This window comes from Oncorhynchus masou, chromosome 11 (assembly GCF_036934945.1).
Source record: "Oncorhynchus masou masou isolate Uvic2021 chromosome 11, UVic_Omas_1.1, whole genome shotgun sequence".
Taxonomy (NCBI): domain Eukaryota; kingdom Metazoa; phylum Chordata; class Actinopteri; order Salmoniformes; family Salmonidae; genus Oncorhynchus; species Oncorhynchus masou.
In genome coordinates, this window is record NC_088222.1 from 23,103,317 (window position 1) to 23,247,495 (window position 144,179).

Below are 144,179 nucleotides of genomic sequence, written 5' to 3' on the forward strand. Positions count from 1 at the left end.
GGATCTTGAACTTCTTAACCTGCTCCACTACAGCCCCATCGATGAGAATGGGGGTGTGCTCGGCCCTCTTTTTCCTTTAGTCCACAATCATCTCCTTTGTCTTGGTCACGTTGAGGAAGAGGTTGTTATCCTGCACCACACAGCCAGTGTTCTGAACTCCTCCCTATAGGCTGTCTCATTGTTTTCGGTGGTCAGGCCTAACACTGTCGTGTCATTGGCAAACTTAATGATGGCGTTGGAGTCATGCCTGGCCATGCAGTCATGAGTGAACAGGGAGTACAGGAGGGGACTGAGCACACACCCCTGAGGGGCCCCCGTGTTGAAAATCAGCGTGGCGGATGTGTTGTTACCTACCCTTACCACCTGGGGGTGGCTCACCAGGAAGTCTAGGATCCAGTTGCAGAAGGAGGTGTTTAGTCGCAGGGTCCTTAGCTTAGTGATGAGTTTGAGGGCACTATGGTTTTGAACGCTGAGCTGTTATCAATGGATAGGATTCTCACATAGGTGTTCCTTTTGTCCAGGTGGGAAAGGGCATTGTGGAGTGCAATAGATATTGAATCATCTGTGGTTCTGTTGAGGCAGTATGCAAATTGGAGTGGGTCTAGGGTTTCTTGGATATTGGTGTTGATGTGAGCCATCGCCAGCCTTTCAAAGCAGTTCATGGCTACAGGCGTGAGTTCTATGGGTCGGTCGGTAGTCATTTAGACAGGTTACCTTAGTGTTCTTGGGCAGAGGGACTATGGTGGTCTGCTTGAAACATTACAGACTGGTATTACAGACTCAGTCAGGGACAGGTTGAAAATGTCAGTGAAGACACTTACCAGTTGGTCAGCGCATGCTCTCGTATTACACGTCCTGGTAATCCGTCTGGCCCTGTGGCCTTGTGAATGTTGACCTGTTTAAAGGTCTTACTCACATCCGCTATGGAGAGCGTAATCACACAGTTACCCTGAACAGCTGATGGACTCATGCATGCTTCAGTGTTGCTTGCCTCGAAGCGGGCAGAGAAGAAAATTTAGCTCGTCTGGTAGGCTCGTGTCACTGGGCAGCTTGCGGTTGTGCTTCCCTTTGTAGTTTGTAATAAGTTTTCAAGTCCTGCCACATCCGACGAGTGTCGGAGCCGGTGTAGTACGATTCAATCTTCGTCATGTATTGACGGTTTGCCTGTTTGATGGTTCGTCGGTGGGATTTCTTATAAGCTTCCTGGCTAGAGTCCCGCTCCTTGAAAGCGGCAGCTCTACCCTTTAGCTCAGTGCGGATGTTGCCTGTAATCGATGGCTTCTGGTTGGGGTATGTACGGAAAGTCACTGTGGGGACGATGTCATCGATGCACTTCTTGATGAAGTCAGTGACTGATGTGGTGTACTCCTCAATGCCATCAGAAGAATCCCGGAACATATTCCAGTCTGTGCTAGTAAAACAGTCCCGTAGCTTAGCATCTGCGTCATCTAACCACTTCTTTATTGACCGAGTCACTGGTGTTTCCTGCTTTAGTTTTTGCATGTAAGCAGGAACCAGGAGGATAGAATTATGGTCAGATTTGCCAAATGGAGGGCGAGGGAGAGCTTTGTATGCGTCTCTGTGTTTGGAGTAAAGGTGGTTTAGAGTGTTTTTTCTCCTCTGCTTGCACATTTAACATGCTGGTAGGAATTAGGTGAAACGTATTTAAGTTTCCTTGCATTAAAGTCCCCGGCCGCTAGGAGCGCCGTCTCTGGATGAGCGTTTTCCTGTTTGCTTATGGCCGTATACAGCTCATTGAGTGCGGTCTTAGTGCCAGCATCGGTTTGTAGTGGTAAATAGACAGCTACAAAGAATATAGATGAAAACTATCTTGGTAAATATTGTGGTCGACAGCTTATCATGAGATACTCTACCTCAGGTGAGCAAAATCCTGAAACTTCCTTACTATTATTTTTTGTGCACCAGCTGTTTACAAATAAACACAGACTGCCACTCCTTGTCTTACCGGAGGCAGCTGTTCTATCTTGCCAATGCACCGAAAACCCAGCCAGCTGTATGTTATTCATGTCGTTGTTCAGCCAAGACTCAGTGAAACATAAGATATTACAGTTTTTAATGTCCCGTTAGTAGGATATACATGATCGTAGTTCATCTATTTTGTTATCCAATGATTGTAGGTTGCCTAATAGGACTAATGGTAAAGGCTGATTACCCACTCGCCATCGGATACTTGCAAATCACCCCGACTTACCTCCCCGATATCTCTGTCTCTTTCTCCTGCGATTGACGGGGATGAGGGCCTTGTCGTGTGTCTGAAGTAAATCCTTTGCCTCCGAATAGTTAAAGAAAAAATCTTCTTCCAGTATGAGGTGAGTAATCTCTGTCCTGATATCTAGAAGATATTTTCGGTCATAAGAGACGGTGGCAGAAACATTATGTACAAAATAAGTTACAAATAACGTGAAAAAAACACACACAATAGCACAATTGGTTAGGAGAACGTAAAACGGCAGCCATCTCCTGTGCCATTGGAATACATGACTAACTCCAATTACCTCATACCCCTGAACATCGGCTCGGTATTGGTACTCCCTGTATATAGTCATGTTATTTTTTAAAAACTTGTTATTCATTGTTTATTTGTATCATTTTATTCGGATCCCAATTAGCATTTGCCAAAGCAGCAGCTATTCTTTCTGGGTTCCACAAAAAAACACAAAACATGACAAGTAATATAACACTGATACACAAGGATAGTCACACAAATGTAAAATACAATGAAATACAAACAATACAACAACAAAAACAAAATGGTATGTCAGTGTGTCTGTGTGGCCTTGAATTTGTTTTGGACTTGAGGACTGTGAATAGACCCCTGATGGCATGTCTTGTGGGGTATTTTTTCTTTTCACCTTTATTTAACCAGGTAGGCTAGTTGAGAACAAGTTCTCATTTACAACTGCGACCTGGCCAAGATAAAGCATAGCAGTGTGAACAAACAACACAGAGTTACACATGAAGTAAACAATAAACAAGTCAATAACACAGAAAAAAAGAGAGTCTATATACATTGTGTGCAAAAGGCATGAGGAGGTAGGCGAATAATTACAATTTTGCAGATTAACACTGGAGTGATAAATGATAAGATGATCATGTACAGGTAGAGATACCGGTGTGCAAAAGAGCAGAAAAGTAAATAAATATAAACAGTATGGGGATGAGGTAGGCAAATTGGGTGGGCTATTTACTGATAGACTATGTACAGCTGCAGCGATCGGTTAGCTGCTCAGATAGCAGATGTTTGAAGTTGGTGAGGGAGATAAAACCTTTTTCTGTATGCATGGGTGTCTGAGCTGAATGTTATTTAATTATGCAGACAATCTGGAATTTTCATTACAGTAATACTTCTCATAACTAGAAGAGAAGCAGGTAATCTATCGTCAACCAGGATAGACTGGCATGTTGATGTTAGCTCTGTATGCACAGTTAAGGGCAATGCCTGCTGTTCTGTTTTGAGCCAGCAGCAGCAGCTTTGCTAGTTCTTTCTTTGCTGCACTTGACCATAATACCGGACAGTAATCAAAAGTGTGTGTATTGACATTCATATTGCACTGTACAGCTTTACCTAAGGATAGGGGATCAATGAAATGGGCTATCAGTCTACTCAATACCCAATATATTTTTTTCTAACATCCTCCTCAGAGCTACGATGCTAATGTTCTCTGGGTGTCACTGAGTAGACTGATAACCCAATCCATAGAGGCTGTACAGTGAAATAAGAATGCCTCCAATGCAATTCTAAAGTCTAATAGATCCAGTGTGATTTCAACAGATTTTTGTCAAATTAAACGTTTGTTGAATTTATATAAGAACATTTCAACCTCGTTTAGCATGATCTATTTCAGTATGACATGATTCCACTATTTGTATTATTTGCATTTGACATTCATTGAGAGACCTTTATGTTGAAAGCAAACAGCAAATTCCACTGTTGTGGCTAATCTTTATTGTGGTAAGCTTCACATAGGTAGGTCTGACCACCATTAATCAAATAAGAACCATTTTATAAATTAGGGGTATTTTAGATGATGACACTTAGCTAGATAGTTAGCTAGCTAACTACAGCTACTGAAACAGATTGTTGTTGTTGCTATGTTTTTTGGGAAGAACATAGTTTGCATCCATCAGCTAGCTAGCTTTTTTTAACGACCAGCACTGTCTCTAGAGCTTGGGTGAGTGTGTCTGCGCTCGTGCAGCAGCGGCATGGGCGCCAGACACAACTTTAACAGCATCATAGTGTAACAGTATAACTTTAGACCGTCCCCTCGCCCATACCCGGGCGCGAACCAGGGACCCTCTGCACACATCAACAACAGTCACCCACGAAGCATCGTTACCCATCACTCCACAAAAGCCTCGGCCCTTTCAGAGCAAGGGGAACCACTACTTCAAGGTCTCAGAGCAAGTGATGTCACTGATTGAAACGCTATTTAGCGAACACCACCGCTAACTAGCTAGCTATTTCACATCCGTTACACTCACCCCCCTTTTGACCTCCTCCTTTTCCGCAGCAACCAGTGATCCGGGTCACGGCACCAATGTAACAGTATAACTCTAGACCGCCCCCTCGCCCATACCCGGGCGCGAACCAGGGACCCTCTGCACACATCAACAACAGTCACCCACGAAGCATCGTTACCCATCGCTCCACAAAAGCCGCAACCCTTGCAGAGCAAGGGGAACCACTACTTCAAGGTCTCAGAGCAAGTGACGTCACCGATTGAAATGCTATGTAGCGCGCACCACCGCTAACTAGCTAGCTATTTCACATCCGTTACAATAGCATACATATTGGTGAATCGTTGTGACATGAAATACGAGTGATAGTGTAATCAATGTGTAATAACTGTAAAAATTGAAATGTTAAATTATTATGTAACGTGCAGTCATATTCGGGTCCTGATTGGTCAACATGCTTAGACACGTCAAATAGTGTTATTTGACATGTATATTTTTTGACACTCAAAGACCCAAACGGCGTTCCATACCATACAGTGTTTGTTTACATTTATAATGTTTACAAACATTGGAGCAAAACAAGCTTATATTTTGGGTTCTCATGGAGTGTGACAGTTTATAAGTGTTTATTTTATAAGTTAGCATTCAGAAGTTATATTCTTCAAGGACCAATTGATATATAATTTAGTCCAAAAATGGATGTAACAACTACAGATTGACCCTTTTAAGTCTATGAAAAGTGTACGAGTTTGTGCATATGTCCATTAGGCCTATGGATTTATTTTATCAGCATGAATTGGATTGAGCAATTAAAGCCCCACTTTTATTCCATAGGCTTGGATCCGCACTATGCAGCTGTTACAAGAGAGCATTTTTGACTGGCTGTCCACAGGTTTCAAAAACAATGATTGATAGGCAGTTTAAACTTCTTGAATTGAACGATTATGGGTTCAGCTACACATTTTAGATTTGTGAACAGCCATCCACAACAACCACAATCCGTAAGACGTAAATAGTTAAATGAGAAAGCAGCCGTGTGATTCACATCAATGCGCTATGTAGATATCAATAATAAGTGATATCCGTATCACCATAGACTGCACCACTGCTGTCATCATCCTTACCTCCAAGCGTTTATTCAAATTGGTTAATCTTTGGATGACGACAGCAATCTCACTATTGGAAGACATAGTTTGGACTGTAGCCTACAAAAGCCTATTCTTGCTCTTTTCCCGCGATTGATCCAACTAATTTGGCGTGTCATCATAGTTGGCTCTGATTTGTGGTCAGACTCGTTCAGGTGGAACAAATTTAAACTTTCGCATTTTTTCAATACTGTTTTGAATGTCATTGAGAAAACAGAAGTGTCATTTTTTTCTCGCAAACATCCTTTCTGAATGTAAAAGTAATCCTCGAAGTAATCATCAAATTTTCATTTTCAAAAGTATCCAATCTGATTACAATATTGTTTCTGATAATGTAATATGCTATTTATTCAGTGCATGGAGATTAATACACAGGGGATTAGTTGGAGAGCAAGACGCATGGTACTACTGTTGCATGACATAGCCTAGATTTTGCACACATCATGTATTAGACCGAGGTTTAAAGGCCTAGGTTTAAAGGCGTTAACCCTCCAACTTCATTGGCCGTGCAGCATTTAGGGTGATATGGCCTCTGTAGGGCATTCACACTTCTTGCGCTTCACCGAACAGTGCAGAGCTGTTGTGAAGGAAGTTGTCAAGGAAGTGAGTTTGTGTTTATACTAGACCTCCCGCCCCCACTTACCATCAACCAATCATGTCAATGCGGACCTATACGGATCCCTCTGCATTGTTATAACATTTTCGTTATGCACGGCGATGCGGCACAGAGCTCAATTTGGCCACTGTATGTCTCAAGAGGCTCGGCAATTGCGTCACACCATCCATACCGCGCCCCCGACCACCTTTCGGATCAAGCATAAATTCTCTTTTTACTGCGTCACAATTTAGACCCATGGACCGTGACTGGTTCTCTCCATTTTTTTCGCATTTTTTTTTTCAACAGGTAATAAGGATGTAACTATAGGACCTACACTTTTTTCCTTTCCCACTATACTGTATCTGATGGAGAATGGCTGAAGACAAACATCACGGACAGGGCATGTTTCGTCTAGGTAGGGGCATATTATCTTACATGGAAGTCTCATGACAGTCACCACGGGTGCGTTCAAGACAAAGTTGATTTCCAGTGTGTAAATGGAGAGTTGCGGTATATTAAGCAATTGTAGCCTACATTTGCATTTATCTTTATTAGTGTAGATGAGCTGTCCCCAACTTTGACAATTTGTCTGGAATTCAATGAAACACTGCAAGAACGAAATATCGCACACAAGTCTGTTGCTACTGTGGCAACAGCAATTACTTCATAAAACATGCATTTGGTAGAACAACGTGAATGAATTCGTTTTGGATTTGCATGGATTTGGGTGTAAACTATAACAGTATGTCAGGTTTTGAGATTTGCTTCAACACAAATTAGGGAATCAAGGGGAAAAACGGTATGAAGGCAACTGTATGGGCATGGGGAGTTATTTTACCTGGACAAAGGTCAGCTTTATGAGGGCTTCTGGGTGGACCGAGTGGCCAAATGTGGAACAGTGTCGGACTTTGGAAGAGGCAACAACAACCACAATATACACAACTCCTAAGGTACATACTTTGTATTTTGAAGCATTTAAAAGTTTGTCTTTTACTGGGTGTTGCAGGTATGGTGCTGTGCCCCCTATCAGATCAGGGTTCAAATATCTCAATTACTTTCACATTTCAAAGTATTCTGATATTTAAGACAAGTAGTTTAATATTGGAATGTATTTGGAAAGTATTGGCAGCTATTTGAAAATACTCAAATACACTTCCATGCATTAAACCCAGGTATTTTAAAATACTTTTAAATTACTTCCAAAATAAGTAATTGCTTCAGGCTGCATTATTTGAAAAATAAAGAACAAGTAATAAAATACACATGTATTTGAACCCAGGGTGGTGATCAATTCACTGTATGGTGAGGTGTACCACCTTTCTCTGCTTAAGGTACATCTGTTGGATGTGAAATCAGTTTTCATGGAAACATAGTCAACATACCACAGTGAATAGGACATACCACAGAAGGACCACCCTCCTGTTGTGCTTCATCTCTGGACACGTAGTAAAATGCCATTAATTGTTAAATTAAGAGAGCATATCATCATGAGTAAGATCTTAGTAACTTTACTTCTCTGAAACAGGACCACTGAACATGATCAGACTTGTAATGAGGTCACAGTGCCATCTGTCTATCATTCCCCAATGGCAATTTGAGGTATTAAAAAAATATATCCTAGAAGCAAAACAAAAAACAAAAGGTTTAAGGATGTGCGTATGACCAAACGTTTCTATATTTACCAAGACCTACCAACTCAATGTACAAACAAGTCAGAGGGTGCACTTTTGACAGGAAATTAAAGCAGCATAACACCTTTTACGAAGCAAATTGTGTTGAGAAAGAATATGTGCAGTTCATTTCTGTATTCACTGTTTAAGCAGCAGTGAAAATAGCCTTTCAATGTCACAAAAACATTGTTCAGACAACCACGGTAAAAAAATGTTTATTTCAATAACAAATGGTTTACATAGTAGTAAACTGTTGTGAGTTTATGCAGTAACATTTGGACTACAAATAACTTAAGCAGGTCGATTACATTTAATATCAAACGTTAACTCTAAAAAGTAAAAATCAGAACATTAGGTTGAATACAGAACATATTCACCTCTTACAGAAGTAATGCCACATTCAAGACAACTCGGAACTGACATTTCCTGCTTGGAAACTCATTGTAGAAAGATGAGAAATGGGTTTCCCACTTCGAAAATATCAGAATCGTCCAATAGGAAGCTCTACGCAAATTTTAACTTGTGAGGTTCAGAGTTGTCTTGAAAACACCATAAGACCTTCAGTGGTGCTCATAACAATAAAGCAAGCCACCTTGTCACAATAGATTGTTAATGAGAGCCCTCTTCAGCCCCATGCATTATTACCTGCAAGGTAAATGGATTTTTTTATAAACTGTCCACAATACAATGCTCCAAGTGCCAGTTAAGACAGTGGTGTTTTTTTCTGTTGAAAATGTGTACATGCGTTAAGTGGCATAGTTTTACAGTTATATGCAAGTTTAAAAAAAATCTAGAAATGTGAACATTTCAAACACTGAGTAGCACAACACTTTCATAAATTATGTAGTGTTTTTAATAGAAATGTCAAACTAATGGCAAAAGTATTGTCGTGGTAGAGATATCTATCTTGTCAGAGTGGTCAGTCTTTAAGGGAATTGAGAGCTGGGGGATTGCATGAGGGACTCCCCTCTGCCGTCCAGCTCATTCTGCAGCCTGGTCAGGTTGGATAGCTCCTCCAGCTCCTGGAACTGCCTATCTGTCTTGTGGCTGACAAGGGAACGGTAGAAATGTACAGCAAATACTATAAATATCAGGCCAAAAGGCACCATGATAGAGGTGGAGGTGATTGCAGCAGCCACACCTGCAGATATGGTCCCATTGTTGGGGTTGTGGTTTTTAGGCCTAATGGGTAGAAATTTGACCCAGCAGAGGAGTACAACCTCAGCCAGGAAGAGCAGGGTGCCAATGACTGTAGAGAAGGCCCAGGCCAGCTCGATGTGGTGGTGCATTCTCTCATGTGGAGACTCCTTCACTGAGTTGAGGTTGTGAACGTTGCTGACTGCCTCAATGTTAGGCAGGATGCAGGTACTAACCATCAGGGCAAAAAGGTGAACGGCCACCAACACAGTGGTGCAGGCACTGAATGCAATGAGGAGACCAGGTGGGTAAGGATAGGTTGTGTCCAACTGAACCTCCACCATTGCTACCTAGAGAGGAGAAAGGGATAGTAACAGTATGAAATGTATCAGAAAATAATAGCATTCAAGACAGACCGTCTGGAACTAGAGATCTATAAAGGGGGAAAAACGTGCTGTCAAAATTCCATCCAGACATGATCTTTCCAAATGAAGAAAAACTGCAATGCAAAACTAGGGGGTGCAAAGAATCTATACAACATGAGATGAATACACAAGGATTCTGCTTTTGGATGATGCCTAGCTGTCATCATGCTATGGACATCAAAGACTTGCCTTTGCTGCAATGCATCTTTGGGCGAGTATATTCCTTACCATAGCGAACCCAGATAGTAGAGCAGACGTTCGACTGGAAGCCTTCAGTTTTGCTCGACTCAAGTAAAGCTTCCTCCAAGACAGTGCTTGCAATGAATGCTCGTTCAGACTCATTGTGCCGCTGAAATTGAATAGACTGAACGGACGTTGTTTGATACGTATGTGGCTGTATAATAATAACGATAGGCGTTAGCTAACCAGAGATAACATCCTCGGTGTCCAAATAGATTGATGTAGAAATTGGCAGCAGTTCAGATACTTTCAATCGATTTTCGTTAGCGCTATGTTGACATTAAATATTGACAAAGTATTGTAAGCATAACGCTGTTTAAACTTCATACCGTCTACTTCTTCTGCAGCGCCTCTGAACCGAACACCTAGACCCTGCTGTTTCGCTCGAGCTGGCTGCACCCATAAGCCATTGCGGCGAAGCTAAAATAAACTACGCACAATTCTGCCTATCCATAATAAGTATAATAAGTTAGTTGGATCATACAAACATAAATACTTTAAACTTTCACATTGTAACTAGTTACTCTGAAACAATATTTATAGTGCGTACAATAATTTGATTACTGTCATTAGTCAGTCATGCAGGGCCATTCGTGTAAAATAGAACCTGGCTATCTGAAACGGATGCCGGTGAAGAATGCGAAACAAACAGTGTCAGTTATACTTGCAAATTATTTATAATAATTTGAACGACAGTGGATGATTATAATTGAGCTATTCGCATGACACGTTGATACAAATGTCTAGCTACTAACTAACAATTTGCAATAATCAATTGAATCATTTTAGACAATGTTCCCACTGCCCATTGTGCCCAATAGCGTACATGCATGCAATATATCCACATTGAGGGATCTAAACTAGAGCGAGCATGCATGCGTACTCCAAGCAGCCTTTGTTGTGCATGCAATTGCAGGTCTATGACAGACCGCGAAAAAGTCGGATAAATAAATGTAATAGCATTTGTTTGTTATACATTCAGAACTATTTTCATAGTTGACGTGAAGAATAAGTAGTGTGGGAGGTGACGCATGACGTTGTCCAACAATGTTTTGATTCTGTCGGTGACGTTATCCAGCACAAAACAAATATGGTTACCACTTAGTTGAGTCGAAACGCAGTGCTAATTAGTTTAAATGTGATTATTATAATTTTTTAAATGAAGGGCTGAACAGATACACTAGGCAAGGGCTCAGATCATGGAAGCTGGTGCAGATTCTGGACGCAAGCTGGTGTGTAGCATTATTACCCTATTCTAGCATAGCTAGCCTCGCTTGCAACTGGACTAGCTAGCTAGGTTAGCTGAGATATCAGTGGTAGCCTAGTTTATCATCATTTAATTGACCCTCAGAACAGAAGATGTCATATGTTAAAATTTGACAAACGTCAGCTTTATGTAGTTACTTAGGCTATATTTTATTTGGAAAATGATAGACGTCATTCACAAGCCCACTCAGACTGCGTACCGTTGTTGTGCATCTTAGCACGTTATGTTAATGTTTGTCTTTGACATAACGATTGAGATTAACTAGCATTGTTTAAATCATCTGCTAAGGTGTTTGCAGCTAAAGGCCCACCTACAACCACAAATACAGCATAGCCACGTGCACCACTGTTTTATTGTGATCTCTCTCGAGCCTACGTAAGATAATGTACTGCCTGGCCTATGCTTTTTCTAATTTGAAACGACCGCCCTTATTCAAAGCTATACTTGCATATTCATTATATACTCTAGTATTTTGAGAACATTATTGGTAAGACGTGATAAATATTGTCTCCTACTTGTATAACCTGTATTTTCATTCCTCTACTAGCGCTCCATCTGCCGGACAATGTACGACGAAAACGAGGACTTCTCTGACGTTGAAGAAATTGCAAATGTCAGGGGTTTTAATCTGGAGGAGAAACTTGTTAGCAATTCGTACAACAGACATTTCGTTCAGTTGATGGACGGCAAAGGTAATTTAAAATAAAATGCTCAATTCATAATTTTAGTTTACCACACTCACTGTCCCCTCACTGGTGGACACGCTTAAAGGCCAGGGCAGTCAAAAACGTAATTTCCTTGTATTTCATATGTTTCCACACTGAGGTTGGAATAATACTGTGATAATGCCCATTTAGTGTAAGAGCTGTTTGAAAAGACTGCCTGAAATTTCAACCTGTTTTGGTAGGATGGAGTTGTGGTGTGCCTTGTGACATCACCAAGTGGTAAATTAGTTAATACACCAATAAGAAAGAGCATTCCAAACCTCTGCCAATAACAGCTAGTTTTCCCCTCCCCACTCAGACCACTCCCAGACAGTCTTAGTAAAATGATTGCTTGAGAAATTGTTCTTTACTTAGAAGCTACTGTATTTTTTTTTCTGCATTTTAATTGAAAACAATCACAGCAAGGTACTTAATTATTACAGAGAAATGATTTGATATGGAGATAAAAATGTCTGCATTGGGCCTTTAAAATGTTCTTCCTTTTCATCCATTGCATTCACACACATTAGGGGAGAAGTTCCATTTGGTTAATTCGTCTTTGTGCAGGATGTCCTCACACATCTATGGCTGTGTTTAGACAGGTAGCTGAATTGTGATATTTTTTCCACTAATTTGTCTTTTGACCAACCACAACAGATCTTTTCACATCAGATCTTTTTCAGAGCTGATCTGAGTGGTCAAAAGACCAATTAGTGTGAAAAAAAGACCAAAATTGGGTTGCCTGTCTAAACGCAGCCATTGAGACACACACAAATTGTACTCTACTGTACCATGTGCGGAGTGAAGATATAATGAACACCCACACTTTTCTTCTTCTCAGATTTCACTTATGAGTATGTTCAAAGAGAAGCACTCCAGACCCCTCTTATTTTCAAAGCCAAAGATGGACTGGGGCTCAGGTGAGAGATGAGTACAATATGAAGACATGTGAACAATAACGACCTATTTAGCCTATTAAATGTTCTTGTTTGCCTTGGTTAAATATTAGGTTTTGTGGAATGGTTTGAAGGTAATATGCTTATCTTTACTTCATTCTTGAAAAAATACAGAATGCCAGACCCGGAGTTCACCGTCAGTGAGATTAAGGGTTTGGTTGGTAAGTCTATCTTTTAAATATTAGGCATGGTACATATTCCTTTCACTGCATGAATACTTCTCTTAGACTCCTCATTTAGTTTGGACAGCAGGGCCCACACTGTACTCAACAATACCCTGCATTTGTTGATGAATGAAAAGCATGCTGCCGGAAAAGGTGTCAAGTCAAAAAGTGTGTGGGTGTTGATGGAAACTTTTTTTAAGCCTGTAATGCAGGGTTTTTTCACTTATGGAACAAACATTAGATGACTCACTTTACCAAGATGCATTTCAGAAATATCCAGTGCAGACGCAATACACATAGGCCTATCCATCTATATTACAGAAAGTCAGACTGAAATCAGTTATAGTTAAATGGCACTTTTTACTAAATTACCTCTAATAGGATCTCTCATGTGACATGGTAGTGTTCAGGTTTACGGTAAGACTGCTGTGTTTGTGTTTGCAGGTAGCCGTCGTGCCGTTGATGTGATGGACGTGAGCACTCAGAAAGGCTCTGAGATGAGCATGGCCCAGTTTGCCCGCTACTATGAGACTCCTGAGGAGGAGCGGGACAAACTCTTTAATGTTATCAGCCTGGAGTTCAGCCACACCAAACTGGAGAATCTCGTCAAGAGGCCCACTGTAGTAAGATGGCACCGCCAGTTTTTGATTAATTTATCCATTATGAACAAGGGCAAATTTGACAGTGAATGCCACCTGTCAACTCTCTCTTATAGGTGGATCTAGTGGACTGGGTGGACAACATGTGGCCCCTTAAACTGAAACAAAGACAAACTGAAGCCACTAATGTCATCTCAGAGATGAAGTACCCCAAAGTACAGAAGTAAGTAATTTGTCTTTTAGAAATTCAGTTAGTTATTGTGTGCAATGTCAAAGTTACTTTTGATGTGTGGACCTGTTACAAAAATGCAGTTGATTGTACATAACAGGAAAACACTGAAGCACATGCTAAAGTTTCTTTTTAAAAGCTGTGAGAAAATTGCTGCTTTGCTGGAAGGAAATATTAGCTTACTCCTCCTTTTTCCAAAGTCCCTTTGCCCTCTCTCTTTTAGCCCCCTGCTGTCATTCACTTCCTCTGATGGTTCTAGATGGTTGCTAGGCAGCAGGGCTCTTTCATGGTAGAGGGCGGTTCTTCACAGGATGCCGAAGTGACTTCATGGCTCCTCCTCAGCCAATCAGCTACCAGCATTATGACATAGAGGGCATTCAAGAGCCAATTGTGCCCTCCCTTTCACCCTCACTCTTCCCCTCTCTTTCTAGCTCTCTCTTTCACTCTAATATTCTCTCTCTCCTTCTACTCTCACTCCTCTCTATTTTTTACTTAATGGTGCAGGGCAGAAATAAAATCCGGAGCAGTTCTCTCCTGTCTGGTCGGTGACCAGCGCATGGGGGGTGGGGTGGGGGGTGGTCCTGAGCGAACCGGGTCAGAGAGAGGAATAGCTGTCGGGTACGTCTGTCTTTTATTGGGAAAAGCTGTTCAGATTGAAAGATGTCGGGAGTACTCTACCATGTCATTTGATTTATTTACCTTGTCTTTAATGGAGACGCTCAAGGGCTGGTGTGATTGATCGTGAGTGGTGTTTTGTAGTGGGATGTTGGGCTTCTATAGCCCAGGGTCTGCTCACTCTCTGTCCAGAGGAGAGCTGCAAACTGCTGTGCAATAGGCTGGGGATCTGTGTGTGTGATTATGTGAGTGTCTCACAGGTTCAGCAGATGGGCCCTCAGTGAAGTCTGTAAGCCAGACAGTATTGTGCGTCTCAACATGTTCTGTTCAGTGTCGGTGATATGTGTCTATATGGATGAGGTGACCTTCTCCCACTGAGTGGGAGCATTTATAATGTGCTTACACTGGCAGTTTCCACCATTACCTCAGTCAAGGTCATACTCCGGTCTCCAGCCCATGTAAACCCTCTCCTCCGGTGTCTCTGTGGGAAGGTGCAGATACACTGCTGTGGGATAGATGACAAGCTTGTATCTGTCTGACTGGCCTCATACAGTAAGAGTCAGCCGGGGCTGGAGAACTATAACTTAGCCATGCAACTAGACCAAATCAAATGATATGTATGGACAAAATGAGCCGTGTTGACAGGATGGGAAGTGGTCTGTATTTTATGAGCTACTGCTACTGACTGGATCAGAGGAGGCAAACAAGCTTGTATTGATCAGCTGCCTGGTGTTATTGAGGCTCCTGGAGGACTCGTGTTGCCAAGAGAGTTTGTTCCCCCTGCATCAGGACCAGGGTTTATGTTGATCAGTGCCAGGTATATAATTAGTACATTGTTTATTCATCACTCATTTTGGATGTCCCATGGCTTGAAGAGTGGAATTTCTACCCTGCCATATCCACAGTAGAAGTATCACAGCCTTTTTACTAGGGCTGTGATGATACCAGTATCACAATTTGTTCCATGACAAAAATGGAAACATGAAGCAGACCAAAACTCTAAAATATTGTGTGTTATAGCTTGGAATTATTATTTTTTTGACTCTGGATGACAACATAATGATGTTTGTTTCCAACATTAGGGCTGTGATACTGGTATCGTCTCATCCGTACTTTTTATTTGGCCTTTTTTTTAATCTATCACACACTCTGTGTGGTATGCACTTGTTATTAGCAGATTTCAATCTGATAAACCTTGAGCGTAGACTAACTGTACTGGCTGCAAAATGATACCAAGAGAACAGATGCACCATTTTACAGTAGCCTATATACAAATCAAACCACCTAACAAAAATCATGACTGTGGCTCTAACAATAATGTGCCATGTAATGATAGTATGGCCGGGATGATACCAGTATCGCGAAACTCATTAGTATTGTGGCAAGGAAACAAAAACAAAGTGTCACCCCCAGGTGGTGAGGGTAGGTAACAACATCTCCACCCCGCTAATCCTCAACACTGGGGCCCCACAAGGGTGCGTTCTGAGCCCTCTCCTGTACTCCCTATTCACCCACGACTGCGTGGCCATGCACGCCTCCAACTCAATCATCAAGTTTGCGGATGACACTAAAGTGGTAGGCTTGATTACCAACAACGACGAGACAGCCTACAGGGAGGAGGTGAGGGCCCTCTGAGTGTGGTGTCAGGAAAATAACCTCACACTCAACGTCAACAAAACAAAGGAAATGATTGTGGACTTCAGGAAACAGCAGAGGGAGCACCCCCCTATCCACATCGATGGGATAGTGGTGAAGAGGGTAGTAAGTTTTAAGTTCCTCGGCGTACACATCACGGACAAACTGAATTGGTCCACCCACACAGACAGCATCGTGAAGAAGGCGCAGCAGCGCCTCTTCAACCTCAGGAGGCTGAAGAAATTCGGCTTGTCACCAAAAGCACTCACAAACTTTTACATTTTTCCTTTATTTTACTAGGCAAGTCAGTTAAGAACAGATTCTTATTTTCAATGACGGCCTAGGAACAGTGGGTTAACTGCCTGTTCAGGGGCAGAACGACAGATTTGTACCTTGTCAGCTTGGGGATTTGAACTTGCAACCTTTTGGTTACTAGTCCAACGCTCTAACCACTAGGCTACCCTGCCGCCCCTATGCACAATTGAGAGCATCCTGTCGGGCTGTATCACCGCCTGGTACGGAACTGCCGCGCCCACAACCGTAAGGCTCTCCAGAGGGTAGTGAGGTCTGCACAACGCATCACCATCATCAACTACCTGCCCTCCAGAACACCTACACCACCCGATGTCACAGGAAGGCCATAAAGATCATCAAAGACAACAACCACCCGAGCCACTGCCTGTTCACCCCGCTATCATCCAGAAGGCGAGGTCAGTACAGGCGCATCAAAGCAGGGACCGAGAGACTGAAAAACAGCTTCTATTTCAAGGCCATCAGACTGTTAAACAGCCACCACTAACATAGAGTGGCTGCTGCCAACATACTGACTCAACTCCAGCCACTTTAATAATGGGAATTGATGTAAAATATATCACTAGCCACTTTAAACAATGCTACTTAATATAATGTTTACATACTCATTACTCATCTCATATGTATATGTATATACTGTACTCTATATCATCTTTATGTAATACATGTATCACTAGCCACTTTAAACTATACCACTTTGTTTACATACCCTACATTACTCATCTCATATGTATATGTAACAGTATAACTTTAGACCGTCCCCTCGCCCATACCCGGGCGCGAACCAGGGACCCTCTGAACACATCAACAACAGTCACCCACGAAGCATCTTTTACCCATCGCTCCACAAAAGTCGCGGTCCTTGTAGAGCAAGGGGAACTACTACTTCAAGGTCTCAGAGCAAGTGACGTCACCGATTGAAACGCTATTTAGTGCGCACCGCTAACTAAGCTAGCCGTTTCACATCCGTTACATATATACTGTACTCGATACCATCTACTGCATCTTGCCTATGCCGTTCTGTACCATCACTTATTCATCTTTATGTACATATTCTTTATCCCTTTACACTTGTGTGTATAAGGTAGTAGTTTTGGAATTGTTAGGTTAGATTACTCGTTAGTTATTACTGCATTGTCGGAACTAGAAGCACGAGCATTTCGCTACACTCGCATTAACATCTGCTGACCATGTATATGTGAAAAATAAATTTGATTTGATTTATGTTGTCATTCAGTCACATTAATTTATTTTCCAAGCTATAGCACATTAAGTTACATACAGATGTTTTTTAAAGGATCAAAGAGTTTTGTCTGCTTCGTGTTTTCAGTTTTGTCATGGAAAACATATTGCGATATTGGTATCGTCCCGGTCGTAAATGATAGTGTTCCATTTTCTCCACTGAAGCCCTGGAGTCATAGCCTCGCAAGCCGCCTGATTTCGCGAGCTTACGTTGTTTTACTATAGCGCAGCGGTAATCATTCTGGTTTATATTAGGCTACTGGAGTCAGTGGTCGGGTCCCATTCTATTAATAGACCTGTTCTCATTCCTATCTCACTGAATTACTGAATGATTTATGTCCCACGGAGCCCTAATCATTCCACAATTAACTTCCAGAGGAGAGGCTGTTGTGAGCGATTCTCTAAGCTTATTTCTGGTTACTGATTTTTGTTGGTGTTTGTTGGAATAGGGTACTGGCAGTTGTAGTACAGTAGAGAGTAGCAGATTTCAAACAGATATTGTGGTTGAGCTGCTTGTTTCTTAGAAATTAATCACAGACATTTTCATCCAAATAGCTTTCATATTCAGTTGTACATTGCACAGCTGGAATGTTGAAATGGTACAATTTACTGTATAGTTTCTGGGGTAAGAACAATGAACAAAAAATGAGCTCACTTAACACTTCTAACACACTTTTTTGATATAATTGGTGACCGTACTGCACATCTTTTATTTCCCCCTTTCGGTTTCTGATGTTCATTCAGCTCAGCCCCTAACCCACAGTCTTCTTAGTTACATTTGAGTCATTTAGCAGATGCTCTTATCCAGAGTGAATTGCGGGAGCAATTAGGGTTAAGTGCCTTGCTCAAGGGCACATCAACATATTTTTCACCTAGTTGGCTCAGGTATTCAAACCAGGGATCTTTTGGTTACTGGCGCTCTTAACGCTCTTAACGTCTAGGCTGTCAAACAAAGAAAATATGCTCCCCTAGGTTCGTCATAACTATTCAGATCCAGTGGGTCATCATTCACCCGTCTCATGTCCCTCTGTAGGTACTGTTTGATGAGCGTGAAGGGCTGCTATACTGACTTCCACATTGATTTCGGGGGCACGTCTGTGTGGTATCACGTGTTCAAGGGAGGAAAGGTAAGTTGTCATGTTTGTTTTCCGGATTGTATGTGGCAAAATAATGCATCCTGAGGCTCTCTGGAATACCCTCCCCCAATCCTGGTACTGTACATGTATTCTATTTCTGTCGAGGCGCTACAAATGAACCTGTTCCCTGTTTGTCTCAGCAATTGCTGCAGAGTCAGCAGACATCAGAGGATTGTTGCTAGGGTGTCCGTATGCACACCTTTGACGGATCACATTATACAAACTTGCAAAGGTCAAGCTAAGGCATGAAGAGGAAGCGAGGGGACATTATGTGAAAGGATGAACAAATCTCCAAAATGTGCTGACTTCTCTAATATAAGCTGTAACCTTGAGAAATATATCGCCCTTGTTGTTAGATGACAACCAAAGCCACATCCCCAACTTTTATCTCCCTGTCCTGTGCTCAGGTGTTCTGGCTGGTGCCTCCGACACCTCATAACCTTACCCTGTATGAGGACTGGGTTCTGTCAGGCAAGCAGAGTGACGTCTTCCTGGGAGATCGTGCAGATGGCTGCCAGAGAGTTGAGCTAAAACAGGGCTACACCTTCTTCATCCCCTCCGGTGAGCTGCCTAGCATTTTGTTTTGATCTATTCCTATCGTAATATCATGAATATCATTGTAACAAACCATACAGTATATGCACTGCTTTATTCAGGCATGTGTTTGAGAACATGTTTGGGCATACCATGTCTGTCTGCCTGAGCATGTTTTGAGTGGGTCAGCTGGTTCTCATGATGTTTGCCTGGCTGTCCCGTTTCAGGCTGGATTCATGCAGTCTACACCCCCGAGGACACACTGGTGTTCGGAGGCAACATTCTGCACAGCTTTAACATTCCCATGCAACTCTCAATCTATGAGATAGAGAACAGGACTAAGGTAGGCTGTCTCATACAGGTGTTTCAGTACTGATGCTTCACTCCACCTCTGACCTGCTCCATTAGTGAAACCATTAGTGAAACTAAACTGTCTCTACAATGAAGATGGATGGGGAAAAAGCCTCACCTCATACAAACAAGTCTAGGTCACTTAGTGTGCTATGTCAATGAGTATGAGAACTGAATAGTCTCTTCCTCAGCCCCTACCTCTGTTTTTTTACAGATCTGAACTGGATAGGGGAAGTTGGGAAGCTAGGGATTGAAACAAGGCAGGAATGTGACACAAAGGCCCAGTTGCTGAACATTCTGTCATTTGCATTACCATCCAATTGAGAAACAGACTGATGTGCTAATGATGGCGCGGATGAGGTCTCTGCCCGCAAAAAGAAATCCATCCATATTCATGTGGAAATAGTCTGTGACAGCGGTTCATATAAAATCAGAATACAGCGCTAAAAGGTGCAGAAATGAATCACGGAGCTTGTTGTGTCATATTGGCTAAATCTCTCGTGGAGAGATCCTGCGCGTAACCCAAAGAATCTGACACTGACAATTTGGATGTATAATTGGGCAAAAGCAGTGCTTAAGCAATTTTAAACTCCAGGGGTGATAAACACAGGTTCAATTAGTGGAGGGGAGGGGGTTTTGGCTGAGAGTTTATTTTTGCTAGGGTGGAGACTTCGCAAACCGAACCGTATGGACCCAACGCAGCTGATTAAATTACCCAATATTTAAATTCTGGGTTAACTGAGAATTACATACTGGCAGCCTGAGACTGAAATACTTAAAGGAAATTCTGTTTCTCTTCTTTCACAAACTCCCAGGGGCTTCTTACGTTGATGAAACATAGTGTATATGAGCCTATTGCTTTTGTGTGTATGCATGTGTTTGTACTGTATATGATCTAATGAGAGGAATGTCTAGAAATATTTCACAATTTTTATTCCGGTATTCTTTCCAATAATAAGATCGGAGTAGTTGCTGTAATGATATGGATGCTTGTCCTGCAGGCTTTGAGATTTATATGGATAATTGGCTAAATGTAGCTTTCTCAGTTATGATGGATAGCTGGTTAGAAGAGTCAGCTTTGTTGAAAGTACAGTACTATTTTTGTTTCTGCTGGAAAAGAGGTATGAGAGAAACAGAGACAGTTTCATATGTTCCCCAGGGCTTGGCACGTTGCGTTCACTCTATTTTTACACCTCAACACAGAAATGGAGCTGGAGAAAGAAAGGATTATCACTGAAAAGTGTTGATCTGTATGAAATCATCTCAGCGAGATAAATATAGCTGTGTTTCTTAGAGGAGAGTGGGAATCAGATCATGCTGCTGTGTCTGAGAGGGCAAGCTCTCCCTGGAGAGATGGGAATGAATGGAAGAGCTTGGCCTTGAACAGGGCCTCTGGTTTGCCAGTGTGTGTTTAACGTAACCGTTGTCTCTATCAAATGCAGTTGAATTGTTCAACTAGTCTCTTACACGACATGACCAAAAGTATGCAATCCAGTCAGACACAAGCATTAGTGAGGTCGGAAGCTGATGTTGGATGATTATGCCTGGCTCGCAGTAGGCTTTCCAATTCATCACAAAGGTGTTTTATGGGGTTGAGATCAGGGCTCTGTGTAGGCCAGTTAAGTTCTTACACACCGATCTCGACAAACCATTTCTTTATGGACCTCGCTTTGTGCACTGGGGAATTGTCATGCTGAAACAGGAAAGGGCCTTCCCCCAAACTGTTGCCACCAAGTTGGAAGCACAGAATCGACTAGAATATAATTGTATGCTGTAGTGTTCAGATTTCTCTTCACTGGAACTAAGGGGCCTAGCCCGAAACATGAAAAACCGCCACAGACCATTATTCCCCCTCCACCAAACTTGACAGTTGGCACTATGTATTAGGGCAGGTAGCGTTCTCCTGGCATCCGCCAAACCCAGATTAGTCCGTCGGACTGCCAGATGGTGAAGCGCGATTCATAAAATCACATTTTATTTGTCACATGCGCTGAATAAAACCGGTGTAGCATTCCACAGTAAGGTCAAGTTTACAAGCCCTTAACCAACAATGCAGTTTTAGAAAAATATTTACTAAATAAACTAAAGTAAAAAATAAGAGCAACAATAAAATAACAATAAAGAGGCTATATACAGGGGGTACCGGTACTGAGTCAATGTGTGGAGGTACAGGTTAGTTGAGGTAATATGTACGTGTAGGTAGGGGTATAGATACAGCGAGTAGTAGCAGCAGCGCCAAAAAAGAAAGGAGAAAGGGGGGGGGGAACAGTGCAAATAGTCCGGGTAGCCATTTGATTAGCTGTTCAGCAGTCTTATGGCCTGGGGGTCGAAGCTGTTAAGGAGCCTTTTGGACCTAGACTTGGCACTCCGGTACTGCTTGCCGTGCGGTAGCAGAGAGAACAATCTATGACCAGAGTGGCTGGAATCTCAGGCAATTTTTAGGTCCTTCCTCTGACACCACCTGGTATAGAGGTCCTGGATGGCAGGAAGCTTGGCCCCAGTGATGTAATGGGCCGTACACACTACCCTCTGTAGTGCCTTGAGGTCGGTGGCCGAGCAGTTGCCATACCAGGCAGTGATGCAACTAGTTAGGATGCTCTCGAGGGTGCAGCTGTAGAAACTTTTGAGGTTCTGAGGGCCCATGCCAAATATTGTCTCCTGAGGGGGAATAGGTTTTGTTTTGCCCTCTTCACGACTGTCTTGGTGTGTTTAGACCATGATAGTTTGTTGGTAATGTGGTCACCAATGAACTTGAAGCTCTCAACCTGCTCCACTACAACCCCATCGACGAGAATGGGGGCATTCTTGGCCCTCCTTTTCCTGTAGCCCACGATCATCTCCTTTGTCTTGATCACATTGAGGGAAAGGTTGTTGTCCTGGCACCACACTGTCAGTTCTCTGACCTCCCTTATAGGCTGTGTCATTGTTGCCGGTGATCAGGCCTACCACCGTGCTTGGCCGTGCAGTCCAGTTGCAGGGGGAGGTGTTTAGTCTCAGGGTCCTTAACTTAGTGATGAGCTTTGAGGGCACTATGGTGTTGAACGCTGAGCTGTTGTCAATTAACAGCATTCTCACATAAGTGTTCCTTTTGTTCAGGTGGGAAAGGGCAGTGTGGAGTGCAATAGAGATTGTGTCATCTATGGATCTGTTGGGGTGGTAGGCAAGTTGGAGTGGGTCTATGGTTTCTGGGAGGATGGTGTTAATGTGAGCCATGACCAGCCTTTTAAAGCACTTCATGGCTACAGATGTGAGTGCTATGGGTCGGTAGTCATTTAGGCAGGTTACCTTGGTGTTCTAGGGCACAGGGACTATACTATGGTGGTCTGCTTGAAACACGTAGGTATTACGGACTCGGCCAGGGACGTGTTGAAAATGTCAGTGAAGACACTTGCCAGTTGGTCAGGGCATGCTCGGAGTACACATCTTGATAATCCGCCTGGCCTTGTGAATATTGACCTGTTTAAAGGTCTTTCTCACGTCGGTTATGGCGAGCGTGAGCACACAGTTGTCTGGAACAGCTGGTGCTCTCATGCATGCTTCACTGTTGCTTGTCTCGAAGCGAGCATAGAAGTCATTTAGCTCGTTTGGTAGGGTTCATCACTCCAGAGAACGTGTTTGACCTGCTCCAGAGTTCAATGGCGGCGAGCTTGACACCACTCCAGCTGGCACTTGTCATTGCGCATGGTGACCTTAGGCTTGTGTGCGGCTGCTCTGCCATGGTAACCCATTTCATGAAGCTCCCGACGAACAGTTCTTGTGCCGATGGTACTTCCAGAGGCAGTTTGAAATATGGAGTGTTTCAACCGAGGACAGATGATTTTTATGCGCTTCAGCACTCTGCGGTCCTGTTGTGAGCCTGTGTGGCCTACCACTTTTCAGCTGAGCTGTTGTTGCTCCTAGACATTTCCACTTCACAATAACCGTACTTACAGTTGACCAGGGCAGAAATTGGACAAACTGACTTTTTTGAAAAGGTGGCATCCTATGATGGTGCCACGTTGAAAGTCACTGAGCTCTTCAGTAAGGCAATTCTACTGCCAATGTTTGTCTATGCAGATTGCATGGCTGTGTGCTTTATTTTTTATATTTTTTTATACCCCTGTCACCAATGGGTGTGGCTGAAATAGCAGACTCTACAAATTTGAAAGTATTTCCACATACTTTTGTATTTTATAGTAGCAGTCAAAAGTTTGGGCATGCTGTGGTAGCCATGCTGGTTAAGTGTGCTTCGAATTCTAAATAAATCACTGACCGTGTCACCAGCAAAACACACCATCACACCACCACCTCCTCCTCCTCACGATGGGAACCACACATGCGGAGATCATCCATTCACCTACTCTGTGTCTTACGAAGACACAACAGGGAACCAAAAATCTCAAATTTGGACAGATCAAAGGACAGATTTCTACTGGTCTAATGTCCATTACTTGTGTTTCTTGGCCCAAGCAAGTCTCTTATTCTTATTGGTGTCCTTTAGTTGTAGTTTCTTTGCAGCAATTCGACCATGAAGGCCTGATTTACAGTTTCCTCTGAACAGTTGATGTTGCGGTGTGTCTGTTACTTGAACTCTGTGAAGCATTTATTTGGGCTGCAATTTCTGAGGCTTGTAACTCTGATTAATTTACCTTTGCAGCAGAAGTAATTCTGGGTCTTCCTTTCCTGTGGCGATCCTCATGTTTTAGCCTAGAGTAAATGATAACTGTCTAGTCCCAGACACTAGGCCTACTGCTTGAGTATTAATACAGAAGGAAGTAAATAAACCACCAGACCTACAGTGAAGATTAGGCGTTAACTCTTGTTAATCATTACAAAATGGTAGCAGACTAAAAATGGGAATGACTTCCCTCATTGTCTTTTTAGAGACTTGTTCTCTTAATTACATTTTCTCTCCAAACTCGTTTCAGGTTCATTCCAAGTTCCGCTACCCGTTCTACAATGAGATGTGCTGGTATGTCCTGGAGAGGTACGTGCACTGCCTGACCAAGCGCTCCCATCTCGCTCCGGAGTTTCACAGAGATCCTCTGCTAATCGGTGAGTGAGCCCAACTAATGGAGCTGTTTAACCAGTGCCCCGGGTGTGTCAATGAATGCTGCTTCAATCTTTCTTCTATCCCGAGAGCTCCTGTCTTGCACTCTTGTTGTAATTACCACTCACAAGTGGGTAACACTCTAATCCTTTGCTAAGAGCCAATGTTATAACACTTCTGACCTCTGTTTTAATCAGTGAGACTGCGTTATCACAGAAATGATAGCTAGCATGATGAAAGTGACATTATAATCTGATCGGAATGGTTACACATATGGAGCACATCAGACTGGTCCTTTAGTCTTCTCTCATCCTCCTCCTGCACTTCTTCAGATTTGGAAACGAAGCTGAGCACTGAGAGCCCCTCCTCTGACTCGCGGAGTCAGGACATGGACGAGGAGGACTCCTGCGAGATGCAACAGGAACGAGATGAACGGAGTGACAGGTCAGCATTTGATGACCCCTGCTCTCCTGATAACAGGAAGGGTAAACCCAGCGCCCCTCAGCCTCTTAAAGCTGCCTTGGATGATAGCTGCAACCCCACCTCCATCCAGCCTCCAGAGTTCCCCAAAACCCCCTCTGGTTCGCCAGGCTCAGAGTCTCAGAGTAAATGGACTCATTTGACTGAGTTTGAACTGAAGGGCCTTAAGGCCCTGGTGGAGAAGCTGGAAGCACTCCCCGAAAATAAGAAATGTGTCCCAGATGGCATGGAGGACCCCCAGGCCCTGCTGGATGACATGAAGGTATGTGCCTATCCCAGCTCAGCTCTAATGTATTTTCTGTCTCTGTGTAAATATCTGGACGTACCATTACAAAACACAGGAACTTACATTACTCTTTTACCCGTTCCCCAGGTTGTCTTGAAGGAACATGAAGACGATGATCCCAAAATGGCTGCCACTGGTGTACCTGTGGTGTGCTGGCCCAAGAAGTCTTCCAAGGTGAGAATGCGGTGTTTATAGCCTCAGTATTGTCATTCATCTGTCATCTGAAAGCCTGTCCATATTCATACTCTGTCTTGGCCTAGTGGAGCAGAGTGTATATCGTGATTTTGGTACTCGTGTCTCTCTCCTCTCTCTCAAACTAGATTATCTTCTTCCCTAGAGCAGTGGTTGTACTTATTTGCATAATTTTGATTTAGCGGGCTGCAGAATTGCCTAACGAGGGAGATAATGAGATTTTCTGTATTTTTTTGCTCCTCATCTCTTCCATGTCACAGCTGGGTCTCATCCACAGTGTCTGTCATTGTTGGATAATTAACACTGTTCTGCTTCATCTTGTTTACCAAGTGAGGGCTTTGAGTTTACTGATAAAAGGTTAACTAAAACTATGCTCCTTATGGGTGATCTATCTAGGCCTATTGATCAGCTTGAAAAATAATTTGCAAATAAGTCTGATTTATTATTTTGTATCGAAGTCCAAAAATGCTTAATTGTGTCACTGCATCTCATTAGACATCACTTCTACTGTTGTATTGACTAAGACAGAATGGGGATTGCGGGGAGGAGTGGCGGCATGATAGAAAATTATCTGTGTGAAGCCCCTTTTGATCTTTAACTTCCTGTACTGCATTAAAAGCTCCAACCACAGTACAGCTGGACATAAAGTAGAAGCCAGAGCAGAGCAATCAAAGCCAGATTCACTGATGCAGCGGGCAGGCAGGAAAGCAACAGACTAGATCATTCCCTTACAAAGAAGTGTGCTGTGGACATAGTAGCACATAGCTGCATATGGGATGGATTTTGATCATAGAAATCTGTTGTCTGCTGCTCCCCCTACACGTCGTTGATCAATTTAAAGGCCAGCTGCTGATTCTATGGGCTCTTTGTGTGTTCCTTTTGAAATAAAACACCATCTGTCTCTCTATTGGCTGAATTTGTCTGGTCTTCCTTCCCAGTGATCCGGCTCATGTAGGAATATCCCCAAACTGGTTCTGCATTCTCCTTCCTGACTGGAAGAAGGTGGGGCTCCACTGCACGTATTCAAATACCTTATCTGCATATGGTCTCCCCATTGGCTGCACTGTCTCCCTGTACTCCTTCCTCCCAGAGACCTAACCATTCCCTATTCATGAGCTAGCCTGCTCTGCTCTGCTGTGTATATTGCCTTTGCTGGAAGATTGTGGAGCAGGAGGGAGGGCTGTGCGGTAGACGGCAGCAGCAGCTGGATGAGGAGGAGGCTCAGGCTGGGGCGGGCTGCAGCCATGTCAGTTTGCTGTGAGTTGGTCAGGGTATGAAAAACAGCCATGGCCATGTCGCTGAGCACTGACGATGAGGATTACGACTCAGAGGCTGAGCAGGTTGGTTAGCGCACTGAACTCCTCGGGACATAGCAGAGGAGAGGAGAGAAATGTGTCTGTCTGTGAGGCACAGTTAATTGAGCTGATTGTTGTATGGAAAGGGGCCACCTGAAGAGAAATGCTGCTTCTGTTTCTATGTTAGCCTCCTTTCTTGTGTTCTTTATTTTCTTCCCTGTGCTTGTAGGTTGATTTACAGGTTGTGTGTGGGTGTGTGTGTGCCTGAGAAATGCAGTAAGGAGGTGAGATGGCACAGACCGTTCAGACAGCAGCGTCAGTCCTCAAGGAAACTACTGGTTGTTCCAGAACAGGGAAGAGAAACGAGATAAACAACAAGAATGTGTGTGAGAGATCAGGCAGAAAGATGCAGATTATAGATGAATATTTAATAGGTTCAATTGTATGAACAGGGAAGAATACATCTGATGCATTTAATATATTTATTGTGCCTGCAATTGTGTATGATAATGAGGGAATATAGTTGATGTGTACCGTATGAATTGGCTATGGCATGTAAATGAGCCAGGAGATTGTGCATGTAAACGCTGAGGAAGATTGTGTTTGTGTATAGACTCCTCTGCCACACAGTCATAGCACTGCATTCCACAGCCCCTTCCAATTATACACTGACTGTGAGTGTGTTTATCATTGGATACAGTTTAATTCTTTTCGATCCTGCCACAGATGAGATGGCGGAAGATATTTTTTTCCTCCCTGTTGCTGTTGATATCAACACAATATTTGTACGTGGTGTTCTTGTTCGATAGGGATGTGCATGTTTTTGGTGTTAAAAAACAACATATCACCTCCATCTCTACGGTCTGGTTGCAGATGATTATATATTTTTTACAGTGCCTCTGGGCGCTCACTATGCCTCAGTTTAAGAGAGCCTTGCATCTATTATTCCTTGCTAGCATTTCCTCTTGAAGTTTACCAGCAGTGGTGTTTTATCTGAGATCACACATCGTGTTTGTTTGTGCTGTATGACTGATTGGGCGTATGCCTGTGTGGATATGGGCTATTCAAGTTGAGCAGGTCTTCCTGTGTTCCACTGTGACGCAGTAGGTTATTACACTGTGGCACATACTCCAACTCCTCTGCTGAACTTCAGTTTTGCTGAGCTAAGGAATAGCACGCTGGTTTGTAGAGGAATATTCATCATCATACCTTAGATCTAGGGCCCTGTGTCTTGGTTAATCATGTCACATGACCTGGATTTTCAGCATTATTTTAAGCCTTTTCCAGAAATGAGAATTAGACCAAAAATGAAAGCAATTGTCTGAGGATGGTTCTGGACCATCTGACATAAAAAGAAAATGGGACAGCTTTGATAAAAAAGCTTTAAATAAAGATTAAAATCCATGTCATGTGACATGATTAACCAAATCACAGGGCCCTACTAGCTAGCTACATAACATGCCTACATGTGTGCTCTGGTAATAAATGGCATAGTTTACAGATAACAAACTTTTTAGGCATGGAAGGCTTTGATGCTGATGAGATGGATAAGCTACATTTCTGTCATTGCATGTCCTTGCAAGGAGATATTATGCTCCCTGTACAGTCTCCATTTGGGATATGATGAGGAACATCTTATGTCACTCAGTGACCTGGGCTTCCTGAGACTGACTGACTGGGTCAGTTCAGGTTCTGTAAAGTTAGTTTCACTTCCTCTTTTTAGATGGAGATTTACACCCTTCTGTCACTGTCCTGCAGGATTCCCAATCCTATTATGTTTTTGTGTTGCTGGGAGACGGGAGAATTTTCAAGACAATGTGGAGGGCTGTCTGGAACATATTTTCTCATGTAAGGTCCGTGGTCCTTTGGGGTCAGGTCCGATCTGACAGCGATAGATCTACTCCTTTGAGACAGGTTAACTTGAAAATCACTAAATGCTGTCAGGTAACCTGTTGGGTTATGACTTTTGATACGTGTAAATGGATCCTCTGTCATTGTCTATGGTTGCTTGTGACAGATATGTCAAGGAGGTGACCGGTGACCGGACAGATCATAGAACACTGTATGTTAGGGCTGGGAATTGCCAGGGACCTCACAGTGCAATATTATCATGATACTTAGGTGCCGATACAATATGTATTATGATTCTATATGTATTGCGATCCGATACTGCGATTTGATGTTTCAAACATATTGCTGACTGTACAGTGCATTCGGAAAGTATTCAGACCATTTTGACTTTTAACACGTTGTTACATTACAGCCTTATTCTAAAATTGATGAAACAAACATTTTTCCATCAATTTACACACAATACCCCATAATGACAGAGAGAACAGGTTTTTAGAAATGTTATCAAATTTATAAAATACAAAAACCATACCTTATTTACATAAATATTCAGACCCTTTGCTATGAGACTCGAAATTGAGCTCCAGTCCATCCTGTTTCCATTGACCATCCTCGATGTTTCTCCTACTTGATTGAAGTCCACCTGTTGTCCAGAAGGACAACCATCTCTGCAGCACTCCACCAATCAGGCCTCTATGGTAGAGTGGCCAGACGGAAGCCACTCCTCAGTAAAAGGAACATGTCAGCCCGCTTGGATTTTGCCAAAAGGCACTTAAAGAAACAAGATTCCTCTGGGCTTTTGCCAAAAGGCACTTAAAGAAACAAGATTCCTCTGGGCTGATGAAACCAAGATTGAACTCTTTGGCCTGAATGCCAAGTGTTACATCTGGAGGAAACCTGGCACCATCCCTACGGTGAAGCATGGTGTTGGCAGCATCATGCTGTGAAGACGTTTTTCAGTGGAAGGGACTGGGAGACTAGTCAGGATCGAAGGAAAGATGAATGGCGCAAAGTACAGGACCATGAGACTGGGTCGAAGGTTCACCTTCCAACAGGACAATGACCCTAAGCCAAGACAATGCAGGAGTGGCTTTGGGACAAGTCTCTGAATATCCTTGAATGGCCCAACCAGAGCCCGGATTAGAACCCGATCGAACATCTCTGGAGAGACCTGAAAATAGCTGTGCAGTAACACTCCCCGTCCAACCTGACAGAGCTTGAGAGGATCTGCAGAGAATAATTGGAGAAACTCCCCAAATACAGCTGTGCTAAGCTTGTAGCGTCATACTCAAAGACTCAAGGCTGTAATCGCTGCCAAAGGTGCGTCAACAAATTACTGAGTAAAGGGTCTGAATACTTTTGTAAATGTGATATTTGGCATGGGTCCCCAGATCCTCAAAGGGTTCTACAGCTGCACCATCGAGGGCATCCTGACCGTTTGCATCACCGCCTGGTATGGAAACTGCTCGGCATCTGACCGCAAGGCACTACAGAGGGTAGTGCGAACGGCCCAGCCAAGCTTCCTGCTGTCCAGGACCTATATAATGGGCAGTGTCAGAGGAAAGCCCATAAAATTGTCAGAGACTCCAGTCAACCAAGTTATAGGCTGTTTTCTCTGCTACCGCACGGCAAGAGGTACCTGAGCGCCAAGTCTCATACCAAAAGGCTACTCAACAGCTTCCACCCCCAAGCCATAAAATGACTGAACAATTCATAAAATCGCCAACGGACAATTTACATTGGACCTCCACCCCTCCCTTTTTGTACACTGCTGCTACTCACTGTTTGTTTGTTACCTATGCATAGTCACTTCGCCCCCACCTACATGTACAGATTACCTCAACTAGCCTGTATCTCCGCACAATGACTCGGTACCGGTGAACCCTGTATATAGCCTTTTTATTCTTATTGTGTTACTTTTTATTCTTATTTATTATTTTAGTCTACTTGGTAAATATTTTCTTCCTTTTGAACTGCACTGTTGGTTAAGGGCTTGTAAGTAAGCATTTCAAGTCTACATGTGACAAAGTTTAAAAAAAAATATTTGAATTTTATCTTGATACATTTTCAAAAATGTCAACCTGTTTTTGCTTTGTGATTGTTGGGTATTGTATGTAGACTGATTTAGGGAATAAAACGATTTAATCAATTTTAGAATAAGGCTGTAACATAACAAAATGTGGAAAAAGTCAAGGGGTCTGAATACTTCCCACTGTATGTCTGCTGCAGAGAGACAAGAGAGAGCATAAGAAAACAAGTCTTCTTTAGTTATCTGCACTTCCTCTTTGGCTCAGTCAGGCCCCGGGTCTGTAATCCAAACAGAGATCCTTGGATTCCACCACAGATTATAGATGCCCCCAATATCTAAAATAAAATATTATTTTGCCTAGATCTCTGATCACCCCAGCCTAGCCACTCTGCTTGGTGTACACTTGTTTTAGGATAAGTCTAGAACAAGGCAAGGTTTAGCCTCTGACCCTGATGTTCTTCTCTGATAGGTTATTTGCATTTTCTCTGTCCAGTGGTAGCAGCACTTGGTTGGCTACCCAAATCTCTTCATGTCACAGGAATAGTAGGAAGTCTGTTGTTGCTATGCTGATCCTTGGAAAATGTGCACTGCTGATGTTGCTATAGAAATCTGATACACCTGATTGGCTGTGGCTGTTTTTTGTTCCGTTCCTTGCTGTAATTGTGATCACTGATTTCGCTCATCTCTTCCTACTGCTCTCACTAGGCTAGGTGGAGAATGTTATGATGACATAACCATTCTATTGAATTCAAACACCTCATTACATCATGCAAATTCTTCCGAAGCGGTTTGTGGTTTTATTCTTGCAAAACCTGTTAGTCCCGCTGGTTAGTCATTGAGTGAGGATAGGGAGGAGGTGGAGTGTGCACAGCTTAGTGATTTAGTATGAGGATCAAAGGGATTAGTGAATTAGCAATTTCAATGTTGTTATTATTCTGACTCACATAGTGTTTTGCATAATGCTCCTCAGATAGAAATATAAAGCAGTACACACCCAGTGTTGCTGGAGCAGCTCTGAGCAGTCAGTCAGCATTCACCTGCATTTCCTTAGTACATGCCCTTTCCAACTGAAAATCACAGGATGGTGGGAAAGTAACACATGTTCTGTACTGTGGGTTGCTGTGGAAACAAGTGCATGCTGGATATCTGCCATTTGAATTCACAGTAACCACATTTCCTCTGGTATAGCTCGTGCCCCATCACCATATACTATGCACAGCTAGGTTATATACTGAACAAAAATCTAAACGCAACATGTAAAGTGTTGGTCCCATGTTTCACGAGCTGAAATAATAGATATGAAGTCAGTATGAGGGTTAGCTCAAGATAGAATGAAAGGTGGCTAGTGCGTGGAAGAGTATCTGTAGAGTTCAAAAAGTACTTGCACTCAACCATGAAGAGGAATAACCCAAAGAGGCCAAGATGCAAAAATAATTTCATTAATTTAATCCACACTCAAAATAATACAGAAAGTGCAAGGTGCTAATAAAACAAATTAAATAAACTGAGCATACGTTTTGGCCTCATGCCTTCATCAGTGCTGTACAAACAAATTAAGAAGACACGCACTTAAAACACCTGCTGTGCGTAACAGGCGCAACAGGTGCAAGCAGATAGTTAATTAGAGATTGGCAAATGGGGAGTCGATGCATAATAAAAAGGAATATATATATATATATATATATATATAAAGTATCAAAAATTGACAATTTGTCAGGTATAATTGGAAAGGGACAATAATCTGGGCTACATAGCAATATCAGAAGCAATAGATATGAAATACTTGAGTAGGCGAAAAAGCTCAAGAGATCCCATACGCACAAAAAGCTTATTTCTCTCAAATTTTGTGAAGACATTTGTTTACATCCCTGTTAGTTACATCCCGGGTGTCCTTTGACAGCTCTTTGGTCTTGGCCATTAATACAGGTAACGAGTGGAGGACAGAGGAGCCTCTTAAAGAAGAAGTTACAGGTCTGTGAGAGCCAGAAATCTTGCTTGTTTGTAGGTGACCAAATACTTATATTATTTGCAAATAAATTCATAAAAAATCCTACAATGTGATTTTCTGGATTTTTTCCCCTAATTTTGTCTGTCATAGTTGAAGTGTCCCTATGATGAAAATTACAGGCCTCTCATCTTTTTAAGTGGGAGAACTTGCACAATTGGTGGCTGACTAAATACTTTTTTGCCCCACTGTAGATGGCAATTTGAAAGCACAGAGATAACGTGACGAGACCCATTGTCGTGCCATTCATCCGCCGCCATCATCTCATGTTTGAGCATGATAATGCACAGGCCCATGTCGCAAGGATCTGTACACAATTCCTGGAAGCTGAAAATGTCCCAGTTCTTCCATTGCCTGCATATTCACCAAACAGGTCACCGATTTGAGTACGTTTGGAATTCTCTGGATTGACGTTTACGACAGCATGTTCCAGTTCCCGCCAATGTCCAGCAACTTCGCACAACCATTGAAGAGTGGGACCACATTCCACAATCAACAGTAAGATCAACTCTATGTGAAGATGTTGCACTGCATGAGGAAAATGGTCACACCAGATACTGACTGGATTTCTGATCCACGCCTCTACCTTTTTTATTTTTTTATTAAAGGTGTCTGTGACCAATAGATGCATATCTGTTTTCCCAGTCATGTGAAATCCCATAGATTAGGGCCTAATTGACTGATTTCCTTATATGAACTGTAACTCCAGTAAAACTTTTTAAATTGTTGCATGTTGTGTTTTTTTATATTTTTGTACAGTACAAAAGTACATTGACACCTGCTCGTCGAATATCTCTTTCCAAATCATGGGCATTAAGTTGGTCTGCCCTTTGCTGTCATAACAGCCTCCACTCTTCTGGGAAGACTTTCCACTAGACTGATGTTTGGCGTTTCGGCCTAGTTGCAGTCGGCATTCCAATTCATCCCAAAGGTGTTCGATGGGGTTGAGGTCAGGGCTCTTTGCAGGCCAGTCAAGTACTTCCACACCGATCTCGGCAAACCATTTCTGTATGGACCTCGCTTTGTGCACTGGGAAATTGTCATGCTGAACCAGGAATGGGCCTTTCCCAAACTGTTGCCACAAAGTTGGAAGCACAGAATGGTCTAGAATGTCATTGTTTGCTGTAGTTTTAAGAATGCCCTTCACTGGAACTAAATCAACTTGCGTACTCACGTGTGTGTCCGGTTTGGGCATGGTGTTAGGCTTGTGTGCGGCTTCGGCCATGGAAACCCATTTCATAAAGCTCCCGACAAACAGTTCTGAGGCTGACGTTGCTTCCAGAGGCAGTTTCGAACTCTGTAGTGAGTGTTGCAACCAAGGACAGGCGATTTCTACGTGCTATGCACTTAACTTCTCGCTGCCCTGTTCAGTGAGCTTGTGTGGCCTACCAATTCGCGGCTGATCTGTTGTTGCCTCTAGACGTTTCCACTTCACAATAACAGCACTTGCAGTTGACCGGGGCAGCTCTAGCAGGGCAGACATTTGACAAACTGACTTGTTGGAAAGGTAGTATCCTATGACGGTGCCACATTGAAAGTCACTGAGATCTTCAGTACGGGCCATTCTACTGCCAATGTTTGTGTATGGAAATTGCATGGCTGTGTGCTCCATTTTTATACACCTGTCCGCAATGAGTGTGGCTGAAATAGCCGAATCCACTAACTTGAAGGGCTGCCCACATACTTTTGGCTATGTAGTGTATCTATGCCCATAACCATATATCAGTATGTGCTTCTTGGTGAAGTACATTATAACTCTGTGATCTATGGGTGAACGGTCGTGATGAGTGCACTATCTCTTTGAAGCATACTGAACAAAAGTATAAACGCAACATGCAACAATTTCAACAATTTTACAGTTAAATAAGGAAATCAGTCAATTAAAGTTAATTCATTAGGTCCTAATCTATGGATTTCACATGACTGGGCAGGGGCACATCCAATTAGAATGAGATTTTCCCCACAAAAAGGGCTTTATTACAGACAAATTCTCCTCAGTTTCATCAGCTGTCTGGGTGACTGGTCTCAGACGATCCCACAACTGAAGAAGCTTGATGTGGAGGTACTGGGATGGGCTGGTTACACATGGTCTGCGGTTGTGAGGCCAGATGGATGTACTGACAAATTCTCTAAAATGGCATTGGAGGTGGCTTATGGTAGAGAAATTAACATTAAATTCTCTGCCAACAGTTCTGGTGGACATTCCTGCAGTCAGCATGCCAATTGCACACTCTCTCAAAACCTGAGACATCTGTGGCATTGTGTTGTGTGACAACTGCACATTTTAGAGTGGCTTTTTATTGTCCCCAGCGCAAGGTCCATCGGTGTACTGATCATGCTGTTTAATCAACTTCTTGATATGCCACACCTGCATTATCTTGGCAAATGAGAAATACTCACTAACAGGGATGTAAACAAACGTGCACAAAATTTGGGAGAAATAACCTTTTTGTGAACATTTCTGGATCTTCAGCTCAAGAAACATGGAACCAAGACTTTACATGTTCCGTTTGTATTTTTGTTCAGTATAGAAACAAACCTCCAATTGTCTGCCTAATATAGATGAGTTCACAGTGCCCTCAGGATGTTTCAAGTTTTATTTGTCACGTGCAAAAGTACAGTGAAATGCGTAACGTGCAAGACCTACTCTGCAGTATTCAATAGTAAAATAGTATAACAAATATAATATTTACATGAATAAAAGTGTGATTTTGAATATGATTTAAAATACGAGTTTGTTTACAGTAGCTAATATCCCCTGGGTCTTCTCCTTTTTAGTGACCAGGCATAGCCTGTATGTCCTTGTTATTTGCATACAGTACATCTACAATGCCTTGCGAAAGTATTCGGCCCCCTTGAACTTTGCGACCTTTTGCCACATTTCAGGCTTCAAACATAAAGATATAAAACTGTATTTTTTGTGAAGAATCAACAACAAGTGGGACACAATCATGAAGTGGAACGACATTTATTGGATATTTCAAACTTTTTTAACAAATCAAAAACTGAAAAATTGGGCGTGCAAAATTATTCAGCTCCCTTAAGTTAATACTTTGTAGCGCCACCTTTTGCTGCGATTACAGCTGTAAGTCACTTGGGGTATGTCTCTATCAGTTTTGCACATCGAGAGACTGAAATTTTTCCCCATTCCTCCTTGCAAAACAGCTCGAGCTCAGTGAGGTTGGATGGAGAGCATTTGTGAACAGCAGTTTTCAGTTCTTTCCACAGATTCTCGATTGGATTCAGGTCTGGACTTTGACTTGGCCATTCTAACACCTGGATATGTTTATTTTTGAACCATTCCATTGTAGATTTTGCTTTATGTTTTGGATCATTGTCTTGTTGGAAGACAAATCTCCGTCCCAGTCTCAGGTCTTTTGCAGACTCCATCAGGTTTTCTTCCAGAATGGTCCTGTATTTGGCTCCATCCATCTTCCCATCAATTTTAACCATCTTCCCTGTCCCTGCTGAAGAAAAGCAGACCCAAACCATGATGCTGCCACCACCATGTTTGACAGTGGGTATGCTGTGTTCAGGGTGATGAGCTGTGTTGCTTTTACACCAAACATAACGTTTTGCATTGTTGCCAAAAAGTTCAATTTTGGTTTCATCTGACCAGAGCACCTTCTTTCACATGTTTGGTGTGTCTCCCAGGTGGCTTGTGGCAAACTTTAAACAACACTTTTTATGGATATCTTTAAGAAATGGCTTTCTTCTCGGCCACTCTTCCATAAAGGCCAGATTTGTGCAATATACAACTGATTGTTGTCCTATGGACAGAGTCTCCCACCTCAGCTGTAGATCTCTGCAGTTCATCCAGAGTGATCATGGGCCTCTTGGCTGCATCTCTGATCAGTCTTCTCCTTGTATGAGCTGAAAGTTTAGAGGGATGGCCAGGTCTTGGTAGATTTGCAGTGGTCTGATACTCCTTCCATTTCAATATTATCGCTTGCACAGTGCTCCTTGGGATGTTTAAAGCTTGGGAAATCTTTTTGTATCCAAATCCAGCTTTAAACTTCTTCACAACAGTATCTCGGACCTGCCTGGTGTGTTCCTTGTTCTTCATGATGCTCTCTGCGCTTTTAACGGACCTCTGAGACTATCACAGTGCAGGTGCATTTATACGGAGACTTGATTACACACAGTTGGATTGTATTTATCATCATTAGTCATTTAGGTCAACATTGGATCATTCAGAGATCCTCACTGAACTTCTGGAGAGAGTTTGCTGCACTGAAAGTAAAGGGGCTGAATAATTTTGCACGCCCAATTTTTCAGTTTTTGATTTGTTAAAAAAGTTTGAAATATCCAATAAATGTCGTTCCACTTCATGAGTGATTGTGTCCCACTTGTTGTTGATTCTTCACAAAAAAATACAGTTTTATATCTTTATGTTTGAAGCCTGAAATGTGGCAAACGGTCGCAAAGTTCAAGGGGGCCGAATACTTTCGCAAGGCACTGTATATAAGGGATTGTTCTGTATAGAAAATGCTTGGGTGTTCCACCTAAGTGTTTTCCGGCCCGCCTAAGTTGTAATTTTGAAATATGTAGAAAAGGTAATGTACGTATATACAGTACCAGTCAAAAGTAAGGACTCTTCTACTCATTTAGGTTTTTTTTCTTAATTTGTACTATTTTCTACATAGTAGAATAATAGTGAAGACATCAAAACTATGAAATAACACACATGGAATCATGTAGTAACCAAAAAAGTGTTAAATAAATCAAAATATATTTGAGATTCTTCAAAGTAGCCACCCTGTGCCTTGATAACAGCTTTGCACACTCTTGGTATTCTCTCAACCAGCTTTTTATTTAACCTTTTTTTATTTAACGACGCAAGTCGGTTAAGAACAAATTCTTATTTACAATGACGGCCTACCCCGGCCAAACCCGGACAAACTTGGGCCAATTGTGAGCCGCCCTATGGGGCGGCCAGTCACGGCTGGATGTGATACAGCCTGGATTCAAACCAGGGACTGTAATAATGCCTCTTCCACTGAGATGCAGTGCCTTAGACCGCTGCACCACTCAGGAGCCCACGAGTGTGCAAAGCTGTGATCAAGGCAAAGGGTGCCTACTTTGAAGAATCTCAAATCTCAAATATATTTTTATGTAATACTTTTTTGGTTGCTACATGATTCCATATGTGTTATTTCATAGTTTTCATGTCTCCACTATTATTCTACAATGTAGAAAATATTGAAAAATAAAGAGAACCCCTTGAATGAGTAGGTGTGTCCAATCTTTTGACTGGTACTGTATACAGTGCCTTGCAAAAGTATTCATCACCCTTGGTGTTTTTCCTATTGTGTTGCATTACAATCTGTAATTTAAATTGTAATTTAAATTTTATTTGGATTTCATCTAATGGACATACACCAAATAGTCCAAATTGGTGAAGTAAAATGAAAAAATATCATGTTTCAAAAAATAAAAAAAATGGAAAAGTGGTGTGTACAAATGTATTCACCCCCTTTGCTCTGAAGCCCCTAAATAAGATCTGGTGCAAGCAATTACCTCCAGAAGTCACACAATTGGTTAAATAAAGTCCACCTGTGTGCAATTGAAGTGTCACATGATCTGTCACATGATCTCAGTATATATAAACCTGTTCTGAAAGGCCCCAGAGTCTGCAACACCACTAAGCAAAGGACTCCACCAAGCAAGTGGCACCATGAAGACCAAGGAGCTCTCCAAACAGGTCAGGGACAATGTTGTGGAGAACTATAGATCAGGGTTGGGTTATAAAAAAATATCAGACACTTTGAACATCCCACGGATCACCATTAAATCTATTATTAAAAAAATGGAAAGAATATGGCACCACAACAAACCTGCCAAGAGAGGGCCGCCCACCAAAACTCACAGACCAGGCAAGGAGGGCATTAATCAGAGAGGCAACAAAGAGACCAAAGATAACCCTGAAGGAGCTGCAAAGCTCCACAACGGAGATTGGAGTATCTGTCCATAGGACCACTTTAAGCCAAACACTCCATAGAGCTGGACTTTACGGAAGAGTGGCCAGAAAAAAGCCATTGCTTAAAGAAGAAAATAAGCAAACACGTTTGGTGTTCACCAAAAGGCATTTGGGAGACTCCCCAAACATATGGGAAGAAGGTACTCTGGTCAGATGAGACTAAAATGTAGCTTTTTGCCATCAAGGAAACTGCTATGTCTGGCCAAAACCAACACCTCTCATCACCCCGAGAACACCATCCCCACAGTGAAGCATGGTGGTGGCAGCATCATGTTATGTTTTTCATTGGCAGGGATTGGGAAACTGGTCAGAATTGAAGTTATTATGGATGGTGCTAAATACAGGGAAATTCTTGAGGGAAACCTGTTTCAGTCTTCCAGAGATTGGAGACTGGGATGGAGGTTCACCTTCCAGCAGGACAATGACCCTAAGCATACTGCTAAAGCAACACTTGAGTGGTTTAAGGGGAAATGTTTAAATGTCTTGGAATGGCCTCGTCAAAGCCCAGACCTCAATCCAATTGAGAATCTGTGGTATGACTTAAAGATTGCTGTACACCAGTGGAACCCATTCAACTTGATGGAGCTGGGGCAGTTTTGCCTTGAAGAATGGGCAAAAATCCCAGTGGCTAGATGTGCCAAGTTTATAGAGGGATACCCCAAGAGACTTGCAGCTGTAATTGCTACAAAAGGTGGCTCTACAAAGTATTGACTTTGCGTGGGGGGTGAATAGTTATGCACGCTCAAGTTTTCAGTTTTTTGTGTGTCTTATTTCTTGTTTCTTTCACAATAAAAAATATTTAGCATCTTCAAAGTGGTAGGCATGTTGTGTAAATCAAATAATACAAACCCCCAATAAATCCATTTTAATTCCAGGTTGTAAGGGAACAAAATAGGAAAAATGTCAAGGGCGGTGAATACTTTCGCATGCCACTGTATAAAAAATAAAAAATCATCTTTGAGAACTAACTCACCAAAATAAAAGCTAGGGGGAAAAAATAATACATTCGGGATTATTTATTTTATGTTTGAGCATAACACAGCATTAGCCATGGCAAAATGCATAGAACTGCATGAAATTTAGAACTGCACATTTTTCTCATCTCCACGGCAGGATGTTAAATTGCAGGGAATTTGCAACATTTTCTCTCCGCTCCATGTGTACAATTGCAGGTAATTGGCTTAAAATGCAAACATTACTCTGCACCGCCAAGATTGGGGGCCTCAAATGTTCTTGCACATGAACCGGACCGAATTCAGCTGCGTTGATGGGCCGACCATGGCATTGCCACACCCACCTTTTTGAACCAGAAAAATATTTTAACGTGTGTGTGTGTGTGTGTTTTATGAGCAGCACATCCAACGTTGTCTCAGCGTTGGCTCAGAGCCAGAAATAAGAGGGGAAAATAAACACTCTCAGGAAGAAATAGACTCAATAATGGAAAATGCTCCACATCAAAGCAGCCCCTCTCCCCTCCCCTCCATCTCTCACTGCCTTCAATTTAATTTTACAGCATATTTAAACTTGTGCCCTCTCGTTGTTACGTAAAAGTGTTAGTGTTTTGTCATACAATGTTGCTAGGGAAACATGGAAACACTTTCAAACCAAGCTTTTAAGATGTTGGAGTGCAGATGATTTGAGTTAGAAAAATTCATGTTCTCACTTGAGTGTGGTCAGATGTTGATACCTTCAAATTGTATTAGTCACATGCGCCGAATTCAATGAGCCCCTAACCAACAATGCAGTTAAAAAAAAGAAATAAAAGTAATAAGTAATTAAAGAGCAGCAGTAAAATAACAATAGCTATAATAGCTACAATAGCTATATACAGGGGCGTACTGGTACAGGGTCAATGTGTGGGGGCACCGGTAAGTCGAGGTAGTTGAGGTAATATGTACATGTAGGTAGAGTTATTAAAGTGACTATGCATAGATGATAACAACAGAGAGTAGCAGCGGCGTAAAGGGGGGGGGGGGGGTGCAATGCAAATAGTCTGGGTAGCCATTTGATTAGATGTTCAGGAATCTTATGGCTTGGGGGTAGAAGCTGTTTAGATGCATCTTGGACCTAGACGTGGCGCTCTGGTACCGCTTGCCGTGCGGTAGCAGAGAGAACATTGTACGACTAGGGTGGCTGGAGTCTTTGGCAATTTTTAGGGCCTTCCTCTGACACCACCTGGTATAGAGGTCCTGGATGGCAGGAAGCTTTGCCTCAGTGATGTACTGGGCCGTACGCACTACCCTCTGTATTGGTGGCCGAGCAGTTGCCATACCAGGCAGTGATGCAACCAGTCAGGATGCTCTCGATGGTGCAGCTGTAGAACCTTTTGAGGATCTGAGGACCCATGCCAAATCTTTTCAGTCTCCTGAGGGGGAATATGTGTTGTCGTGCCCTCTTCACGACTGTCTTGGGGTGCTTCCTTGGACCATGTTAGTTTGTTGGTGATGTGGACACCAATTAACTTGAAGCTCTCAACCTGCTCCACTACAGCCCAGTTGATGAGAATGGGCGTGTGCTCGGTCCTCTTTTTCCTGTAGTCCACAATAATCTCCTTTGTCTTGATCACGTTGAGGGAGAGGTTGTTTGCACCACACGACCAGGTCTCTGACCACCTCCCTATAGGCTGTCTCGTCGTTGTCGGTGACCAGGCCTACCACTGTTGTCATCGACAAACTTAATGATGGTGTTGGAGTTGTGCCTGGCCGTGGAGTCATGAGTGAACAGGGAGAACAGGAGGGGACTGACCATTCACCCCTGAGGGGCCCCTGTGTTGAGAATCAGTGTGGTGGATGTGTTGCTCTCTACCCTTACCACCTGGGGGCGGCCCGTCAGGAAGTCCAGGATTCAGTTGCAGAGGGAGGTGTTTAGTCTCAGGGTCCTTAGCTTATTGATGAGCTTTGAGGGCACTATGGTGTTGAACGCTGAGCTGTAGTCAATGAATAGCATTCTCACATAGGTGTTTCTTTTGTTCAGGTGGGAAAGGGCAGTGTGGAGTGCAGTAGAGATTGCATCATCAGTTAGGGTGGTATGCAAATTGGAGAGGGTCTAGGGTTTCTGAGATAATGGTGTAGCGGTGAGCCATGACCAGCCTTTCAAAACACTTCATGGCTACAGGCGTGAGTGCTACGGGTTGGTAGCCATTTATGCAGGATTCCTTAGTGTTCTTGGGCACAGGGACGATGGTGGTCTGCTTGAAACATGTTGGTATTACAGACTCGGACAGGGAGAGGTTGAAAATGTCAGTGAAGACACTTACCAGTTTGTCAGCACATGCTCGCAGTACACATTCTGGTAATCCGTCTGGCCATGTTGACCTGTTTTAAAGGTCTTACTCATATCAGCTGCAGAGAGCGTGATCACACAGTCTAACGGAACAGCTGGTGCTCTCATGCATGTTTCAGTGTTATTTGCCTCGAAGCGAGCATAGAGGTAGTTTAGCGCGTCTGGTAGGCTCCGATCTTAGTCCTGTATTGACGCTTTGCCTGTTTGATGGTTCATCGGGGGGCATAGCGGGATTTCTTATAAGCTTCCGGGTTAGATTCCCGCTCCTTGAAAGTGGCAGCTCTAGCCTTTAGCTCAGTGCGAATGTTGCTTGTAATTCATGGCTTCTGGTTGTGGTATGTACGTATGGTCACTGTGGGGACGACGTCATCAATGCATTTATTGATGAAGCCAATGACTAATGTGGTGAACTCCTCAATGCCATCAGAGGAATCCCGGAACATATTCCAGCCTGTGCTAGCAAAACAGTCCTGTAGCTTAGCATCTGCTTCATCTGACCCATTTTTTTATTGATTAAGTCACTGGTGCTTCCTGCAGGAATCAGGATAGATTTACGGTCAGATTTGCCAAATGGAGGGCGAGGGAGAGCATTGTATGTGTCTCTGTGAGTGGAGTAAAGGTGGTCCAGAGGTGTTGAATTAATTTATTTATAAAAAACAAAAACATCTTCCTCTGTTTGTACATTTAACATGCTGATAGAAATTTGGTAAGACTGATTTACGTTTTCCTGCATTAAAGTCCCCAACTACTACGAGCACCGCCTCAGAATACATGGCGGAATACAGCTCATTCAGTGCGGTCTTAGTGCCAGCCATCGCTATCAGAGTCTTTTGGCAACAGCAATTAGCTGCTAGGGCATTTACCATGAAGATATTAAATTTGTCTGTTAGCTTGCTAACGGACGTACAGTGCCTTGCGAAAGTATTCGGCCCCCTTGAACTTTGCGACCTTTTGCCACATTTCAGGCTTCAAACATAAAGATATAAAACTGTATTTTTTTGTGAAGAATCAACAACAAGTGGGACACAATCATGAAGTGGAACGACATTTATTGGATATTTCAAACTTTTTTAACAAATCAAAAACTGAAAAATTGGGCGTGCAAAATTATTCAGCCCCCTTAAGTTAATACTTTGTAGCGCCACCTTTTGCTGCGATTACAGCTGTAAGTCGCTTGGGGTATGTCTCTATCAGTTTTGCACATCGAGAGACTGAATTTGTTTCCCATTCCTCCTTGCAAAACAGCTTGAGCTCAGCGAGGTTGGATGGAGAGCATTTGTGAACAGCAGTTTTCAGTTCTTTCCACAGATTCTCGATTGGATTCAGGTCTGGACTTTGACTTGGCCATTCTAACACCTGGATATGTTTATTTTTGAACCATTCCATTGTAGATTTTGCTTTATGTTTTGGATCATTGTCTTGTTGGAAGACAAATCTTCGTCCCAGTCTCAGGTCTTTTGCAGACTCCATCAGGTTTTCTTCCAGAATGGTCCTGTATTTGGCTCCATCCATCTTCCCATCAATTTTAACCATCTTCCCTGTCCCTGCTGAAGAAAAGCAGACCCAAACCATGATGCTGCCACCACCATGTTTGACAGTGGGTATGGTGTGTTCAGGGTGATGTGCTGTGTTGCTTTTACGCCAAACATAACGTTTTGCATTGTTGCCAAAAAGTTCAATTTTGGTTTCATCTGACCAGAGCACCTTCTTCCACATGTTTGGTGTGTCTCCCAGGTGGCTTGTGGCAAACTTTAAACAACACTTTTTATGGATATCTTTAAGAAATGGCTTTCTTCTTGCCACTCTTCCATAAAGGCCAGATTTGTGCAATATACGACTGATTGCTGTCCTATGGACAGAGTCTCCCACCTCAGCTGTAGATCTCTGCAGTTCATCCAGAGTGATCATGGGCCTCTTGGCTGCATCTCTGATCAGTCTTCTCCTTGTATGAGCTGAAAGTTTAGAGGGACGGCCAGGTCTTGGTAGATTTGCAGTGGTCTGATACTCCTTCCATTTCAATATTATCGCTTGCACAGTGCTCCTTGGGATGTTTAAAGCTTGGGAATTATTTTTGTATCCAAATCCGGCTTTGAACTTCTTCACAACAGTATCTCGGACCTGCCTGGTGTGTTCCTTGTTCTTCATGATGCTCTCTGCGCTTTTAACGGACCTCTGAGACTGTCACAGTGCAGGTGCATTTATACGGAGACTTGATTACACACAGGTGGATTGTATTTATCATCATTAGTCATTTAGGTCAACATTGGATCATTCAGAGATCCTCACTGAACTTCTGGAGAGAGTTTGCTGCACTGAAAGTAAAGGGGCTGAATAATTTTGCACGCCCACTTTTTCAGTTTTTGATTTGTTAAAAAAGTTTGAAATATCCAATAAATGTCGTTCCACTTCATGATTGTGTCCCACTTGTTGTTGATTCTTCACAAAAAAATACAGTTTTATATCTTTATGTTTGAAGCCTGAAATGTGGCAAAAGGTCGCAAAGTTCAAGGGGGCCGAATACTTTCGCAAGGCACTGTATGTACATTTTTGTAATATTATGTCTGTGGTGTTATGTAGACCGCTACGAAAAATACAGATGGACTCTCTAGGTAGGTAGCGTGGTGTATAGCTTATCAGGAGATGCTCTACCTCAGGTGAGCAAAACCTTGAGACTTCCCTAGATATCGTTCACCAGCTGTTATTTACAAAAATACTTAGTCCGCCGACCATTGGGTAGAGCGTTGGACTAGTAACCGGAAGGTTGCGAGTTCAAACCCCCGAGCTGACAAGGTACAAATCTGTCGTTCTGCCCCTGAACAGGCAGTTAGCCCACTGTTCCCAGGCCGTCATTGAAAATAAGAATGTGTTCTTAACTGACTTGCCTGGTTAAATAAAGGTAAAAAAAAAAAACTGTCTTATCATTGTCTTAGACGCCGCTGTTCTATCCTGCCGATACAGTGTAGAACCAGCCAGCTGTATGTTGATAATGTTCTCGTTCAGCCATGACTCCATGAAGCATAAGATATTACAGTTTTGAATGTTGGTAGTTTAATCTTCCGTGTAGGTCATTGATTTTATTTTTCAAAGATCGCACATTTGCTAGCAGAATGGAAGGCAATGTGGTATATTAGATCGCTAATGAATTCTCAGAAGGTAGCCCGCCCTCTGGCTCCTTTTTCTCTGCATTCTCTTCACTCAAATGGCAGGGATCTAGGCCTGTTCCCATGGTTCTTTGTTTTCCGTAGTAGATGGTTAGACCAGCGAACTAGGTATCACAGGTCATAATAAAAGCTCTGCTTGTGGCGCAGAACTTAGTTGATCAACTGCTGGGATTGATTAGATGAGTCAATTCACCTGGTTTTCCTAAACAGCTGCCAATTCCGGGGTCAATATGACAGCAAATACTGCAACACCCTGCAGACCTGATCCTGTATTACGAAGCCTTTTAGAGTAGAACTGTTGATCAAGTGTCAGTCTTTTTGATCATAATGAATTGGGAGTATTGGGACTCATTGGGACCTGATTCGTAATGAGCACTCCTACTCTGAGATTCTTTGTGAATGTAGGCCCAGATCCATCTGTCTATACTAGACCTTGCTTTCACTTTTGGGTTGTTGTACTATAAAGATACCTGACTCTCCTACCTCTTCCTCTTCTCCATTCAGCAGCAGAGACCTCCCAACAGGCCCAAACCCAAAATGGCGGCCTCGTCTCCAGCGCCTGCGGTCAAGCTATCGGCCAGCCGGAGCACATCTGGGGCCCGGAGAAGGAGGACACGATGTCGGAAGTGTGAGGCGTGCCTGAGGACAGAGTGTGGAGAATGCCACTTCTGTAAAGACATGAAGAAGTTTGGAGGGCCGGGTCGCATGAAACAGTCCTGCATCATGAGGCAGTGTATCGCGGTAGGCCTCATACTAACCTGAGTATTTGGACATTCTTTGTATGTGTGTGGACGTTTTATCTGGTGACTATGTGCAGAGGGAGAGTTTCTAATATACTAATGTGTTGTTTGTTTGTTGTCTCCAGCCTGTCCTGCCCCACACTGCGGTGTGTCTGGTGTGTGGGGAGGCAGGGAAGGAGGACACGGTGGAGGAAGAGGAGGACAAATTTAACCTCATGCTCATGGAGTGCTCCATCTGCAATGAGATAGTCCATCCCCTCTGCCTAAAGGTAAACTGCTCAAGACAGTATGCTGTTAATGAGCATCTTATCTGTTTGATTTAATTGATTCAGTGTGAGCACTTACATTACTGCAGTGTATTTGTTTATGGTTGCCCTTCCTCCTATAGAGCAGGGGTCGGCGACTGAGAGTGGTTTGGTTTTGTCCCGCACCCCCCAAAAAAAAGTATTTCAAATATTTAAGGTTTATGTTTTTGGTCAAAAGCATGTAAAGTCACCAGGAATTCAGCAAAAAATTAGTTTAATTTAGGAAATCTGTTCCCAGGTATTCCTACAAATAAAGAGACACACGTGAATGTGTCTCAATGTATTCAAGGTATGAAATTATTGTTATTAGGGGTTCACAGCAAAGCCGTGGCGCAGTTATAAGCAGTCTCACTTAAACTCCCATACCCTCTGCTCCGTTTGCCATTTGTTACGTTACAGCCTTATTCTAAAACAGATTACATGTTGTTGTTTTTTCTCAATCTACACACAATACCCCATAATGACAAAGCAAAAACAGGTTTTTAGAAATGTTTTCAAATGTATGAGAAAAAAAACGGATATCACATTGACATAAGTATTCAGACCCTTTACTCAGTACTTTATCGAAGCACCTTTGGCAGTGATTACAGCCTTGAGTCTTCTTGGGTATGATGCTACAAGCTTGGCACACCATTCTTCTCTGCAGATCCTCTCAAGCTCTGTCAGGTTGTATAGGGAGCGTCGCTGCACAGCTATTTTCAGGTTTCTCCAGAGATGTTCAAACGGGTTCAAGTCCGGACTCTGGCTGGGCCACTGAAGGACAAGGAGACTTGTCCCGAAGCCACTCCTACATTGTCTTGGCTGTGTGCTTAGAGTTATTGTCCTGTTGGAAGGTGAACCTTCGCCCCAGTCTGATAACCTGCTCCAGAGCGCTCAGGACTTCATCAAGGATCTCTGTTCTTTGCACCGTTCATCTTTCCCTTGATCCTGACTCGTCAGTCTCCCAGTCCCTGCTACTGAAAAACATCTCCACAGCATGATGCTGCCACCCCCATGTTTCACTGTAGGGATGGTGCCAGGGTTCCTCCAGACCGCTTCCGCTTGGCATTCAGGCCAAAGAGTTCAATCTTGGTTTCATCAGACCAGAGAATCTAAATCTTGTTTCTCATGGTCTGCGAGTCCTTTAGGTGCCTTTTACTGAGGAGTGGCTTCCATCTGGTCACTCTACCATAAAAGCCTGATTGGTGGAGTACTGCAGAGATGGTTGTCCTTCTGGAAGGGTTTCCCATCTCCACAAAGGAACTCTAGAGCTCTGTCAAAGTGACCATCAGGTTCTTGGTCACCTCCGTGAACATGGCCCTTCTCCCCTGACTGCTCAATTAGGCCAGGTGGCCAGCTCTACGAAGAGTCTTGGTGGTTCCAATCTTCTTCCATTTAAGAATGGAGACCACTGTGTTCTTGGGGACCTACAATGCTGCAGAAATGTTTTGGTATCCTTCGCCAGATCTGTGCCTCGATACAATTCTGTCTCGGAGCTCTACGGACAATTCCTTAGACCTCATGGCTTGGTTTTTGCTCTGACATGCACTATCAACTGTGGGACCTCATATAGATAGGGAATTGCCTTTCCAAATCATGTCCAATCAATACATTTACCACAGGTGGATTCCAATCAAGTTGTAGAAACATCTCAAGGATGATCAATGGAAACAGGATGGACCTTGAGAAAAGCTAAGGGTTTAGTTAAAGAGATGGCTGAGTTATTGATAAATCAGGAAATGCTGATTTCATTTGTCAATTTTAAATCCTTTGTAAATCCTGTGTAATGTCATCAAAGACATTACATTGATGAACCATGTTAAGTTTGGCATTGATATCTTAACAAATAAGAAAACTAACAATTCACTTGTTTAACTATGTAATGCTACAACTTAAAATAATCATAACAAATCTTCTCATTGACAAAAGCCAGATTCACTCCAAATTTGGTTGTTGGACTCATCACAATGATCCATCAATGTTCGCCAGTAGATGCATATTAGCACATATTTTAAAGAATTTGGTATTGATATATATTTTTTTAAACCAAGAAATATATTAACAACTCACTCTTTGCATATGTAACGCTAAGGATTTTGTATTTAGTGCACATAAAGGAAGATACAGTAGTACCTACATGATAGTGCTTGCTTTGTTATCCAACTGATCTTGTGTTCCTTTTGTCACCCTGTTAACCCTGTTTATTGCTGCTCGTAGCTATATTTTTCACCCCCCCAAAATATGAGGGTCTAAGTTGTGGTCAATTTGCAGTGTACATATTATCATAATTATGTTCCGGCCCCCCATCATCCGCTCCGACAAAAATTGGTCCGCAGATTAACCTAGTTGCCTTCCCCTTCTATAAAGGACTTATTCTGCAAATGATAAATGATAGCTTTGTTTTGTACTTTATCACTTTTACTTGTGCTTCCTATCACCTTCACCCACTCACAACTTGTGCTTCCTATCACCTTCACCCACTCACTACTTGTGCTTCCTATCACCTTCACCCACTCACTACTTGTGCTTCCTATCACCTTCACCCACTCACTACTTGTGCTTCCTATCACCTTCACCCACTCACTACTTGTGCTTCCTATCACCTTCACCCACTCACTACTTGTGCTTCCTATCACCTTCACCCACTCACTACTTGTGCTCTCTTGTTCAGGTGAAGAATTCTGGTGGAGTTGTAAATGAAGAGTTGCCAAACTGCTGGGAGTGTCCGAAATGCAACCATGCAGGGAAGACCGGGAAAGTAAGCATCTATGTGGTTGTGGAAATTAATGTTCTAGGCAGAATATCTACGCTCTGCACTGTTCAATAAATCACGTTTATTATAAAAAGACTTGAATTGTCTGGAAACAAATAGGCAAAAGGTATAAAGTTGTCTTCTCTTGTTTCTTCCCTTTTGGCTGTCAAGCAAAAAAGAGGACCAGGATTCAAGTACGCGTCCAACCTTCCCGGGTCACTGCTGAAGGACTCGCGATTGAACCGTGACGTTAAGGAAGAGTCCGAACTGCCCAGTGTGCCAACATCACCCACTGCAGTGAAGAGGAAGGCAGAGCGTGATGACACCCCCAAGAGGAAAGCAGAGGAATATCCTCCTCTGAAGAAACGTTCTCCCATGTTGTCTCTGGGCGGGCTACCTCATCCCCGACCCAGGCCTGAGGACAACCCTCTGAGGAAGAAGAGGAAGCTGTTCGACATCAAAGATGAGGACGAGCCTCCTGTTGTCAAGAAAAAGGTAATTTATCCAACATGCTTTAGGCTGGCCATGGATAATTATTTTTATATTGACTGTCTTTATTTGATAAGGCCCAGAGTTTATTTTGTCAAGATTCTATTACCAAACAATAACCCTTTTGATTTGAGAATTTGTAGTCCACTTACTTGACAAACACTGTTTGGAGAAAAATATATGATAAATAAGGTCTTTATAAAAATGCAAATTAAAACTGTAAAGATGATTATGACAAATGAATGTCAGAGTAATTGATATGCTCCCCATGTTCCCTTACAGAAGAAGCCCCCAAAACCTGATGACACCTTCACCTCCAAGCTGTTACGGCCCATCAAGCAAGAGAAAGTTGATGAGGACGAAGACCATGAAGATGACAGATACACAGGGGACAGGGTTGCAGCTAAAGGGAAAAGAGAAGAGGATGAAGATAAGGAGGATGATGAGGAAGAAGAAGAGGAGAAAGATGGTGTAGAGGACAGTAAAGACGGTAAAGTAAAGACTGTGCTGAGTCCACTGCTACGGACGTCTGCAGCCAGAGAGAGTGACCAGTCCTGCTCCAGCTCTCCCCGGGCAGGGCCCAGCAGTGAGGGGGGCGATGCCCCAGACAAGACACTTGGCCAGCTGAAGGCACACCAGCGACGCCGTCTACCCAACAAAGAGCTGAGCAAGGAGCTGAGCAAAGAGCTCAACCTGGAGATCCAGAAGACCGAGGACTGCTTGGCCAATCAGAGCCGCAGACCACTGAAGGGGGAGAACAGCCCAACCAATAACAACCGTCGACCACTGAAGACTGAGGACTCCTCTATCAATCAGAACCGCAGACCACTAAAAACAGAGGACTCCCCCACCAATCATAACCGCAGGCCAATTAAGACAGAGGATGGCCTATCCAATCACAACCGTCGACCATTGAAGACAGAGGACTGCTTGGCCAATCAGAACCACAGGCCAATGAAGACAGAGCCTGAGAGTGACGGGGAGGAGCCTAAGCCCAAACGGCCACTCGACAACGGCAGCAGTGACCTCGGAGACTGGCTCCACCCCAGGGGGCGGGAGGTGAATGGGACGCCCCGCCAGCTCTCGCCCCTGGGGTGGAACCGCAGCCCTCCGATCACACCTATTTGCCCACGCCCCCCTCCCTGCCACTCACCACCCAAGTGTGTACAGATGGAGCGTCACGTGATCCGGCCGCCTCCCATCAGCCCCCCACCAGACAGACTTCCCCTGGATGACGGACAGGCCCACGTGATGCGCAGGGAGGTGTGGATGGTCGTGTTCAGCCACCTCGCACACAGAGACCTGTGTGTCTGCATGCGTGTCTGCAAGACCTGGAACAGATGGTGAGCTGTAGCTATCGGAGGTCGTGTCTACACTTGACAATTACATGCAACTTCTGCTATCAGAATACGAAGATCGCATGGGTCTCGACACACAAAAGTCACGTTGGTCTGATTCTGTTCAGATCTGTCTGACCACTTCAGGAGGTGGTCAGGGATGTTTGTGTGCGGATTTGTCCTCAATCCAGACGCAATCAGGCTACCAAAAGCGCATACAGTGGACGATGTCATCTGTTACTAGAAAACTTGTGTTTTGGGACTGAAAGGCACTTTTCTATTTATTTATATAGCCCTTCTTACATCAGCTGATATCTCAAAGTGCTATACTGAAACCCAGCCTAAAACCCCAAACAGCAAGCAATGCAGGTGTAGAAGCATGGTGGCTAGGAAAAACTCCCTAGAAAGGCCATCATTATAACATTGGAGGAAATGCGTTCCTAGCGTGTGAGGATCGTATTTGCTGGCCTCATAAATGCTTTTGTTTGGCTCGAGTTATGCAATCCCTTCAGCATTGCTTGCTGGCTACAGAGGTTAGCTGGCTACTTAGCTATACAGAAGTTAGCTACTGCCGTTTGTTGTTGTTGTTATCATATTTAGCTTATTCCACCATTTGTAAAATGCACACCGGCATTTGATTATAGTGCAGGAACGGACACAATGTGGACACATTTAAATGTAGACTTCGACGTGTTCGGAATTCCATGATCAGAACTCCATGATCAGAATACTGAAGCTGCATGAACTGTCATGTCCAGACAGGGCCTGATAGACCAAAGCATCTGATACGAAGTTGGACCAGTCAATCTTGTGAATAGTGGGTTGTGTTTTTCCAAGTGGCCCTTGTTTATTGGAAAGACCGTATGAACACTAAGCTGTAAGGCTCTCTAGCCTAGAGCTCTCACCTCAAGTGTAGTCTTTCCACAGCTGTAGCTATTGGTGGCTGTGTGATCTTGTAGTTACCTTCGTTCCTACCTCCCCAGGTGCTGTGATAAGAGGCTGTGGACGCAGATCGATCTGAACCGCTGTAAGTCAATCACTCCCCTCATGCTGAGTGGCATCATCCGCAGACAGCCTGTGGCTCTGGACCTCAGCTGGACCAACATCTCCAAGAAGCAGCTCAGCTGGCTCATCAACAGACTGCCAGGTATATTAAACACCAGCCAGCAGTGTTGTAACTGAGGTAATGTGCATATCCCTCTGTGGCTTTATAATAGAACGGTCTACAGTATACAGTATACACCTAGCCATTATACTGTGTCTCTGGTACACACTGCAAACCTGATGTCACCACTGCAGCCTGTTACTGTGCTTCTCTGTACTAAGAGCATTGATAAGAACGTATTTAATGTGACTAGTTTGGTGGTAATGTAACGCTGTCTTTGTTTCCTTGGTTGGGTGAGCTGGAAGTTTCAGAGAATGCTGCCGTATGTCTGCGACTCTGCTCCATAATAATGGTATCCCCAGGGGTTCCTCAGTGTTTCTGACGATTGGCTTTGTTTCTTCTTAGAATTAATTATGTGGCGACTGTAATTGCATTTACATAGTGATGGTTTTTGTTTGCTTGATTTTGCACCCTCAGGTTAATGAACTGTTGGAGACTATTAAGATCCCCCCAAAGGATTGAGTGTGGCAGCAGATAATGTTACATGTTTTGAGTTACTTAATTAGGACTGACGTAGTCCAAGGGAGGCAAACCCAATTCTGTATTATTATGGCGTTATGGTTTCGGTCATTTTGACAGTGATAGGGTGTGTTTAGTAGGAATTGAGAGAGTGAGCGATGTTGTTGAGTTTGACCCCTGTTTACCCCTGACTGTTGTCCCTGCAGGTCTGCGGATGCTGCTGCTCTCAGGCTGCTCCTGGGTGGCTGTGTCTGCCCTCTGCACCGCCAGCTGTCCGCTGCTGCGGACCCTGGACGTCCAGTGGGTAGAGGGTCTCAAAGACGCCCAGATGAGGGATCTGCTCTCACCCCCCACAGACAACAGACCAGGTAGGTTTTCGCTATCCTGCACTGTGTTAGTGACCATCTGGACACATGGTGTGAAGTATTGAACAGTATGTCAATCTGCTTTGCAGTCCAGTCAGGCTGCTGCAGCCCATCTATGTCAGGTCTTGCTGTGCTCTCTGCTGAATGTTTGTGTCGGTCTTTACAGCCACACAGCTGGAAAAGCTTTCATTCGATTTTGCTCCTAGTAGAAGTAAAGAAGCTTTAAAAAAGGAAGAAAATGAACTTGACAAGCATTCAATCTTTGTCTCTCTCTCCCTCCCTAGGTCAGCTGGACAACAGGAGTAAGCTGCGAAATGTGGTGGACCTGCGTCTGGCCGGGCTGGACATCACGGACACCTCTCTGCGCCTCCTCATCCGCTACATGCCCCAGCTTACCAGACTGGACCTGAGCTACTGCAACCACGTCACTGACCAGTCAGTCAACATCCTGACCGCTGCAGGGACCACCACCAGAGACTCGCTCACTGACATCAACCTCTCCGGTAGGGGCATACAAGGCCGTGTTACAATGCCTACTATCACTATAGACATTGGCCATGTCACAATGCCTACTATCACTATAGACATTGGCCATGTCACAATGCCTACTATCACTATAGACATTGGCCATGTCACAATGCCTACTATCACTATAGACATTGGCCATGTCACAATGCCTACTATCACTATAGACATTGGCCATGTCACAATGCCTACTATCACTATAGACATTGGCCATGTCACAATGCCTACTATCACTATAGACATTGGCCATGTCACAATGCCTACTATCACTATAGACATTGGCCATGTCAGAATGCCTACTATCACTATAGACATTGGCCATGTCACAATGCCTACTATCACTATAGACATTGGCCATGTCACAATGCCTATTATCACTATAGACATTGGCCATGTCACAATGCCTACTATCACTATAGACATTGGCCATGTCAGAATGCCTACTATCACTATAGACATTGGCCATGTCACAATGCCTACTATCACTATAGACATTAGCCATGTCACAATGCCTACTATCACTATAGACATTGGCCATGTCAGAATGCCTACTATCACTATAGACATTGGCCATGTCAGAATGCCTACTATCACTATAGACATTGGCCATGTCAGAATGCCTACTATCACTATAGACATTAGCCATGTCACAATGCCTACTATCACTATAGACATTGGCCATGTCACAATGCCTACTATCACTATAGACATTGGCCATGTCAGAATGCCTACTATCACTATAGACATTGGCCATGTCAGAATGCCTACTATCACTATAGACATTGGCCATGTCACAATGCCTACTATCACTATAGACATTGGCCATGTCACAATGCCTACTATCACTATAGACATTGGCCATGTCACAATCCTACTATCACTATAGACATTGGCCATGTCAGAATGCCTACTATCACTATAGACATTGGCCATGTCAGAATGCCTACTATCACTATAGACATTGGCCATGTCACAATGTCTCTACTAAAAGTAATCACTGCTAACAGTACTATTCACTATTTAGAACATACTGGTGACAATCCGGACATGGCCATTGACCTCTCATTGCAAAGTTCATTCATTGCTTCATAGGTCTTATTGAATAACAAATGTTCCCTACTGAGATGAATGTGTGCCTCGTAAAGTCATATCACGACCCCATAAACACCAGTATAAAGTATGAATAGCTTTAATTGTCTCTATTTCTGATGCACAGTTGGAGCCATGGGGTGGAGTAAAACTAGGCTCCATTCCAAACACCATAACTGAAGTACCCCCATGGTTCTCCTCTCCCTGAGTAGTGCTGTTAAAGGTTGGGTCAATGTGGGACAGACAGACAGGGCACCACTGTTTTCTAATTATCCACTGCCAGTCACTGTTAATGGGGGAAGCCGTCACCCATTGACTGCACTCAATATGCTCATGACGATGGTGAGGTTTCGGTTGGAGCCTTTATTCTAGAAAACAAATGACTGTTATGGCCAAGTATATAGGAGGCACCTATCTTTGTGTAATAACTGAAGATGATGAATGGTCTCATATTACAACAACATAATACTGTATCTTCCTCCTCCCTGATCTCTGCAGTGTGCAACAGAGTCACGGACCAGTCCCTGACTTACTTCAAGCGCTGTGGAAGCATCTGTCATATTGACTTGCGATACTGCAAGCAGGTGAGCAAAGAGGGCTGCGAGCAATTCATTGCTGAGATGTCAGTGAGTGTACAGTTTGAACTAGTAGAGGAGAAACTACTGCTGAAACTCAGCTAGTGGACAAACAGCAGGTTGACGAAGACTGTACTGTATGCACTGGCTAGCTAGAAAACTTGTCAGAATAAGGAACTGGCAAGGGTGATGTTATCACCATGGAGACTGTGTTGTATTTCACGCACCTCTGTGCAAAAAAACAACCCACATTGGAAATGGCATAAGACATTTTAAAAGTGACTGTTGCCCTGATACTCACTGAATGGCTCTTGTGCTGCTGAAGCAAGAATGTTTTCCAAAACAGGATGTTCAACATGTAAGGCAGGACACCTGGCTGTACTGGAAATTTGACAGAGCATGTTTTTTTTTTTTCTTCCTTTGTCTTTGCTAAGATATTGAAGTATTTATTTTTTTCTTTCTGCAAGTGAACTCTACATACATACATACATACAGTGGGGTAAAAAAAGTATTTAGTCAGCCACCAATTGTGCAAGTTCTCCCACTTAAAAATATGAGAGAGGCCTGTAATTTTCATCATAGGTACACTTCAACTATTACAGACAAAATGAGGGGGAAAAATCCAGAAAATCACATTGTAGGATTTTTAATGAATTTATTTGCACCCACACAACATGATGCTGCCACTCTTGTGGTTCACGATTGGGGTGGTGTTCTTCAGCTTGCAAGCCTCCCCCTGTTTCTTCCAAACATAACGATGGTCATTATGGCCAATCGGTTCTATTTTTGTTTAATTCACCAAAAAGTACGATCTTTGTCCCCATGTGCAGTTGCAAACCATAGTCTGGCTTTTTTTATGGCGGTTTTGGAGCAGTGGCTTCTTCTTGTCGATATAGGACTCGTTTTACTGTGGATATAGATACTTTTGTACCTGTTTCCTCCAGCATCTTCACAAGGTCCATTGCTGTTGTTCTGGGATTGATTGTCACTTTTCTCACCAAAGTACGTTCATCTCTAGGAGACAGAACGCGTCTCCTTCCTGAGCGGTATGCCGGCTGCATGGTCCCATGGTGTTTATACTTGCATACTATTTTTTGTACAGATGAACGTGGCACGTTCAGGCCTTTGGAAATTGCTCCCAAGGATGAACCGGACTTGTGGAGGTCTACAATTTATTTTCTGAGGTCTTGGCTGATTTCTTTTGATTTTCCCATGATGTCAAGCAAAGAGGCACTGTGTTTGAAGGTAGGCCTTGAAATACATCCACAGGTACACCTCCAATTGACTGAAATGATATCAATTAGCCTATTAGAAGCTTCTAAAGCCATGACATCATTTTCTGGAATGTTCCAAGCTTCTGACTCACTGGATTTGTCATACAGTGAATTATAAGTGAAATAATCTGTCTGTAAACAATTGTTGGAAAAATGACTTGTATCATGCACAAAGTAGATGTCCTAACCGACTTGCCAAAACTACAGTTTATTAAAAAGACATTTGTGGAGTGGTTGAAAAACGAGTTTTAATGACTCCAACCCAAGTGCATGTAAACGTCAACTATATATATATATATATATGGGGTCATTTAAAAATGTCCTTATTTTTTAAAGAAAATCCTTTCTTTTTGTCCGTTTAAAATAACATCAAATTGATCAGAAATGCAGTGTAGACAGTGTTAATGTTGTAGATGACTATTGTAGCTGGAAACGGCAGATTTTTTATGGAATATCTACATAGGCGTACAGAGGCCCATTATCAGCAACCATCACTCCTGTGTTCCAATGGCACATTGTGTTAGCTAATCCAAGTTTATAATTTTAAAAGGCTAATTGATCATTAGAAAACCCTTATGGAATTATGTTAACACAGCTGAAAACTGTTGTGCTGATTTAAAGAAGAAATACAACTGAGCAAGAGGACAAGTACATAAGAATGTCTAGATTGTGAAACAGACGCCTCACACATCCTCAACTGGCAGCTTCATTAAATAGTACCCGCAAAACATCGTCAACAGTGAAGAGGCGACTCCAGGATGCTGGCCTTAGCAGAATTGCAAAGAAAAAGCCATATCTCAGCCTGGCCAATAAAAAAAGAAGGTTAAGAAGGTTAAGAAGGGCAACAGATCACAGACACTGTACGTACGTACGTACACACAGACACACACACACACACACACACACTGAGTGAAAAAAACATTAGGAACACCTTCCTAATATGGAGTTGCACCATTTTGCCCTCAACAGGCTCATTACGTTGGGGACTCTACAAGGTGTCAAGTTTTCTCCAATGCTTCCTACAGTTGTGTCAAGTTGGCTGGATGTACTTTGGGTGGTGGATCATTCTTGATACACACTGGAAACTGTTGCGTGTGAAAAACCCAGCAGTGTTGCAGTTCTTGCCTCACTCAAACTGGTGTGCCTGGCTCCTACTACCGTAACCTTTTGAAAGGCACTTAAATCTTTTGTCTTCCCATTCCACTTCTGAATGGCACACATACACAAGACATGTCTCAATTGTTGCAAGGCTTAGAAATCCTTTTTTAACGGGTCTCCTCCCCTTCATCTACACTGGTTTGAAGTGGATTTAACATCACATTAATAAGGGACCATAGCTTTCACCGGGATTCACCTGGTCAGTCTGTCATGGAAAGAGCAGGTGTTCTCTTTCCATGAGGAATGATTGTTTTGGGTTAAAAACCACTCCAGGCCACTCTTGAACATCTAAAACTAGATCTAAAAATAACTGCCTTTTTTTCTGACCTGCAAATTTGCTTTTGACGAACACATCGGTCCGAAAATAAACCTTTGTGGCTCAACGTTTAATTTTGAAAAGCTGATGTGGCCAAAATGATAGGCCACCCCTGGTGTGTACACAATGGTCATGTTTTTCAAATTTGGTTAATTATTTTCTTTTGTTGCAGCGCACCGTTTATGCATTATACAGAACAATTTTTTTTAATCAAAGTGTTTCATACTTTTGTGCAGTACTGAATGCACTGATTTACATGTACCATTTTGATTGAAAAGTGTCAATCTGCCTCACTGTTTGTTTTTTACTATTTAGACTCAAACCTCTGAAGATGTATGCCAATAGAGCAGTAGCTTGTTTTCTGTGCAGGTGTTTTATATTGTATTTATTTAAGTGCTGCTATTTAATTTTGATATTTGTATTTGTCTGTACACAGGTACTTTCTCCTTTCCACAGAACACTTGTTTTTACTCCACTTCAATTTCTAAATATCTATAAAAATCGATTTCCACTGTTTGACAATTTGTTTTATATTACTGTACTTTCCCAGGTTTATCAAGCCAGTGTGAGTTGGCACCAGTGACCGTTTGCTAGAGGAAGCATCATGAGACTGATTTAAAGTCTACTGTCAATCAGTCTCCATATACTAGGCTGTTTTTAATTGTATGTATTTTTTACAAGGGATACTCACACCTATAGATGCAGGTTTTAAAGACATGCTCCTGAACTTTGCCGACTAGTGAGTCTTTTTTAAACCTCACACTTTCGACTGATGTGTCAATGCCGTTCATACATGCATAATATATGAACAGAATTACTGTTCCACGAAATCGCTAGTTTGAAAGTGACTGTTTACTGGAAACTGTAGGCTCTGCCATTTTCCCCCCACGTGGGCTTGCCCCCTAGCAATTTGAGCTTCAGCCCCTCGCAATCAAATTGTATTTGTCACGTGTGCCGAATACAATGGTTGTAGACTTAACCATATAATGCTTGAGTGACAGCTAGCAAGATGTACACATAATAGAGAGAGAGAGCAATGATGTGGTGCACATATCTGATGTGGTATGCAGTTTTCGGGGACCAGTTTTATCTTATGAGCACTACTTTCACAGAGCTACTGGCTAAAAAGTATACAAAAGTACTGAAGAATCTCTTTAACCAGACACAGTATAGTATGTGTATATGGCATAATAATAACCTGCATACACAAGTAAAGCCACTACTTACTACTGGTGTAATATAAGGAATGTAGTTAGTTACCTGTCAGACACTGACGTACAGTTCCCCAGTTTGTATTTAACTCGTGTTTATTACAGTAAATAACAAAAGTATGGCTACTGGGGGGTTCTAATGTGTATATAAATCTACTTTTTTTGTATGAGGACAGGTCTAACTACCAACCATGTCTTCCCTGTGCAGTTGGGAAATATTTTAGTACTAGTATGTCATTGGTTCAACTGTATATACTGTATAGAGAACTGTTTGTGACTTGAGTTATAAAAATTAATTCTAAATACTGAACTCTATTTTTGGTCATGTTTCCACGATTGTCTTAATTTATCTTTTTGGTCATGTTTATAAGCATTGTGTGCAATATGTAAACAAAAACATTTGTGAAATATGTTTAAAGTATGTCATATGGATTATCTATTCATGGTTTTTACATTCTGAAATAAAGACCTTAAACATCAACATTTGGAATAGTTTGCCATTTTGTCAACTTGCATTCTTTAAACTGGGGATAAACAATTGATTTGGGGTGACCGGTTGGATACAGCAGCGTTAAAAAAAAACAACAGGATCTCTGCTTAATATATGGTACAGTATTTTATTAAATCTATTAAATACTTGTAATTACCAAAATAAAAAGTTCAACATTCCAAAATACAAAGTTCCAGGATTCCATAGAGTGCTCATAGCTATAACTCATCCTACTTTGACATCATATAGCTGCCTACAAGTGACATCTGAGATATCGCAGCATTATTATAAACATACATGTAAACACAGTGACAGTGTTCGCTACCGTGTGCGATGTACAAATATTCATAAGGTTTTGAATCCCCTAGCAGGTAAGGACAAGAAATGCTCCAAAATAAAATGAGAACTTTAATGGGGAATGTCATGATCAGTGATCTCTCTGTTTTTGATTGGGGATTCATATTAATTTGATCAAATTAAGCGAATTTACATTTTGAAAAAAACGATTCAACCTCTTAAAATATCAAATGCTAATAAATTATATTACGACATCCAAAGCAAATGGAAAAATATATATTTATCAATAGCTTACATATCATATGCAATTATTTTACAGCAATAAGCTTTTTGTCTAACAATCTACAGGCATTAGTAGATACTTTTTTTTTCAATAGACATTTGAATAAATGTAATTTTATGAAAGAACAGAAGTTGTATTTGTATAAACAAATCAACTTAGACTGAGTTTATGCATTCTTTTCTTCTCTTGAAAATATATATTAAAAGACAAATCCACAACGTGATAAAAGATGTTTAAATATGAGCTCAGAACAGAGGAATTAGCACCTGTCACCTTCAAGAGGTGAACACTGAGCCAATGGACAACACACCTAGGAAAAGTAATGGAATGATATTGCTTAATTAAGCTAAGTAGCAGACACATTGTCAGTCATGCCAGACTTTAATAAAAGATACACCGACGAAGAGCATAGGGACGTAAAGCATGGGATGACCCAGCCACAGTGTATGGTATGTTACCACAGTAGACAGGAGCCTTCTCTAAATCAAACAAGATCATCAACATTAACATTAATCATAATGTGATATCACTTGTGACTGATTCAACACATGCAAGGAGAACATGGGTTGGACAGCCTTGAACTGAAGTCCCTATAACCCATAGCATGTGGCTCAAGAGCTTCCCTACAATTCAACCAATCACAGAGCTTGATGGTTTACATATTGATTGGGTTGGATGCTGCTCAAATCTACAATGCATGGTCTGAAGTGAGGAGTGACACTTGGCATAGAAACAGCGATCAGTAATGTAGTTGTGGTATGAAGTTTGGCACCGAAAACACCCTCCCCTGTGTATATGTGCGCGTGTGTGTGTATGTGTGTGTGTGTATATAGAATGGAACCGCACAGAGACATGCAGCCTGGTTGAGTTTCTCAGACGAGTTTCATAGACAGACATAGAAGTCTATTTTTTAATATTGCACATACTAAAGAACATTGAAGGAGATACGTATAGTATAGCCTGGTGTGGTATGAGTGTGTAAACCATATTGACTCTAACCCTGGGATATCATAATGATCTCCACCTTAATCACCTAATACCTACTCACCATGAAACATATCCAATTCAAGTATCCATGGGACCCAGGGCCAGACTACTGCATTTGGAACCCTGGGGCACCGACCTCAAGGCACTCCCCCCTCCTACACATTTTATCATGAGGCTAAGAGAATATGTTGCCGTTTTAAAGCTAATTTCCTGCAATTTTACACTATTTGCAATCTGACCCACAACACCCCAAAAATGTAATAATACAAATTTGGTTGAGGAAGGTCAGGGCCCTGGGGCACAAGCTCTGTGTCCCCGTTCGGTATACCGGCCCTGATGGGACCAATTCCGCTTCATGGTTTATTAAAAGTAAAAAACTAATTGACATGAAGCACTGTAAAATAAGATATTGGAGAGTTATTTGTGAAACAATTCAGTGTGTATCACACTAAAGACAGAAGGTCAGTGTCCTGGAGCCAGTGGAGGTCCAGACACGACAGAGCAATTTCCTGTGGGGCTCTTGTAGTTCTAGTAGCTGTAGTAAAAGTCAGGCTGTGTGAAGCTGTCTGCTCTGCATGTCATTTAGACTGGAGGATGTGCACATCTGCTGTAGCATTAAGTCCTTGGAAACTTGCAAAATCATTCACACTCCCTCAGGTTTTCAAGCATATGCACACACTACGTCACAGCTTCAATGTCCTTGGCTGACATGCACGCTCAAGGCAGAGTTAAGACTTGAAGACGTGCACGGCCCGCACCACGTACTGCCTGCAGATGGGGCACTCGCTCATCCTCATCCCACATTTGGTACAGGTGACCATGTGACCGCACTCGAGCAGCACACAGTCGATCACAGCGTCCATGCAGATGCGACATAGGTGGTCATCAGAGGCCAGCTGAGCCTTCACACTGTCTGTGGAGAAAAACAACACGAGAAAATAGTATTACTCCACGTAGCTAGCAGCCTGAGGATGGCTGTCTTCTCTAGGGTCATTCACATACTGTACATGATGACGTAGTGCCCAAATAGCCAGTTAAACAGCAGGATGAAGTGGTCTCTCTCAGAACAGCACATAGCATATTACTCAGGAGGGGTTATGGTTGGGATTGAATGGGAAATTAGACTTCAGCATGCATCAATATGGAGAGATGTATTTCAAGACAGTGATGGTTTTGCAGGTGGGATAGTGGTGGAGTTAGACATGCCTACCTTCCACTGCACCATTGCAGATAGGCGGAGGATATGACACCACTTCATTTACAGAAGGAAAGGAGCAGTGACAAAACAACCATTAGTGATTCTAATAGGATATATGCTCTTACTCCAATTCTTCATTCTCACATAGTATTAAAACAATTCCTGTACACAGTCATTTCCTATACACAGTCATTTCCTATACACAATTCCATTATAGTCATTTCCTGTACACAACTCAAATATGCAGTTGAAGTCAGAGGTTTACATACACCTTGGCCAAATACATTTAAACTCAGTTTTTCGCAATTCCTTTTAAACCTAGTAAAAATTCCCTGTCTTTGGTCAGTTCGGATCGCCACTTTATTTTAAGAATGTGAAACGTCAGAATAATAGTAGAGAGAATGATTTATTTCAGCTTTTATTTCTTTCATCACATTCCCAGTGGGTCAGAAGTTTACATATGTTCAATTAGTATTTGGTAGCATTGCCTTTAAATTGTTTAACTTGGGTCAAACGTTTTGGGTAGCCATCCACAAGCTTCCCACAATAAGTTTTGAGAATTTTGGCCCATTCTTCCTGACAGAGCTGGTGTAACTGAGTCAGGTTTGTAGGCCTCCTCGCTCGCACACGCCTTTTCAGTTCTTCCCACAAATTTTCTATATGATTGAGGTCAGGGCTTTGTAATGGCCACTCCAATACCTTGACTTTGTTGTCCTTAAGCCATTTTGCCACAACTTTGGAAGCATACTTGGGGTCATTGTCCACTTGGAAGACCCACTTGAGACCATGCTTTAATTTCCTGACTGATGTCTTGAGATGTTGCTTCAATATATCCACATAATTTTTAGTCCGTCCTGCAGCAAAGCACCCCCACAACATGATGCTGCCACCCCCGTGGTTCACGCTTGGGAAATTGTTCTTCGGCTTGCAAGCCTCCCCCTTTTTCCTCCAAACATAACGATGGTCATTTTGACCAAACAGTCCTATTTTTTGTTTCATCAGACCAGAGGACAGTTCTCCAAAAACGACGATCTTTGTCCCCATGTGCAGTTGCAAACCGTAGTCTGTCTTTTTATGGTAGTTTTGGAGCAGTGGTTCTTCCTTGCTGAGCAGCCTATCAGGTTGTGTCGACATAGGACTCGTTTTACTGTGGATATCGATACTTTTGTACCTGTTTCCTCCAGCATCTTCACAAGATCCTTTGCTGTTGTTCTGGGATTGATTTGCACTTTTCGCACCAAAGTACATTCATCTCTAGGAGACAGAACTCTTTTCCTTCCTGAGCGGTATGACGGCTGCGTGGTCCCATGGTGTTTATACTTGCGTATTATTGTTTGTACAGATAAACATGTTACCTTCAGGTGTTTGGAAATTGCTCCAAAGGAAGAACCATCCTTGTGGAGGTCTACGATCTTATTTCTGAGGTCTTGCTGATTTCTTTTGATTTTCCCATGATGTCAAGCAAAGAGACACTGAGTTTGAAGGTAGGCCTTGACATACATCAACAGGTACACCTCCAATTGTCTCAAATGATGTCAATTAGCCTCAGAAGCTTCTAAAGCCATGACATCATTTTCTGGAATTTTCCAAGCTGTTTAAAGGCACAGTCAAATTAGTGTATGTAAACTTCTGACCCACTGGAATTGTGAGACAATGAATTATAAGTGAAATAATCTGTCTGTAAGCAATTGTTGGAAAATTACTTGTGTCATGCACAAAGTGGATGTCCTAACCGACTTGCCAAAACTATAGTTTGTTAACAAGAAATTTGTGGAGTGGTTGAAAAACGAGTTTTAATGACCCCAACCTAATCGTATGTAAACTTCCAACTTCAACTGTATGTGCATCATGTAATATACAATGCAACCCAACAAAACAGTATTGAATGCCCTCACCTGCAGACATGCTGTTGATGTTGCTAACATTTTCCACTGGAAGAAAATACAGAAATACATATTTAATACTGTGTATCTGGACCTGTGAATAATACCAAATCAAAGAAAGATGTTTTAACTTGGACAATTTCTCTATTGTTCAAATTAGGTTTGAACTGGAGATTGATCATCTATGAAGGTCATTATCAGAAGGATCAGTAGTGTTCTAGTTAAGATTAGGTTGGCTGGTATAGGGGGACTAAAATGGTTCAACGTGGTGCTTACTGGACTTCCTGTTCTGTTCGTTCTCCCTGTAGAGCCGATGCACCCGCTCTATCAGCTCCCACTTCTCACAGCAGCCAGAGTAGTTGACAAAGTTACGGGCCAGAATCTCTTTGAGCTGCCGGACAGACAGGCTCTCAATGTCCCCTTCGTTGTCCAGGTCAGATAGAGAGGCCCGTATTCTCCTCTGTGTCACTGGACTGACCTACAAAGAGAAAAGAGGAGGCACTTCAGAAAACATGTTCAATACAAAGTTCAATTATGACTATGTTTGGTCACACCATGGTCATTGAGGTAATACAACTGACCAAGTGAATGCTCTCAAAAGAGTGGGTCAGTGATTTCTCTTTAGTTAAATACATGAAGTGGAGACTGAAAGGACAGAGGCAGCTCGAGGTAAAGGGCGGGTCGTCTCACCTCTATGATAGGTTCACTGGCAGGTTCCAGGTGAAGGAGTGGGATGGTCGGAGCTCCCCCATGCTCCTGGAAACACAACACAAAAGAGGATCAACAGCAGTTTAAGAAACAGTACTGGAGCAGATATGACAGTTTTGAAATACTTGTGTTGTCTGATGCTCCTCACCCTTTCTCCCACAAATCAGAACTTCTATAAAACACCACCAGAGGTGCTGTGATCACTTTTTTGATTCATATTAAACATCCATGGGAAATAAAAAAATAGTACAGTTTGCTATAATAATCATAAATCACATTCATATCTGATGTCTCTCTTCAAATGTCTGATAAGGAAATGAGGCATGTAGGCGTATCCTCCAGGAGTACGCGGAATGCCGTCGGGGGTCTGGAAAAGAGTACATTTAGTAAGGCCCATAGAGACACATACCAGCTCTATTGGCTGGTAGTACTGCTACTACCAGCAGTACTACACCTGCACCTGTCAACAACACAAGTTGTTCTGCTTCCACGAGCACATCCAATGCTAGGATCAGTAATTCTACATTTGTTGTTAGTCCAGCTAGCATGGACACTGACCGTTTTGAATCTGATGGAGCCTAAGAGCTACTGCAACCTTACCCGGGAAAGCATCGAACAACAGACAGGGACGTTGGACCATCGAAGAGGCACAAATATGATGAGAGCTACATTGATTTGGGGTTCACTTATATTGGGAGTAGTGCTTTTCCTAAGCCACAGTGTGTTATATGTGCAGAGGTACTATATGACAACTCAATTAAAAAATGTAGGCTGTGATTAAGAAGTTGGAGCTCTTCTCTCTCTGCATTAACAAGGACAACACACAGGTCTTTCCATCATTGTATGATTTTTTTGTGTGCAAATGAACTCAAGCTTACGGACAATGTCAAATGTAATTTAGCGAAGCACCTGAGTGAGTTGGGTGCACAATTACGCAGGTACTTTCACGAAATGGATGACACAAACAAACAGATGACAAACAACTGGATTCGTTATCCCTTTCATGCCCTGCCTCCAGTCCACTTACCGATATCTGAACAAGAGAGCCTCATCGTGAAAACTGCCAGATTTATGGATGAGGCTGCACTCAAGAGTATCCTGCCTTGGCAAATCGCGCTGTTAAGACACTGATGCCTTTTGCAACCACGTACCTACGTGAGAGTGGAATCTCGGCTCTCACTAGCATGACACCTAAATACAGGCACAGACTGGGTGTGGAAAATTATTTAGGACAGACTCTCTCCAATACAACCCAACATTGCAGAGTTATGTGCATCCTTTCAAGAATACCCTTCTCATTAACCTGTGGTGATTTATTTACAATTTTCGATGAACAAATAAGGTTTTATATGTAAGATGGTTAAATAAAAAGAAAAATTATTGATTATTATTATATTATTATTTTTGCCCTGGTCCTATAAGAGCTCTTTGTCACTTCCCACGAGCTGGGTTGTGACAAAAACTCACTCATTCTTATGTTTAAAAAATGTATCGTATAGTGTGTGTGGCAAGCTTACAATGATGGCAAAAAAACATTTGAGAGTGCGCTGACCCTGGTGATAGAGGGGGTATGCAGCTGGAGGTTGAATGTTTGAAGGGGTACGAGGCTATAAAAAGTTTGGGAACCACTGCTCTACAGGTACGATGTTACATTCAGTATTCAGCACCATTTGCTTCTTCTAATCGTAACAGATTGGTTAATTATTCCCTTTGAATATGTTAACTATATTTGGAGTTTGCCTGCAACCAGAATCTAATGGTCTTGGCGGGATGAATCTGATGAGAATGTTTACCTTGTGGCGTATTGACTTGCATTAACTCAGCCATTTATGTGCAATGAAGAGAGAACATAAAACAGCAACGATCATGAAGAGCCTACTCCTCCCCTCCTCTCTGTCTCCACCGGACCACAGCACAAAAAGCAATTAGCTAATGGTGCAGGGCTAATGCATTCTTCCGGTGTGACATCACGATGAGGGATGGGGGCTGAGTCTATAAGGGGTCGGGGGAGGCTGATGTTCCTGGGTGTATGTGCACACACATGCTCCCTACGTATTCCACTGGACCAATCAGCTGCAGGCTGCAAGCTTGTACCTGTGTTAATAATGCATCAGCAGACCTGTTTGTGGTGTGCTAGCCTCCCTAGCCCAGCTCTAGCAACTGACAACACCACAACTGCACTACCACCAGACACCAGCTATGCTCACAACCAGCCTAGAGCCCTACTCATTTTATCCTTTATGGATTACAATAGGAGTGGATGACTTTGATGTTTAGGCCAAAATGATCCCACGGACAGAGATGTGAGCAGCATTGTTGTGTTTCGCTCTCTCTTTTCAATTACAGCTGTGCCGTTGAGAGGAATCAGAAGCCAGCCTGAGCATTGTTACATAACCGACAGCATAACAGACCTAAAAAAGAGGGCTTCAGCTCTGGCTGTTGATGACTGGCTGCAGCTCCCAGGGCTGCACTGCTAGAGCAGCTGTCAGTCACGTGGACGTCAGATCACAGAAAAGAGTGAAATTGTGCAGTATGAAATATGAATGTAGCAGATGATCTGTGTGAGTGAACCTCTTCATTCATGTCAAACACAAAGCACCAGACTGTACCAAACTGGCTGCAAAGGACAGGGCTTGACTGCAATAAACTATACTGCAATTACTAGAATGCTTGTAAGCTTTTTATGCTCCTATATTTAGCCTAAATGGTTATCAAAGGGGTTACTTTCAGCAGGGTTGTGGACAATCATAACCCATTTACATCCCAGCACTAGAGATTTAGAGTAGCAATTGCTCGTTGTTGATTGTTATGCTTAGCTGTGACAACTCTACTTCACACTGACTAATATGTTTCCCACATCCATGCGATGTGCTTATCAAGCTTCACATTAATTAGCTTTGATACAAGGAGGACAGATGTCAAAAGAGCAGAGAAGATGGTAAACGAAGGGGGGCAGCTGTATGGGGAATGGGACTAGGTTGTGTTTGTGAGTGTGTGTGTGCATGCGTGTGTGTGTTATGTGTTTGTGTAGTCATACCTGGCTCTGAACGGTCCCTGAGCTGTCACTCCGGCTGAGAGGAGAGTCTCCTTGAGAGGCGGAGAGAGCCGACTGCTCCGAGGTGGAGAGAGACAACTGCTCTGAAGCAGAGCGGTGTGCGGCTGAGGGGGGCGAGGCGTGGAGGGAGTGGGGGAGCGAGTGCAGGCTGTCTGTGTCTGCATCCTCCTCCTCTTCTTCTTCTTCTTCTTCTTCTTCTTCTTCTTCTTCTTCTTCCTCCTCCTCCTCCTCATCTTCCTCTACACCTCCTTGTGTCAAGGTGTTTTCTCCAGCTTCCTGGTGGCAGAGCACCAGGTCCACCAGGTCTTCCTTCTCCCTGCAGGTGTCTGTAGGGATGTTGCGCAGCAGCAGGTACTGGCGCAGGTCCTTAACACGCAGCGCCATGAGCTGTGGTCTCTGGAAGGCCGTTCCGCGCAGGAGGTGGCAGGTGGTGCAGCAGCGGAGGCTCTCTTGCAGCACCGAGCACATGGCGCAGAAACTTTTCTTACAGTCCGAGCATATGTGCTGAGAGAAAGAGAGAGACAGAGAGAGATACAGCAATAGAGACTCACCACACACATTTAGAAGAGAGGCGATCCCATCAGCCAGTCATGTCCATTCCTCCTGATCAATTAATTAATAGATTTAATTAATTATTGGCATCATGGAGTCCTGGCTTTAGAACTCTTAATTACAACTAACGAGAGGGATCTGCCGAATCTACCAGACAACAGCTTTCCAATACAAGGACTCATTCCCTATGATGTCACTATGTCCTAGGAAAGAGATGAGTTTCCCCCATTTGGCACAGACAAGCTAAATAATACTATATGGAATATTCTCTAGCATTTACAAGCTTATCTCAGTTTACTGAGGAAACTCAGATGAATGGACTGACAGGCAGTCTGAATGGAGACAGAAAAAGTGGGATATGGCCAGAAATAATTTCCATATCATTACTGAGCATTGCAAATGAGCTGTGGACCAGAAAGAGGACATTCACACTCTGACAGGTCCATTTATCAATCGTCTGTGTTAGTTCCCCAGAACCTCTCCTTTCTTGACACAGATATCGAGCTGAGCCACACACACACACACACACACACACACACACACACACACACACACACACACACACACACACACACACACACACACACACACACACACACACACACACACACACACACACACACACACACACACACACACACACACACACACACACACACACACACACAGAATATATTCCGGGATTTAACCTCAACAGGTGTGAGCGGTCTGATAGAGCAATCTGAGCCTGGAAGTGCAAGAACGCTGAAGCCTCCAGGGGCTTCTATCGCTGTCCCAGCATGCTACACTGTCAGTCAATGCCTAGATACGCTCTGCCATTTACCTGTCTGCAGTCTAAGCTGATGCGCTGTTGTGACCAGTATGATTGAGTATTTCGTATGAGTATTTCATATGGAAGTTAGATTTATTAGTTTATAAGGGGCACAGTGTTCTTCCTCATCTTTTTACACACTATTGTCATTATCCTCATCACCACCTACCTTGCGCCTGAAGACGGAGAAGGCCAGTCCACAGGCCTTGCAGAGCTGACCTGCACTCCCTGAGCTGGTGGGGGGATATGTGGAGTACCCGGCGCTGGGCGCAAAGCGGAAGGGCCCCGTCCCGGCCCCAAACCCTGGCTGCTGCCCGCGCACCGTCCCTGTGCCCATCACCTCGTTCAGCAGCCCACAGCATGACGCCCACATGGACGATGCCCCCGCCTATGAAACAAACACACAAAGAATGCACGTCTGTTCTTTTTAAATTGATGTCTCCAAGTTTGAATGCATAGTTTGGAGTCCTATTATCCATCCCAGTAGGTTCATAAACCATATGCCTTTGGCAGTACTGAAATCATAGTAGCCTTCAATGTAATCAATACAGTGCCCCAATTTCACCTCCAACACTAGACTAGAGAAAAGTACAACTTTTGTTGTAGGTTGCATTGCTAAGGGAATGGTATCTCAGACTTCTCACATCATTTGTAATTTGTCCCTGAATCCCACAATGCCTCATTGTGACCTTCAGATTCTCAACCACCTCCCCCCTCTGATGAACTACCTTTGTTGCTCCTGAGTTCCGCTACAAAAAAAGCATTGAAGTATTATAATAAAGTCTCTGGGGTGTTCGCACATTAAAGAAATGTGTAGCAGTGCCTGACGGCAGCTGGCGTATTCAGAACATGGTCCTGTGAACAGTGTGGAGGTGCAGAGGTGGATGCTATACAGCCTATAGCTCTTCAGAGGAAGGAACTTAAGATCCAAATGGAACAGAGTGAAAGACACAAAAAAACAGTGAATGTGAACTGCAAATCAGGGCCGTGCACAGGGTGCAGGTGCTCAAAATGAAAAAAGGGCACCCATCTGCTATTTAGCTAGCTCTATATGTACGCTTGTTTATTCCATGTGTAACTCTGTGTCGTTTGTGTGTGTCACACTGCTTTGCTTTATCTTGGCCAGGTCGCAGTTGTAAATGAGAACTGAAAATGTAATATATATATATATATATATATATATATATATATATATATATATATATATATTTTTATTTTTTTTTTTCACTGGTTGTGATTTATCTTCAATGCTCTTAAATAATTTCTTAATATAATATTCATAAACTTTGAACTTATGATATATGACTGACTGGCTAGTGGATATTTTTAGTATATGGTAGTTAGCTAGAGTCTAATAGACTACATGTGTTGCTGCTACTGTTACAGGCTTTGTTTTTTCCATTTATATTTAGAGATTGGATGTTAGCGTGTGGGGCACACCGATTGGTGTCACCTCGTTAGTCAGTATGTGTTACACCTGCGCTGGTTTGTCATCTCATTAGTGGGAAGGTGTTTCACCTGTGCTGGGCCAGGTGCTATTTAAGAGCAGCTGGCCCAGGGTTTCTGTTGTCTTGAGAGCTGTGGAAGGTTAACGCCTTAAGTTGACCCCCCGTTCATTTGCTTTCTAGACAAAATCCTTTATCTGATCTTCTGGTTTAAGTTGTGTGCCACTTTTTCCTTGCATTCTCTTTCCTTGGTTTTTGTTACATTTCCTAGCAAGAAAACCAAAATTGTTCACTCAAACAGAAAAGGGGAACAACCAAAACGAAACAGGTGGAGTTTTAAGAGGGGTTCTGAAAAGCACTCATGGGGGTGTCCACTGAAAGCTGACTAGCAACAACTAGGACCTAAAAGACACCCACCAAATTTAAAAACATGGAAGAAACCAATAGGTGGAGCAAAACTGGGGAGATCAGATAAATAATTTTGATTTAGAAAACAAAAAATGGGGAGAGTCAAAGGTGTTAACCCTTCACCTCTTCCAAGACAACTGGAGCCCTCGGCCAGCCAATCTTAAAATAGCACCTGGGTCAGCACAGGTGAAACACATTCACACTAATGAGACGATAAACCAGCGCAGTTGTAATGCAAACCGCATACAAAAATATATATTCCACCACCCAAAGGGCAGTTGGGAGTGGGAGGACAAAGGTAGACCCCTATCTGTGAACGTGCCGGCTGCAAATACATTATTATGAGAACTCTTTGGGTCTGTTTGTGGGTGAAAATGGTCAAGCAATAGAGTGTAAACAGCCTGTCCTAATGAGCTATGCCCCAAATGGGATGCTGGGTTCAATCATTAAAGGTGCAATCCGCAGTTGAAACAATAACAAAGCAGCCTCCCACCCGTTTCAGCAAAAAGCTGAGGGATGGGGCTGAAGTAATGTAACCACTCTCAAATTTATAGACAGGGCTGTGGATGCAAGGCCTGACCCATCCATGATATCAAAATTAGAGTTTTAACCATGTTTTGAGGCTTTATAGCCCTCAAACTCAACTCTGGACCTCGAAGCCAATTCTACCGCAGTTTATCAATGTTTCTTTCTAATCAGGGACTGATTTAGGCCTGGGACACCAGGTGTATGCAATTAATTATCAGGCAGAACAGAAAACTAGCAGGCTCCGTACCTCATAGGGTAAGAGTTGAATAACCCTGCTTACATTTACTTTGTTAAAACCAGCTTATATTTTGCATTTTGATGGGGTACGACAGTTGAACGAAGCTCATGAGGCATTTATCAGTTATATTTTCCAAGAATCAATGTGTACATTATCACAAGTCCAAAAATGGATGTAGCAACTGCACATTGCCACTTTAAGTTTCTGTCCATTATATAATGAATGCCTGGTCACACACAACCCTACAGACATAAATCCCCTGATGAGAGTATGCTATGGCTCTCATTGAAAACATAATCTCTATGTTAAGACTTGTATGGTTACTGTGTGAGCAGTGGGGTAATTTAACAGATATAACAGCCTTATGACCTAGTAGAGAAGGTGCACTTAGTGATATTAATGTGGTCCTCCAAAAGAAGACCATACAATGGATGTGACATGTTTGCCTGATCAATGTTTACTGACTGCAAGACTGTCTACTCCAAGGCCTGAGACCCAAGATGGCATGATCCCTGGTGCAGCTCCTTGGAGCATATTGATGGGGGAAGAGAGCAGGAGGGCAGGGAGAGAAAATGTCTTCTGTTACAGGGCCTGGGGAATCAATAGCTGACATGAGCATACAGTATGTGGCTATGTCTGAGCTCAGTAAAGAATACAGTGAGCGTAGGCTATATTTTACAAGATGAGGCCGCTGCTGTCCACAAATACAGTTCAACTCAGCCATGACCTGCCACAACACACAGCCCTGCTCTATGATCTCACCTCTCTTCGCCTGCCTGCTTAGCCAGTCTGCAGTTATATAATCCAGGAGCTAAGTGCTATATGTGGAACTGACTGCACTGAGATGGACTTCCCAGAAATACAGTACAGCAATAAGTTGGTTGTGAAACAACATGAGATCATAAGAAAATGTCATCCTGGCAAATTTTTGAATGAAGGTCAAATGTCACAGTAGCTGATGTTTTTCTCAATACAATGTAGTCAATGGGAAAGATACATTTACATTTACATTTAAGTAATTTAGCAGACGCTCTTATCCAGAGCGACTTACAAATTGGTGAATTCACCTTCTGACATCAATGGAACAGCCACTTTACAATAGTGCATCTAAATCATTTAAGGGGGGGGGGGGGGGTGAGAAAGATTGGTTTATCCTATCCTAGGTATTCCTTGAAGAGGTGGGGTTTCAGGTGTCTCCGGAAGGTGGGTGTCGCAGGGTTGAGTTTTTCTCAATACATTGCAGGCAATGGAAATAGATGAGTGCCCTACTCATACATCCGACCAAGCATGCAATGGGGCATAAACCAGGCACACACAAAGAGTGGTAAAAGATCCACTGTGACTTAGATAATCCCCCTATCTTTGGACAGTTACTCAGTGGGCCATTACTACACCCTTTTGCTAGATTTAGCAGGAGGAGGCACAGTGATATGGCCATGAAATCACTCATATCTGGCACAGCGCCAAAGGAAGAGCTTTCCCCTGTCACCTCAATTAGCACCCAGTAAGCTCTGCAGGGAAGGACTGACAAAACATACAATAGATAACTGCAAACAAGAGTTACAGTAAAATGCACTACAGTGCCTTGCGAAAGTATTCGGCCCCCTTGAACTTTGCCACATTTTGCCACATTTCAGGCTTCAAACATAAAGATTTAAAACTGTATTTTTTTGTGAAGAATCAACAACAAGTGGGACACAATCATGAAGTGGAACGACATTTATTGGATATTTCAAACTTTTTTAACAAATCAAAAACTGAAAAATTGGGCGTGCAAAATTATTCAGCCCCTTTACTTTCAGTGCAGCAAACTCTCTCCAGAAGTTCAGTGAGGATCTCTGAATGATCCAATGTTGACCTAAATGACTAATGATGATAAATACAATCCACCTGTGTGTAATCAAGTCTCCGTATAAATGCACCTGCACTGTGATAGTCTCAGAGGTCCGTTAAAAGCGCAGAGAGCATCATGAAGAACAAGGAACACACCAGGCAGGTCCGAGATACTGTTGTGAAGAAGTTTAAAGCCAGATTTGGATACAAAAAGATTTCCCAAGCTTTAAACATCCCAAGGAGCACTGTGCAAGCGATAATATTGAAATGGAAGGAGTATCAGACCACTGCAAATCTACCAAGACCTGGCCGTCCCTCCAGCTCATACAAGGAGAAGACTGATCAGAGATGCAGCCAAGAGGCCCATGATCACTCTGGATGAACTGCAGAGATCTACAGCTGAGGTGGGAGACTCTGTCCATAGGACAACAATCAGTCGTATATTGCACAAATCTGGCCTTTATGGAAGAGTGGCAAGAAGAAAAACATTTCTTAAAGATATCCATAAAAAGTGTAATTTAAAGTTTGCCACAAGCCACCTGGGAGACACACCAAACATGTGGAAGAAGGTGCTCTGGTCAGATGAAACCAAAATTGAACTTTTTGGCAACAATGCAAAACGTTATGTTTGGCGTAAAAGCAACACAGCTCATCACCCTGAACCTACCATCCCCACTGTCAAACATGGTGGTGGCAGCATCATGGTTTGGGCCTGCTTTTCTTCAGCAGGGACAGGGAAGATGGTTAAAATTGATGGGAAGATGGATGGAGCCAAATACAGGACCATTCTGGAAGAATGATGGAGTCTGCAAAAGACCTGAGACTGGGACAGAGATTTGTCTTCCAACAAGACAATGATCCAAAACATAAAGCAAAATCTACAATGGAATGGTTCAAAATAAACATATCCAGGTGTTAGAATGGCCAAGTCAAAGTCCAGACCTGAATCCAATCGAGAATCTGTGGAAAGAACTGAAAACTGCTGTTCACAAATGCTCTCCATCCAACCTCACTGAGCTCAAGCTGTTTTGCAAGGAGGAATGGGACAAAAATGTCAGTCTCTCGATGTGCAAAACTGATAGAGACATACCCCAAGCGACTTACAGCTGTAATCGCAGCAAAAGGTGGCGCTACAAAGTATTAACTTAAGGGGGCTGAATAATTTTGCACGCCCAATTTTTCAGTTTTTGATTTGTTAAAAAAGTTTGAAATATCCAATAAATGTCGTTCCACTTCATGATTGTGTCCCACTTGTTGTTGATTCTTCAAAAAAAAATACAGTTTTATATCTTTATGTTTGAAGCCTGAAATGTGGCAAAAGGTCGCAAAGTTCAAGGGGGCCGAATACTTTCGCAAGGCACTGTATTTTGTTACCAATATATACACTTTTTTGAGCTTAATAATATCTAATCTACATGAAGATTAAATATTACGTATTACTATAGAATGCCTGGTTTTGGGCAGTTAAGGGGTTTAGGGCCCCTAACTTGCACTTGTCATATCAGACATTTTGACAGTGACGCAAACAGTCAATCTGCTTATGCGCTGGACCTGCTGAGGAGCGCGGTGGTTTTTAAAACGTTTTTGACCATTGATTTCTATTATTCCTTTTGGCAGAATATATGACAGTGTAAAGCCTTGTTTATACCAGGTGCTAACATGCATTCCTTGTCCTGATCTTGTCCACATTCTAATTGTGCCCACATTTTCAGAAATATCAAATCAAATTGTATTAGTCGCATGTGTCGAATACAACAGGTTACAGTGAAATGCTTACGAGCGCCTAACCAACAATGCAGTTGAAAAAAAATGTGAATAGGAAATAAAAGTAACAAGTAATTAAAGAGCAGCAGTAAAAAAACAATAGCGAGACTATATACAGGGGGGTACTGGTACAGAGTCAATGTCCGGGGGCACCGGTTAGTTGATGTAATATGTACATGTAGGTAGAGTTTCTAAAGTGACTATGTATAGATGATAACAACAGAGAGCAGCAGTGGTGTAAAAGAGAGGTTGGGTGGGCAATGCAAATAGTCTAGGTGGCAATTTGATTAGATGTTCAGGAGTGTTATGGCTTGGATGCTCTCAATGGTGCAGCTGTAGAACATCTTGAGGATCTAAGGATCCATGACAAATCTTTTCAGTCTCCTAAGGGAGAATAGGTGTTGTCGTGCCCTCTTCACAACTGTCTTGGTGTGCTTGGACCATGTCAGTTTGTTGGTGATGTGGACAACAAGGAACTTGAAGCTCTCAACCTGCTCCACTACAGTCCCATCGATGAGAGTGGGGGCGTGCTCTGTCCTCTTTTTCCTGTAGTCCACAATCATCTCATTTGTCTTGATCACATAGAGGGAGAGATTGTTGTCCAGGAACCACATGGGCAGGTCTCTGACCTGCTCCGTATAGGCTGTCTTGTTGTTGTCGGTGATCAAGCCTAACATTGTTGTGTCTTCGGCAAACTTGATGGTGTTGGAGTCACACCTGGCCATGCAGTCATGAGTGAAGAGGGAGTACAGGAGGGGACTGAGCACACACCCCTGAGGGGCCAAATGTATTGAGGATCATCATGGCGAATGTATTGTTACCTACCCTTACCACCTGGGGGTGGCCCATCAGGAAGTCCAGGATCCAGTTGCAGAGGGAGGTGTTTAGTCCCAGGGTCCTTAGCTTATTGATGAGCTTTGAGGGCACTATGGTGTTGAACACTGAGCTGTAGTCAATGAATAGCATTCTCACGTAGATGTTCCTTTTGTCCATGAGGGAAAGGGCGGTGTGGAGTGCAGTAGAGATTGCATCATCAGTTAGGGTGGTATGCAAATTGGAGAGGGTCTAGGGTTTCTGAGATAATGGTGTTGGGGTGAGCCATGACCAGCCTTTCAAAACACTTCATGGCTACAGGCGTGAGTGCTACGGGTTGGTAGCCATTTATGCAGGATTCCTTAGTGTTCTTGGGCACAGGGACGATGGTGGTCTGCTTGAAACATGTTGGTATTACAGACTCGGACAGGGAGAGGTTGAAAATGTCAGTGAAGACACTTACCAGTTGGTCAGCGCATGCTCGCAGTACACATTCTGGTAATCCGTCTGGCCCTGTTGACCTGTTTTAAAGGTCTTACTCACATCAGCTGCAGAGAGCATGATCAGTCTAACGGAACAGCTGGTGCTCTCATGCATGTTTCGGTGTTATTTGCCTCGAAGCGAGCATAGAGGTAGTTTAGCTCGTCTGGTAGGCTCCGATCTTAGTCCTGTATTAACGCTTTGCCTGTTTGATGGTTCATCGGGGGCATAGCGGGATTTCTTATAAGCTTCCGGGTTAGATTCCCGCTCCTTGAAAGCGGCAGCTCTAGCCTTTAGCTTAGTGCGAATGTTGCTTTTAATTCATGGCTTCTGGTTGTGGTATGTACGTATGGTCACTGTGGGGATGACGTCATCAATGCATTTATTGATGAAGCCAATGACTAATGTGGTGTACTCCTCAATGCCATCAGAGGAATCCCGGAACATATTCCAGCCTGTGCTAGCAAAACAGTCCTGTAGCTTAGCATCTGCTTCATCTGTCCACTTTTTTATTGATTTAGTCACTGGTGCTTCCTGCTTAAATGTTTACTTGTAAGCAGGAATCAGGAGGATAGAATTATGGTCAGATTTGTATGCGTCTCTGTGTGTGGAGTATAGGTGGTCCAGAGTTAGTTTTTTCCCCTCTGGTTGCACATTTAACATGCTGATAGAAATTTGGTAAGACGGAAGTTTCCCTGCATTAAAGTCCCCGGCTAGTAGGAGTGCCGCCTCTGGGTGAGCGTTTTCCTGTTTGCTTACAGCTCATTCAGTGCGGTCTTAGTGCCAGCATCAGTCTGTAGTAGTATGTAGACAGCTATAAAAATACAGATGAATAGTGCACGATATCTAGGGAAGTCTCTCGGTAGATAGTATGGTCTACAGCTTATCATGAGATACTCTACCTCAGATGAGCAAAACCTCGAGACTTCCCTAGATATCGTGCACCAGCTGTTATTTACAAAAATTTACAAAAATACATAGTCCGCCGCACCTTGTCTCACCAGACGCCGTTGTTCTATCCTGCCAATACAGTGTAGAACCAGCCAGCTGTATGTTTATAATTCAGTCGTTCAGCCACGACTCCGTGAAGCATAAGATATTACAATTTTGAATGTGCTGTTGGTAGTTTAATCGTCCGCGTAGGTCATTGATTTTATTTTCCAAAGTTTTCACATTTCCTATTTGAATGGAAGGAAGTGGGGGGTTAATTCGTCTGCCTATGAATTCTCAGAAGGCTGCCCACCCTCTGGACCCTTTTTCTACGCCTTCTCTTAACGCAAATTACACTGATCTGGGCCTGTTCCCGGGAAAGCAGTATATCATTCACGTCAGGCTCATCGGATTTGTGAAAGGAAAAAAAATATTCTGCCAGTCCGTGGTGAGTAATCCCAGTTCTGATGTCCAGAAGTTATTTATTTTCAGTCATAACAGACAGCAGCAGCAATTTTATGTACAAAATAAGTTTAAAAAAATAATTACAAACAACGCTAAGAAACAAACAAAAATAACCCAACTGGTTAGGAATATGTAAAACAGACATATTAATGTCATAAGTCTAGTGTCACCTGTCAATGATTTAAGTAGGCGGGATAATTATAATTTAAATGGTTTCACTGTCCAGATCCATTTACAGATATCCATACAAATACGTGCCGGACTACCTCCTGCGTTTTTTAATCTGAAACACCTGTCTGAAAATGTAAGCACAATCAGAATGTGGACAAGATCAGGACAATTAAAAAAGGTAAAAACAGGGCTTAAGACATTCCCTAAAGAACAAAGACCAGACAACATAGACAAACTGTGACAATAATTACAGATATTACTGTTGACACACCACATTAATTTTTAAAATATTTTTTTGCCATTAAGCAAACGCTCTTATCTAGAGGGAATTACAGGCACAATTAGGGTTAAGTGCCTTGCTCAAGGGCACACCAACAGATTTTCCTCCTAGTCGGCTGGGACTCAAACCCAACGCTTTTAACCGCTACCTACCTGTCACCCCACCAAAACAACAGACCCTGTCCCAGTGTCCCCAGCCTTCACTCTTCCAGCCATGACTCCAATACCATCATTAAGTTAGCAGGCAACGCGATGGTGGTAGGCCTGATCACGACAACATTGAGACTGCCTAATGGAAAGAGGTCAGAGACAACAACCTTTCCTACAACATCAGCAAGACAAAAGAGCTGATCGGGAACCACAGTAAACGGAGGGCCGAGCATGCCCCAATTCACATCGTCGGAGCTGTAGTGGATCAGGTCTAGAGCTTCAAGTACACCAACATAGTCATGAAGAGGGCATGACAACGCCTCTTCCCCCTCAGGATAATGAAAAAATTTGGCATGGGCCCTCAGATACTCAAAAAGTTCTACAGCTGCACCATTGAGAGCATCTTGACTGGCTACATCACCGCTTGGTATGGAAACTGCTTGGCATCCGACCATAAGGCGCAACAGAGGGTAGTGCATACAGCCCAATACATCACTGGGGCCGAGCTCCCTGCCACCCAGGACCTCTATATCAGGCGATGTCAGAGGTAAACTTGTCAAAGACTCCAGCCACCCGTCATAGACTGTTCCCTCCGCTACCACTTGGCAAGCGGTACCGGAGCACCAAGTCTGGGACCAAAGTCTCCAGGACAGCTTCTACCCCCAAGCCATAAGACTGCTGAACAGTTAATCAAATGGCTACCCATCCACACACACACACACTTTCACACTCTTCGTATACACTGCTGCTACTCTGTTTATTATCTATCCTGATGGCCTAGTCACTTTGACCCCTAACTACGTGACATTTACATATTACATCAATACCTCAACTATCTCATACTGCACATTGACTCGGTACGGGTACTCCTTTTATATAGCCTCGTTAATGTTATTTTAATTGTGTTACTATTTCCTTTATTTAGCTCATTTTTCTTACTTTTTAACTCTGCGTTGTTGGGAAAAGGTCGTAAGTAAGCATTTCACAGTAAATTCTAATCTTGTGATTTGATGATCAATTTAGTTTGATGATCCTCTCTTCCCTCCCTCTTCTCCACCCCATCATTTCCTCACTGGAGAGTATTGCTTCAGTAGCTTCAGGGGAAGATGCCATTCACATAGTGAAGCGTGCAGTCAGCTGGCAGCCTGCAATAGACTTCATCTCCATTGAGATCAGGAAGTAAAACTGACAGAAAAATCAAGCTGATTCAATCAATCTCTTGCTGCTTTTGTCACGGAAGGCACAGCAAATCACAATGTATGAATATATGCTGTTCAAAAGACTGCATTCAAACATGTCAATGATAACTGATGGAGCTTAGAAATTATGGTGCTTAGAAATTATGGCAAATGTCCTGTGCATCATACATTTGTACCTTTAAAGCCTTACCTTTGGGCTAGAAGAGGATAACTCCAACTAATAAGAAAAGAGCGATTTGGATTTTGGGTTGCAGGCAATAAAACCAAAACGATGTGTCTGCTCAGGAGATAATCCTGATATTAAAATATGACTGGCATATTTAATAACGACCGCCACGGAAACTGCTACCTTTCTGAGTCTATCACATTTAACTCCAACCCACCATAGCTCCTAATCTCAGAGTTCCAAATCCATTTTGGAATTCAGAACAGGGTCATGCCAGTCAAACTATCCTGAATTCTCTTGTGCAAATTCTCTCAAATTCTCAGTGAATTCTCTTGCAAAACAAAACAATATGCCCCAATGAGCAACAGTCCCCATAACTGACAATTCAGTGGAACATGTCGAATAACAGGATCCTTATGACAATGCAGTATCAATGAATTAGATGAAAAACATGTGGTACAACTGACTGCAACAAAAACGGTTCATGTGTGGTTCTAAACATATTACAGCCATCAACCTCCATTTCTCATGAGCTGAAAAGCTGCTTTTCAAAATAAACCAGATTAGTCAATACAACGTCACAGATATCTCTCTGGGGCAGATGATGGATTGTCATGATCAGACAGAAGACCAGATGACCTTTCACCTGCACTGAGACAACAAACTGATTTAGGCCCCCCACAATACATCACTATTCAAATACTAGGGAAGTGGATAAAGGAAAAGATTGAGTACTTGAGAATATGGATGTTACAAACATGTTTATGATAGACCTCTGAACCATCATAGCCAACTTAGTGTCTTCAGAAAGTATTCAGACCCCTTTTTCCACATTGTGTTACATTACAGCATTATTCTAAAATTCATTAAATAGTTTCCCCCCTCAATCTACACATAATACCAAATAATGACAAAGCAAAAACAGATTAAGAAATATAAAAAAAGAAAATATCACATTTACATAAGTATTCAGACCCTTTGCTCAGCACTTTGAAGCACCTTTGGCAGCGATTACAGCCTCAAGTATTTTTGTCTATGATGCTACAAGCTTGGCACACCTGTATTTGGGGAGTTTCTCCCATTCTTCTCTGCAGATCCTCTCAAAATCTGTCAGGTTGGATGAGGAGCGTCGCTGCACAGCTATTTTCAGGTCTCTCCAGAGATGTTAGATTGGGTTCAGGTCCAGGCTCTGGCTCTGGCTGGGCCACTCAAGGACATTCAGAGACTTGTCCCAAAGCCACTCCGGAATTGTCTTGGCTGTGTGCTTAGGGTCGTTGCCCTGTTGGAAGGTGAACCTTTGCCCCAGTCTCAGGTTCTGAGTGCTCGGAAGCAGGTTTTAAACAAAGATCTCTCTGTACTTTGCTCCGTTCATCTTTCCCTTGATCCTCATGAGTCTCCCAGTCCCTGCCACTGAAAGAAATCCACATAGCATGATGCTGCCACCACCATGTTTCACTGTAGGGATGGTGCCAGGTTTCCTCCAAACATGACGCTTGGCATTCAGGCCAAAGTGTTCAGTCTTGGTTTCACTAGACAATCTTGTTTCTCATGGTTTGAGAGTCCTTTAGGTGCTTTTGGCAAACTCAATGCCAGCTGTCATGTGTCTTTTAGTGAGGAGTGGCTTCCCTCTGGCCACTCTCCCATAAAGGCCTGATTGGTGGAGTGCTGCAGAGATGGTTGTCCTTCTGGAAGTTTGTTACATCTCCACAGAGGAACTCTAGAGCTCTGTCAGAATGACCATCGGGTTCTTGGTCACCTCGCTGACCAAGGCCCTTCTCCCCCGATTTCTCAGTTTGGCCGGACGGCCAGCTCTAGGAAGAGTCTTGGTGGTTCCAAACTTCTTCCATTTAAGAATGATGGAGGCCACTGTGTTCTTGGGGACATTCAATGTTGCATAAATGTTTTGGCACCCTTCCCCAGATCTGTGCTTCGACACAATCCTGTCTCAGAGCTCTACGGACAATTCCTTCAACTTCATGGCTTGTTTTTTTTTGCTCTGACATGCACTGTCAACTGTGGGACCTTCTATAGACATGTCTGTGCCTTGCCAGATCATGTCCAATCAATTGAATTCACCACAGGTGGATTCCAATCAAGTTGTAGAAACTTCAAGGATGATCAATGGAAACAGGATGCACCTGAGCTCAATTTCGAGTCTCATAGCAAAGGGTCTGAATACTTATGTAAATATGGTATTTCTGTTTTTTATTTGTAAGAAATTTGCAAAAAATGTGCAAAACCTGTTTTTTCTTTGTCATTATGGGTGGGTTGTGCTGGGTAGATTGATTAGGAAAATTGTGTTAATCCATTTTAGAATTAGGCTGTTATATAACAAAATGTGAAAAAAGTGAAGGGTTTCTGAATACTTTCCGAATGCACTTTATGTATTCACAAATGTCTGATATCAAATCAAATGTTATTGGTCACGTACACGTGTTTAGGAGATGTTATTGCGGGTGTAGCAAAATGCTTGTGTTTCTAGCTCCGACGGTGCAGTAATATCTAACAATTTTCACAACATATACCCAATACAGACAAATCTAAGTAAAGGAATGGAATTAGGAATTTATAAACATATGGACGAGCAATGTCAGAGCGGCATAGGCTAAGATACAATAGAATACAGTATATACATATGAGATGAGTAATGCAAAATATGTAAACATTATTAAAGTGATATGTTGTGATATGTTGACGTTGCATGGCACCTTGTGATACTATAGCGATTTGAAAGACTACTGCCTGCTGCACAACATAACATTGATATGCTGGATAGGAGCCAAACATTGCCAGTGGAAATAATTGCTCAATTTAGAAGATCTTATCTGTCGCCTACTCTAAACACTATTCTACACTGATACTCATTATTACAGTGTTGCAAGAAACAGGATTTAAGGGGTTAGGCTTTGTTAATTAAAATTAAGTAAACAACTTTCCATACATCGGATACTCACACTGAAAAAAATGCTAGGGGGTTATTTATCATAATCATCCATCCTCATCCTCCTCTTCAACAACATCACCATCCCTTACACGATGGTTGTTGTTATTGCCTGTTCTAGCACTCCTGGTCAGTGATTAGTGAGTCAAAATACTAGGGACGGGGTATTATCAATAGACCAGACATCTCAAAATATTCCATCACTCGTTGACTGCAGTATACTGATCTCATTATGGCAGATTAACGATGGGGGAAATGAATGGACATTGCACTGTGGTATAGTTCACTGCGAGGGAGATGCAAACTAGTGTCAGACTGAGGATCAGAAAGAGCTCGTGACTATCATCATTTAATGTATCCATGCCATTGTAAATAGAACGCAATATAAATATTTCAACCCTGGATAAAATATTCCAACCGGCAAAACACTAGTCACTCACCTTATACATGTATCCGTAAAATCAGAGTTTGCAACCCTTTAAAGCAAACAGACAAACAACAAAATTAATGCATTGTAATTGTATAACAATTAATAGGTTTGATTGGATGCCAAATTTATATTTTGTTACTATTTGTCGACGCACCGGATTTAAAAGTTGTAATATAGATCGATTGCAAGCCGGCTGTGCAAAATATCACAACATAGATATATTGACATTGCAGTAGGCCTACCATACCTTCATTCTGACTCCCGGTTGTGGAATTTGTTGTGTAATATTAGAATGATGACCATTGCAAGGACACAAGGAATCACACCATTACGTCTTCCTTTTCAGAAGCTCCCTGTGTACTTGTAGAATAGGCATAACGTAATGTACAAGTCACCCTCAACCAATCACGAAATAACCAGAGGTACGGTTATCTTTAGCAGCCAATCGCCTTTTCAATTGCCGCATAGTGGGCGTTTTGAGCTATGCGTAGGTACGCGCATGTCTTGATACGGGCAATCCGCCGTGCACTATCGATATTTAATTTAGATAATGTATATTTATGCAATACTGCTGCTGCAGCTTTTTTTTATTAAGATGTTGACTTCATTTTGTTGCGACAAGTTTTGGGGTGATATTTAAATTACTGCATAGTGCAGAGTTGAGTTGTAGCCCAGTAGGCTATGATGTAATCTTCGAACAAGCTGCCCATCCATCACTTCACTTCACTGCACTACAACTAATTATAGAGCCTAGCTACCTCTGAATGTTCATTTGATTAGCCTATGATTATCACAAAAAATAATACCTCTAATGGAAACAAATACAGTATCTACTATTTTTTGCATGATTTTCACCTGATGGCTTGAATATTTATTATTTCACTAAATACAGAATCAGAACATCTAAACTCTGAGATCAATATGATGCTATCCATCTGGCTCTACAAACTTCAAAGTGTGAGGGAAACAAACAAGTGTGCTTGTGTCAGGGTGATCAGAACTGCAAATGGCCCATAGGTCTGCAGATTGAGGGGGGAGACAGAGAGAGACTGAGTATACAAACTCATTTCTAATAATGAGTTGCACCCACTATTGCCCTCGAAAGTGTTCCACAGGGATGCTGGCCATGTTGACTACAATGCTTCCCAGTTGTGTCTAGTCACTGTAGCTGGATGTCCTTTGGGTGGTGGATCATTCTTAATACACATGGGAAACTGTTGAGAGTGAAAAACCAAACAGCGTTACAATTCTTGACATACTCAAACCATTATGGCACTTACTAACATACCTACTACCATTGAAGTGACATCAATAAGGGATAATAGCTTTCACCTGGATTCACCTGGTCAGTCTATGTAATCGAAAGAGCAGATGTTCCTAATGTTTTGTATACTGAGTGTATAACAGACTATGATGACATCACTAACAATGCAAATACTACTACATACACAGAACAGTACATATTTTGCAGTATAACCTACAAAAATCTACATTTTTCACATACTTTAGTAGAGGCAAAATATTTAGCCTCATGGGGAAATAGTTCGTCTTTCTGAATCAGTCTCTAGCCTGTCCAAAATATTAGGGACATTTGTACCACAAATGTATACTGCCATCAATGTATTACATAATAATAGGCCTACAGTACATCACACAGCCACCATCAGCGCAGTGTTGCCTGCAGTCTATTGCCTCCTGCTTATCAGTGCTTCCAGAGACATTTATTGCCACCTAATCACATTAAGTGATGGCAGTTGAGGCGAACAACGTGGCTTGTAAATGTTGCAGAATCCGGCAAACATTTGATTACAGGCTTGTTGATGATGAGGTGAATGGGATCAAATGACATTTAATACTGCAGTGTTGCCAATGGTTGGAGGTGGAAAAATCACTAGCATAGGCAAGGCCCCAACATTCCCCCTAACACACACACACACACACACACACACACACACACACACACACACACACACACACACACACACACACACACACACACACACACACACACACACACACACACACACACACACACACACACACACACACACACACACACACACACACACACACCTTATCCCCTCACTCTAACCTTAACCCTAGTCCATATCCACATCCTGATTCAACCATTACCCTAACCCTATCCTCATTCATCACCTTAACCCTACACTCAGTGAATGGGAATGCTGAGGAAAAGAGACATGTAAAATAGATGTCTCAAAATACAATACACTCTAATGGCCATAAGGTGGCACTGTATGCATGGTAAATGTTGTGAGAAAGCCTTTGGCACTAATAACGTTTACTGAAACATGTGTGGGTAGTAGTTTATTGAGTGTTGGTTCCTGTGGGCCAAAGGTCTGACCCCTGGTAAATAAATACTCTGCTACTCTCCCAAGTCCACCGCTCTGACCTCCTGAAGGGCCTGTAAAGAGTATAGCAACACAGTAGTAGGCCAAAATGTCTGCTAGAAAACACTAATCAAACTTAAGAGTATGTTTTTATAGATCTTGACCGTCTTTGAGGTTTACCTTGAAGTGAGAAACAAGTACCTCTTCAGTTTCTGGGAAAGCGGATCCTGCTATCCATGCTGAGTATAAAAACGTAGATGTGGCAACCGTAGATTTCCACTTTTTATCCTTCCCCAATATGGAAAACTCATGGATTTGAACATCTTGAAGATGGGACACGAAGTATGCTGAGTAGGATCACTGCCTCATGTATGAACTAGAAACTCCCACACACATCAAAGGTTTCACAGAGTTTACTGGAAAAACACTGTTCCTAGGAAATGATACATTGTTCATCACCCAAAAATCTCCAAAGTTTCGTAAACCTTTAAGCTGGAAGGGAAAATCAAATCATTGCAGGGATGAATTAACTTAATGGAGGGTATTTTATCAGATCTTGGAATTTCCCCACGTTCGATCCTTTCCAGCTGTGTTTTATGGCCTGTTAGGTTAACAGAATGTGACCCCTTGATGGGGTACATATTAGGGATTTTCATCTCCCCCAATGTGAGCTAGATCGTTTTAATCAAACAGAATTCTGAAGCTGTGGAGGGAGATCCTGGGGAACAAATCCATCATCCGTTTCTCTTGCAAGAACCTAGAAATCTCTAGTTTAAATGAACAGATTTTCCAATTAGATTTCAATGCGGGCGCGGACATTAACCCGAGCTTCATACCCACTAACCCTATCCTTATCCTTATCCACAACCACAACCCCAGATTGGTTTATTTAGTAAATATTTTCTTATCTCTATTTTCTTAGAACTGCGTTGTTGGTTAAGGGCTTGTAAGTAAGCATTTCATGATACCTGTTGTATTCAGTGCATGTGTCAATTAAAATTGGATTTGATTTAATACATTGCGCTTACAGCAGAAACCCTAATCCTAACATTGACCCTAGATTGGTAATACATTGCACCCTAACCCTAATCCTAAACTTGACCCTAGATTGGTAATACATTGCACCCTAACCCTAATTCTAACCTTGACCCTAGATTGGTAATACATTACACCCTAACACTAATCCTAACCTTGACCCTAGATTGGTAATACATTTCACCCTAACCCTAATCCTAACCTTGACCCTAGATTGGTAATACATTGCACCCTAACCCTAATCCTAACCGTGACCCTAGATTGGTAATACATTGCACCCTAACCCTAATCCTAAACTTGACCCTAGATTGGTAATACATTGCACCCTAACCCTAATTCTAACCTTGACCCTAGATTGGTAATACATTACACCCTAACCCTAATCCTAACCTTGACCCTAGATTGGTAATACATTTCACCCTAACCCTAATTCTAACCTTGACCCTAGATTGGTAATACATTTCACCCTAACCCTAATCCTAAACTCAGATATTACACTCAGTGAACAGGAATCTTGAGGAAAAGGGCCATGTAAAATATAGTATGTAAATTATGCTCACTATAAAATACACTTCAATGGCCATAATGTTGTGAGAATACCTTTGGCACTCGTATGTGTAGCGTGTTAGTAGCTGTTTGTTAAGTGTTTGTTGAGTGTGGGTTCCTTTGGGGCTGTTTTGGACCAAAATGTTCAAATCTCAGCCAAAGGTCAGACCCCCTGCAAATAAATACTCTACCATTCTCCCAAGTCCACCACTCTGACCTCCTGAAGGGTCTGTAAAAAGTATAGCAACACAGTAGTAGGCCAAAACACTTGCTAGCAAACACTAATCAAATTTGAGAGTGTGTTTTTTTCTGTTCCTGATCCTCTTTGAGGTTTGCTGGGAAGCAAGAAACAAATCCCACGACAGTTTCTGGGAAAGCAGATCCTGTAATCCTTGCTGAGAACAAACAACTGTCCAGGAGACTTTAAAGCTGAAATCAACAATTGAAACAATGAAAAAGCTAAGGGATGGGCTGGAAAATGTAACCACTCTCAAATTCATAGACCGAGCTATAGATGCAAGGACCATCAGAAATGATCGTTTTAACCTTGTTTTGAGACTATATAGTGTTTCTTTACGTTTCTTTTGTTTACAAACATTGAAGTAAAACAACTTTATTTTGGGTTTTGATAGGGTACGACATCAATAGGGGTACGACAACAACGGGCGGATATCATTTATTTATAAGTCCAAAACGGTATAATAAATAATAATAATATCCCATTTAGCAGACGCTTTTGTCCAAAGCGACTTACAAGTCGGCTGGGGCCACTACTTTTACATATGGGTGGTCCCAGCGGGAATCGAACCCACGACGCTTGGCGTTGCAAGCGCCATGCTCTACCGACTGAGCCACACAGGACCCGTATGCAGCAACTGCAGATTGTCCCTTTAAAATGACATTGAGATGTTTCTGTGTTGTTATCCTTCCGCAATATGGAAAACCGTTGGATTTGAACAACTTGAAGATGGGAAAGAAGTCTGCTGAGTATGATCACCACCTCATATCAAGGGTAGGACACCACTACTGTATGTCAGAGTACTGGAACAACACTGTTACCAGGAAGTGATATAGGGGTTATCACTAAAACATTTCCAAAGTTATGAAATCTTTGAAGGGAAAAGGAAATCAAACAAAGATGAATGGATTTCAAATCAAAATCAAATTTTATTAGTCACATGCGCCGAATACAACTGGTGTAGGTAGACCTTACAGTGAAATGCTTACTTACGAGCCCCCAACCAACAATGCAGTTTTAAAAAATATGGACAAGAATAAGAGATAAAAGTAACAAGGAATTAAAGAGCAGCAGTACAAAAACAATAGCGAGACTATATACAGGGGGGTACCAGTACAGAGTCAATGTGCGGGGGCACCAGTTAGTTGAGGCAGTATGTACATGTAGATAGAGTTATTGAAGTGACTATGCATAGATGATAACAATAGAGAGCAGCAGTGGTGTAAAAAGGGGGAGGGGCGTAGCCATTTGATTAGATGTTCAGGAGTCTTATGGCTTGGGGATAGAAGCTGTTTAGTAGCATCTTGGACCTAGACCTGGCGCTCCGGTACCACTTGCCGTGCGGTAGCATAGAGAACAGTCTATGACTAGGGTGGCTGGAGTCTGGTATAGAGGTCCTGGATGGCAGGAAGCTTGGCCCCAGTAATGTACTGGGCCGTTTGCACTACCCACTGTAGTGCCTTGCGGCCGGAGGCCGAGCAGTTGCCATACCAGTCAGTGATGCAACCAATGGTGCAGCTGTAGAACCTTTTGAGGATCTGAGGACCCATGACAAATATTTTCAGTCTCCTGAGGTGGAATAGGCGTTGTAGTGCGCTCTTCACAACTGTCTTGGTGTGCTTGGACCATGTCAGTTTGTTGGTGATGTGGACACCAAGGAACTTGAAACTCTCAACCTGCTCCACTACAGCCCTGTCGATGAGATTGGGGGTGTGCTCTGTCCTCTTTTTTCCTGTAGTGCACAATCATCTCCCTTGTCTTGATCACCTTGAGGGAGAGATTGTTGTCCTGGCACCATACGGTCAGGTCTCTGACCTATAGGCTGTCTCGTCATTGTCGGTGATCAGGCCTACCACTGATTTATTGATGATGCTGGAGTCGTGCCTGGCCGTGGAGTCATGAGTGAACAGGGAGTACAGGAGGGGACTGAGCACGCACCCCTGAGGGGCCCCTATGTTGAGGATTAGCATGGCAGATGTGTTGTTACCCTTACCACCTGCGGGCGGCCCGTCAGGAAGTTCAGGTTTAGTTAATTTTTGTGGTAATTGCTGCAATCAGTTTGTTGTAAGTTTGGATTGAGCAGACATTCCCATATCTTTTTTTCAATAGCTGCATATGTGACATAACTCTTCCATTTCTATTCATAATGTAATTCATAAATATAATATATATATTTTTTAATCCATAAAGAATGCTTTTTTATTAATCAGTATATTTGAGTTTAACCAAAACATTTGTTGTAATATTTGTTCTATCTTTTCTGGAGGATAAAACTGAAATTGTAACCAGTTTTGTATGAATTGTTTAAGAAAGGGCGATACCTTAAACAAAATGTAATGTTCAATTAGTCGGAAATTAGAAATTGTAATCTGTATAAAGGCAAAAAGGCCATTTTGAACAAAGGATGAGCCTTTCTTAATAATCTTGTCACGCCCTGGTCTTAGTATTTTGTGTTTTCTTTCTTTATTTGGTCAGGCCAGGGTGTGACATGGGTTTTGGTATGTGGTGTGTTTTGGCTTGGGGTTTTTCATAGGTATTGGGATTGTGGCTTAGTGGGGATTTCTAGCATAGTCTATGGCTGTCTGAAGTGGTTCTCAATCAGAGGCAGGTGTTTATCGTTGTCTCTGATTGGGAACCATATTTAGGCAGCCATATTCTTTGAGTGTTTCATGGGTGATTGTTCCTGTTCCTGTCTCTGTGTTCCTTTGCACCAGTATAGGCTGTTTCGGTTTTCGTGTTACGTTTTTGTATTGTTCCTTGTTTCATTAAAACATGAATCTAAATAGCCACGCCACATTTTGGTCCGACTCTCCTTCACCTAAAGAAAACCGTTACAAATCTACTGGAGAACCATTTGGGTTTTAAGTATAACTTATGTATGAGGGAAGCTTTTAGTGAGAGGTTTAAAGTTTTAATATTTAATCATTTTAGCACCCCAAACTCATATTCATTATATAAATAGGAATGTTTAATTTTCTAGACTGAAAATATTGAATTGCCTCAAAAAGTTCCTCTTCTGTAACTTGACTTTCACCCAGGTCTTTCTGTAAATTTGTTAATTTTACATTATTACTATCATTATTACTATTATTATTTGGAAACAAATCCTTATAGTTAACATCATTCAGTGGAAATGGAGGAGACTGAAAATAAAACATATGCTTAAATATTTTGCTTTCTCTTTCAAAACATCATTTAGAGAATCATGGATGACTCCATTTGTAACAAGTTTCTGTAAATTATTTTTGGCAGCATTTCCATGTTGAAGATTCAAGAAAAATGTTGTGCACTTTATTTACCATTTTCCATCGATTCACTTTATTTTTGTAATACATTGATTGTTCTTGAATAATTACCTCCAATTCTTTTTGTTTTTCCTCTAACTTATTCTCTGCCTCTATTGTACAGTTTCCATTACCATCTACCTGCTCTGTTACTTCCTCTATTTCCTTTATTAGTCTCATCTCTTCTCACCTAAACTGCTTTTGTTTTAGTGATGAGTATTATATTCAATCAAACAGCATTCTGAAGTAAAACTCTGCTACCTGACCTGAGCCCCACGGCCTCTACCTTATACGTCGGGTTGGGCTTATTTTCATCAATAAATAGGGTACAGGCAGGGCTTGAGTATCACTAAATGAATCACTAACATTTTGAAGCTGAGCCATTTGCTTGTACTCTGCTGCGCAGTACAGTCATATTTGTCTAAGATCCTAACATGGTGTCAGAAGTGCTTTAACCTCGTCAAATATAAGACAGGAGAGATTATTTCACAGTAAATGTAAATGTTCCTTGAGTTTTGTTGGAGTTTAGAGTGACAAAAAGTAGCTAACAGCTACAGTAATTGCTTTCTCGTCTCTTCATTGACCAGAGCCGCCTAAGTGGAGCCGTTGCTATGGATACTCACAGAATTAGAGCCATCATGAACAGAGCGCATGTAGAGCGAGCTGAGCACAGGGAGGGAGCGACAGACAGTGAGGAGCAGCTAAGGGATTTACTAACGGAGGAAGTTATTTCTGATTTCGGGCAGAGCCGGGCCTTAAATATGGCAGAAGAAATCGGGCATGGGTAGGGTAGGAATGTCACAGGCATGGGTAGAGCTCGGGCTTGGGCTTAAAATTCATGCCCGTGCAGAGCTCTATTTTGAAGCTTTGGATGGAGACCCTGGGGAACAACCCCATCATCCGTCTCTCTTGTTCCTGTCAGCACTGTTAAACTGGAGCCATGGGAAAACTGAGATTGAGTAAAGAGGTGAAACTAACATTACACTCTCACATACACAGACATAAATACACAAATGCATACACTTGCAGGCACTCAAATGTATATATTATGCATACATCCCATAAATAAATGTGTTTGTCTCGAACTTAGTTTTACTGGTAATGATTCCCTTTCACAGTGTCATAGCTAATGAAATACTGTGGAACCCGTTAGTGTTTGGAAGACTGGATCACAGATTGAAATCAACAGACATTTCCTGTACTGTTAATAGTGAACCAGTCCTGTCATTTTGGAGGTCAGGCCTGTGAGGAGTTAAACTCTAGCGATGGTTTCTGGCCTTGGTCCATATGAGCTGCCATGGGACCAATACCACTACCAGGCGGAGTATGGATTCTGGGAAAAAGCATGAGTAATAGCACTTGAACGTTTTGAATACATGAGAATAATAAGAAAAACATATATATTTCCCCAGTCACAATGATGACACCATGACATTGCAACATCAGACCGAACATAACACAAACACACAGGAATAATGTGAGACAAAACAATGTTTTATTTATACCACCAGACATGGATAAGGTGCTAAATACATTGAGATTACCCCTTGACATTACCAGCTAGTACCCTTTGCATATCCACAGTTAAAACGGAGTGTAACTGCATCGTATTGAAGGGCTTCTTAGACTGTCGGTCTTGAATTCCATGAACATCCAGTCCCAGTAAGAACATCCAGTCCCAATAACTGGTAAATGAGGGAGTATGGGTACAATCAGTGTGAGGTTTACCAGTCAGAAGCTGCTACACACTGTCCTGCACAGCCTATTCTGTTCATTAACCTCTGACCTCTAATGGCAACATTTTAAAATAAGATTTACCCTGTTTTAGCCAGAAGCTCAGACTTTTCTGTTTCCATCTACATGGGCCTGCACCTCTGTCTCACTGGGCCTTGGCTCTGGCAGACCGGCTTTTCAGCTGGAATTTACATAATTTTTAAATTCGATTTTTACCCTTATTTTACCACGTAAGTTGACTGAGAACACATTCTAATTTACAGAAACAACCTTGGAAATAATTACAGGGGAGAGGAAGGGGGATAAATGAGCCTATACATAACCATGGTTAGCTGTGAACTTTAACACCTTCTCACAATGCACCTGTTTTTATAACGCAGATGTTGTTGATTCTGCTCTTCGCAAGTCCTCACTGTCAGCCCTAGCTATGGAAACACTATTTCCCTAGTATAACATAAGGGTCTATGCACCAGTGTAACACTGGTGTTACAGTCAAAAAGCAGCATCTGTACACATCCCAGGGCTAAGGAATGGGATTAAAAAACACTGGTCTGTGGAAGCTGGACTAACCACGAACAATGCAAGTGGTGTCCTCTCAGAATCATTATAAAGGCTCACATAGGACATTTTAAAACGGACATTGGGCTGAATTTGGTGAAAAAACAAAAACATCTTAGTGTTTTACGTCAGCAGACCCACATTGGTCATGGGAAAGTGATAATCTACTGTACCCTGCAGCAGAGCTTTTGTCATAAGACCATATAGCATGAACCTGTGAATGAGCTCTTTGCCTTGGAGATGCTATTAGAAAGAATGCTAAGCGTGGTTACACAAGTCTGCCTGGATCAACGCCAGCTACACATTGGTCCAGGATCCCCTCTTACCTGACACTGAGCTCCAACATGACTTCTACAGGCCTAATAAGAGCATAAGATGGATGGCCTGACACAACGGTACTTCCCCTATGACCAGGAAAGTGACTACCAAGCAGAGCAGTCACAGTCAAGTACCATGGTGATATTACTCTCACCCTGGCAGCTCCATACAGGGCTGGGCCTCACGTCCATTTCACTCACCCAAAACACAAACCCTGGCAGAAAATCCAGCTGATGTATTGGAAAGCTATCAAACTATAGATGGGGATATTCTTGATGAAAATAATGTGAGTAGCTCCTATGGCCTTGTCTTGGGGGAAATAACATCAGTTAATACGGCTAAAAAACAAACAACAAAAATGACCAAATAATTGTAACATGTATTTATTTTGTTGCAGTTAGCAAGAAGTCATATAACAGTATTCTATAATTTTCAGAGAAAACCATGGTTGTTACTGTAGAGTAAACTGAGGTGGGAAACAAATAGATACGGTATGCTGGAAGTCATATTGTAATGACTATGGTGGTTTGGATGAAGATTGAATATCCACTAGAATGGATCAATGAGAGATTTGTGACTGGATAACAGTCATTGACTTGTTCTTGCATTTAAAGTGCAAACAATAGGCTTCTAGAGGACACCAGGTATGTCCAGAGCACTTACAAACACACACAGCTACACACCTGGGCACACAGAAACACATATACAACCACATGAGTGTACAAACAAGTACACACACAAAAACATATTTCATCATCATTTCTTTAAAACGTTCTCTGCAGACTATTGTTGAGCTGCAGTAAACATCATATCACCTGAAAAAAACAATTCAGAATCATGCTCAAGTTGAACACGAAACAAAATATCTAAAAAGACACCTGTGACACACTCCCTTTGACCATCTCATTTGCAATTCAGTTTCATATTATGTGCAAACAGCAGTACCGATGATCATTTATTATCTCATTCCTCATCTCAATATTTTTGCCTTTCATTTGAAAGACAGGGGTACATTTGATTTATTTATGGTACGATTCACAATTAGAATCTTTCATATAACCCATGGTGAAAGATGCAGTCGAGAGATAATTCTGTTATGCTAGGATATTTTTTTCCCCTCTCCCCGCAATCTGTCTGCCTTGTCACCTATTACACAACCTGACAGAGACAGCAGTCAGTTCATCAGCTGTCCACACACACTCCCTCCCAGACAGACAGCCTGGGTGTCCACTCCCCAGCTCACTCCTTCCCAGACAGACAGACAGCCTGGGTGTTCACTCCCCAGCTCACTCCCTCCCTCCCTCCGACAGACAGACAGACAGACAGACAGCCTGGGTGTTCACTCCCCAGCTCACTCCCTCCCTCCCTCCGACAGACAGACAGACAGACAGACAGCCTGGGTGTTCACTCCCCAGCTCACTCCCTCCCTCCCTCCGACAGACAGACAGACAGACAGCCTGGGTGTCCACTCCCCAGCTCACTCCCTCCCAGACAGACAGACAGCCTGGGTGTCCACTCCCCAGCTCAATCCCTCCCTCACTCCCTCCGACAGACAGACAGACAGACAGACAGACAGTCCTCTCCCCAGCATCCAGCTCAGGGCAAGGGCAGCCTGATCCAGAACCTGCCAGTTGAGGCTCACTCAGAGGTTCACAGCCTAGTCGGGTCTGCTCTACTTGGAAGATAAAAACTATTTTGGGATAAATGTGAATCTGGTGGATGTATAATTAAAACCATCTGTTTTGAAATCAGCGTTTAGTAAATGTTGTGTGTTGTGCAATAAAACACAGCAGCATATTTATAGAAACAAACCCTCCCACTGTGTCATCCAGTCTGCATGTGCTACATGGAAGTACCTCATTAGAAAAAAGCACTTGACATTTGAAAGCCAAAACAGTCAGGTGAAATCTAATCTGTCTTATTCCTGTTGTGTAGGATTGCTTTGCTCATAAAGAATGACATACGCAGGAGGACACAGTAAAAATGTCACTGCAGTGCCTAGAATACCTATGTCTTTACCAACACAAGAACAGTCTGTTTTTTCTCAAATGTACGTTTTCTGGCAAAACTGGCAAGAACTCTCTCTGCAATCGGGAACATATAAAGAGACAACACAAAACAGGGTTTTCTCCTCGTGAGTGGTTTATGAATTTGGTGACCCCAAGCTTCTCCTGCGATGATGACACATGCTGAAACGGGAGGCAGGGCTCAGGCCAAGGTGAGGGGACAGTAGGGTACAAAGGGTTGTCAAATTACAACGCTGGCTCTGATTCATCACCTCTCACAGTAGTTCAGAGCCACATCCGTGGATGCACACTTCTCCCCAAGCTTCTCCCCACCTCCCCATGCCTCTAGCTCCAGCTTATCCTCCTCCTCTTCTCCCTCTCCCTCCTCCTCCTCCTCTCCCTCCTCCTCATACTGGCTGGGTTCTTCAATAGAGGTCTCCAAGGTATAACTACTATAGACCTGCACCTCGCTATGCTCGTAAATGGTGGGCAGGCTGCTCCGGAGGCCGAAGCGTCTGCGCAGGGCCACTAGGAGGGGCTGTGGCACAGTGAAGATGTCCACGTTGTTGCCCAAGTCCACCCATGCCAGGCTGGCGAACTGCTGGGGGTTCTTCACCACCTCCGTCAGGTCCTTCAGCACGCCCACCGTCAGACGGTTGCCGTTGATGGCCAGGGTGGTGAGCTTGGGCATGGAGCCCAGGTAGGGCAGCAGTAGACGCAGGCTCTCGTCCTGCAGCTCAGTGAAGCTGAGGTCCACGGCCGACACAGAGTTGCCGTTACTCTGGAGGTAGTAGGCCACCCGGTGGATGTCTCGGCCAGACAGAGGGATGCCAGAAAGGTTGGCCACGTCGTTGGTCAGTTTCTTCTTCAGTGTGGTTTTAAGACTGTGAATGGAAAGACCAGAGACAGTTAAAAACTACACAGAGAATAGAATTGAAAAGCCCATCTTCTTTGCAAGTTTTGTTTTGGTTCTCTAGACTCTAGAGCACAGAATAGCCATTTAGTGTAGGTCATAACCAAGCTGGGTCCAAGCATCCTATATTGGAAGTTAGGCATCCTCTATCGCCCTCAAACTCAAATCTGGATCACGAAGCCAGCTCCACTGCGTTTTTACATTGTTGCTCTCTAATCAGGGACTGACTTAGACCTGGGACACCAGGTGGGTGCAATTAATTATCAGGTAGAACAGAAAACCAGCAGGCGCCGGTCCTCATAGGTTAAGAGTTGAATACCTCTGCAGCTAGCGTGTGAAGACAAATGATCTTAACTTAAAGGAATAATCGATTCAAAACCACAAATTAATTTGATTTACATTGTTAAATTACCCAAATAATAATAAATTAGGAAGCAACGTGAAAATGTATGTGCAAATCTGCAGAGCTCAAGTTGACCACAAAATCCACAATGCAATGCTCTCTCTAGAAAGGCTGGCTGGCTAGGTAGCTAGCTAGAAAACATGGCTACCACAGGAGGTTGGTGGCACCTTAATTGGGAAGGACAGGCTCGTTGTAGTGGCTGGAGCGGAATGAGTGGAAAGGTTTCCATGTGTGTCCTCCCCTCAGCAGCCTCTACTTGTGGCTACACACAATACCAAAGTCAATATCAGCATGTGAAGTAGTTAGCTAGTTGTAACCTGCACTATCAATTTAGGAGTTACAATCTCACCACAGGAGCCTGCTGAGGGGAGGACGGCTCATAATAATGGTGCAAATGGAAGGCATCAAACATCTGGAAATCATGTGTTAGATATATACAGTGCCTTGCGAAAGTATTCGGCCCCCTTGAACTTTGCGACCTTTTGCCACATTTCAGGCTTCAAACATAAAGATATAAAACTGTATTTTTTTGTGAAGAATCAACAACAAGTGGGACACAATCATGAAGTGGAACGACATTTATTGGATATTTCAAACATTTTTAACAAATCAAAAACTGAAAAATTGGGCGTGCAAAATTATTCAGCCCCCTTAAGTTAATACTTTGTAGCGCCACCTTTTGCTGCGATTACAGCTGTAAGTCGCTTGGGGTATGTCTCTATCAGTTTTGCACATCAAGAGACTGAAATTTTTTCCCATTCCTCCTTGCAAAACAGCTCGAGCTCAGTGAGGTTGGATGGAGAGCCTTAGTGAACAGCAGTTTTCAGTTCTTTCCACAGATTCTCGATTGGATTCAGGTCTGGACTTTGACTTGGCCATTCTAACACCTGGATATGTTTATTTTTGAACCATTCCATTGAAGATTTTGCTTTATGTTTTGGATCATTGTCTTGTTGGAAGACAAATCTCCGTCCCAGTCTCAGGTCTTTTGCAGACTCCATCAGGTTTTCTTCCAGAATGGTCCTGTATTTGGCTCCATCCATCTTCCCATCAATTTTAACCATCTTCCCTGTCCATGCTGAAGAAAAGCAGGCCCAAACCATGATGCTGCCACCACCATGTTTGACAGTGGGGATGGTGTGTTCAGGGTGATGAGCTGTGTTGCTTTTACGCCAAACATAACATTTTGCATTGTTGCCAAAAAGTTCAATTTTGGTTTCATCTGACCAGAGCACCTTCTTCCACATGTTTGGTGTGTTTCCCATGTGGCTTGTGGCAAACTTTAAACGACACTTTTTATGGATATCTTTAAGAAATGGCTTTCTTCTTGCCACTCTTCCATAAAGGCCAGATTTGTGCAATATACGACTGATTGTTGTCCTATGGACAGAGTCTCCCACCTCAGCTGTAGATCTCTGCAGTTCATCCAGAGTGATCATGGGCCTCTTGGCTGCATCTCTGATCAGTCTTCTCCATGTATGAGCTGAAAGTTTAGAGGGACGGCCAGGTCTTGGTAGATTTGCAGTGGTCTGATACTCCTTCCATTTCAATATTATCGCTTGCACAGTGCTCATTGGGATGTTTAAAGCTTGGGAAATCTTTTTGTATCCAAATCCGGCTTTAAACTTCTTCACAACAGTATCTCGGACCTGCCTGGTGTGTTCCTTGTTCTTCATGATGCTCTCTGCGCTTTTAACGGACCTCTGAGACTATCACAGTGCAGGTACATTTATACGGAGACTAGATTACACACAGGTGGATTGCATTTATCATCATTAGTCATTTAGGTCAACATTGGATCCTCACTGAACTTCTGGAGAGAGTTTGCTGCACTGAAAGTAAAGGGGCTGAATAATTTTGCACGCCCAATTTTTCAGTTTTTGATTTGTTAAATTTTTTTGAAATATCCAATAAATGTTGTTCCACTTCATGATTGTGTCCCACTTGTTGTTGATTCTTCACAAAAAAATACAGTTTTATATCTTTATGTTTGAAGCATGAAATGTGGCAAAAGGTCGCAAAGTTCAAGGGGGCCGAATACTTTCGCAAGGCACTGTAATTGGCACTCCCGACAATGTGTTTTACTCAACCCTATTTCAGCGTACAAGATACATCTGTTTTAAAAAAGGATGTAATCTGTGGTAATGGCAAATAAAGTATATGGCATTTAAGGATCACATCAATCGTCAGATGATAAAGTGTATGGAGAGTTCAAACTGAGAGGAGTGGAGCTACTGGTCCTCTGACACTGTCATTGTCTATCGTCACACACCTCACTGGCTCTGAGACTAAGCAGAATAGAGGCACAAATCAAAAACCTGCTCTCTGCCACAGTCTGATTAAATATTCATTAGAAAGCTTTGAGGCAGCTGCACCGTGCGGAAGTGACACTGGAGCGCAGGACTCTAGCTAGATATGTCATGGAAGTATATGTTATGGTTTTGGGGTGAGGGTTGACCTCCCTCCTCTAGCCTACAGCTGGACATTGCAGTAGGAGGAAGTCTATAAAAGAAATGATAATGACAAGTGGGCATGGAGAGATTGACATATACATCATTGATGGGAGGATGTACCAGACTACACACACATTGGCCTGAGCGCCCTCCCTCTCCTCTTAATCACAGTCCTGTTTGTCTGGGGGTTTGAACGCCCTCTCCTCGCACCTTCTGCTCATAGGTTGTATGAGAGCAGGAGCCTCATAGTATAAATGATTTTCCTCTGGTCCTCACATCTGTCAGCCTTTCTGCTCCGGAGCAGCCAAGGAAAGGCCTGCAGCAGCGGCAAACTGGAGCTCAGAGTTGTGAGTTTATTGATTCATCGAGGTGGCAATAAATCAACTCCCTCTCTCTATTTCCTACTCTCCCTTCCTCTGCATTCAGCCTGTGCTGCTCTCTTGTTATTTTGCTCTGCATGTCATAAGGTCTGTTTTTATCTTGCTATCCTCTTCTCTCTAATAAAACATAAGGATTAGAATGGCAAGCTGATTTCCCCATAGGAATATAAGGTGTACTCAGCCACTCCTTTATATTGTAATAAACCTCATTGGCATTGACTTGTCGCTCGTTCACTCTCCCCTCTGAACACCAGGGAGCTCCATCTGTCTCTCCTTAGCTCTCCTCAGCAGAGTGGCTCTGGGGCTTTTGTTTTGTGCAATATCTGTAAGATGAAGGCTACACCTCCTGAGCCAACAGCCATGCATCAACTTTTGTTTTGTGTTGCTCTGTTTCTTGGCAGATAGAGGGCTCAGAGGATGTGAGTATTTCCCAGTTCCTGCTGGAGTTGGCTGCTTTCTCACCTCACTGTGTGGGCAGAGAGAGAGAGAGAGTACATAGAAGAGAAAAAGCGAGCGTGAGAGAGCGAAAGAGGGAGAGAGATAAAGAAAGAAAAAGAAAGAAGGAGCCTGTTCTAGTTAGACAGAGACGGGGCGTGTGGGTGGTGTAGGGGGATATTCTCTGTAATATTGTTCTAATGAGGCTGAGCAGCAAAAACGGTCTTGGACCGCCCTCCAAATCCACTGCCTCCCAGAAAGATGGGCAGAATGCCACCCACAGGCCTACGGGTCTGGTTGGTTCAGAGTCACGGACACAACCAACCTTTCTCACACCACAGCCTGTGCCTGTTACCATCAAAAAATAAAACAACAGAAACAACAAAAAGTGTTCTGTCTTGTTCTAATTTAATGTGCCTGCTTTGCTTATAGCCAGCAGTATCATTCTACTTGGACTGGCAGTTTCTACAACACAAACAAAACAAAGAACTGACAGTTTCTACAACATAAACAAAACAAAGAACTGGAAGTTTCTACAACACAAAAAAACAAAGAACTGGCAGTTTCTACAACACAAACAAAACAAATACTTTCCAAGGCAGCCAGATTGTCTGCATAATAATCAAGATTCATCTCAAGAACACTGAGATTCTCCTGTATTAGGTCTCATTTAACAGTAAACGAGAGGGAAATCCATCTGCGACTCCATCAGAAGGGAATTGATACAGCAGCACAGGAACCAAATGAGAATGGACTCCCTCGTGTAAAGCTAATGGCTGGGTTAATGTAGGGTTAGCTGCACAGGCTGATTGCTTTTCATAGCTAGAATTTACTCAAGTCAAATAATTTTATTGGTCACATACTCATGGTTAGCAGATGTTAATGTGAGTGTAGCGAAATGCTTGTGCTTCTAGTTCCAACAGTGCAGTAATATCTAACAAGTAATCGAACAATTCCACAACAACTACCTAATACACATAAATCTAAATGGATGGAATAAGAATATGTACATATAAGTATATGGATGATAGATGACCGAGCGGCATTGGCAAGATGCAGTAGATGGTATAAAATACAATATTTACATATGTGATGAGTAATATAAATATGTAAACATTATTAAAGTGGCATTACTTAAAGTGACTAGTGATTGATTTATTAAAGTGGCCAATGACTCGAGTCTGTATGTAGACAGCAGCCTCTCTGTGTTAGTGATGGCTGTTTAACAGTCTGATAGCCTTGAGATAGAAGCTGTTTTTCAATCTCTCGGTCCCAGCTTTGATGCGCCTGTACTGACCTTGCCTTCTGGATGGTAGTGGGGTGAACAGTCAGTGGCTCAGACAGTTGTTGTCCTTGATGATATTTTTGGCCTTCCTGTGACATCGGGTGCTGTAGGTGTCCTGGAGGGCAGGTAGTATGCCCCCGTTGATGTGTTGTGCAGATCGCACCACCCTCTGGAGAGCATTGCGGTTGAGGGCGGTGCAGTTGCCGTACCAGGCGGTGATACAGCCCGACAGAATGCTCTCAATTGTACATCTATAAAAGTTTGTGAGGGTTTTAGGTGACAAGCCAAACTTCTTCAGCCTCCTGAGGTTGAAGAGGCACTGTTGCGCCTTCTTCATCACCCTTTCTGTGTGGGTGGACCAGTACAGTTTTCCGTGATGTATACGCCAAGGACCTTAAAACTTTCCACTTTCTCCACTGCTGTCCCGTCGATGTGGATAGGGGGCTGCTCCCTCTGCTGTTTCCTGAAGTCCACAGTCATCTCCTTTGTTTTGTTGATGTTGAGTGAGAGGTTGTTTTCCTGACACCACACTTCGAGTGCCCTTACCTCCTCCCTGTAAGCTGTCTCGTCATTGTGTCATCTGCAACCTTGATGATTGAGTTGGAGGCGTGCATGGCCACGCAGTCATGGGTGAACAGGGAGTACAGGAGGGGGCTGAGCACGTACCCTTGTGGGGCCCCAGTGTTTTCCCATGGGAAATAGTCTGCTTTGTAGCCCTTTCATACAGTCGAATGACCAAAGGGCCCTCTAGTGGTCTCATGGGTACTGTACGTCAGAACTAAAGACACAACTAAAGATTTCAGTTTCTAAAGCTCTGAACAAACAATCCATTAAGTAAAATAGGGAGAGGCCAGCACCTATGATTTAGTATTAGTTTAAAACAGTTCTGGTTTGAGATCAGTGGAGGCTGCTGAGGAAAGGACAGCTCATAATAATGGATGGAATGGAGTTAAATGGAGTTAATGGAATGGTATCAAACATCTGAAAACCATATGATACCATTCCATTTACTCCATTCCAGCCATTATTATGAGCTGTTCTCCCGACAGCAGCCTCCACTGGTTGAGATCATACAGGCTATGTTATGGTAACATCCATTTCAAGACCTGACACAAATCCCGAGATTTCCAGGGAGAGGCAGCATCCGTCTCTACAGTCACGACAGCACAGATAAAACGTGTCAACTCATGTTTCAGCCAGAGGAGCTCTGTTTATGCAACCTCATAGAGGATTAAGAATATAAGGAGTCCCCTATTCCCTATTTCAGCACACATCAGCATTAATGTGAATTTGTAATCAGGATGTTGGTTAACATGTTCATTTGTGTAAGCATTTTTTTTTAAACTCTATTAAAGGGACATTTCAAAAATGTTCAACTTCATATTCATAATCTCCAGCACCACCCCAACAGGAATATACTGTTGTTCTATGTTTTATAGTCAAAAATATAGAGGAAGATAAGTGTTTCCAATGACATCATCAACCAATAAGTAGGCAATGCCTATTCATTATTGGTTAAAATCACGATGTACACAGATTATGTCATCGTAAACACTTATCTTCCTTTATCTTTTTTTCTTCAAAACAGAAATGTTCCATTTTCACATACAGTGTGTTGCTGTTGGGGTGGTGCTTGAGATTAAGAACATGAAGTTGATTTTTTTTCTCCCTTCAAGGTTAAGTCTAGTAATTCTAGGTTAGTCTAGTGAAGACCTTAGCTGTCCCATTGATGTATTTCTTTCCCTTCAATCCTTCTCTTCCTCTCCTTCAATCTCCACAAATCTACTTGTAACGGTCGTCTGATGAAGAAGGATCAGACCAAAGCGCAGCGTGGTAATGTTCCTGATTTTTATTAACAATGAACACTAGAACAAAATAACAAAGTGAGAAACAAAACCGAAACAGTCATGTCAGGTGCAGAACACTAAACAGAAAACAACTACCCACAAAACACAGGTGGGAAAATTCTACCTAAGTATGGTTCCCAATCAAAGACAATGATAAACAGCTGTCCCTGGTTGAGAACCATACCCGCTCAAAACCAAATCATAGAAAAATGAACATATAATGCCTAACCAAATCACACTCTGACCAAACCAAAATAGTGACATAAAAAGCTCTCTAAGGTCAGGGCGTGACAGTACCCCCCCCCCCCCCACCCCAAAGGTGAGGATTCCGGCCACAAAACCTGAACTTATAGGGGAGGGCATTTCTCCGCAATGGAGGCTCTGGTGCAGGACGTAGACCCCGCTCCACCTCTGGCTTGGCCCACTTTGGTGGCGCCTCTAGTGCAGGGACCCTCGCCGCTGACCCCAACTCCGGGGACCCCTCGATGTCCAGAGGGGGCGGAGGGACCTCCGGCACCTCACCTTCTTGCAGGGGACCAGCTACCGCCAGCCTGAGGAGATACACATGAAATGAGGGGTTAATACGATAATAGGAATGGAGTTGTAATCTGTAACACACCTCGATTATCCTCCTCAGGACTTTGAAGGGCCCCACACACTGCGGCCTAAGCATCCGGCAGGGCAAGTGGAGGGGTAGATTTCGGGTCGAGAACCAGACCCTGTCCCCCGGTATGAACACGGGGGCCTCACTGCGGTGGCGGTCAGCGCTTCTCTTCTGCCGTCAACCGGCTTGCTTAAGGGATTCCTGGACGGCCCTCCAGGTCTCCTTGGAGCGCTGCACCCACTCCTCCAACGCAGGAGCCTCGGTCTGACTCTGATGCCATGGCGCCAGGACCGGCTGGTAGCCCAACACGCATTGAAATGGTGACATGTTCGTGGAGGAGTGGCGGAATGAGTTCTGGGCCAACTCCGCCCATGGGACGTAACTTGACTACTCCTCTGGCCGGACCTGGCAATACGACCGCAGAAACATACCCAATGCCTGGTTCACTCTCTCCACCTGCCCATTACTCTCGGGGTGATAACCAGAGGTCAAACTGACCGAGACCCTCAGACGTCCACTGACAGCTGAGACCACGGCGTTGTGGAACGGGGAGGGGCTGTAACTAGGAGCCTTACTCTGGGCGCACACCGAACAGGAAGAGACAAAGAACCTCACGTCCCTAGCCAAGGTGGGCTACCAGTGCTTCCCCCTAAGACCCCGCACTGTCCTCGCTACACCAGGATGACCCGAAGAGGGTAATGTGTGAGCCCACCGAATAAATTGATCACGAACACCAAGCGGCACGTACTTGTGACCCTTTGGACATTGTGGAGGCGCAGGTTCCACCCGTAACGCCCGCTCAATGTCTGTGTCCACCTCCCATACCACCGGTGCCACCAGCCTAGAGGCTGGAAGGATGGGAGTAGGATCGATGGGCCGATCCTCTGTGTCATAGAGGCGGGACAGTGCATCGGCCTTCATGTTCAGGGAACCTGGTCTATACGAGATGGTGAACCTAAATCGGGTGAAGAACATGGCCCACCTTGCCTGACGCGGATTCAGTCTCCTAGCTGCCCGGATACACTCCAGATTCCGGTGGTCAGTCCAGATGAGAAAAGGGTGCTTAGCCCCCTCAAGCCAGTGTCTCCACACCTTCAGGGCCTTTAACACAGCTAACAACTCCCGGTCCTCCACATCATAGTTACGCTCCGCCGGGCCGAGCTTCTTCGACAAGAAAGCGCAGGGGCGGAATTTCGGTGGCGTACCCGAGCGCTGTGATAGCACGGCACCCACCCCAGCCTCGGATGCGTCCACCTCCACAATGAACACTAAAGAGGGGTCCGGGTGCGCCAACACGCGCATCAGTGAACAGCGCCTTCAACCGATTGAAGGCTCTGTCAGACTCTGCCGACCACCGTACACGCACCGGCCCCCCCTTCAGCGGTGAGGTAATGGGGGCCGCTACCTGGCCAAAACCGGATAAACCTCCAGTATTAATGGGCAAACTCTAAAAACCACTGCACCTCCTTCACCGTGGTTGGAGTCGGCCAATTACGTACGGCCTTAACGCGGTCACACTCCATCACCACCCCAGAGGTGGAAATGCGATAATCCAGGAAGGAGAAGGCTCGTTTGGAGAACACACACTTCTCAGCCTTGACGTATAGGCCATGCTCCAGCAGTCTACCAAGCACCTTGCGCACCAGAGACACATGCGCAGCGCGTGTTGCGGAATAGATCAGGATATCATCGATATATACAACCACGCCCGTGCAGTGTCCCTGAGAATCTCGTCTTCAAAGGATTGAAAGACGGCTGGAGCATTCGTTAACCCATACGGCAAGACGAGGTACTCATAATGGCCTGATGTGGTACTAAACGCGGTTTTCCACTCGTCTCCCTCCCGAATACGCCCCAGATTATACGCGCTCCTGAGGTACAGTTTAGTGAAAAACCACACTCCGTAAAATGATTCCTACCGCCATAGCGATGAGAGGTAGCGGGTAACTAAACCCCACTGTGATGGAATTGAGACCTCTATAATCAATGCACGGACGCAGACCTCCCTCCTTTTTCTTCACAAAAAAGAAACTCGAGGAGACGGGTGAAATGTAGGGCCGAATGTACCCATGTCCCAGAGATTCCGTGACATACAACGTCTCCTCCTGTGACAATGGGTACACGTGACTCCTGGGAAGCTCAGCGTTTACCTGGAGGTTTATCACACAATCCCCCTGTCGATGAGGTGGTAATTTAGTCACCCTCTTCTTACAAAAGGCGATAGCCAAATCGGCATACTCACGAGGGAATGCGCACAGTGGAAACCTGGTCTGGACTCTCCACCGACATGGCACTGATGGAAACTCCCATACACCTACCTGAACACTCCTCTGACCACCCCTGGAGAACCCCCTGTCTCCACAAAATCCTGGGATTGTGACTGGCCAGCCAGGGAATCCCCAGCACCACTGGAAACACAGCTGAATCGATAAGGAAGAGACTAATCCGCTCCCTATGATCCCCCTGCGTTACCATGTCCAGTGGAACCGTGGCCTCCCTGACCAGCTCTGACCCAAGCCATGAGGTCGAAGGAATTGTCCGTAGAGCTCCGAAACAGGATTATGTCGAGGCACAGATCTGGGGAAGAGTTCCCAAAAAATGTCTGCAGCATTGAAAGCCCCCAAGAACACAGTGGCCACAGAAACAATATTCTCTGGTCTGATAAAACCAAGATTGAGCTCTTTAGCCTAAATGCCAAGTGTCACATCTGGAGGAAACATGGCAACATCACTGTGTGATCGCATTGTGGCAGCATCAGACCCTAGACCCAGTTCAATTTGCTTACCGCCCCAATAGATCCACAGACGATGCAATCACCATCACTCTGCACACTGCCCTATCCCATCTGGGCAAGAGCAATACCTATGTAAGAATGCTGTTTATTGACTAAAGCTCAGCATTCAACACCATAGTACCCTCCAAGCTCATTATTAAGCTTGAGGCCCTGGGTCTGAACCCCATCCTGACAGGTCAACACCAGGTGGTGAAGAAAGGAAACATACCCTCCACTCCCCTGATCCTCAACAGGGGTGCGTGCTCAGCTCCTCTTATACTCCCTGTTCACCCATGACTGCGTGGCCAAGCAGCGTGGCTAACTCAATTATCACGTTTGCAGATGACACAACAGTAGTAGGCTTGATTACCAACGATGATGAGACAGCCTACAGGGAGGAGGTGAGGGCTCGGAGTGTGGTGCCTGGAAAACTACCTCTCACTCAACGTCAACAAAAAAAGGAGATGATTGTGGACTTCAGGAAACAGCAGAGGGTGCACATTATCATCTAAATCGACAGGACTTCAGTGGAGAAGGTGGAAACTTCAAGTTCCTTGGCGTACACATCACTGACAAACTGAAATGGACCACCCACACAGACAGTGTGGTGAAGAAGGTGCAACAGAGCCTCTTCAACCTCAAGAGGCTAAAGAAATTTGGCTTGTCACCTTAAACCCTCACAAATGCACAATTGAAAGCATCCTGCAGGGCTGTATTTTTCTTTATTCATCTAGGCAAATCAGTTATGAACAAATTCTTATTTTCAATGATGGCCTAGGAACAGTGGGTTAAACTGCCTTGTTCAGGGGCAGAACGACAGATTTTTACCTTGTCAGCTCAGGGATCCGATCTTGCAACCTTTCGGCTACTAGTCCAACACTCTAACCACTAGGCTACCTACCGCCCCGTATCGCTGCATGGTACGGCAACTGCACCCTCCGTAATCGCAAGGCTCTCCAGAGGGTGGTGAGATCTGCCCCAACGCATTACCGGGGGCACACTTCCTGCCCTCCAGGACACCTACAGCACCTGATGTCACAGGGAGGCCAAAAAGATCATCAACAACCCGAGCCACTGCCTGTTCACCCCACTTCTATCCAGAAGGCGAGGTCAGTACAGGTGCATCCAAGCTGGGTCCGAGAGACTGAAAAACAGCTTCCATCTCAAGGCCATCAGACTGTTAACCAGCCATCCCTAACAAACAGGGGCTGCTGCCTACATACAGACTTGAAATCATTGTCCACTTTAATAAATGGATCACTAGTCACTTTAATAATGCCACTTTATTAATGTTTACATATCTTGCATTACCCTTCTCATATGTATATACTATATTTTATATAATCTTTTGCATCTTGCCAATTCTGCTCTGTCATTGCTCATCCATATATTTATGTATTCTTATTCCATTCCTTTACTTAGATTTGAGTGTATTAGGTAGTTGTTGTGGAATTGTTAGATTACTTGTTCCGACAGTGCAGCAATATCTAACGAGAAGCACAAGCATTTCGCTACACTCACAATAACACCTGCTAACCATATGTATGTGACCAATAACATTTGATTTGAGATTATTACAAACACCTGTGTTAATCTAAAGTACTCAAAAGGGCCACTAGATGTATTGTGATAGATGATATAAAATCCTTGAAAGATAACAAAATGATTGTAGTTTACTGGTACACTTTAACATTTTCCAGTAATATACCTTCCCTTTGCAACCCTTAGTAAAGTACACAAAAAGCCTATACTACTTGTACTTAATATATATATGAGGAGGCAATTATACTCAATCAAATGGGTAGGGGATAGACAATATGAGGCCATGTTCACATAAGGTACTTACAATTTGAGATTTCCTTAAATCAGCTCCACTCTTTGATGTCATGTTCGTATTCTGAGCAAGCATTTCACTCTGCTATAAAAGTTCTGTGCCAAAAGGAACTCTTCATTTCGATATCTATCTTCCTCCTACGTGTTTACTCATTTCGGCTCCTTTCCCTCACCTTGAGCATCTCTCTCAGGTTATTAAAGGGTCAGGAGAGATTAGTCAGAGCTGTCGTGACCATTCCAAACACATTCAAACAGCAGACACTGGGGCAACAGGCATAGGAGTGATGTAAGTAAATGAATGAAGGAGAAGTGCTTCAGTATCATTAACCACTTTGGTGTAGAGTCAAAGTCTATTGGAGTCACTTAACTATGGTAGTGATACAACAGGTAGTGGTAGTGATATCATGACAGAACACTGTTGTGCTATTGAGCAGGGTAGCTAATTAACCTGAACTGCCGGAGTTAACCAATGCAAAGTTGTATACAATACTGCATGCTTATTGAAAATGAATATACAGTGCCTTGCAAAAGTATTCGGCCCCCTTGAACTTTGCGACCTTTTGCCACATTTCAGGCTTCAAACATAAAGATATAAAACTGTATTTTTTTGTGAAGAATCAACAACAAGTGGGACACAATCATGAAGTGGAACAACATTTATTGGATATTTCAAACTTTTTTAACAAATCAAAAACTGAAAAATTGGGCGTGCAAAATTATTCAGCCCCTTTACTTTCAGTGCAGCAAACTCTCTCCAGAAGTTCAGTGAGGATCTCTGAATGATCCAATGTTGACCTAAATGACTAATGATGATAAATACAATCCACCTGTGTGTAATCAAGTGTCCGTATAAATGCACCTGCAATGTGATAGTCTCAGAGGTCCGTTAAAAGAGCAGAGAGCATCATGAAGAACAAGGACCACACCAGGCAGGTTCGAGATACTGTTGTGAAGAAGTTTAAAGCCGGATTTGGAAACAAAAAGATTTCCCAAGCTTTAAACATCCCAAGGAGCACTGTGCAAGCGATAATATTGAAATGGAAGGAGTATCAGACCACTGCAAATCTACCAAGACCTGGCCATCCTTCTAAACTTTCAACTCATACAAGGAGAAGACTGATCAGAGATGCAGCCAAGAGGCCCATGATCACTCTGGATGAACTGCAGAGATCTACAGCTGAGGTGGGAGACTCTGTCCATAGGACAACAATCAGTCGTATATTGCACAAATCTGGCCTTTATGGAAGAGTGGCAAGAAGAAAGCCATTTCTTAAAGATATCCATAAAAAGTGTAGTTTAAAGTTTGCCACAAGCCACCTGGGAGACACACCAAACATGTGGAAGAAGGTGCTCTGGTCAGATGAAACCAAAATTGCACTTTTTGGCAACAATGCAAAACGTTATGTTTGGCGTAAAAGCAACACAGCTCATCACCCTGACCACACCATCCCCACTGTCAAACATGGTGGTGGCAGCATCATGGTTTGGGCCTGCTTTTCTTCAGCAGGGACAGGGAAGATGGTTAAAATTGATGGGAAGATGGATGGAGCCAAATACAGGACCATTCAGGAAGAAAACCTGATGGAGTCTGCAAAAGACCTGAGACTGGGACGGAGATTTGTCTTCCAACAAGACAATGATCCAAAACATAAAGCAAAATCTACAATGGAATGGTTCAAAAATAAACATATCCAGGTGTTAGAATGGCCAAGTCAAAGTCCAGACCTGAATCCAATCGAATCTGTGGAAAGAACTGAAAACTGCTGTTCACAAATGCTCTCCATCCAACCTCACTGAGCTCGAGCTGTTTTGCAAGGAGGAATGGGAAAAAATTTCAGTCTCTCGATGTGCAAAACTGATAGAGACATACCCCAAGCGACTTACAGCTGTAATCGCAGCAAAAGGTGGCGCTACAAAGTATTAACTTAAGGGGGCTGAATAATTTTGCACGCCCCAATTTTTCAGTTTTTGATTTGTTAAAAAAGTTTGAAATATCCAATAAATGTCGTTCTACTTCATGATTGTGTCCCACTTGTTGTTGATTCTTCACAAAAAAATACAGTTTTATATCTTTATGTTTGAAGCCTGAAATGTGGCAAAAGGTCGCAAAGTTCAAGGGGGCCGAATACTTTCGCAAGGCACTGTATGTTTTATTGTCACATTCAACAGATGGGTGCAGCAAAATGTGTTGTTCTATAGGGTCAGCCATACTAGTACGGTGCCCCTGGAGTAAATTAGGGTTAAGTGCCTTGCTCAAGGACACATCAACAGATTTTTCACCTTGTAGGCTCGGTTATACCAACCGGCGCCTCTTTGGTTACTGGCCCAACGCTCTAACCGCTAGGCTGCCTACCACCCTCATAACCTTGGAGGTATCTGTTTCACACATTTGGATCAGTGTGAAATTGCCAGTCAGTCAAACAGGGCCTGACACGTGCTGAGTTGACTGAAAGCCTACCTGCTCCATCTGCCTTGGATAAACGTTTTACCATGTCACAGCCTGTGTGTGTGTGTGTGTGTGTGTGTCCGTAGTTGTGTATGTACTGAACGTGTGCCAGTGATAAACAGCCTGTCAAATGCATGATTAGTACTATACGTAACCTAATCGTCTGACCCTGTAGCCACATAGAATTCAGAATTAGAAATAAGAATTAGAATACTAGATTGGCCATGAACCTTCTTATGATGAGATAAAGGTCAGCCATTTTGGTGAGGGATTTGGTCAATCGTGGTTTGGAAACTGTGGTATGCCACTGCTAGCCTGCATCTAGTCTGGGTCAGATATCAGGGCCCCAGGTGGACAGCTCCACGTGTAGCAGAAAGATGGGGGTCAGAGTGGGTATTATATTCAATCAAATCCAATTTTATTTGTCACATGCTTGGAACCCTGACCTGTTCACTGGATGTGCTACCTTGTCCTGGACCTGCTGTTTTGGACTCTCTCTCTACCACACTGCTCTCTCTAACTCTGAATGATCGGCTATGAAAAGCCAACTGACATTTACTCTTGAGGTGCTGACCTGTTGCACCCTCGAAAACCACTGTGATTATTATTATCTGACGCTGCTGGTTATCTATGATCATTTGAACCTCTTGGCCATGTTCTGTTATGATCTCCACCCGGCACAGCCTGAAGAGGACTTGCCACCCCTCAGAGCCTGGTTCCTCTCTAGGTTTCTTCCTAGGTTTTGGCCTTTCTAGGGAGTTTTTCTTAGCCACCGTGCTTCTACATCTGCATTGCTTGCTGTTTGGGGTTTTAGGCTGGGTTTTGTACAGCACTTTGTGACATTGGCCGATGTAAAAAAAAGGGCTTTATAAATACATTTGATTGATGCTTCGCAAACAGGCTTTCTATTGGGCTGCTTGGACAACCATTGACCCTCGCCCGCTGAGTGTAGTACCATATAAAGTGATGAAAGGTATATAGTTATAACTTCGTGACCAATTGAGTTGGTCAGTAGAGAATTTAACTCCCATCCATTGACATAATTTCTAACTTTCAAACCCTCATCAGCTACAGATGTAGGATCTTAATTTGAGCCAGTTTGCTACAGTAGGAAAATAATTCTGCAGCAACAGGAAATGTGGATTATAATTAATGGACATTTTTGTAGGGGTTGATACATTTTTCGTTAGGGCAAATCAAGTCTAAAATGTCAATGTAAAGTACTGTACAAACTTGAAGTCTTACTGTAAGACTAGGCAGGGGGAATTAATGAAACACAGGGCTTCTAATAGGTAGACCTGCTGTCCCCCCACACTCTCCCTCCCTCTTTCTTTCCCTCCCTCCCTCGCTCTCTCCCTCCCCCTTTCTCCTTCTCTCAATATTAGGGCTTTATTGGCATGGGGAACCTGTTTACATATGTCTCTCTCTCTTGTTTACCCTAGAGCCCCAGCTCAGACCGCTGAACAGCTCTGTGCTCTCGCTGAGGCAACTGTTGAACAAAATCGACACAAAGAAAATCATCTGGGAGAAGCAAGAGAACACAATCAATGTGAGAAATTATTTTAAAATGGGACCAACTTCAGAGAGAGGGAGCATGCGAGAAACAGAGAGAACACCAGAGAGGTTAGATGGGGAAGAATACTCTATAGCATAACTACAACAATTGAGGAAAAGCATCACTTTATGTGAAGTATACCCATTATCAAACAACAAATGATCAAATACCCATTATCAGTGAAACTATTATGAATTGTGCCCTAAATGCTACTAGTATTCACAGCACAAACTCTTACGCACTTTTTCAGTAAGCCGTGAAATTTACTTGAATAGGAATGGTGTTGACAGTGTTCCAGTGCAGTATGGCTGAGGCTGCCTGGCTGGGTAGTTAGGGTAAAGGCTGTGAGAAGATGGATAATTTACAGAGAGGAGCATGCTGCTAGAGTAGAGCCTGCAAATGAACACAGTGGGAGAGCCTTGGTAGTTAGTGTTGAGGCTATGAGTAGAGTGGCTGCTATTTAAAACAATGTTTACCCTTTATTTAACTAGGCAAGTCAGTTATGAACAAATTCTTATTTTACAATGACGGCCTAGCCCAGCCAAACCCTCCCCTAACCCAGACAATGCTTGGCCAATTGTGCACCGCCTTATAGGACTCTCAATCACATCTGGTTGTGATACAGCCCGGGAACACACCAGGGTCTCTAGCACCTAGATGCAGTGCCTTAATCTATTGAGCCACTCGGGAGCCTGAATAGTTAGGGTGGAGACTGTCAAGGGCAGGCAGAGGTCAGTAATCCAGATCAGAGTCAAAAGGTACAGAACGGCAGGCAGGGACAGGGTAGGCAGAGGTTAATAATCTCGGGCAGTGAAAAGGTACAGAACAGAAGGCAGGCTCAGGGCAGGCAGAATGGTCAAAACTAGAAAAAAGGAACAATAGAAAGACCGGCACAAGGGGTAAACCGCTGGTAGGCTTGACAGACAAAATGAACTGGCAACAGACAAACAGAGAACACAGGTATAAATACACTGGGGATCATGGGGAAGATGGGCGACACCTAGAGGGGGGGTGGAGACAAGCACAAAGACAGGTGAAACAGATCAGTCAAAGGTGTGGACACCTACTCATTAAAGGGTTTTTCTTAATTTGGACTATTTTCTACATTGTAGAATAATAGTGAAGACATCAAAACTATGAAATAACAAATATGGAATCATGCAGTAAGCAAAAAAGTGTTAAATAAAACATATTATACATTTTAGATTCTTCAAAATAGCCACACTTTGCCTTTGACAGCTTTGCACACTATTGGCATTCTCTCAACCAGCTTCATGAGGTAGTCACCTGGAATGCATTTCAATTAACAGGTGTGCCTTACATTAATTTGTGGAATATCTTTCCTTAATGTGTTTGAGCCAATCAACTCTGTTGTGACAAGGTCAATCCAAGATGGCATAGCAGTCAGACATCTTTGTCCTCGTCTCATCGTGTCCCATGTATAAATCGGTTTATATATTTTTCTTCGCATATCTTTTTAAAATATTTTTCTAAACCTCAACTTCAAAATAGTCTCCTGCAACACACCTCACCCAATGTGTTGTGGATCAGATTTTTTTTCAGTATTTTTCTTTACTTCTGAACCGGAATCCCCCAACAGAAGCTAGCCCGCTAACTAGCTACTAGTCAGCTAACCACTGCTAGCGGTCATCAGCTAACCTATAGCTCAGAAAACTCTTCCCAGTTTGCATAACGCGATTCAAACCAGAGCATACCAGACCTATTTTCTCTCCATATCCCAGGATTCCTATCGCAAGCTCTGAACCTTTTCACTTGGATCATCGCAAGCCAGGAGTAGCCACTCGGATAACGTCTCTGTCCCAAAGAGGTCCATCAGCCACTCCGGGGCTACAATACCTATTTTTCCAATTGGCCCGGACCCCTTTTACTGCCGGTACAGAGATCCTTCACAACTGGACTACCGACGTAATCTGTCCAAGGGGGTTATTCAACTGGCTCCTACGTCATGACGTATCCTGAATGCCCATCTGCTAGCCTGCTAGCCGCGGCCCGCTAGCTGTCTAGAGCATATCAGACTGTTAGCGGAATAGGTCCATCGGACAATTTTTTGCACCACTATACCTATTTTGCCAATTGGCTTGGACCCCCTTTACTACACGTAGCCCTGCTTATCCATCACAACTGGACTACAGACGTAATCTGCCCGAGGGTTGTTTTTGTTTCAACAGGCCCCTCCGTCGCGACATCCCCTGAATGCCCATTTGCTAGCCTGCTAGCCGGGACCCGCTAGCTGTCTAGAGCATATTGGACTGTTTAGCTGAAGAGATCCATCGGCCAATTTCTCGGGCCACTATACCTATTTTGCCAATTAGACTGGACCCCTTTGATACACGGAACCTTACTAATCCACATGAGGAGGCTATAACAGACTTCCTCCGTCACGACGTCCCTCTAAGGCCCTTCTGCTAGCTTGCTAGCCCCGGCCTGCTAGAGCCTCTAGCCCTGCGCAATATGCCTTAACCAACCCTTTAGTTCCACCTCCCACACGTGATGACATCAGATGTTTCTAGAGACAATCTCTCATCAATCAATGCCTAGGTTTACATCCAATGTATTCACATCCCACCATACCTTTGTCTGTACATTATGCCTTGAATCTATTCTATCACGTCCAGAAACCTGCTCCTTTTACTCTCTGTTCTGAACGTACTAGACGGCCAGTTCTCTGTTCTTCTGGTGATGTAGAGGTTATTCCAGGCCATGCAGTGCCTAGCTCCACTCCTATTCCCCAGGTGCTCTCATTTGTTGACTTCTGTAACCGTAAAAGCCTTGGTTTGATGCATGTTAACATTAGAAGCCTCCTCCCTAAGTTTGGTTTATTCACTGCTTTACCAAACTCTGCCAACCCAGATGTCATAGCCGTGTCTGAATCCTGGCTTAGGAAGACCACCAAAACCCCTGAAAACCCCTGGTCAAACGACCACCCCTCTTCACTGTCAAACGCTCCCTAAAACACTTAAGCAAGCAGGCCTTTCTAATCGACCTGGCCTGGGTATCCTGGAAGGATATTGACCTCATCTCGTCAGTAGAGGATGCCTGGTTATTCTTTAAAAGTGCAATCCTCACCATCTGAAATAAGCATGTCCCATTCAAAAAATGTAGAACCAGGAACAGATATAGCCCTTGGTTCATTCCAGACCTGACAGCCCTTGACCAGTACAAAAACATCCTGTGGCGTACTGCATTAGCATCGAATAGCCCCCGTGATATGCAACTTTTCAGGGAAGTCAGGAACCAATATACACAGGCAGTTAAGAAAGCTAAGGCTAGCTTAGCTTCACCCAAATTCAGATAGCTGATGTTCTTTAAGAGCTGCAGAATCTGGACACCTACAAATCAGCCGAGCTAAACAATCTGGACCCTCTCTTTCTAAAATGATCTGTCGAAATTGTTGTAACCCATATTACTAGCCTGTTCAACCTCTCTTTCGTATCATCTGAGATTCCTAAAGATTGGAAAGCTGCAGCGATCATCCCCCTCTTCAAAGGGGGAGACACTCTAAGCCTAAACTGCTACAGACCTACAGTGAGCACCATACATATCGGATTAACCGTTTAGAAATTATAGAAGCTTCTGTACATAGTACCCCCCCCAAAAGAAAACATTGGACAGTTTAACATAATGTAGAATAAAGCAATCATTGTTAATATTTGGTCGCATATCCTTTGCATACAATGACTGCTTGAAGTCTGCATTGCATCGACATCACTAGACGCTGGGTATCTTGCCTGGTGATGCTCTGCCAGGCCTGTACTGCAGCCATCTTCAGTTCCTGCTTGTTTCGGGGACTTATTGCCTTCAGTCTCCTCTTCAGCATGTAAAATGCATGTTCAATTGGATTCAGATCTGGTGATTGACTCGACCAGTCAATGATTTTCCACTTTTTGGCCATCAAAAACCCCTTCGTTGCTCTAGCAGTATGTTTAGGGTCATTGCCTTGTTGCTTGATGAAGTGCCATCCAATGAGTTTGGAGGTATTTAGTTTTATCTGAGCAGATAAAATATTTCTGTAGACTTCAGAATTCATTGTTCTACTTCTGTCTGCAGTCACATCATCGATGAAGACAAGTAAGACCGTTCCACTGTCAGCCATACAGGCCCAAACCATAACACCCCCTCCACCATGTTTCACAGATGAGGTGATATGCTTTGGATCATGGGCATGTATTTTTCCCCCATACTTTCCTCATCCATCACTCTGGTACATGTTAATCTTTGTCTCATCTGTCCACAATACTTTTTTCCAGAACTCTTGGGGCACTTTTAGGTGCTTTTTAGCAAACTGTAATCTCGCCTTTCTGTTCTTCCGGCTCAGTGGTTTGCATCTTGTAGTGTACCCTCTGTAGTCCTGCTGGTGTAGTCCTCTACGTATGGTAAACTTTGACACATCTACAACTGCATCCAGGAGAGTGTTTTTGATCTGTTGGGCTGTTGCCAGGGGGATTTTCTTCACCATCGAGAGTATTCTCCGGTCATCCACTACAGTGGTCTTCCTCAGTCTACCGGGTCTTTTGATATAAATGAGTTCACCGGTTGTTTTTTTCTTGTTAATGATGAACCAAACTGTTGACTTGGGCATGCTCAGGGTTTTTGCAATGTTCCCAATTTATTTTTTTCATTTCTGAGGCTTAGGACGGCCAGCTTCATTTGCATCGACACTGCTGTCTTCCTCATGTTGTCACACCCCAACAACAACCTCCAAAGGCAATATCAAAGTCTAGAATCAATACTATTCATCAACAGCTCTCCTGCATTCACTAACGACACAAATGAATACACCTGCCTAACGACACACATCTGTGAAGCCAATTCAACAAATACTTGAAGTACCTTAAAATGGGGGGACCATGCACGAAAGGTGGTGTCATTTCTAAACGGTTAATCCGATATGTATGAAAATACCCTCAAAATAAAGCTGTAAGTCTGCACTTCACTCATTGTCATTGTATCCTTTCAAACTCAGTGATAGAGTACAAAACCCCAAAAAACAAAAAATGGTCACTGTCCAATGAATTATGGTGCTCACTGTATATCTATCCTACCCTGCCTTTCCAAGGTTTTCGAAAGCCAAGTTAACAAACAGATTACCGACCATTTCGAATCCCACCGTACCTTCTCCGCTATGCAATCTGGTTTCAGAGCTGGTCATGGGTGAACCTCAGCCATGCTCTAGGTCCTAAACGATATCATAACATTACTGTGCAGACATATTCATCAACCTGGCCAAGGCTTTCGACTCTGTCAATCACCGCATTCTTATCGGCAGACTCAATAGCCTTGGCTTCTCAAATGACTGCCTCACCTGGTTCACCAACTACTTGTCACGCCCTGACCTAAGAGAGCGTTTTTATTTCTCTATTTGGTTAGGTCAGGGTGTGATTTGGGTGGGCATTCCAGTTTGTCTGTTTCTTTGTTGGCCGGGTATGGTTCCCAATCAGAGGCAGCTGTCTATCGTTGTCTCTGATTGGGAATCATACTTAGGTAGCCTTTTTCCCACCTGTGGTTGTGGGTAATTATTTATTTTCTGTGAGTGTTTGTGTGCGCCACGGTTGCGCCACGTTCTGTTTTTTTGTGAAGGTTTCACTTCAATTAAAGATGTGGAATTACATGCAAGCTGCGCCTTGGCTCATTTATAACAGGGAGTTTGAAGACAGTGATCGTGACACTACTTCTCTGATAGAGTTCAGTATGTCAAATCGGAGGGACTGTTATCCGGACCTCTGGCAGTCTCTATGGGGGTACCACAGGGTTCAATTCTTGGGCCAACTCTCTACTCTGTATACATCAATGATGTCCTTCTTGCTGCTGGTGACTCTCTGATCCACCTCTACGCAGACGACACCATTCTGTATACTTCTGGTCCTTCTTTGGACACTGTGTTAACTAACCTCCAGAAGAGGTTCAATGCCATACAACTCTCCTTCAGTGGCCTCCAACTGCTCTTAAATGCAAGTAAAACAAAATGCATGCTCTTCAACCGATCGCTGCCCGCACCTGCCCCCCCACCCAGCATCACTACTCTGGACGGTTCTGACTTAGAATATGTGGACAACTACATATACCTAGGTGTCTGACTAGACTGTAAACTCTCCTTCCAGACTCACATTAAGCATCTCCAATCCAGAATTAAATCTAGAACCAGCTTCATATTTCACAACAAAGCATCCTTCCTTCATGCTGCCAAACATACCCTCGTAAAACTGACCATCCTGCCGATCCTCGACTTCGGCAATGTCATTTACAAAATAGCCTCCAACACTCTACTCAACAAATTGGATGCAGTCTATCAAAGCCCCATATACTACCCACCACTGCGACCTGTATGCTCTCGTTGGCTGGCCCTCGCTACTCATCACCAAACCCACTGGCTCCAGGTCATCTATTAGTCTTTGCTAGGTAAAGCCCAGCCTTATCTCAGCTCACTTGTCACCATAGCAGCACCCACCCAGCACGCTCTCCGGTAGGTATATTTAACTGGTCACCCCCAAAGCCAATTCCTCATTTGGCCGCCTTTCCTTCCAGTTCTTAACTGCCAATGACTGGAACGAACTGCAAAAATCACTGAAGCTGGAGACTCGTATCTCCCTCACTAGCTTTAAGCACCAGCTGTCAGAGCAGCTCACAGATCACTGCACCTGTACATAGCCCATCCAAATACCTCATCCCCATACTGTTATTTATTTAGCTCCTTTGCACCCCAGTATCTCAACTTGCACATTCATCTTCGGCATATCTATCACCCCAGTGTTTAATTGGTATATTGTAATTACTTCGCCACCATGGCCTATTTATTGCCTTACCTCCCTTATCTTACCTCATATGCACACACTGTATATAGACTTTTTCTACTGTATTTTTGACTGCTTCTTTATTCCTTGTGTAACTCTGTGTTGTTGTATGTGTTGAACTGCTATGCTTTAACTTGGCAAGGTCACAGTTGTAAATTGTTCTCAACTAGCCTTCCTGGTTAAATAAAGGTGAAAAAACTTGGGGTGGTTTACAGAAGATAGTCCTATTTGGTAAAAGATCAAATCCATATTATTGCAAAAGAGGTCAAATAAGCAAAGAGAAATTACAGTCCATCATTACTTTAAGACATAGTCAGTCAATGCGTACTTTGAAAGTTTCTTCAAGTGCAGTCGCAAAAACCAAGCGCAATGATGAAACTGGCTCTCATGAGGACAGCCACAGGAAAGGAAGACCCAGAGTTAGCTCTGCTGCAGAGGACAAGTTCATTAGAGTCACCAGCCTCAGAAATTGCAGCCAAATAAATGCTTCACAGAGTTCTAGTAACAGACACATCTCAACCTCCACTGTTCAGAGAAGCCTGCGTGAATCAGGCCTTCATGGTCGGAAACTGGTACTGTCCATCATAACTGTAGCAGTGTTGACTAAATACATTTCCATTGGGGTGGAGGCAGGGTAAACTGTTGAGAGGGTCGGGGGAATGACTATTGGGGGAGCAGTATGACCATTGAGGGGAACCAAGTTAAATTAAAAACACAAATGGTAATAAAAAAAGTACCTAATACAGTGGGGCAAAAAAGTATTTAATCAGCCACCAATTGTGCAAGTTCTCACACTTAAAAAGATGAGAGGCCTGTAATTTTCATCATAGGTATACTTCAACTATGACAGACAAAATTAGAAAAAAAATCCAGAAAATCACATTGTAGGATTTTTTATGAATTTATTTGCAAATTATGGTGGAAAATAAGTATTTGGTCAATAACAAAAGTTTATCTCAATACTTTGTTATATACCCTTTGTTGGCAACCACAGAGGTCAAATGTTTTCTGTAAATCTTCACAAGGTTTTCACACACTGTTGCTGGTATTTTGGCCCATTCCTCCATGCAGATCTCCTCTAAAGCAGTGATGTTTTGGGGCTGTTGCTGGGCAACACGGACTTTCAACTCCCTCCAAAGATTTGGACATGTACTAGCTTAAGCAGGGGGACACGTCTGGCACTGCAGGATTTGAGTCCCTGGCGGCGTAGTGTGTTACTGATGGTAGGATTTGTTACTTTGGTCCCAGCTCTCTGCAGGTCATTCACTAGGTCCCCCCGTGTGGTTCTGGGATTTTTGTTCAACGTTCTTGTGATCATTTTGACCCCACGGGGTGAGATCTTGCGTGGAGCCCCAAATCGAGGGAGATTATCAGTGGTCTTGTATGTCTTCCATTTCCTAATAATTGCTCCCACAGTTGATTTCTTCAAACCAGGCTGCTTACCTATTGCAGATTTAGTCTTCCCAGCCTGGTGCAGGTCTACAATTTTGTTTCTGGTGTCCTTTGACATCTCTTTGGTCTTGGCCATAGTGGAGTTTGGAATGTGACTGTTTGAGGTTGTGGACAGGTGTCTTTTATACTGATAACAAGTTCAAATAGGTGCCATTAATACAGGTAACGAGTGGAGGACAGAGGAGCCTCTTTTAAAGAAGAAGTTACAGGTCTGTGAGAGCCAGAAATCTTGCTTGTTTGTAGGTAACCAAATACTTATTTTCCACCATAATTTGCAAATAAATTCATTAAAAATCCTACGATGTGATTTTCTGGATTTTTCTTCTCATTTTGTCTGTCATAGTTGAAGTGTACCTATGATGAAAATTACAGGCCTCTCTCATCTTTTTAAGTGAGAGAACTTGCACAATTGGTGTCTGACTAAATACTTTTTTGCCCCACTGTATTATTATTAACAACAACAGCAGTGATGCCTGTCGTTGGGGTGGGGGCAGAGTAAAAATCAGTTGGGGGGAATGTCCATATGGGGAGTAGTGGGGGAATGACGATGACGACAGAAGCCGTTTCTCTCTCCTATCTCTAGGCCATCAGACTGTTAACTAGCCATCACTAGCCGGTTTCCACCCGGTTACGCAACCCTGCACCTTAGAGGCTGCTGCCTTATATATATATATATATATATAACGTGGACTCACTGGCCACCTTAATAATGGAGCACTAGTAACTAGTAATGTTTACATACTGCTTTACTCATCTCATATGTATATATTGTATTCTATTCTACTGTTCTTTTAGTCAATACCACTCCAACATTGAGCAATATAATATTTATATATTTCTTAATTCCATTGTTTAACTTTTAGATTTGTGTGTATTGCTGTGAATTGATAGATACTACTGCACTGTTGGAACTAGGAACAAGCATTTTGCTACACCTGCAATAACATCTGCTAAATATGTGTATGTGACTGATCAAATTTGACTGTCGTCAGCAAACTTGATGATGAAGTTGGAACTGTGTCGTGGGTATACCCACACAGGGAATAGAGGGGACTGATGACGCACCCCTCTGGGCCTCCGTGTTGAGGAGGTAATGTTGCCTACCATCACCACCTGGGAGCAGCCCGTCAGGAAGTCCAGGACCCAGTTGCATAGGGAGGAGACCCAGGGCCTTGAGTTCTGTAATGAGCTTATAGGGCACTATGGTATTGCAGGCAGAGCTGGAGTCGATGAACAGCATCCTTGCATATGCATTCCTTTTGTCCAGGTGGGTAATGGCAATGTGCAGCGCAATGGACAATTGTGTCGTCATTGGATCAGTCAGGGCTGTAGGTGAATTGGAGAGGGTCTAGTGTGTCGGGGAGGTAGGAGGTGATATGGTCTTTGACAAGCCTCTTAAAGCACCTTATGATGACGTAAGTGAGTGCATCTGGTCGGTAGTCGTTCAGTTACTTTCGTTTTGGGCACAGGGATGATAGCGGACATCTTGAAGCAGATGGGTATAGCGGCCTGAGCTAGGGAGATTTAAAATGTCAGAGATCACAACAGCCAGCTGTTCTGAACATGCTCTGAGGGCATGGCTAGGGACGCCGTCTGGGCCGGCAGCCTGCGAGGGTTAATACGTTTGCATGACTTACAGTTGAAGTTGGAAGTTTACATACACTTAGGTTGGAGTCATTAAAACTAGTTTTTCAATCACTCCACAAATTCGGTTAGGACATTACTTTGTGCATGACACAAGTAATTTTTCCAACAATTGTTTACAGATTATTTAACTTATATTTCACTGTATCACAATTCCAGTGTGAAGTTAACATACATTAAGTTGACTGTGCTTTTAAACAGCTTGGAAAATTCTAGAAAATGATGTCATGCTTTAGAAGCTTCTGATAGGCTCATTGACATCATTTGAGTCAATTGGAGGTGTATCTGTGGATGTATTTCAAGGCCTACCTTCAAATTCAGTGCCTCTTTGCTTGATATCGTGGGAAAATCAAAAGAAATCAGCCAAGACCTCAGGAAAAAAATGGTAGACTTTGTAGACTGGTTCATCCTTGGGAGCATTTTCCAAACGCCTGAAGGTACCACCTTCATCTGTACAAACAATAGTACGCAAGTATAAACACCATGGGACCACACAACAGTCATACCGCTCAGGAAGGAGACACGTTCTGTCTCCTAGAGATGAACGTACTTTGGTGCGAAAAGTGCAAATCAATCCCAGAACAACAGCAAAGGCCTGTGTGAAGATGCTGGAGGAAACAGGTACAAAAGTAAATATATCCACAGTAAAACAAGTCCTATATTGACATAACCTGAAACATAACTCAGCAAGGAAGAAGCCACAGCTCCAAAACCTCCATAAAAAAGCCAGACTACAGTTTGCAACTGGACACGGGGACAAAGATCATACTTTTCGGAGAAATGTCCTCTTGTCTGATGAAACAAATAGAATTGTTTGGCCATAATGACCATGGTTATGTTTGGAGGAAAAAAGGGGAGGCTTGCAAGCCGAAGAACACTGTAACGGCCGATGGTGGAAGAAGGTGAGGACCAAGGTCCAGCATGGTAAGTGTTCATCATTTTAATGGTAAAACTGAACACTAACAAACAAGCAACAAAAGAACAACCAAAACAGCTCCGTCAGGTGCAAAACACACTAAACAGAAAATAACTACCCACAACCCATAGTGGGAAAACAGGCTGCCTAAGTATGGTTCTCAATCAGACAACGATCGACAGCTGCCTCTGATTGGGAACCATACCAGGCCAAACACAGAAATACAAAACCTAGAATACACAACATAGAATGCCCACCCCAACTCACGCCCTGACCAAACTAAAACAGAGACACAAAAAAGGAACTAAGGTCAGGACGTGACAAACACCATCCCAACTGTGAAGCACGGGGGTGGCAGCATCATGTTGTGGGGGTGTTTTGCTGCAGGAGGGACTGGTGCACTTCACAAAATAGATGGCATCACGAGGAAGAGAAAAGCATGTGGATATATTGATATATTGATATATTGATATATTGAAGCATCTCAAGACATCAGTTCATGTTTGGTCGCAAATGGGTCTTCCAAATGGACAATGACCCAAAGCATACTTCCAAAGTTGTGGCAAAATGGCTTAAGGACAACAAAGTCAAGGTATTGGAGAAGCCATCACAAAGCTCTGAACTCAATCCTATAGAAAATTTGCAGGCAGAACTGAAAAAGCGTGTGCGAGCAAGGGGGAAAAAAAGCGTGTAAGCGAGCAAACCAAACCTGACTCAGTTACACCAGCTCTGTCAGGAGGAATGGGACAAAAATCAACCAACTTATTTTGGGAAGCTTGTGGAAGGCTACCCAAAACATTTGACCCAAGTTAAACAATTTAAAGGCAATGCTACCAAATACTAATTGAGTGTTTGTAAACTTCTGACCCACTGGAAATGTGATGAAAGAAATAAAAGCTGAAATAAATCACTCTACTATTATTCTGACATTTCAAATTCTTAAAATAAAGTGGCAATCCTAACTGAGCTAAAACAAGGAATGTTTTACAAGAAATAAATGTCAGGAATTGTGAAACTGAGTTTAAATGTATTTAGCTAAGGTGTATGTAAACGTCCGATTCAACTGTACATACGTCCTCAATGGAGACTGTGATTGTGAGGCCCACGTTGTCATCTGGGGCTCTCCTGGCAGCCTAGGGTCATTGTGCTCGAATCTTGAGAAAAAGGTGTTTAGCTCACCCGTTAGGGTGGTGTTGGTGATCATGATGTGGCTGGCTTTCCTTTTTGTAATCTGTAAATGTTAAGAGCCCCTGCCACATATTTACATTTACATTTAAGTCATTTAGCAGACGCTCTTATATGCCTTGTGTTCGACCCACAGAATTGCTCCTCCACTTGTGATTCACCATCTTGATCTATCTGTATAAGTCATATTTGTACTGTTTAAAAGCAGCTTCTCTCTTTCAATTTCCCTACAAGGCTGCTATCAATCCACGTTTTGAAGTGGGTTTGTTTTGAAAGATACTATTGGTATCACGTCATCTATGCATTTTTTTTATGAATCCGGTGACTGCGTTGGCATATTCATTGACGTTATCTCCAGAGGCGTCCATGTGATCAAAATAGTCTTGGAGCATGAATTCTGATTGGTCGGACAAATGCTGTTCAGACCTGACCCTCAGAACTTCCCTCTTGAGTCTTTGTTTGTAGGCGGAGGGAAGTAATGGAGTCATGGTTGGATTCTCCAAAAGTAGGATGGGAGGGGGCCTTATACCTGTGTCGAAAAGGCATGTAGCAGTGGTCAAGAGTAGAATTTCCGCGAGTTAGACAGTCAATGTGTTAGTAATAATTTGTGAGCACGGTACTCAAATTAGTTTTGTTAAAGTTCCCGAAACAATGAATGCTGCCTCTTGAGAATGCAATCTCTAGTTTGTTCAGGGTTCAATGAAGATCTTCGAGAGCCTTTTTTGTGTCAGCTCGGGGTGGGATGTACACAGCCATGGCGATAATCCCTGAGAAATCTCTCGAAGGTATTTGATGACTAAGTATTCCTAGTCGGGGGAGCAGAAGCGTGCATGTTTCTGTACGTTTCCCCTCGTCGCATCATGTGTTGGTCCTAAATCAGAGGCCACCACCAATGGTCTTAACAGAGAGAGGCCGCTTCCTATCCGCTAAAAAAACTAAAACCTGCTGGTTGTATATAATCCCTATGTTGCAGGATCTGATGTCCCTCTGGAAGGAGATCCTTGCTTCTTTTGTTTGTTCATTATTGATTGAACATTGGCGAGTAGTATGCTCGGTAATGGAGGACGTCTTAATCTCACTAAGACCCCACCACGTCTGCGTCTCCGTCGGAATTTTCACTTCCTACACTCCGGTAGGACTCCAAAGTAGCTTGGTGCCTCGCCAAAGTAGCTAGTCCATTGTTTTTCCATCTCAGGGAGGTGGGTAGATTGTGAGTCCCCAGCGATTTGTATTCCAATAGTTCTACCCGGTGTATGCAGTAATGCACAAAACAAACTGATTAAGAAAAACCGAAACCTGCAATGTTTTTTTAAAATCAGAGCTCGAGGCGAGGCGCCCTCGGGTGGCGCCATCTTAGTACCCGAGCTGGAACTGTCAGATATTTTTCTAATTGAAACCGATCTCTTTCTGTTATTTATTGGGATTGATCTGTTCAGTTATTCCTCGGTTAGATAGGTCCACAGTACCATGACAGTTGTTAAGCTGTGCAGTGGAGCGTGGAACAATTACACTACAGTATACTCCCTTACAAACTTATTCTGCACCAAGTAAACATGATATGATATACTGCCCAACACAATAGGATACTACACAGGCCTATATTATATGACCCCAAGACTAGGGTTGCAAAGGCGGGTATATAACTGGTAACTTTATATATCTCTGGCCCTCTGTGTGGCCTTATAACATTTAAAATATGAAATAATAAAATATGATTTTAAAATAAAAAAATTGAAAGGAAAAACTGTAAAACATTATCCTAAATATAACCCATCAATTTAGTGAATACTGTGGATGTTAAATATGAGGGTTTCGGAATGACTGATTCGTTATAAATATTTTTTAAACACTTAAATAAATAAAATAAGTAAAATAAATATGCCAGTACAGTACCTTGGAAAACTATTCACCTCCCTTGGCGTTTTAACTATTTTGTTGGATTGCAACCTGTAATTTAAATGGATTTTTATTTTTATTTCATGAAATGAACATACACAAAATAGTCCAAATTTGTGAATTAAAATAAAAAAACAAACATGTTTAAAAATATTAAACGGAAAAGTGGTGTGTGCATATGTATTAACTCCCTTTGCTATGAAGTCCCTAAATAAGATCTGGTGCAACCAATTACCTTCAGAAGTCACATAATTAGTTAGATTGCATACAGGTGGACTTTATTTAAGTGTCACATGATCTCAGTATATACACACCTGTTCTGAAAGGCCAAAGAGTCTTCAACACCACTAAGCAAGGGGCACTACCAAGCAAGCTGCACCATGAAGACCAAGGAGCTCTCCAAACAGATCAGGGACAAAGTTGTGGAGAACTACAGATCAGGGTTGGGTTATAAAAAAATATCTGAAACTTTGAACATCCCAAGGAGCACAAATAAATCCATTATTAAAAAATGTAAAGAATATGGCACCATAACAAACCTGCCAAGAGAGGGCAGCCCACCAAAACTCATGGACCAAGCAAGGAGGGCATTAATCAGAGGCAACATAGAGACCGAAGATGACCCTGAAGGAGCTGCAAAGCTCCATAGCAGAGATTGGAGTATCTGTCCATAGGACCACTTTAAGCCATACACTCCACTGAGCTGTGCTTTACAGAATGGCCAGAAAAGCCATTGCTGAGAGAAAAAAATAAGCAAACACGTTTGGTGTTCGGCAAAAGGTATGTGGGAAACTACCAACACATATGGAAGAAGGTACTCTGGTCAGATGAGACTAAAATGTAGCTTTTTGGCCATCAAGGAAAATGCTATGTCTAGCGCAAACCCAACACCTCTCATCACCCAGAGAACACCATCATGACAGTGAAGCATGGTGGTGGCAGCATCATGCTGTGGGGATGTTTTTCATTGGCAGGGATTGGGAAATTTGTCAGAATTGAAGGAATGATGGATGGCGTGAAATACAGGGAAATTCTTGAGGGTAACCTGTTTCAGTCTAGAAGACTGGGATGGAGGTTCACCTTCCAGCAGGACAATTTCCCTAAGCATACTACTAAAGCAAAACTCGAGTGGTTTAAGGGGAAACAGTTAAATGTCTTGGAATGGCCAAGTCCAAGCCCAGACCTCAATCCAATTGAGAATCTGTGGTATGACTTAAAGATTGCTGTACACCAGCGGAACCCATCCAACTTGATGGAGCTGGAGCAGTTTTGCCTTGAATGGGCCAAAATCCCAGTGGCTAGATGTGCCAAGCTTATAGAGACATACCCCAAGAGACTTGCAGCTGTAATTGCTGCAAAAGGTGGCTCTACAAAGTATTGACTTTGGGGGGGTGAATAGTTATGCACGCTCAAGTTCTGTTTTTAGTCTTATTTGTTTGATTCACAATAAAAAATAATTAGCATCTTCAAAGTGGTAGGCATGCTGTGTAAATCAAATGATACAACCTCCCCCCAAAAATCAAATTTTAATTCCTGGTTGTAAGGCAACAAAAAAGGAAAAATGCCAAGGGGGGTGAATACTTTCACAAGCCACTAAGTATTTGTTGTAAAAGTTTTGGCGCCAAACTAGTGGCAGTTGTGAACAAATTCAATAGTTGCAGTTAATTGAAAATAATGCCATTGTTGATTAGATGCATTTTTCATTAGACTATTTTCTCTATCTACTAGAAACTCGTGGACAATATGGACACAGATATAATAAATGAATACTATATAAAAATAGATATTTTTAAAGTTATTCAAGAATAAATTACCAGAATGACGATACATTGCCATAGATTTTCTGTTAATTACTGAAGATTGCAGTAACTTCGGTAAATTACCGGTAGCTTTGCAACCCTATCCAAGACACTAACAAAATAGACTTGGTGGAAGCTGGTGCTGCTGTGTAATTATCTAACACATGAAATCCTTGATGTTATTGTACAGTAAAGCACTCAATATCAGGAGTGACTAATCTCTAACAAACACTCACTGAACACGAGACTGTTCTGTTTAAGAGATGTTAGTGGGCTTAAGTAGGTTTTTGGGGCCGTGCGTACTGTATCACTCCTCTGATGTCCGTTTGCTGTTCGCTGTTCATTTGTTTGCAGTAGAGTTATGGCAGTAGCTGTCCCAGTTAGTGGATGTGCCAGCGGACAGATCGGCAGACGGACACTCACCAGGCCTGCGACTTCCTCCTGGGAAGACTTTGTCTCATCCACTTGGAGTGAGGGGTCAGGTGGAATATCAGTTGTCTGCAGATCTTGTTGGATGACTTCAGTGTATCTGTTTCCTGTAATATACATACATACATACATACATACATACATACATACATACATACATACATACATACATACATACATACATACATACATACATACATACATACATACATAGGGTGAAAGTGTCTGTCTTTCAAATAGAGGAACAATCAAAGTGACTGCTCTTGTTGACTCTCTGAACTGAATACATTTAATGAAAATAGGCCTATTTTCCTTTCCGACATCATGAACAATGGAATTAGACCCCTGCATTTTCCTTCATATGATGTCGAATGCATCATACGGGGATGATTTCTGTAAAACATTTTGCAACTATGTCAACAATGCACTAATGAAACAAATACCAAAATATTGTTTTGGGGTGGAATTTTCCTTTAAACCACATTTAGGACAACAGGTAACATTGTGACGCCTAAGAATGAATTTTATGCATTTTAGAAGCCCAAGGCAGAACATCTTGGATACACATATTTCAATGGACCACTGTTTCACTTATGTCCTTGCAAACCGCTATTATGCCACATTGAGCTGTGTAGTGATGGAGCTGTTTCCTTTGTTCTTAGAATGTGGGTTTAAAATGTGAAGGTTATTTATATTGTCTGATCCCCTTCACTTATCCCACTACAAACAATCCAACCATTTGGCTCCTATCTCCACATTATCTCAAGGCCCTTCTCGCTTGTCCATCCAACATTGTTATACATCAAAATATACTTTAGCATCTCTGTCAGTCCCTCTCTCCTTGGTCTTGCTCTTGTTACATTGCTCTTTCTCCCTCATAATAACATGTTTTTCATTTTGATGTGAATTGGGGCATTGTCAACATGGAATCAAATTCAAAATTGATTCAGAATATGCACAGGCAGTAGCCACCACATGGCTCTTGAGATATAGATACACAGTACTATGGTTGAATGCACAATAAAAGTAATGTTTTGAAGCAGTGAAACTGGTTCTTCACGTTTTGATGAGTTGTTGTTGACATTGGATTGTACTTTTGACAGTTGTAGAAATGACACCACACTGTGACTGACCTACTTCTTGTCATTAGTTATACCTAGGCGCCCCATGTCTCCAGCACCTCAAGAGTGAATACCTGCACACACACAAATGCGTCATTCAGAGCCTAATCATAACTGTATGATTTATGGCAGCAGTTAGAAGGCTGGAACCAAACCAAATGGCCTAGCAGTCATATTTCTAAGACCATCATCTATTTGCTCTTGAATTGACCCTTGCAGCCATGGATTCCTAAACGTTCAATTTTCTGTGCCTGATCTCATTTGATGTTCCCTGACAACAGCACGGTTGAGGTGGTTGAGACAGACAGACAAACAGACAGCTCAACAGTCAGACATTACAATGGGTTTACCCTCTTTGGACACTGCATGTCTTTGGCCAGGCTGAGCAAGAGCTCATGGGAGATTGGATCCACCAGGTTGAGAAAGGCTGAGTTCTTATAGAGGATATCATTGAGGGATGTTCCCTGGAGTCCCAAGTCCTGTGGGAACACAGAGCAAGAGAGAATAATCTACCATTTGCGTTTCTTTTCAATCATTCCAAGATCCAACAAGGGGGGAATTACAATATTTTTAAGTGCAAGTCATGCATCATTAAGTATTCAAGTGACATGATGTGGACTGCTTAATGGTAACAGATTATCAATGTATTTACATAATCCTTTCATCAGCCACTTTCATTGTTATGTTCATTTATCAAGCTGAGAGGATTTTACACTAAGAGTGCCAAATGGGACAAGGCACAGGATAGGCAGGGGTGTGGGATGGGGGTTTAAAGCAGGACAATTTCTCCCAAAATGACATTTCAAACACACAACATCTAAAGTGATGTGCTGTGCCCTCAGTCACCCCTAACAGTAAAATGATGTTCTATTGCATAACATGCACTCTAGGGACAGTGACTTTACTGCTGTGATCTGCATGGGGTCTGCAGTGTGCCTTAGGACACTTCCATCCCTAAAAGCCTTGGGTTTTTACACACACCACACTGAACATACTCCAGAGCTATCCAAAAAAGACCTCTAAAAACACCACGCAGGCACTTAGAGAAATGGTTCAAGTCTACAGCACTCCCGCTCCCCACCATCTTCTATTGAATTCAAATGGCATGCGTGTGTGATGTGCAGAAGGGTTTAATAAAAACGAGGAATGAGAACCTCCCCAGAGGTTGTTCTTACTAGTATCATCTGCAGGGCTGCTGCTATTTGCAGTGACAGTGTAAATAGAGTGAGGCAAAGGAAGCTGCAACGTCAGGTAATGCTCTGAGGGCTGCTCTGAGGCCTGCTGCTGGTGAGGGGATTGATGTCATTGTGTGCCCGGGTTTGAGACGTAACGCTTTGATACACATCAAAAGGCTTTGACACACATCAAAAGGCCTTCGATGCAGCCCTCACCAACCTCCCATATCGAGGAGAATGAGATCAACCACACACCTCCCTGAAACAAATGAGCTGAAACCGCAGGCAAGCCGTGACAGAAAGCCCCGAAAACAAAACATCCACCACAATGAAAGGTTAAGGCGGAGTAGAGCAGAGGAGGACAAAACTAAATTCAGGAAAACATTTATCCCCTCTCATAATTCATTTGTTTCAGGACTTGGTTTACTAACGGGTTCTAAGTCAAATAGGGGCTATATGATATCAAGGTAAATCATACAAAATATGATTTTCTCCATTTCTGTTCTACAGTACGAGCAAAGCTGCTGTTAGTCTGTTTACTTGCTGGACTCCATGCAATGTGAAGATGGTAGTGTAATGAACACAAGGGAGAGTTGGTTTCAAGCACAGGGTGTTTATTGCAGAGAGTTGGTTTCAAGCACAGGGTGTTTATTGCAAAGGACCACCTCAGGAGGCAGGTAGCTGGGTCCAGGAGCAGGCAGAAGGTCATAAACAGGGTCCAAAAGGGCAACAGTACAGGCAGGGAAAAGGCTAGTAATGTAGTCTGGGAGATCAGGCAATAGGTAGATAACAGGAAATCCGCTAGGCTAAAGTACAGGCAGGGAATAGGCAAAAGGAGTTGTTAGTGAGGCAGGCAAAACTATCATACACGGGAGGAGGAAATCGAGGGAAACACAGCGCTCCGTAAGCCATGTGTCACAAAACAAACAACACCTCACAGTGATGGGGTGCAGAACTGAACTAAATTGTGTGTGATAATAACATACAGGTGTGTGAACAGGTGATTAGAATTCAGGTGATTGGGATCTGGAGAGTGAGCTGCATTCAAGGGATCTACGTGTTTGAGGGTGTGAGTTGGAAGCAGATGTTACAGGCTCTTGATGGCCTCGGAAGCTGAGCAGGGGGCCTCCCCCAGGAACGTGGAGCTGGGCGGTCAGGACGGTTACAGTGGAAAGCGGCTGGGTCGAGGATGTCCTGGACGGGGTCCCAGGACCATTCTTCTGGTTCGTACCCCTCCCAATCCATCAGGTAGTGGATGCGACCACCCAGGCGATTGGAATCAAGGAGGGCTTGAAAGGAATAAGCCAGTGCACCGCCGACATCAAATAGAGGGGGTGCGTCAAGGTGCGCCACAGGAGGATGGAGAGGGCTGTTTATGACCTTCGCTCTCTCTCCCCTGCTACTCTCTCCTCTTCCATCCTATCATCTCTTCCCTCTGCTCATACCTTCTCCAACCTATCTCCTGATTCTGCCTCCTCAACCCTCCTCTCTTCCCTTTCTGCATCCTTTGACTCTCTATGTCCCCTATCCTCCAGGCCGGCTCGGTCCTCCCCTCCCGCTCCGTGGCTCGACGACTCATTGCGAGCTCACAGAACAGTGCTCCGGGCAGCCGAGCGGAAATGGAGGAAAACTCGCCTCCCTGCGGACCTGGCATCCTTTCACTCCCTCCTCTCTACATTTTCCTCCTCTGTCTCTGCTGCTAAAGCCACTTTCTTCCACTCTAAATTCCAAGCATCTACCTCTAACCCTAGGAAGCTCTTTGCCACCTTCTCCTCCCTCCTGAATCCTCCCCCCCTCCTCCCTCTCTGCAGATGACTTCGTCAACCATTTTGAAAAGAAGGTCGACGACATCCGATCCTCGTTTGCTAAGTCAAACGACACCGCTGGTTCTGCTCACACTGCCCTACCCTGTGCTCTGACCTCTTTCTCCCCTCTCTCTCCAGATGAAATCTCGCTTCTTGTGACGGCCGGCCGCCCAACAACCTGCCCGCTTGACCCTATCCCCTCCTCTCTTCTCCAGACCATTTCCGGAGACCTTCTCCCTTACCTCACCTCGCTCATCAACTCATCCCTGACCGCTGGCTACGTCCCTTCCGTCTTCAAGAGAGCGAGAGTTGCACCCCTTCTGAAAAAACCTACACTCGATCCCTCCGATGTCAACAACTACAGACCAGTATCCCTTCTTTCTTTTCTCTCCAAAACTCTTGAACGTGCCGTCCTTGGCCAGCTCTCCCGCTATCTCTCTCAGAATGACCTTCTTGATCCAAATCAGTCAGGTTTCAAGACTAGTCATTCAACTGAGACTGCTCTTCTCTGTATCACGGAGGCGCTCCGCACTGCTAAAGCTAACTCTCTCTCCTCTGCTCTCATCCTTCTAGACCTATCGGCTGCCTTCGACACTGTGAACCATCAGATCCTCCTCTCCACCCTCTCCGAGTTGGGCATCTCCGGTGCGGCCCACGCTTGGATTGCGTCCTACCTGACAGGTCGCTCCTACCAGGTGGCGTGGCGAGAATCTGTCTCCTCGCCACGCGCTCTCACCACTGGTGTCCCCCAGGGCTCTGTTCTAGGCCCTCTCCTATTCTCGCTATACACCAAGTCACTTGGCTCTGTCATAACCTCACATGGTCTCTCCTATCATTGCTATGCAGACGACACACAATTAATCTTCTCCTTTCCCCCTTCTGATGACCAGGTGGCGAATCGCATCTCTGCATGTCTGGCAGACATATCAGTGTGGATGACGGATCACCACCTCAAGCTGAACCTCGGCAAGACGGAGCTGCTCTTCCTCCCGGGGAAGGACTGCCCGTTCCATGATCTCGCCATCACGGTTGACAACTCCATTGTTTCCTCCTCCCAGAGCGCTAAGAACCTTGGCGTGATCCTGGACAACACCCTGTCGTTCTCAACTAACATCAAGGCGGTGGCCCGTTCCTGTAGGTTCATGCTCTACAACATCCAGAGTACGCCCCTGCCTCACACAGGAGCGGCGCAGGTCCTAATCCAGGCACTTGTCATCTCCCGTCTGGATTACTGCAACTCGCTGTTGGCTGGGCTCCCTGCCTGTGCCATTAAACCCCTACAACTCATCCAGAACGCCGCAGCCCGTCTGGTGTTCAACCTTCCCAAGTTCTCTCACGTCACCCCGCTCCTCCGCTCTCTCCACTGGCTTCCAGTTGAAGCTCGCATCCGCTACAAGACCATGGTGCTTGCCTACGGAGCTGTGAGGGGAACGGCACTGCAGTACCTCCAGGCTCTGATCAGGCCCTACACCCAAACAAGGGCACTGCGTTCATCCACCTCTGGCCTGCTCGCCTCCCTACCACTGAGGAAGTACAGTTCCCGCTCAGCCCAGTCAAAACTGTTCGCTGCTCTGGCCCCCCAATGGTGGAACAAACTCCCTCACGACGCCAGGACAGCGGAGTCAATCACCACCTTCCGGAGACACCTGAAACCCCACCTCTTCAAGGAATACCTAGGATAGGATAAAGCAATCCTTCTCACCCCCCCTTAAATGATTTAGATGCACTATTGTAAAGTGGCTGTTCCACTGATGTCAGAAGGTGAATTCACCAATTTGTAAGTCGCTCTGGATAAGAGCGTCTGCTAAATGACTTAAATGTAAATGTAAATGGCTGTACCTCACAGGCTTGAGAAGGGACACATGGAAAGATGTGGAGACGATAGGTGACAGGATTGATGCAGTGTGTTATTTTGAAGGGACCAATGAACTGTGGACTGAACTTTTTGCATGGGTCACGAAGCCGGATGTCCAGTGTAGAGAGCCACACACGTTGCCCAAACTGGCTCACTCTGTCGAAACCACTCATCGGCGGCAGGCATAGTTCCCGGGTTCTGTCTCCCATGGGAACATGGGGGGTTGGTATCCGAGGACACACTGAAAAGGAGTGAGATGGAGTGAGGAATGCACCAGGGAGTTCTGTGCGTATTCGGCCCAGGCTAGATAGCGACTCTTGTGTGGTTGGTGGGTGCAGTGTTGGCGAAGGTATTTCCCGATTTCCTGATTTAGGTGTTCCGTCTGCATGTTGGTTTGGGGATGGTATCCGGAGGATAGGCTGATGGAGACCCCCAGTCGGTCACAGAAGGCTCGCCACACCCTGGAGATGAACTGGGGTCTCCGAAACGATGTCTTCCGGGATCCCATACAGACGAAACACCTGCTGGAACATGCAACTCAAGCCATTTCCATGGCATTAGGTCGATGCGGAAGGGGGATGAGTCGGCACAGCTTGGAGAACCTGCGTTCAGGGGATCTAGGTGAGCTGCATTCAGGGGATCTATGTGTTTGAGAGTGTGAGCTAAGTTCAGGGGATGTACGTGTTTGAGGGTGTGAGTTGAAAGCAGACATTACAAGTAGCAGATGAGGGCATAGGGCTATACATGTACAGTGCCTTTGGAAAGTATTCAGACCACTTTAGTTTTTCCACATTTTGTTAGGTTACAGCCTTATTCAAAAAATGTATTAAATTGTTTTCCCCCTCATCAGTCTACACACAATACTCCATTATGACAAAGCAAAAACTTTTTTTAGACACTTTTGCTAAACTATTAAAAATGAAAAACAGATATCACATTCACATAAGTATTCAGACCCTTTACTCAGTACATTGTTTAAGCACCTTTGGCAGCAATTACAGCTTTGAGTCTTCTCTTGATGCTACAAACTTGGCAAACCTGTATTTGGGGAGTTTCTCCCATTCTTCTCTGTAGATCCTCTCAAGCTCTGTCAGGTTGGATGGAGAACCTTGATGCACAGCTATTTTCAGATCTCTCCAGAGATGTTTAATTGTGTTCAAGTCCGGGCTCTGGCTGTGCCACTCAAGGACATTCAGAGACTTGTCCCGAAGCCACTACTGTGTTGTCTTGGCTCTGTGCTGAGGGTCGTTGTCCTGTTAGAAGGTGAACCTTTGCCCCAGTCTGAGGTCCTTAGCGCTTTGGAGCAGGATTTCATTTAGGATCTCTTTGTACTTTGCTCCATTCATCTTTCTCTCGATCTTGACTAGTCTCCCAGTCCCTGCCGCAGAAACAAATCCCCACAGCATGATGCTGCCATCCCAATGGTTTACTGTAGGGATGGTGCCAGGTTTCCTCCAGACGTGATGCTTGGCATTCAGGCCAAAGATTTGAATCTTGGTTTCATCAGACCAGATAATCTTGTTTCTCATGGTCTGAAAGTCTTTAGGTGCCTTTTGGCAAACTCTAAGCTGGCTTTCACGTGCCTTTCACCGAGGTGTCTCTTCCGTCTGGCCACTCTACCATAAAGGCCTGAACTCTAGAGCTCTCTCAGAGTGACCATTGGTTTCTTGGGCACCTCCCTGACCAAGGCCCTTCTCCCCCGATTGCTCAGTTTGTCCGGGAGCCTTGGTGGTTCCAAACTTCTTCCATTTAAGAATGATGGAGGCCACTGTGTTCTTGGGGACATTCAATGCTGCAGACATTTTTGGGGAACCCTTCCCCAGATCTGTGCCTTGACACAATCCTGTCTCTGAGTCCTACGGTCAATTCCTTCGACCTCTTGGTTTGGTTTTTGCTCTGACATGCACTATCAACTGTGGGACCTTATATAGCCCACAGGTGAACTCCAATGAAGTTGTAGAAACAAGATGCACCTGAGCTCAATATCGAGTCTCATAGCAAAGGGTCTGAATACATACGTAAATACGTTTTTTTCCATTTAATTTTTTTTATAGATTTGCAAACATTTCTATAACACTGTTTTTGATTTGTCATTATGGGGCATTGTGTGTAGATTGATGCAAAAAAACGATAAAATAACTTTTAGAATAAGGCTGTAACATAACTAAATTTGGAAATGTCAAGAGGTTTGAATACCTGTCAAGGGGTTTTCTAGTCCGGAGCCTCCTGCAAGGGTTCCCAGTCCGGAGCCTCCTGCGAGGGTTCCCAGTCCAGAGCCTTCAGCGAGGGTTCCCAGTCCGGAGTCCCCGGCGACGATCCACGGCCCGGAGCCTCCGGCGACAATCCATGGTCTGGATCCTCCGGCGACTATCCACGGCCCTGATTCCTCCGGCGACGATCCACGGTCCAGAGCTTCCGGCGATGATCCACGGTCCGGAGCCTCTGGCGACGATCCACGGTCTGGATCCTCGGCGACGATCCACGGCCGGTTCTTCTGGTGACTAGCCACAGTCCAGAGTCCCCGGCGATGATCCACGGTCGGGTTCCTCCGGCGACGATCCCTGCACCTGAGTCGCCACCGAAACGGGCGGATCCGTGAGTGGAGCGTGGTCTACGTCCCGCACCGGAGGCGCCACCGAGGCTAGATGTTCACCCGGACCCTCGCCTATAGATCTTTTTTGCGGCCAGAGTCCACACCTTTGGGGGGGGGGGGGGTACTGTCATGCACTGACCTTAGAGATCCTTTATTCTCTATTTTGGTTAGGTCGGGGTGCGTCTAGGGTGGGCATTCTAGGTTCTTTATTTCTAGGTTGGCTTGGTATGGTTCCCAATTAGAGGCAGCTGTCTATCGTTGTCTCTGATTGGGGATCATATTTAGGCAGCCTTTTCCCACCTGTTTGTTGTGGGACCTTGTTAATGTATTGTTGCTTGTGAGCACTGCATAGCTTCATGTTTGTTTCTTTCTTCTGTATCGTTACGGTGAGTTTCATAAATTAAACATGCGGAACTCTATGCACGCTGCGCCTTGGTCCGTTTATTACAACAACGATCGTGACACCTTTGCCCTTAAAGCCCCCCATGGCTTCAACCCTGCCCAGTCATGTGAAATCCATCAATTGACTGATTTCCTTATATGAACTGTAACTCAGTAAAAAGGTTACATTTGTTGCATGTTGCGTTTTATATTTTTGTTCAGTATAGTATATCTGAAGAAAACATAGGATAGTACATGTACAGCAATAATTGAATAGGATGGCCCTGACTAGAACACAGTATATACATATGAAATGGGTAAAAGTAGTATGTAAACATTATTAAAGTGACCAGTGTTCCATTATTAAAGTAACCAGTGTTACATGTCTATGTACATAGGGCAAAAGCCCCTAAGGTGCAGGGTTGAGTAACCAGGTGGTAGCCAGCTAGTGACAGTGACTAAGTTCAGGGCAGGGTACTGGGTAGAGGCCGGCTAGTGACGACTATTTAACAGTCTGATGGCTTTGAGACAGAAGCAGTTTTTCAGTCTCTCGGTCCCAGCATTGATGCACCTGTACTGACCTCGCCTTCTAGATGATAGCGAGCAGGCCATGGCTGAGGGGGCCGAGACGAATTTCTTCAGCCTCCTGAGCTGTTGCGCCTTCTTCAACACACTGTCTATGTGGGTGGATCAGTTCAGGATGAGAATTCTCTTGGTAGATAAAATGGTCTACAGAATACCATGAGCTAATCTATATCAGGTGAACAAAAGCTTGAGATTTCCTTCACACTTGAAGCAGCACACCAGTTGTTATTTATGAAAAAACATACTCCACCCGCGTTTGACTTCTCCGAAGTCGCTGTATGATCCTGCCACTGTACTACGTGCATAGCGTCATCATCTAGCCAACTTTCAGTAAAACACAATATTGCAACTTCTCAAGTCTCTCTGATAGGAAACGCTCGAACAAAGCTCATCCATCTTATTCTCGAATGATGGGACATTTGCCAATAGAACGGAGGGGAGCGCCGTTCGGTTTTCTCTTCGCCTCAATTTCACCAGGACATCACCTCGTCTCCGATGTCTACGCCTGCAGCGTTTTGGTCGCCAATGGAACAAAGGGGCACAACCGACATTCTTATAAGCTATTTGTATTTTTACACCTATTTTTGTCACCTGTCTGAAATGTGATATTCCACGAAGAGCCTGAAGACCTACACCTCAACAGCACTGAAGGTGTTACCATACATACCTGAGCCAGACAAGGCAGACAATCTGACACAGCAGTTACAATTTTGATCTGTGATTATGTAAGGGACAAGACACTGAATAATTGTACCCTAAACTAAATTACACCATATATACAAAAGTATGTGGACACCCCTTCAAATGAGTGGATTCTGCCATTTCAGCCACACCTGTTTCTTAAAGGTGTATAACATCGAGCACACAGCCATGCAATCTCCATAGACAAACATTGACAGTAGAATGGCCTTAATGAAGAGCTCAGTGACATTCAATGTGTCACGTCATAGGATGCCACCTTTCAAACTGGTCAGTTCATCACATTTCTGCCCTGCAAGAGCTGCCCGGTCAACTGTAAGTGCTGTTACTGTGAAGTGGAAATGTCTAGGAGCAACAATGGGTCAGCCGTGAAGTGGTAGGTCACACAAGGCGAACAGAGCGGTACAACCGAGTGATGAAGAGCGTAGTGTGATAAAATTGTCTGTCCTCGGTTGCAACACTCACCAGCGAGTTCCAAACTGCCTTTGGAAGCAATGCCAAGTGTCTGCCGGAGTGGTGTAAACCTCGCTGCCATTGGATTCTGGAGTAGTGGAAACGCGTTCTCTGCAGGGATGAATTATGCTTCACCATCTGGCAGTCCGATGGACAAATCTGGATTTGGGGAATGCCAGGAGAATGCTACCTGCCCCCAATGAATAGTGCCTACTGTAACGTTTGGTGCAAGAATAATGGTCTGGGGCTGTTTTTCATGGTTCGGACTTGGCCCCTTAGATCCAGTGAAGGGAAATCGTAATGCTACAGCATACCTTGCTTTGTGCAAGGGGGCATTGTCATGCTGAAACAGGAAAGGGCCTTCCCCAAACTGTTGCCACAATGTTGGAATCACAGAATCATCTAGAATGTCACTAGATGATTCTGTCCATACAGAAATGGTTTGTCGAGAATGGTGTGGAAGAACTTGGCTGGCCTGCACATAGCCCTGACCTCAACCCCATCAAACACCTTTGGCATGAATTGGAACACTGACTGCAAGCAACAACAAAAAAGCCTAATCACCAACATCAGTGCCCAACCTCAATAATGCTCTTGTGGCTGAATGGGGAAACCCCAAAATAAAGGGGAAACTCCAAAATATGAAGTAACACGCCTAATTTACAAACAAACCTACAGTCACTTACACAGGCATAATAATCTAACACAAATAATAAATGCAGCATTTTACCAGTACATTTCATATTTTTGATCAGGCTGACTTGAGTGACAACTTGTGGATACTGCTGATCTAACAGCATCAAATTCTGCAGGTGCACCAAATAATTTAAGGATGGACACATCTTATGAAGTTTAGGAGAAGTAAACTATTATTCAATGTTAAACATTCTCTCTTACCTTTCTTAGCAATTTGAGCACCTCGACTGCATGTTCTTGTTTCTGTTCTCGAAGAAGCTTCTGTATTTCCCGGATCCATGCCACCCGTCTCACATAGGGGCTGTGCTTGGTTTTCCGCAGCATCCCTGGGAGCTTATCTGACTTCAGCATCAGGGATGTAAACAAGAATTCCCCACCTCCTCTGCCACCACTCCGCTCAGTTTCTCCGGAGCTGTCCTGCTGCTGGCGTCTCCTGTTGGAAAATGTGGCTTCTATTTGGTCCAGACTTCTTTGCCTGGTCAATTTAGAACCCATTACTTCACAGAATGTTTCAGTTGAACAACGGTTCCTAGACGCTATATACATGTACCTGACAGAATGTAGCCATAACAGTTACACAGTAGCCTAAACTTGGATATTGAGTAACGCACACACGTTTTTTTTATCTGAACAGTATGAAAACAAAGGGAGAAAATATAGGTTGATAAATTACTATATTCTCTATTAGATTACATTTAGAGCATTACACCAGCAGTATTGCATAGCTTTCTATTCATATTCAAATAATTTCCACCGTCTTGCCGTTATAACCATGCACTGCCACAACAGAGCAGGAGCAGTCAGTGTAGCCTACTACAACATCACGTGGCTATCGTGGTCTTTGCTTCCAATAAGAATCCGCGCTGCCTCGATCAGTCATGGGATTACTCTCTCAGTATCCTCGACTGTCCAAGACCAGTTATGTTGTTTAGCAGCTCATGATGGTTTAGCTTTCTATTTGAGAGGGATGATTTAATGCTGATACATTTTTTACACAGTTTGTCAATTATCATAGTAATTATCATATCACATACTATCAGTCTGAATAATGACGCAGGAAGAGATGGCTGCCGTTTTACGATCCCATAACTAATTGTGATATTGTGTGTTTTTTCTCGTTATTTGTAATTTATTTTGTACATAATGTTTCTGCCACCATGTCTTATGACCAAAAAGAGCTTCTAGATACCAGGACAGCGATTACTCACCTCATACTGGATGAATACTTTTTCTTTAACAAGTCGGAAGGGAAGGATTTACTTCAGATGCTCGACAAGACCCTCACCCCTGTCATTCGCAGGAGAAAGAGACAGATATCAGACAAAGGTCTGGGTGCCTTGTAAGAATCTGACACGATGAGTGGGTAATCTCCCTTTACCATCGGTCCTATTAGCCAACGTACAATCAATGGATAATAAGATAGACAAACTATGATCACTTATATCCTACCAACGGGACATTTAAAAACTGTAATATCTTATGTTTCACCAAGTCCTGGCTGAACGATGACATGAATAACATACAGCTGGCGGGTTTTACGCTTTATCGGCAGGATAGAAGAGCGGCCTCTGGTAAAACAAGGGGCGGCCTCTATGTTTATTTGTAAACAACAGCTGGTGCTCAAAATCTAAGGAAGTCTTGAGGTTTTGCTCGCCTGATAAGCTGTAGACCACACTATTTACCAAGAGTATTCATCTATATTCTTCATAAATGTATATTTACCGTCACAAACCGATGCTGGCACTAAGATCGCACTCAATGAGCTTTATGCGCCATAAGAAAACAGGAAACCGCTCACCCAGAGGTGGAACTCCTAGTGTCCGGGGACTTTAATGCAGGGAAACTTAAATCCGTTTTACCTCATTTCTACCAGCCTGTTAAATATGCAACCAGAGGGGGAAAAACTCTAGACCACCTTTACTCCACACACAGAGATGCTTACAAATCTCTCCTTTGCCCTCCATTTAGCAAGTCTTACCATCATTCTATCCTATTGATTGCTGCTAACATCGATGTGTCTGCTTGGGGGGAATATATCAAAGCCGTATATATTACCCCCCAAGCAGACACATCGATGGCCCTGAACAAACTTTATTGGACTCTATGTAAACTGGAAACCACATATCCTGAGGCTGCATTCATTGTATCTGGGGATTTAAACACAGCTAATCTGAAAAAAAGACTCCCTAAATTCTATCAGCATATCGATTGCGCAACCAGGACTGGTAAAACCCTGGATCCTTGTTATTCCTTCGTGACGCATATAAGGCCCTCCCCCGCCCTCCTTTCGGAAAAGCTGACCACAACACCATTTTGTTGCTTCCAGCCTACAGACAGAGACTAAAACAAAAAGCTCCCGCTCTCAGGTCTGTTCAACGGTGGTCCGACCAATCTGATTCCACGCTCCATGCTTCGATCACGTGGATTGGGATTTGTTCCGCAATGCATCCAACAACAACATTGACAAATACACTAATTCAGTGAGCGAGTTCATTAGAACGTGCATTGACGATGTTATATCCACAGCAACGATTAAAACATTCCAAAACCAGAAACCGTGGATTGATGGCAGCATTCGCGCGAAACTGAAAGCGCGAACCACTGCTTTTAACCAGGGCAAGGTGACCGGAAACATGACCGATTACAAACAGTGTAGCTATTCCCTCTGCAAGGCAATCAAACAAGCTAAGCGTCAGTATAGAGACAAAGTAGAGTTGCAATTCAAAGGCTCAGACACAAGAGGTATGTGGCAGGGTCTACAGTCAATCACGGATTACAAAAAGAAAACCAGCCCTGTCGCGGACCAGAATGTCTTGCTCCCAGACAGACTAAATAACTTTTTTGCCACTGACACGGCCAGCTACCAAAACCTGCGGACTCTCCTTCACTGCAGCCAATGTGAGTAAAACATTTAAACTTGTTAACCCTCGCAAGGCTGCGGGCCCAGACAGCATCCCCAGCCGCGTCCTCAGAGCATGCACAGACCAGCTGGCTGGTGTGTTTACGGACATATTCAATCAAACCTTATGCCAGTCTGCTGTTCCCACATGCGTCAAGAAGGCCACCTTTTGTTCCTGTTCCCAAGAAAGCTAAGGTAACTGAGCTAAACGACTACCGCCCCGTAGCACTCACTTCCGTCATCATGAAGTGCTTTGAGAGACTAGTCAAGGACCATATCACCTCCACCCTACCTGACACCCTAGACCTACTCCAATTTGCTGCTCCAATTTGCTTACCACCTCAATAGGTCCACAAATGATGCAATCACACCCACACTGCACACTGCCCTAACCCATCTGGACAAGAGGAATACCTATGTGAGAATGCTGTTCATCGACTACAGCTCAGCATTTAACACCATAGTACCCTCCAAACCCGTCATCAAGCTCGAGACCCTGGGTCTCGACCCCGCCCGGTGCAACTGGGTACTGGACTTCCTGACGGGCCGCCCCCAGGTGGTGAAGGTAGGTAACAACATCTCCACCCCGCTGATCCTCAACACTGGGGCCCCACAAGGGTGCGTTCTGAGCCCTCTCCTGTACTCCCTGTTCACCTTCGACTGCGTGGCCATGCACGCCTCCAACTCAATTATCAAGTTTGCGGACAACACTACAGTGGTAGGCTTGACGAGACGGCCTACAGGGAGGAGGTGAGGGCCCTCGGAGTGTGTCAGGAAAATAACCTCACACTCATCGTCAAGAAAACAAAGGAGATGATTGTGGACTTCAGGAAACAGCAGCGGGAGCACCCCTCTATCCACATCGACGGAACAGTAGTGGACAGGGTAGTAAGTTTTAAGTTCCTCGGCATACACATCACAGACAAACTGAATTGGTCCACCCACACAGAGAGCGTTGTGAAGAAGGCACAGCAGCGCCTCTTCAACCTCAGGAGGCTGAAAAAATTTGGCTTGTCACCAAAAGCACTCACAAACTTCTACAGATGCACGATCGAGAGCATCCTGTCAGGCTGTATCACCGCCTGGTACGGCAACTGCTCTGCCCACAACCGTAAGGCTCTCCAAGGGTAGTGAGGTCTGCACAACGCATCACCGGGGGCAAACTACCTGCCCTCCAGGACACCTACACCACCCAATGTCACAGGAAGGCCATAAAGATCATCAAGGACAACAACCACCCGAGCCACTGGCCTATTCACCCCGCTATCATCCAGAAGGCGAGGTCAGTACAGGTGCATCAAAGCAGGGACCAAGAGACTGAAAAACAGCTTCTATCTCAAGGCCATCAGACTGCTAAACAGCCACCACTAATATTGAGTGGCTGCTGCCAACATACTGACTCAACTCCAGCCACTTTAATAATGGAAATGGATGGGAATTGATGTAAAAAATGTATCACTAGCCACTTTAAACAATGCCACTTAATATAATGTTTACATACCCTACATTACTCATCTCA

The 144,179-nt window shown here is 43.4% G+C and overlaps 4 protein-coding genes across 14 annotated transcripts; 1 reads left to right on the top strand and 3 right to left on the bottom strand.

Moving 5' to 3' along the window:
* Positions 1 to 6,375: 6,375 nt before the first annotated feature.
* LOC135548347 (lysine-specific demethylase 2B-like) lies at positions 6,376 to 59,248 on the top strand. Of its 11 annotated transcripts, XM_064977849.1 has the most exons (22): positions 6,377 to 7,172; positions 11,509 to 11,653; positions 12,507 to 12,585; positions 12,736 to 12,782; positions 13,230 to 13,408; positions 13,501 to 13,607; positions 18,451 to 18,544; positions 18,961 to 19,114; positions 19,315 to 19,430; positions 24,346 to 24,472; positions 24,800 to 25,209; positions 25,321 to 25,407; positions 45,533 to 45,769; positions 45,894 to 46,037; positions 48,724 to 48,810; positions 48,967 to 49,299; positions 49,576 to 50,636; positions 51,614 to 51,777; positions 52,461 to 52,622; positions 52,904 to 53,122; positions 54,732 to 54,817; positions 55,911 to 59,248. In XM_064977849.1, the coding sequence occupies exons 1-22, from the start codon at positions 7,038 to 7,040 to the stop codon at positions 55,989 to 55,991; spliced, it is 4,254 nt and encodes a 1,417-aa protein (XP_064833921.1). In that variant the 5' UTR covers positions 6,377 to 7,037; the 3' UTR covers positions 55,992 to 59,248. The 11 variants fall into 11 exon arrangements, with proteins under 11 accessions (XP_064833920.1, XP_064833921.1, XP_064833917.1 ...); XM_064977848.1 differs by having other exon boundaries at positions 6,376 to 7,172; positions 45,536 to 45,769; positions 48,976 to 49,299; positions 54,732 to 59,248; XM_064977845.1 differs by having other exon boundaries at positions 54,732 to 59,248.
* LOC135548348 (calcium release-activated calcium channel protein 1-like) lies at positions 8,092 to 10,278 on the bottom strand. Its single transcript, XM_064977857.1, has 2 exons — positions 9,683 to 10,278; positions 8,092 to 9,379 (listed from the first exon to the last, which is right to left on the bottom strand). The coding sequence occupies exons 1-2, from the start codon at positions 9,794 to 9,796 to the stop codon at positions 8,819 to 8,821; spliced, it is 675 nt and encodes a 224-aa protein (XP_064833929.1). The 5' UTR covers positions 9,797 to 10,278; the 3' UTR covers positions 8,092 to 8,818.
* A 116-nt stretch (positions 59,249 to 59,364) lies between the features above and the next one.
* On the bottom strand, positions 59,365 to 83,604 carry LOC135547935 (E3 ubiquitin-protein ligase RNF34-like). Its single transcript, XM_064977145.1, has 9 exons — positions 83,519 to 83,604; positions 83,282 to 83,317; positions 69,201 to 69,419; positions 67,651 to 68,172; positions 64,596 to 64,661; positions 64,182 to 64,383; positions 63,918 to 63,953; positions 62,035 to 62,076; positions 59,365 to 61,737 (listed from the first exon to the last, which is right to left on the bottom strand). The coding sequence occupies exons 2-9, from the start codon at positions 83,288 to 83,290 to the stop codon at positions 61,553 to 61,555; spliced, it is 1,281 nt and encodes a 426-aa protein (XP_064833217.1). The 5' UTR covers positions 83,291 to 83,317; positions 83,519 to 83,604; the 3' UTR covers positions 59,365 to 61,552.
* An 11,280-nt stretch (positions 83,605 to 94,884) lies between these two features.
* Positions 94,885 to 140,538, bottom strand: LOC135547936 (leucine-rich repeat-containing protein 75B-like). The gene is made up of 4 exons (XM_064977146.1): positions 139,963 to 140,538; positions 129,870 to 129,998; positions 128,393 to 128,505; positions 94,885 to 96,225 (listed from the first exon to the last, which is right to left on the bottom strand). Exons 1-4 carry the CDS (start codon positions 140,305 to 140,307, stop codon positions 95,610 to 95,612), a joined length of 1,203 nt encoding a protein of 400 aa, XP_064833218.1. The 5' UTR covers positions 140,308 to 140,538; the 3' UTR covers positions 94,885 to 95,609.
* Positions 140,539 to 144,179: the final 3,641 nt, after the last annotated feature.

Excerpts from the sequence above, each read along its gene's own strand:
- LOC135547935 (XM_064977145.1), bottom strand. Across the intron at positions 68,173-69,200 it reads TCTCCGTCTTCAGGCGCAAG|CACATATGCTCGGACTGTAA; the intron begins GTAGGTGGTGAT and ends TCTTTCTCTCAG. Across the intron at positions 64,662-67,650 it reads CAGGGACCGTTCAGAGCCAG|GAGCATGGGGGAGCTCCGAC; the intron begins GTATGACTACAC and ends TTGTGTTTCCAG.
- LOC135548347 (XM_064977845.1), top strand. The coding sequence starts at position 7,038 with ATGGGCATGGGGAGTTATTTTACCTGGACAAAGGTCAGCTTTATGAGG. Across the intron at positions 25,210-25,320 it reads CCCTGCTGGATGACATGAAG|GTTGTCTTGAAGGAACATGA; the intron begins GTATGTGCCTAT and ends CCCGTTCCCCAG. Across the intron at positions 51,778-52,460 it reads GCTCATCAACAGACTGCCAG|GTCTGCGGATGCTGCTGCTC; the intron begins GTATATTAAACA and ends TTGTCCCTGCAG.
- LOC135547936 (XM_064977146.1), bottom strand. The coding sequence starts at position 140,307 with ATGTATATAGCGTCTAGGAACCGTTGTTCAACTGAAACATTCTGTGAA. Across the intron at positions 129,999-139,962 it reads TGCTCAAATTGCTAAGAAAG|GACTTGGGACTCCAGGGAAC; the intron begins GTAAGAGAGAAT and ends GTGTTCCCACAG. Across the intron at positions 128,506-129,869 it reads ACATGCAGTGTCCAAAGAGG|GAAACAGATACACTGAAGTC; the intron begins GTAAACCCATTG and ends TGTATATTACAG.
- LOC135548348 (XM_064977857.1), bottom strand. The coding sequence starts at position 9,796 with ATGAGTCTGAACGAGCATTCATTGCAAGCACTGTCTTGGAGGAAGCTT. Across the intron at positions 9,380-9,682 it reads TACTATCTGGGTTCGCTATG|GTAGCAATGGTGGAGGTTCA; the intron begins GTAAGGAATATA and ends TCTCCTCTCTAG.